General features: G+C 39.2%; 4 protein-coding genes and 5 long non-coding RNA genes across 10 annotated transcripts in view; 4 read left to right on the top strand and 5 right to left on the bottom strand.

Annotated features, from left to right (window-relative positions):
- The window catches only part of LOC113077169 (uncharacterized), a 7437-nt gene extending 6560 nt beyond the window's left edge, over nucleotides 1-877 (bottom strand). Inside the window, exons 1-2 of the long non-coding RNA XR_003281262.1 lie at nucleotides 662-877; nucleotides 485-560 (exon numbers count right to left, since the gene is read on the bottom strand). This is a non-coding gene — a long non-coding RNA (uncharacterized LOC113077169). The remainder of the gene's footprint in view (nucleotides 1-484; nucleotides 561-661) is intronic.
- Nucleotides 878-1351: 474 nt separating this feature from the next.
- On the top strand, nucleotides 1352-1679 carry LOC113077187 (uncharacterized). The gene is made up of 2 exons (XR_003281270.1): nucleotides 1352-1487; nucleotides 1588-1679. It is a non-coding gene; the product is annotated as an uncharacterized LOC113077187 (long non-coding RNA).
- Nucleotides 1680-9255: 7576 nt separating this feature from the next.
- Nucleotides 9256-9948, bottom strand: LOC113077188 (uncharacterized). Its single transcript, XR_003281271.1, has 3 exons — nucleotides 9912-9948; nucleotides 9560-9622; nucleotides 9256-9297 (listed from the first exon to the last, which is right to left on the bottom strand). It is a non-coding gene; the product is annotated as an uncharacterized LOC113077188 (long non-coding RNA).
- Nucleotides 9949-16945: 6997 nt separating this feature from the next.
- LOC113077186 (uncharacterized) lies at nucleotides 16946-17895 on the bottom strand. The gene is made up of 3 exons (XR_003281269.1): nucleotides 17859-17895; nucleotides 17507-17569; nucleotides 16946-17244 (listed from the first exon to the last, which is right to left on the bottom strand). It is a non-coding gene; the product is annotated as an uncharacterized LOC113077186 (long non-coding RNA).
- A 26569-nt stretch (nucleotides 17896-44464) lies between these two features.
- On the bottom strand, nucleotides 44465-46399 carry LOC113077185 (uncharacterized). Its single transcript, XR_003281268.1, has 5 exons — nucleotides 46154-46399; nucleotides 45875-46053; nucleotides 45624-45779; nucleotides 45047-45262; nucleotides 44465-44754 (listed from the first exon to the last, which is right to left on the bottom strand). It is a non-coding gene; the product is annotated as an uncharacterized LOC113077185 (long non-coding RNA).
- A 6667-nt stretch (nucleotides 46400-53066) lies between these two features.
- LOC113077168 (zinc finger protein 239-like) lies at nucleotides 53067-58117 on the top strand. The gene is made up of 2 exons (XM_026249630.1): nucleotides 53067-53124; nucleotides 57277-58117. The coding sequence occupies exons 1-2, from the start codon at nucleotides 53067-53069 to the stop codon at nucleotides 58086-58088; spliced, it is 870 nt and encodes a 289-aa protein (XP_026105415.1). The 3' UTR covers nucleotides 58089-58117.
- A 4576-nt stretch (nucleotides 58118-62693) lies between these two features.
- On the top strand, nucleotides 62694-71370 carry LOC113077183 (zinc finger protein 239-like). Its single transcript, XM_026249643.1, has 2 exons — nucleotides 62694-63025; nucleotides 70522-71370. The coding sequence occupies exons 1-2, from the start codon at nucleotides 62917-62919 to the stop codon at nucleotides 71169-71171; spliced, it is 759 nt and encodes a 252-aa protein (XP_026105428.1). The 5' UTR covers nucleotides 62694-62916; the 3' UTR covers nucleotides 71172-71370.
- Nucleotides 71371-76293: 4923 nt separating this feature from the next.
- On the top strand, nucleotides 76294-84934 carry LOC113077184 (uncharacterized). Its single transcript, XM_026249644.1, has 5 exons — nucleotides 76294-76348; nucleotides 80244-80723; nucleotides 81195-81353; nucleotides 81477-81569; nucleotides 84165-84934. Exons 2-5 carry the CDS (start codon nucleotides 80547-80549, stop codon nucleotides 84486-84488), a joined length of 753 nt encoding a protein of 250 aa, XP_026105429.1. The 5' UTR covers nucleotides 76294-76348; nucleotides 80244-80546; the 3' UTR covers nucleotides 84489-84934.
- An 8853-nt stretch (nucleotides 84935-93787) lies between these two features.
- On the bottom strand, nucleotides 93788-98611 carry LOC113077173 (interferon-inducible GTPase 5-like). Of its 2 annotated transcripts, XM_026249633.1 has the most exons (3): nucleotides 98512-98611; nucleotides 96174-96209; nucleotides 93788-95050 (listed from the first exon to the last, which is right to left on the bottom strand). In XM_026249633.1, exon 3 carries the CDS (start codon nucleotides 95038-95040, stop codon nucleotides 93877-93879), a length of 1164 nt encoding a protein of 387 aa, XP_026105418.1. In that variant the 5' UTR covers nucleotides 95041-95050; nucleotides 96174-96209; nucleotides 98512-98611; the 3' UTR covers nucleotides 93788-93876. The 2 variants fall into 2 exon arrangements, with proteins under 2 accessions (XP_026105418.1, XP_026105419.1); XM_026249634.1 differs by lacking the exon at nucleotides 96174-96209 and having other exon boundaries at nucleotides 98512-98592.
- Between the last annotated feature and the right edge of the window lie 45568 nt (nucleotides 98612-144179).

The following is a 144179-nucleotide window of genomic DNA, read 5'->3' on the forward strand; positions in this document are numbered from 1 at the left end:
TGTGTTACCAGTTTCATTCCAAAACCGAAGTCAACAGAACATCACTGATAAATCTGACTGTTACATGTTTAGTCTGCTTTTTAATTTTGACAAGCCATTTAACTGAAATTACTTTGTAATGGTCATGTGAAAGTTTAAAAAAGTTTTCCTACAGTGTATTGTAAATGTAGGAAATATTTGTAATTATATTCTGTTCTTTTTAACTTTTTATTCATCAAAGAATCCTGAAAAATGTATCACTGGTTATAAAAGCATAATTGTTTCCAACACTGACCATAAATATTATACTAATTTCTGTAGGATCCTGTGACACTGAAGTCTGGAGTAATGATACTAAAAACTCAACTTTGATCACATGATTAAATGACATTGGAGAGTATATTGAAATAGAAAAGTATTTTCCTGTATTTTTGATCTAAGAAACATCTTTAAAAAACATTACATATCTTGTCACCATTGATAACCAAGTGGCTTACACACTGACATATGGCACAGCTGTGACTTGAGGTCTTTTCCCGATCCCATAACCCTCTCTCGCTTTACGGTCAATTTCCACTATCCTGTACAAAAACATTACATTACATATCTTACTGTACACAAAATCCTTGAGGGCTTTAGTTTAGTCAATTAATCAGCACAATTAGAAAAATGTAAAACATACTTCAGCTCCTATCCAGCTAACAAAAATGTGGTGGATTGGGTGATGTAGTCTCCTATTTTCCCATTAGACGAGGCTGTTATTACAACAGCTGGACTGTGTGATATCAAGAAGAGTGATTCAGTCGCGTTTCCGAGAGGCGTCTGGATAGTAAAACTGAATTGTAACATCTCCTTCTGAAGGGAAAACTGCAGACAGTTGTATCCTCTCACGTATGACCTATGTAACAGAAGTATTTTATTAGTTCATAGTGAAATTCATGAAATACAAACCAAATAGAATCCTATATTCCTACTGTATTTTGTACAATTATTTAAAGAAAATAAATTAGAATAATAAAAGGTTACACATTACAGCACACTCTGTTATCACAGGTTTATACACAACAGAGATGAAATCTTATTTTTATTTTACAAGTATTGACTATTGATTGCTCTCGTTATTGACTTCTTTGCATCAGTGATGGATTATATTCACATTTATACTCTTCCCCTTGGCCACATAATCAACAGGCATGGAATATCATTTCATTGCTATGCCGATGACACTCAGCTCTATATAAAAACCAACCTCACTTCATTTACAGCCACTCTGTTATATCTGAGCTCCTGTCTTGAGGAGATTGAGGCATGGATGAAGGCAAACTTCATACAGCTAAATAGCTCCAAAACAGAAGCTATTTTAGTTGGTACACCACACCAGGTCCAGTCATCACCTATAACGCACATCACCTTCTCTGGTCAAAACATTCCAATTTCATCGACAGTCACTAACCTGGGAGTAAGATTTGATGCTCAACTCACATTTGACGCCCACATACAACATCTGTGTAAGATCTCCTTCTATCATCTCAGGAACATTGCTAAACTCCGTCCCACACTTGGTCTTTCAGATGCTGAAAAACTTGTCCATTCTTTTGTATCCTCCAGGCTGGACTACAGCAACGCTCTTCTTTTTGGGATTCCTAGCAAAAGTCTACAAAAATTACAATACATTCAGAACAGTGCTGCCAGGATCCTAATGAGGACAAGAAAATATGACCATATCACACCCATCCTTCACTCACTCCACTGGCTCCCTGTGTCATACAGGATTAATTATAAAATCATCTTACTTACCCATCAATGCATCCACGAAACGCACCCCCCTACTTAAAGGAACTACTCGCAACACAAAACTCTTCACGCAACCTCCGTTCTGGAAACAAAGCCCTTCTTCAACCATCCAGAACTAAGCTCCGCACTATGGGGGATCGAGGCTTCTGCTCAGCCGCACCGCGTCTTTGGAATTCCCTTCCAGAAAACCTAAGGGCTCCTCAAGCCATAGACTCTTTTAAGAAAGAACTAAAAACATTTCTTTTTAAACAAGCATTTTTTACTTTTTGCTAACTTTTTTAAGTGTTCTTTCCGGTTTTTAATTTTGTTTATGTGTAGCACTTTGGGATTGTTTTTAACTAGAAAAGGTGCTTTACAAATAAAATATATTATTATTATTATTATTATATTCAACAAAGCAAACGTGTGAATGCCAAAGTTCTACATTTCTTAGATTGGAAGCGTAATGTGGTCTTGCTTAATGGACCACCCTTGTCATTTTTTGTAATCTTGATTATGGGACAGATATAAGAAACTGAGAGCCATAAGAAACTAACCACATCCTTCTAGGTAACTGTTGAACTTTCATACTATATGTATGGTTCTTGTACAATTTGTCTAAGCAATTTGAAAATTCCACTTGAAAAATTAAGCACTATTGATTAATTTAACTTGTCTTGTCTCTTCTCTTGCTGTTTTCTTCTTCTCTCATTATTAATCTGCACAATGCATGTCACTAACATAGTTACATATGTAGGCTTCTGAATTTCTGCTGTTTAAAAATTAAATAAGTTACCTTTTCTCAGTCCAACAGCAAGGACTGTTCATATTCTGAATCTTGCTCTTCAGTCAGTCTCCTTCGTTCCTCTACTACAGTCTCCTGTTAAACAATTATTGAATCCATTATACAAAACAAGGTGGCAACAAAAGAACACAACCAAATGCAACAACACAACAACAACCACATTAACAACAGAATTTGTCAGTGTGTGAAAGAATAACTTGCACCGGTCACTGCTCAAGCAGAGAAATGTATTCTTGGAGAGACAGATATAAATGTTATTGTAGTTCCTACAGAGTGAAGTGAAATGCATCATGTCATTCAAGGGTGTATGCAAGGTTACAATGCAATGCTAACTGTTTCTGCCCCAACTTGACGATCTTGATTTGAATGATTGTTTTTAATGCTGACCTTCAGAATTAATTAGAAATATAAAACAAGAAATTGCCATGATGTGTACTAACTACAACAGTACAGAAGAAAAAGCTTGTTCTTACCATTTCATTATCAGCAAGCATCACCATGATGACATCACATGATTCACTTTCATTGATGATGACCTACACATTAACAGGCAGACAAACAGAAATGTAACTGTAATAAATACTACATTAAAAAGTGAAGAATTAGGTCTGATTCACAACACATGTTAACCCAGAGGGAGAGTTACACTCACGCGGTAAAAGCAATGTTTGCTTGATTAATGAGGAAAGGTCACCCATTCAATTGATACATTGACGGCTAGTTAAAGATGTAAAGGGAACTGAGCTACTACAGTATTAAAAATAAACCGACATTAGGAATCAATCTCTTGCTCCCTTTATGTTTCTATAGGCTATGTGTGTTAACACGGGCGTAATTTCCTATGGGGACAGTCCCCAAAATCCCGTTTTTTTACAGTCTATGGTCTACACCTGTTGATGTGCTAATGTTAACATACACTGTTGCTAGGTAACTTTAGACCATTAGCTAGCCAACCTAAACATTTAATCTTGCCTGGAACAGTGGTCCCCAACCGCCGGGCCGCGGACCGGTACCGGACCGTGTGTCATTTGGTACCGGGCCGCAAAAGAAGGAATAAATAATTTACATTAAAGCTGCAGGCGGTAACTTTTGGCGCTCGCGTCTGGCGGAAGAACATTGTAGCCGGAGCTACTTCTTTCTGTTTACAGCGAGTCACGCAGGTACTGTGCTACTCTGCAGCATTGCCGACCCCAACCAGACTAAAATAGTCAGAATATAAACACTTATTAAAGGTGTACCGTAGTGATTCAGGATAAGACAAAAACACGGTTTGGAAAATGGATTCATGTTGTACTCGCTCATTTTATATATATTTTTACATTTTCAACACAAAACAACACTGTGGCACAGCCCTGCGCTGACTGGACCAGAAGAGCCGTGAGCGGTGGGTTTTTGCAAAACAAAGAACAGAGGTGGAGGTAGAAGTGTGCTGAGCCATAACGATTTTTTATTTTGGAAAAAGGCCAGATGCTCTATGTTATTTTCATGGATTTAAATTAGTTTTTGTGGTGCATCTTATTTTTTAGGCATTTTTAAACGTCACCATAGTGACCATAATCAGTGGGTTAGGGGGCAGAGAGGATGTTATTCATGTTAAGCTGTTGGCACGATGTTAAAAGGACGCTGCTAATAAAGTTTTATACGAATGCAAAGTGGATTCATATTTATTATTATATTTACAATATACCACAGTTTTTATGCCAGTCGTATCATTTTATTTTGTATTTATCCGTCACACATTAAAGCCCGGTCCGTGAAAATTATGTCGACATTAAACCGGTCATTGGTGCTGAAAAGATTGGGGACCACTGGCCTAGAACATTCTGTGTCCACTTTAAACAGCAGCGTTTTCTGTCAGCAGTGTATGACAAGCAGACTCTGGCTGCTGTTATAGGCTACTCAACTCATTATACTCAGATGCAGAAATAAAATAAGTCTTAATAATAAATGTTTTTCTAAACTTGAGCTATTGTTGTTCATTTAAAATGGAAGTTAATTTGTAAAAATTGATTTACTTGTTCAAAGAAAAGGCTTAATTCGAGCTAGCCTGAGTTAGCCTATATTTAATATAGTGTTATGGTTATGTGATGAGCCTGAGTATAGTTTTACACATCAGCCCAGTCTAGTCTGTAAAGTTATTGATACCCAGTGAGGGTGTTTTTTACACATTAATCTGAAAATGAATGTGTCACACCCAGTTTTTAAAATGTACATCCAGAGACTCTTTTCTGGCTATGTGGACTCAATATGATCATAACTCAGTTGTTTTCATATCAGAGCACAGATGAGGTGGAGCTGCTTCAGAACAGAGAGGGTGAGATAGGGAAAAGCAGTAGCAGCACAACGTTACAGGTAGGTTATGTGCTGTATGAAAGGCCAGGTGATTTTGATTTGTCTGTGATAAAAGGGAAGAAGAGTACATGATAAATAGTAAATACAGTTTGAATATTATCAAGTTAAATGTTCTTCTTGTAGGAGCCAAATTGCGTGTTGTTATTTGTTTAGAATATTTTTTTAACATCATCACATGGGTGTGGTTTCATATTATTTACCTGCTCACTTGTGTGGTGGGAGAGAAACAGAATCAGGCCCTGATATTTTGACTGTCTGTTGACTGTTATAATATAGTTTCAGTTGTGATGAACTTTTGTTTATTTTTTTTACGCCATGCTTTCATATCCGAGAACAGATGAGGTGAAGCTGATTAAAGACAGGGAGGGTGAGACAGGGAGAAGTAGCTCAGAGTTGCAGGTATGTGCTGTGTAAAGGGTCAGGTAATTAATTTTAATTATGTCATGTCAGAAACAGGCTAGAACATTTTCATATTTCATAGGTGAGACAGGGAACAGGCGCAAGCGAAGAAGTGCAGGTAGGCAGGCAGGATGCTGAACCCAACCATGCTAACCCGAAGCTCATTGCAGTAGAGCAACTCACCAACAAAACCCTAAGGTTCCAAGAAAAGTGGTACCGTGAATTTCCTTGGCTCCACTACAGTTCAGGAGTCAATGGAATCCTTTGTTTTTTCTGTGCTCAAGCTTTTGGGCATGAAAAATCTGATTTGGCCAAGAATGCAGATCCAACATTTGTCAAAACTGATTTCCGAAACTGGAAAAAGGCAACTCAAAAATTTGCTAAACATGTCCAAAGCAATGCACACAAAGTTGCTGTCACTACCCACTGCCAAAAAACAAAACCAGTAGATGTCCAGTAATCTCCAGCCAAAGCTGCACAGCAACAGGAATCAAGACGGTGTCTCCTGAAAATTGCAGGCTCTGTACAGCTCTTGGCACGCCAGGGAGCTGCTCTTAGGGGCCATGAAGCTGAAGAGGGAAACTTAAACCAATTACTGAAAGTAAGATGTGAAGATGACCCTGGCTTAGAGAAATGGCTACCAACAAGAAAACATGCTTACGCATCCCCCAAAATCCAGAATGAAATTTTAAATCTATTTGCAAACAGCATAATTAGGGAAATCATTAGCTCAATTCATATGCTGCCTCTCCTCCAATATTCCATTATTATTGATGGAACACAGGACATTGAAGGAACTGAACAGGAAGCCATATGTTACAGGTATGTAGACCATGATTTGGTCCCTCACGAGGTCTTCTTGGGGTTTTACGAAGTATCATGCACTACTGGAGAAAACCTAGCAAAAGTTGCCACAGATGTGTTGTTGCGCTTGAATCTTCCGCTGTCTGGTCTGCGTGGACAGACATATGATGGAGCAGCGAACATGTCAGGCAACAGAAAGGGAGCACAGGCCAGGATAAGGGAGATGCAGCCACTGGCTTTGTTTGTACACTTTGGCGCCCACTGTGCAAATCTGGTCACCCAGGCTGCTTGTACAGCATCATCACTGACATCTGATGCCCTGGATTGGGTCCACAAGCTTGGCTGTCTGTACAAAATGTCAGACAAATACAAAACAAAATTTGTGAATATTGCAGCTGCAGCATCTGGGACAGTTAGCAACCTGCAACCCTTGTGTCAAACAAGATGGACGACCAGGACTCCAGCAATCTGGTCTGTTCTACGTCAGTACGAGTCCGTGCTACTCAGCTTAGAGGACATGGCCCAAACAGATGCCTCAAACACTGGTGTGACAGCAAGAGGGCTGCTGGAGAGGTTTGGAAAAGGTACCACAATTTTAGGGCTCATGATGGTCACTGAAGTAATTCAAGAGGTGGAGTGCCTTAATTGCACACTGCAGGAGCGAACAGAAACAGTGTCTGGTATGATCTCTGCAGCAGATTGTGTAAGGACCACCCTGAGGGCAAAGAGAACTGAGGAGAAGTTCCAGGAGATATATAGCCACGCAACAGAGATGATTACCAAGCTAAATATTGAGCCCATAACCATGCTCCACATCCGCCGTCCACCAAAACGCTTCATTGGTAATGTCACTACTGCACTCACACCTACAACACCAGAAGAACACTACAGAGCTGATTTCTTCAAGGTGCTGGATACTGTGGACATCCAGCTGAAGCAGAGGTTTGATCAGGGTAGTCTGAAAACACTGATGAAGCTGGAGGAAGCCCTCCTAACTGGGGATGTAGACACTGCTGTGGTGGACCAGTATCCTGAATTAAACGAAAGGTCACTGAAGGTGCAGCTGAACAAGTTTAAGCTCCAATACTCATGCACAAGCACTTCAGAGGCCGCAACTATTCTGAGAAAGCAGTTACCTGAAGTCCGTGGACTTTTCAACCAAATTGAAGCACTTGTTCGACTACTTATGGTTGTTCCTACTGCCTCTGCGGAAGCAGAGAGGAGCTTCAGTGCTCTGAGGAGGTTGAAGACCTGGCTGAGAAGCACAATGTTGCAGATTCGAATTAACAATGTAGCAGTCTGTCACATCCACAAAGAAATGCTGGATAAAGTCAGCAAGGAAAACATTTGCCAGGAGTTCATCATGGCAAATGACTGCAGGAAGCATGTGTTTGGTTCTTACATGTGAGGAGACAGGACAGTATAGAAGGTTGAATAGTTAGTATATGGAGAAATGGGATTGAATTGATAGATGGAGGACAATGAAAAAATATCTTTATATTAAAGTTACATGTTTGTTTTTATGTTTGTGAAATTGTGTTTCAATTTTGCATCTTGTGTAACAAATAATCTTGTGTACCTACGGTTTGGTAGATGTGTCTCTGATAAATGTCAGATTTAACAGTTAGTTTGAAATAAAAGTTTGTTTAAGAGTGGAAATTGTGTTTCAGATTATTTAAATTTAGGGCTGTCAAATGATTAAAATTTTTAATCAAATTAATCAGAATTTTCAGTGGATTAATCATGATAAATCACTATTTGCAATTACACCTGAATCCTAACCATTTTTTTTTTCCTGAAATGCATACCAAAAGATAAATAACAGGACACAGATACATAATTTTCATGTATTGATTCATCAATTTGTGGTTCTTTTTTTTCTGAATTTCAAAAGTTTAACTTTTACTTAGATCAAATTTACCTGAGCACTATATCAAACCATGCCATTTATCTACTGATAGTGTAAGAGTTTTAGGTGAACCAGTGGTTAAATATAGCCACATATCTATGAAATTATGCATAGAGAAACACAAACATGCTCCACCATCACATAAGCAGCACTCTGGGCACTCTTGTTTTTGGGAGGAGTTCATTTGCTCTGCCACAATACTTTAGGATCGATATTTTCACGTTCTGAACGCTTCAAGTGCCAGTAAAACCAAGTAAAAATGCATATGCTTTTCCAAACAGCTGTAATATTAATAGGATAGAAGCTCCAGCGTATCAACTACCAAAGTCATCTCTGTTTATCGAGCTTGGCATGAATGTATTTGAGAGTAAATGGGGTAAAACCTTAAGCTTCTTCTGTGTTTTCGTCGCGGCGCTCGCCGCTGTTTTTTACTATCTTGAGAATTCAGAGATCGACGAGACTTTTCCTGACCTTAATAATTTGTCACACTGCGCATGCGTGAAATGCGTTAAAAAATTTGACGTAATTAACGACAAACAACTAATTAACGTCGTTAACGCGCTATTTTTGACAGCCCTATTTAAATTATATTCACACACAAAACATGAAAATTTTTAGTGAAAGTTTTTGACTTTATACAATTATTCTCTCAAGTCTTGGCTATTCAACAATAAATAAAGTAAGACATATTTTTCTTCTACATAGTAGCCTATTATTCTTTTGGCAGAATTTATCATTATAAACAACTTAATTATTTCCTGTATTTTGTATCACCATAGTCCGTAACTGTATGTAAATGGAGGAAATGGGATTCAAATTGAAAAAAATTTTCCCCATTTTTTTTTTTTTCACCTTCTCCGAGAGATGATGCATGTTTGATGTTTTAATTTGGTCTCAGTGGGACTAATTCTTTAATTGCCAATTTATCCTTATTGCTACGACGAATTAATGGTATTTCTTTCAATGACACGATAGAATTAATCTACACTGAGGTAATGTTCGCCGTGATGTCGATCAAGTTCAGCTGACAAAGGCATGGCTGTTCCCGTCTGTTTTTTTTTTTTTTTTTGATAAAGTAGTTTTTCCTTTTTTTTCCTTGTTGTTAAAATTAAAAATAGTTTTTAAATATTATTGGATGTCACTGTTCCCACCAGTTGTTTCACAGGTTACGCACGATGACAAAAGCATGTTAGGGCTAGCCCTCCCAGAACTCATTGAGATTGCATTACAGTGAACAAACACACTCACACGTGGGTTTCCTTGTGCTTGCCTTTATCTTTTGGAAATAAAATGGCACAAATCACTTTGGCTGAAGATAAACTACTGCAGACATTCAAGACCACAGCAGCGACACTCAAATCTGCTGGAGTACGGCAAGACTTGTATGATTCATATTAAACATATACTATAACAGTATACATGAAACTGAAACAATATCCCTGTAATTAATAATACAGTGTACTCATGCAGGACAATAATTCGATAACAGGAAAACACCAATTGTTAACATTTATAACTAAATCACGGAAGCAACATACCTTTTGGAAATAAAATGGCACAAATCACTTTGGCTGAAGATAAACTACTGCAGACATTCAAGACTAGAAAAATAGAAATTACACATTCACTCAACTCATAATACAAATAATTGTCATAATGTTGAGACATAGACAATATCCACTCTAATTGAACTCGTTCACACTGGTGTGACGCATGTGGAAATTCAGTACATATTATAACAACTTCAACAATCCTGTTAAAGCATTAAATGGATTAAATATACGTTCAAATACATGTATGAAAGATATTGCAATCGAAAAGATCCACTTAAAACATATCATTATTACAATTAATCTGTTAATGAGTTAGAGCGTGAAAAATCATACATACCCACAGCAGCGACACTCAAATCTGCTGGAGTACGGCAAGAGAAGAGCGACAAACTACACTGTCTGCAGTACCATTAATAGCCACAGGAGGGGAGCCTTTGAACACCAATGAATTTAACCAAATGCTTATTTTATGAAATTCACACATCAAAACTCTTAAATTAAGTACTCTTTTTAACCCTGTTACATCCACCCCCACTGAATTACATAAAATAATTGCATGACCAGAGGAGTAACACCAAAAGGAATTTCTTTCCATTTTCAAGTCCACTGTAATAAACTTCACAATTAGAAAGGATCTCCTATCAAAGGATAGTCAAAAATACAATTATCCCTTAAGGATGAAGTGATGAGAGAGTAGCGCTAAACTCTCCCACCAGCGACTGACAGTAGAACATCTACATACATTCCACAATATCCTTCCATACTCAACTTCCTTTTATAACACTCAAACAGAAAGAATAAGATATAGAACCATATCAGGATTCGAAGGTACCCCAAGTCATCAGGTATGTGCTTTTTGAACTATTGTTTTCTATATATGGAACAGACTAACAAAACGCATCTTAAATATGTCAAGAGACATGAAACCAAATGACTTCTAAGCAGAGAAAGCCCTCAGCACCGACTTATAAACAGCCTGAACATTGCACTTTGTGTCCTGAACCATGGCCTGTGCTGACATTACATGTATTAATCTGTCAACGGGTCTAATGATGCGACCAAAACGTGACCTGACCTGAGTGACTGAGCTAGAACTTTGTGGTACATTCACAGAGTCAGCTACATGTGTGTTGGCAGGGGCCTGTGATTGCGGCTGATCAGACAGGATTATCTCAGAATCTGAATCATGCGAATCTGAACTGCCACTTGCTTTGTCATCCAAACCAGACATTCTTGTATCTCTTGACAATGCAGGTATGTGACTTTCTGATGCAGCAGGAATGATCATAGTCAATGGATCTGTCAGAAATCCACTTAGAGATTGATCAGACTCATCTGGAATTCCCCTATCAGGCAGCTCCGAAACCCAACGTATAGTTCTGCTCTTATCATCAGATTCCTGAACTGACATAGAATCATTCCCACAGTCAAAGCCAGCATCGTCACATGTGGATAATGCCTCGTCTCTCATCACCTCTGATCCATCCATCACAACTCTGCTATAGCTATCCTCCTTGTGCTCTGACGCGTCTGCATCTCTTCTTAAAGACTCATTTTCCACCATACCCAATGACAGAACTGGAGACAGACTCTGACAAGAGTTAGATACATCAGAAAGGCGATCAGACAGGGGGTTCTCTACATTCACTGGTAGGAAATTCACCAACATCAACAAGTTTCGATGAACCACTTTTTCCTGATCAGTGGTCGGATTACGGATCCTGTAAGTATGAGTGTCTGATTTATGGTCTACAACGGTGTAAACTGTCGACTCCCACCTGTCTGCAACTTTCCTCTTACCCCTTTCAGTTTTGTTTGCCAGGAGCACCTGATCACCAATTTCAATGTCCAGTCCTTTTACCCTTCGGTTGTACAACTCAGCATGCCTTTTCTGCTCTTTCGTTGCATGTTCTCGTGCGATCAGAAATGCCTCCCTCAGATCTTTGACCAGAGTGGTTACGAACTTATCACAACAGGTCACAGCTGAATCATTCAAGACTGAACGAAAAAGAATATCGATTGGCAAACGGGGCACACGGCCAAACATCAAATAAAAAGGGGCAAAACCCGTTGTTTCATGGGTTGTGCAATTATACAGAAATGTCAGTGTCTGTAACCGTCTTGGCCAATCCCTCTTCACATCTGGTGTTACAGCTCGTATCATATTTCCTAGGGTTCTATTGAAGCGTTCCACGCTTCCATTACCCATTGGGTGATACGGCGTTGTGCGTGACTTGTTCACCCCAGAGACCCTTAGAAGCTCTTGGATCAATTTACTTTCAAAGCTCGGGCCCTGGTCACTATGGATTCTTTCTGGGAGGCCATAAATGCAAAAATACCTGTCCCATAGGACCCTGGCAACTTGTTTGGCAGACTGATCCCTGCACACGAAGGCTTGTGCTAGCTTCGTAAAATGATCAGTCACCACCAAGACGTCAACAGATCTGTTAGTGGAGTCTTCTGCTGACCAGAAGTCTATACAGACAAGCTCTAAAGGTCTACTTGTTGAAATATTCGTCAGGGGAGCTCTACCAGAGGGATCAGTTGTTTTACTCACAGTGCAGCGGTGGCATAGCCGCACATAGTCCTTCACATTTTGATCCATATTTAGCCAAAAGAAACGCTGCCTTGCCAGGCTAAGACTCCGCGACTGACCCTGGTGACCACAATCATCATGGATTCCTCCTAACACAACACTCACTAGAGACTCTGGGACAACAAACTGATGGCGTTTAATTCTTGATAGTTGATCTCGAGACACTCTGTACAGGATGCCATTTCTGACAACTAGTTTCTCCCAGTGCTTGAGATATCGAACAACAACCATCGTTTCCTTTGCCCTTTCTCTTCTCGAAGGTCTACGTTGACGCCCAACATAATACAAAACTCTAGACAAAATCTTGTCGTTGAGCTGTTTTTCACGCAGCTCCTGTTCTGAATAGGCTGGCAAAGTTTCCTGCCCCACAGACATCATCTGGGGCAAGTTATCAATGACGGACATTGCTCGTGCTCTGGCACCAATGTTCCACTCAACATGGGAATTCAATATAGCAGAGACATCTGCCTTAGGGACTGTCAGAAGGTCTTCGTTTTGTTGGATGTCAGACTGGCATGACTGACCTTGATTAAGAATGCTCCGCCCCTTATCTGAATCACAAGAATGTCTGAAAGCATCCTGCACTGAAACCGTAGACATCCCTCTGGAATCAGCCAGAAGTGCTCCATATGGCTCTTTGAGCAGTCTCTGCGTGACATCAGTTTTGATAAATGGAACCCGGCTCAGGGCATCAGCGACTGTGTTTTGGGGACCAGGTATGTACTTTATGTCAAAGTTGTAGCTAGCCAATTTAGCCACCCAACGTTGTTCACAGCAATCAAGTTTGGGTTTAGTCAGTATATGGGCCAAAGGATTATTGTCAGTCAAGACGGTGAATTCATGTCCTTTGAGCCAATGACTGAATTTATCGCATACTGACCATTTTAAGGCCAGAAACTCCAACCTATGTGCTGGATAATTTTGCTGTGACCGAGAAAGAGACTTACTGGCGAAGGCTACCGGCCTGGCTTTAGTCTCCCCCTCTGGGACCTGTGAGAGAACAGCTCCAATACCGTCCAAGGAAGCATCCGTTGCCAGTATGAAAGTGCGATTAAAATCTGGATGGGCAAGGACAACACTCTCAACCAATGATTTTTTTTAGCCTCTCAACAGCCTGGTCCTGAGCTTGTGTCCAGTCACCAGGTCTCAGCTTTCTATTTTGACGAGCATGATCCAGCTGTCTCGGATTCTTCGCTCTCACCTTTTGACCCTTTAGAAGATTAAAGAGTGGCTTGGCTACAGCAGAATAGTTTGGAATAAAGTGTTGGTAGTAATTCACCATTCCCAAGAATGATCTTATTTTCTTCTGAGAAGGACATCTACCATCAAGCTCCATCAAATCCAAACTGCTTATCTTAGAGATGCTTTCAACTTTGCTTGGGTCCGTGGAAACACCTTTCTGATCAATCATATGCCCAAGGAACTTCACTGATTTCCTCATCAGATGACATTTTTTTGGAGCCAGCTTAAGATTGTTTGTGCGGAGCCTGCCAAACACCATTTCCAAGCGATCGAGAGCAGTTTTCTCATCTGGGCCGAAGACAATCAAATCATCCAGATAACAAAGGAGACTGAGATAGTTTTCATCCCCGAATATGTTCATCATCATACGCATGAAGCTGCCAGGACTGTTGCAGAGGCCTTGAGGCAACCGATTGTACTCAAAAAGGCCCATAGGCGTTGTAAAGGCGGTAAACTTGCGGTCCTCCTCATGCAGCTGCATATTATAGAATCCGGACGTCAAATCCATTGTACTAAACAGGGCGTTACCGCCAAGTGCTGCCAAACAATCCGCCTGATGTGGAAGAGGGTGCGCATCCTTCAGTGTCCTCCTGTTCAACCAGCGGAAGTCTGTACATACACGCAGGTCCCCATTCTTCTTCCAGACCAAAACGAGAGGAGACGCATACTCACTGGTAGATCGCCTAATAATCTCCTTCTCCTCCATTTCAGTCAGCACCTGACGTAGTTTTTGATATTGACCGGGAGCTACCCGTCTGAAAGGAAGCCTGAATGGTCTGGTGTCCGAGAGGTGTATTCTGTGGACAAAACCCTTTGCTTCCCCACAATCAAGATGGCCACGTGAAAAGATGTCTTCATAACATAGAATCAGGTTCAGCAACCGTTGCTTGCATGCATCTGAGATATCACAGGAGTCAATGTTAAGACTGTCCAGCCCAACTGACTTCAGTCGCTCACCCACAGGCGACAGTTCGGACACATCATCAGACAACCTTGTGGGGCAGTTTACCAAGAAAGGGTCAACAGTATTGGCGTCATCAAGATCTTCAAGGGCAATGCACGGATAAAGATCTGCAATTTTAGCATTCCGTCTCAAGAACACTGGACTGCCTGAAGTGTTGATAAGCTTCAAGGGGACCCATCCATCTCCCCACAGAGATATGATTAGTCTAGCCACCATAACACCTCTGGGAGCAGAGTGAGAAGACGTAGGCTCAGTCATGACTGCACTTCCTGGGGACACAACAGCAGATTTGGGCAGTTTCCCCCATACTAGGTACTCACGGCCCGGCTCAAGATAGACAGCGGAGTTACATCTTACTGTTCCTATCTTCCCAGGTATCTCCTCCCCTCTCCACCGGTTCAATCCAGCAAGCATTGACAGGAAGCTTTCACATTCAGGGTCTGCTGAAGTCGGTCTAGACACAGCCTGCCAAAATCCATCACACAATTTGAAGTATCTGAGAATGTGTTTAATAACATTAGTTCCAAGTATCAGCTCATCATGTTGTCCAGGAACTACTAAAGTGGGCACTAACATCTTTATTCCATAAACTTCCATGGTAAGATCGAAAGATGATTTAGGTATTACGCGCAGCCCTCCACATCCTACAAGGGTGACATCAGTTTTAAACTCACCACATTCATCCACTGCACCAGCTGATCTCAGTCTCATCTCAGCAGACTCGTTTATAGTGCAGGCCATCGAACCACTGTCCAACATTGCACTCAATGTCACCGTCCCTCCAACCTTCACTGGCGTATAAAAGAGGCTGTCACGTCCACCCACAACATGCGTGTTCTGATAAATGACCTCTGAATGATTACAACTTCCTTTGACTAACAGGTATGCATTCTCAATTTGACAATTATCAATGGCTTGGGAGTTACTATGATGACCCGCATTGCCTCCCTCCGAATACGGGTCTGCTAGTTTCCCTCATGCTGTGCCTGGTCAAGGGAATGTTTAGGGCATTCCTTCTTTGTGTGCCCAGGGGAGAAGCATGCAAAACACAGTTTTTCTGTCATGCAGTGTGCCACTGTGGTATGTTTGTTGTCATTACAGACTCTACAGGCAATAGAAATATCACGAAATTGCACCCTGCCCATAAGCTGCTCCATCATCTCCATCATACGAGTGAGCAACTGACTCTCAGCCTGTTGTGTGTGTTGAGATAACTCTAGGGTAGAAGTTGAGCAGGAGGAGGGCTGATGCTGTGCCTGACTTGGCATTGACACAGGCTCTGGCTGGCGGCGTACCTGCTCATTAGTCACAGAACAGAATGATTGGATAGGGACAGCAGCCGACTCTGTTTTATGGCCATCGTACATACCATAATCACTGCCGAACACTGTAGTTGTGTGACTCCGTAAACTCATGCTAGTATTTCCTCGGCTCCTGAATTCCCTCTGGTAATCATCAATCCTGCTCTGGATTTCTTTCGCACTCCATTCTTGAATCGGCTTGCATCTGAATATGCTCATTAAACCGGGGTCAGGACAGAATTTAACAAACATCCGTGTTACCTCCTCTCTTATGTTGTCAAAACGTTTGCCTTCTCTCCGCAGTCCCTCATCGGCTAGATCAGCTGCTTTATTAATTCGAATCCAGTAGTCCACAGGATTCTCTTTGGCTCTGGGGAGAGTGGCATAAAAATCTGCGAGTGGCAGGCAAGAGGGAGCTTCACTAAAGTACTGCATAAGAATATCATAAATTATCTCAGGGTTCCGCCTGATGTTGAGCATACTATCACTACGCAGGCTGACCTTGACAACATCCTTTGCCTTTCCAGTCAGTCTACTCATTATTTCTTCGGCTTGGTCCTGAACAAGGCACATTTGCTTTTTTAAGCAAGCTTTTGTCCTGTCTATCCACTCCTCAACACCATACTTATCAGTGCCATCACCTCGGAATATGTCATGCTCTGACTTCATGTGCACTGATACTTGTGGTGACATCACTTGTGTATGTGTGCACTGTTCTGTGCGCACTGGTGTCCGAGCGCAACTGAATGAATTGGTTTGGCAATCAGCATTTGTATTAACTAAACCAGAAGACACTAATTTTGCAACTATTGACTCGCCAATATGCGTACCTAGCTGGCCTACCATGTCTGTGAGGTGGTCGAAAGCAACTCTATCAACGCCAGGTGTTGAAGTGTACGGACCCTCACCAGGAACCCGCCCAACAGGGGTACCACCCAGGGTCTGACTTAACCCAATACCCCTACCGTTGTCAGCATGTAATTGTGGTCGTCCAACCCCCTGGTTCATGCCTTCACTAAAAATCCCACCATCAGAGCTGCCAACTAACCATGTACCCCTTCCTCTGGAGAAACCCATGTTACCATAACATGATGCATCCAGGTCTCCATCATACTCGTGTTTTTCAGCCATAATGATATATAAAAATAAATTACATGAAAAAGGGTAAAAAATAAAGCAAAATACAAAAAACAAAAAAACAAAATATATGTAACTGTCTCGGTAATGAGAAAGCTCACTATTTTAAATTGTTCTGAACTCGACGACAGTCAAAGCAGTACTATGTCAAATGTGTCTATGCGTTGTGTATTTGAAAAACGAATGCACAGTCCCAATAACTGAGTGTGTGTATGTACTGTCCTCATCCAAAACATCGAAGACTTGACCCACTGACGAACTTGACCTGCACAGAGCGATGAAGATCTGGTCCACCGCTGAGCTTGACCGGCACACAGCAATCACGGTCGATCTGCGTCGAGCTGATCAAAGGATCCAAGGAGTCACGGCACCAGTGTAACAGACGTGAACAAACACACTCACACGTGGGTTTCCTTGTGCTTGCCTTTATCTTTTGGAAATAAAATGGCACAAATCACTTTGGCTGAAGATAAACTACTGCAGACATTCAAGACCACAGCAGCGACACTCAAATCTGCTGGAGTACGGCAAGACTTGTATGATTCATATTAAACATATACTATAACAGTATACATGAAACTGAAACAATATCCCTGTAATTAATAATACAGTGTACTCATGCAGGACAATAATTCGATAACAGGAAAACACCAATTGTTAACATTTATAACTAAATCACGGAAGCAACATACCTTTTGGAAATAAAATGGCACAAATCACTTTGGCTGAAGATAAACTACTGCAGACATTCAAGACTAGAAAAATAGAAATTACACATTCACTCAACTCATAATACAAATAATTGTCATAATGTTGAGACATAGACAATATCCACTCTAATTGAACTCGTTCACACTGGTGTGACGCATGTGGAAATTCAGTACATATTATAACAACTTCAACAATCCTGTTAAAGCATTAAATGGATTAAATATACGTTCAAATACATGTATGAAAGATATTGCAATCGAAAAGATCCACTTAAAACATATCATTATTACAATTAATCTGTTAATGAGTTAGAGCGTGAAAAATCATACATACCCACAGCAGCGACACTCAAATCTGCTGGAGTACGGCAAGAGAAGAGCGACAAACTACACTGTCTGCAGTACCATTAATAGCCACAGGAGGGGAGCCTTTGAACACCAATGAATTTGACCAAATGCTTATTTTATGAAATTCACACATCAAAACTCTTAAATTAAGTACTCTTTTTAACCCTGTTACAGCTGCAGTTGGAAAAAAAAGATCTTTGAATGTAAGTCTATGAGAGCACTCTGGGCGATTCACAGTTTGTCAGAAATCGCCCCCAAAAAGGGGCAGTACTACACAAAACATGACTCGACGCTGATATGACTATTTAGAGGCAGCACAAACAGTCTAGAATAGTGAAAGCTAGCGTAACACTGTGGCTGAATGTAAAAGAAAAAAAAAATCCCTCCGTTTCCATTGGTGGTGCGTCGCCCAATCGTCCTAATGGAGAAACCGCTACTGTACAGTTGAATGAAAATAGGACGTCGGTCTAATATTAGATGCGTGCAAGTCTTAAAGGGTCAGTAGTAAACATGCTGCAGCTTGCCATTAAAGGGATAGTTGACCCAAAATTTTATATTTTGTCATCAATTAAATCACCCTCATGTTGTTCCAAACATATAATAATATATTTCTTGTGCTAAACAAAAAAGAGGGTTTTGGAGAATGTAGGTAATCAAAGTTACATCCCCCTTCACTTCCATATCACTTTTTTCCTACTATACAAGTCACTTGTAACCATCATCTGTTTGGTTACCCACATTCCTCAAATATCTTTTATGTTTGTGTATATATATATATATATATATATATATATATATATATATATATATATATATGAATGCAAATTATGCACACAAACATAGAAGAATTGAAAGATAAAAGCAAAGAACGCAATTCATGGTCTTACCATTTCAGTAGTATTATCATCATTACTGACATGATGGCTTTCTGACAAATTATCACTGTTAATGATGACCTTTTTATGGACTGAATTGTATAAATTATAATGGCTACAGTCAGTAGCAAGCACTTCATATTGTAAAAGGCAGATAAACAAGACATGCGTTTTCCTCAAAACAATGAAATGTTACATCAATAATTATGTAATATATGTTCTTACCACTTCCTCATCACCATTAACAAAATCATTATCATCATGATTTTGACCTAGTGGGGAATCATCACTTTCATTGAGGACCTACACATGAACAGGCAGACAAAAATTTAGCAACTGTAATAACTCCATTGACACCAGATTAGAAACAAGAATTAGGAATGGTAAGAGGTAGATACACATGACCTCTGGGCAGAGTATAAGTCCAAAAACACAAGAGACAGAAGCAATGCAACACGTTTAGCAAAATACTGAAATGTAATGAGAGTGATCCACATTGACAAAGCTGATGGAGTCAAATTCATGTTCTTAACATTTCAGTAGTTTCGTAAAAGCACATGATTTAACATAAAACATAGTAGTACTTTTATTGTAAGTATACATTAACTGTCTGTTTGAATATGTATTAATAGGCTACATATGGATTTAAATGGTTATAACCTAAATACATAACACATAATAACTCCAGTCATGGTTACATATTTTTCCTTACCAATTAGTCGTCTGTTGTTGCTGAGTCAGTGGATTCCTTAAATTTGTAAACATACCAAAAATGTCAACCCAAATTGTATAATGAATGTCTTTTGTCTGATTATTAAGCACAGTATATACATCAGTTATGATTAGTTACTTACCACTGAAACGGTGTTACCCTCATTGTTGTTTAAAGGCTGCTGTTACATGTAATTAAACAATACTCGATGTGAATAAAAAAAATGGATGATTTCATTAGGCTTTTACATAACCTTATTGAGCTTACACTTGGCCGGAGGTAGAGAGCTGACCTCCCCAGCACTCCACTGTTTCGTATTTCTTTAGGTGTCCCATCGGTCATTAAAATCACTACACAGTGTATATTGACTCTGCACATATCGAAGGACTTGCTTCTTCAGTTGGGGGTATTCCTCCTCTATAAATGTTTTAAATTGGCCCCAAGTCAAGCTTTGAGGGACCCGAACACTTCTTACTGGATCAGCTGCAAATCAAATAATATCACATTAATTAATTATTAAAAAAATTGCTCTGTAATTTATACTAATACGGTTTCTTCAAATGAATTACTATTTCTTAAGTACTACACTGAAAAGTTAACCATACTGTAAAGTCACAGTATACTGTTAAACTCAACTTGGCAAAGGCATAATTTGACTGCGTCAAGTTCCACATTTGATAACAAACTAACACCGTCCGCTAAAACTCCAAATGTTCAAAGGTGTTAAGGTCATGGCCCATTAACTGTCTACTGAGCAGCACAAACATACTTTACATCTCAGTTAGATAAACAGAGCAGAGCTCGGTCTGATTTCTTGCTTATGATGTTTTAACTAACAAATACTGACTTTTAGTTGGGGTACAGGAATAACATGAGTTCTTAACTTCTTAAACTGGGACAGCATTCCCTTTAAAAACATATGTGAATACTAAAGTAGCAATACATGCTACAATTTACAGAAATACAAATTGGTAGCTTATAATAGTTGGTACAAAATGCCACCATACAAACATGAAGGTAAATGTTTATACTCCTTGGATCTCAATGTCAGTACTATCCATCCTACATAGTATGTGAGATTAAAAGAAGTGTGTCACAATGCATAGTATGTTGAAAAAAGTATGCCAAAAGACCCAAGACAACCTACTATTTCCCGCAGGTCTGCGAAGTGGGGATTTTTTCATGCACGCTATAACGGATAATATTGCCAACAAACCATTGCATTTGGATGACAATTTGGTTCAGAACTACAAACAAAGTTATTAAGTGTTTAAAAAACTACAAAGCATGGCAAACAAAAGAAAACAATATTTATATATAACTGTAGCAAATTAGCTGAAAAGGGAAATATTAATAATTAATGTGTAGGTATGAATGTTTTGATAAATTAATCAGATTAACCTGATGTAGCTAACTTAATATTAAAAACAATTAGTCAGTTCGTCCTGGATTAATGTTTGGTTCACAGCTACTCACATATGTTAAAAGTGCACAGTAAGGCATGTCTTAGAATCTGAATGAGAGCACTTTACACGAGGCTAATTCTGTACAAATACTTTTGCCTCCCTCTATGATTAATGACCCTTTTCCATAGCCCCTGCAAATAGGCTATTGCTTTTATATGACTACACTTATCAATAACACAAACACAACAGTTATTTTCTATATATCTTACTTTCTGACTGAGTTCCTCCTCCTCCACCATTAAGATGAGGTCACTTTGAAGAGGCACAACATAGGCGACAGCTCTATTTAATCCACTGTCCTCTTTTAAATATGACACTGTGTAGCCTCCTGCTGGGATTGGCAAGTCAATTAAGCCCCTTTCACACTGCCATTCGGGCAAATACACGGGTAAAGTGTTGCGGGAATTGTTCCCTGGTCGCTAGATTTGGCACTTTCACACTGCCAGTGATGACCCGGGATATGTGCGTGCTTTCACACACAACACGTGAAGATCCTGTAACGACACGTGACATCAGCGCGTGATGTGTAATGTACGAGTCGAAAACATTAGGCACGTTATAGTTTCACTGAAGCAAGCAAACGATCTCGGCGTCAGCGCGGAAGTGAGGAACTAACTGATCTCTGCTTCATTACAGTTTACACATATTTTTTCGTTTTCTTCCTTCAAAACAGCAGGTAAAAGAGTCGCGCACTTCGACACGGCATCAGATCTGGCTTTTGTTCACACAGCGCTCGTCCCGGCAATGTTACTAGGTCCCCGACCCGTGTTCAATGTGGGAATCAATCCCGGGACATGGTTGCTTTCATGCAGAAGGCAACCCGGCAATGTTTCGGCAATATGCCGGGTCCAACTTGCAGTGTGAAAGGGGCTTTAGTTTCCTGCTTCTGCAGCACCTCATTATCTTAAACCCACCGACGCCACGGAGGGCTGTAAAAGCTTCTTCGATTTTACCTTTTACATCTGCTGCAGAACCATTTACTGGAAATTGTATAACTTTCCTGCCAAGTCCATTTCTTTGTTGGATCAGGGTCTCCTCCGCTGTTGGAACTGCATCTGTAGATCTTAGCGCACAACCGAAAAAAACATGCTCCCATGGCCCACACACTGGTTTGTTAAAAAGGCTGCTTCGCCTTACTCTGCTTCGAGGATATGGACTTTGGAAAAGCCTTGAGAGTGTGGTTGATGTAGATGTTTGAGGAGCCGGTACAAAGGGAGCATGGGTTGAAGGATTGGCAAAAGGTTGGAGTGGACGGGACTGATTAGAAAATGAAGACAGAGAAGGAGCAAGCATGTGGGGATGGGGAAGGTGGATACGTGACTGGAGTGCTGCTGGCTTGTGTGAGTGGGCTTGAGAGCATCTGGTTAGTAAGATCAGAATTAGGAGGAAGAACGGTTGCTGTGGAGGGAGGGGGAGAAGGAGTCGGATTTTCTAATGAGGATTGGTCATTTAAAAGACTTGACACCCTTGCGAGCATTGAAGCAACCTGCTGTAAACGTTCACTGTAAAAGAATCCAGAAGACAGACTTAGGATTGTGTATAAAAGTCTGTAATATTATTACAACTATTAAATATGATTATTCAATGAACAGTCACATTCCAGGAGCCCCTACAGCACAGTGACTCTATGTACTAGCATCAGTTCAACAGCACCAGTGATGAGGGGCATGTGTGAGTTGTTAGTAACAATAAGCAAGATGGACCTCTCATGGTAGGGGATGCACTAAAAATTTACTTTAACTTATTGCCAATTATATGGAAGATAAATTATTCAAAACGTTGTACAACAATGTAGTGCTGGTGATTCAAAAATGACCCTCAAATACTCTATGAAGCAAAATAAAAATTTCATATTATTTTACAACACTTCCACTTTGATTATTATTAAATGTGGATCATATTTTAGGATTCTGAACCTAAGTGTATATATATATGTATATATATATATAATGTTTATTACATTGATAATTGAGTCGATAATTTATTGTAAAAATACATAATCACAGAAATATTATATATATTTTTTTATTTTTTGCAATTACCATCACTGATTGCTATCGTTGCTATTGTAAAGCAGCTTTCAAATAATAAAAATAGTAGGCCTTACTTACCAACAGTCTCTAAAGTCGTGCACCTTCAAAGTCAAAGTAAAGTTTCGTGGTGCGCGCTTTTTTTGAGCAGCGAAGCCCTGCCTTCTTTTTTCTTTTTCTTTTTTGATTTGCCGGCTATCTGCATTTACATTTTTTTGTTTGATGTTTTTTTGGTAAAAATGCTTTTAGCTTGATTCATATTTATAAACACATTCTGTCTAAACATTATTATTTCATTTAAAATAGTTTTAAACATAGGTCCTTATTCTTTCAGAACTGGTAGGATTTTTTTTTTTTTCTTTTTTTTTTTTTTTTTTTACAAATTATACTATTTTAGTTTGCAGTCTTTTTAATGAAAACGCTCCTTCATGGTCAACACACAAATACCTCACGTTTCTTTTGAATTAATAGATTCTGTATTTTACAAAACTTTACTACCATATTTAGGTTACTGGTCAGCAAATATGTGCAGAATGTAAATACAAAGCGCTTACTTACTGTAATATTAGACTCCGTTTAGCATTGTTGCTTTACTTTCCTATAGGAGAGATAGGGAACAGTGTCCATCGCAAGACGCGTTAATTCTATGGGCTTATCTACTTGTCTGTATTTACCACCAAACCCAGTATACTCAGTATATACTGGATTTGGTGGTTCCCTATTACTGTACTAACGCTTTAAGCCAAGTAATAGTTTTATTAAATTTACATCACCACGAATGAGTGTTTCATTATTGTTCATGCAGACAAATTTTGAAGTTAAAATATAGAATGTTCAATAGATAGGTAAAAAAAAGGTTGCTAGGTTGCTAGGGTACCCGGGGTGGTTGCTACAGTATTGCTTTGCAGTTGCTTAGGTATTCTGGATAGTTGCTTTGCGGTTGCTAGGGTTTTCTGACAATAGATTGGAAATAGAAGATAGACAGATAGACAGAGATGAACAGATTTAGCTTATAGATACAAATAAACTTCTAAATGTCTATTACAGACCAATTGCAGATGAGCAAACAATTTCAAAAACACTTCCTTAGTAGATACAAACTTCCATTTGACATGGTATGCAAGTGTGCAAAGCAGAAAAACAGTTGGTGCTGATAGCTTTGGCCTTGTGCAGCAGATTGACACATTCTAGTCCAGTCATTTTATGAAAAAAGCTTAAACAAATTGCAACAGAAGCAACCTTAACAGATTTTTTATCCTCAATATGTCCTGAGTAAGAGAAAAAAAAATTCCTGAACAATTCCTGAAGAATCACTTCAAAGTTTCGAAAAATACCTAAATGTAGCCTATTCATTCACCTATTCATTCTTTTTCTCACATGAAAAGGGTAAATATTTAAACCTTTAGATAGAGTTTTAGTACTTATTTAAATAAATTATTATTTTATATCATTTGATAAACATTTTTTAAGAAAAAAAAAAATCAAAAGTAATGCAGATATATATAATACAAATACATAAATTAAGCTACACTTGAAATTATTAATTTGTATGTGTAAAAATATAAGTTATGAATGAGTGTATGTTTGTTAAATAATGAAATCTATACATACAGAAAGAAATGCCTATGTAATCATATTGTATATTTATTAAATATACATACACATTCATTAAACTTACTTACATTCTTACTAAGCTTAAATAATGAGAATAGGCAAAGGCTAAATTCTTTTCAGGATAAATCTCTGTCCAAATATTGCTTCCAGTGCCTCCCTATGGACGCCTGTGTGTTTTTTCCTCACACAAGCAGGAGCACTACAGTGAGATGGCTGCATTAGTGGCTTTACTAAACTGATCTGGCTTTACAAAAATGTGTGCATAATCGCATTTAATAGTTTAAATAAGTTGTTCAGATGAACAAAGCACGAGGTTTTCTAGCATAATTAACATTTTAATTGTTTGGTCAGACAGTTCATATATAATATTCACATTAATCGGGGATTAAACGTGGAGTTATGTTCTGTGTGCTAAATATGAGCGTATCTACACTGCACCTATAACTGCGCTTTCCCACCCAGCACCAGACGTCATTTGGACGTCGCTTTTTGGGCTAAATCAAGTCGGCCCGTCATGGCCTTCTAAAAGACCAAAAATCGACGTTGAAAATTGGTCTTTGTTTGGTCCGTCGGATTTGGTCCAAAAATCGACGTTGAAAATTGGTCTTTGTTTGGTCCGTCGGATTTGGTCCTTATATAGCCCAATAATCGATGTTGAAAATTGGTCTTTGTTTGGTCCGTCGGATTTGGTCCATATATAGCCCAATAATCGATGTTGAAAATTGGTCTTTGTTTGGTCCGTCGGATGTGGTCCAAATATAGCCCACAAATCGACGTTTAACATTGTTATCTGCTTAAGTCCAAATTTAGCCAAAAAATATACGTTGAAAACGGGGCTTTTGGTCCATCTAATTTAGTCCAAATTGAGCAGAAGCAGGTTTATTTCGGACCACATAGCCATTAATATAAATGTATAGCGAGTGAAGAAATTATCTGACACATCTGAAGCACTGTTAAATATAGGCTATTGAAAATATATTTTTAAAATAGCCCCCATCAAGATAAATTAAAATCGTTCCTCATGATAAATGTCTGTCAAGCAGAATACGAGTTCATCTGATGTAGTACTGATGTAGTGAGTTTTCATATTAATTTTTTATTTTTGGTGTGTCATACAGTAGTGAAACGCAAAGTATCATTATATAAGTGTACATTAAATTTGTTAAAATAAAATAGAGAAAGTTAGCTACTTTTATCACAAGTTCTTGCTTGCGTGCCAAGCCCGCGAAACCTGACAACGAGCCTATATAAACGGGGTCTGTGACCAGTGCGCGCACAGCCCTGACTACTTCTGAGTGGACCCCAATTACTGCTGGTTTTACTGAGGTAAAGTCTTGTGTTATTTAAATTCATTTTAAAACATAAGCCCATGACCAAACAAATTAAGATTTGATATAGAAAGTAATGATAATGATGATGATGATAGTAATAATAGTAGAATAAGGGCAGTTTAAGGCAGTTCGTTTTTCTCATGGTAACGGCAGCTTTCAAAAATGATAAATAGTCCGAAATTGACTGACTGTCTTTTCCGGTTAATGAACCGCATTTACTGATCACACAAACTGCTTTTTCGACTTTTTTTGTGCTACCTAACCTAACTGTTCCGAACAATTTTAAACGCCGCTGTCGTTGCCATTAAATGCCGTTATATCTGTGTGACACTGGCAGTTTAGTGCGGAACGGGGCACGGGTTGCTCCCGAACTGTGGCACGGTTTGCGTGAATGTGCAAGCAACACGGACTTGGGTGCACACTTGTTCAAGAGGTATCATGCGCATGCGTAACACGGTCGATATCTTCTACGAGCAGCAGAAACATGGCGTCCTCTGGATATGTGCTGAATTACATCATGCAATGAACATAAACACAGTTGTCATTCACTATGCTGTGCATAATAGCACCAAACTAAAAAAAAAATTACAACTATGCTCAGTTGCGTTGTGTTCTCCATGTGTTTTCTGTGTGCGTTTGCGATGATAGCAGCGGCGCCGGGAACAATCTTGCTCAGGCTCAGACCGCAGCAAATGATATAAATGTAAAAGCAACCTAAGGGTGTACTCACACTAGGTACGGTTGCTCTGAACCGAGCAAAAGCGTGGTTATCCCACCTCCCCACTCCCCTGCTGAACTGCACTCACATCCAACTTTCTGGGCTGGAGCACGCTTACGTCATGTATGAAATAATGAAGAAAACCACTTTCACTAATAATATGCCGAATAATTTATAATAATTAATTTATAATTTATTCCAAGCATTGATTTTCACTTGTATGTGTCAGAAAATTAATACGGAGATAGCTGAGGTTAATGAAATACTTTGCAGCTTTACTCGCAAACTACATTTCCTGTTAATCAATAAGGTAAGAACAAAATCCATTATAAACCTAAATATACTTGATCGAATTAAATATATTGAAAAGTGTAGTGTAGTAGAAATAATATGTTTGCGGTCGTAATGATGACAGTAGCTCATGCAAAATAGTATCGGTTCCGTCCTCACGTGCGTTTAGCGCTCACACTGCATGCGTACTGTACCCAAGCCCAACCAAACCATGCCCTGGCCCACCTCTTCCAACCTGGCCAGGGCTGGCTAAAAGGATTGCGATAGAGCATGGCATGGAGCACTCACACTATTTTGTTTTATTTTTTATTTTATTTGATGTATTTCATTTGGCAGTCATAGCTGATAGTCATTTGACTGTTTGTTGTTTTATTATTATTATTTACAGACACTTGTAGCTTGTAGAATTGATAAAATGGCCTCAGATTATCTTAAAAACTGTAGGAAGGTCAATTCCATGGTAAAGAAACTAGCTGAGGATGACAGTCAAGAAGAGTTTGTGGATGACCAATACATGGATGTTGAGGAGTTTGATTATGTGGGTGGTGTCAGGTATCAAGAAAGATACAGTGCTGAAGATCCTGACACAGAAGAAGAAGTACTGAATGAAACACCTGAAATAGTTGATGCATACCAAGATGCAAACAAACAGGACCTATGTAGTGACTTGGCAGATTGGGCAGTGACCAATAACCAGACACACAAATCCGTCAATGACTTGCTCAAAATTCTTCGCAAACATGGACACAATGAACTGCCCAAGGACTCATGGACGCTCCTTTGTACTCCAAAAGTAGTGGAACGCCAGGCAAAATGTAACGGTGAATACATCTATTATGGTTTGGAAACTGGTTTACGCCGCACACTTCTGCAGTGCCCAGAATCAAAAGATCACATTGCTGTCACCATAAATGTTGATGGTGTGCCATTATTCAAATCTAGTGCTGCTCAATTCTGGCCGATGCTGGCAAAGGTTGATGGATTTGAACCTTTTATTGTCTGCCTGTTTAGTGGCCTGACAAAACCCGGACCACTGGAAGAATATGTCCAAGACCTGATGGAAGAAATTAAGAGGCTTAGGGAAAATGGAATCCAGCACAATGGCAATTTCATACAGGTGAACATAAAAGCATTTATATGTGACGCTCCAGCTAGAGCATTCCTAAAAAATATAATCTACCACACTGGATACCACAGCTGTGAGAGGTGTGAAGAGGAGTCAAAAGTTCAGTCAAATGGCCTACAGAGCAAAACACCAGAATGGGGAGACCCCACTGATCAGGGCAGGCATCCCATGTGTCAGCTCTTTTGTGCTTGATTACATGCACCTTGTTTGCCTTGGAGTAGTGAGACGCATTCTTAACTACCTGTGCAGAGTCCATAATCCTCGAAGACTGTCTCTGAGACAAAAAGCTAACCTTAACAGTGAACTCATTAAATTGAGGAACGCAATGCCCAGTGAGATGGCGAGGAAGCCCAGATCCCTTCAGGAGTTGGAGAGATGGAAAGCCACTGAGTTCAGACACTTTTTGCTATACACGGGACCAGTGGTACTCCATGGAATTGTGGACTTGGATTTGTACCACCACTTCCTTTGCCTGACAATTGGAATGTCACTCCTTCTTACTGCAGATCATGAGCGGAGAAACCACTTCCTGCCATATGCAGCAGACCTCCTCAATCATTTTGTAATCAACAGCTCTGAGGTCTATGGAAATGAATTCACTGTCTACAATGTGCATGCCCTGAAGCACCTCCATGAAGATGTTTCACATTTTGACTGCTCATTAAATGACATATCTGCTTTCCCTTTTGAGAACCAGCTTAAAACCATAAAGAAGCTTGTCAAGACCAGCCATAACCCTTTGGTGCAAGTGGCAAAGCGAATGGCAGAGAAGGATCATTCACAAAAAAATATGAAACAGAAGCAATATCACCTGCAGCCAGTGTCAGGAAAGCAGAGGGACAGCTGCTTTTTGCTCCAAGATGGAAGTGTAGCTTTTGTGACCGAAAAAAAAAAAAAAAACAGATGGCAAATTGGTTTGCAGTGTCTATCCATACCACCAAACCTCCAACCTCTTTGAAAAGCCTTGCCAGTCCAAACTCCTGGACATTGCTTTCGTTGAAAGTACCAACAGGATGGCTACAACACAGCTACGTGAAACCCAGGACTTGAAAACAAAAGCTGTATGTCTACCACATTGTGGAGGATATGCCATCTTCCCTTTGTTGCATGATACTGAATGAAGAATCTTTTTATTTTTTTTTGACCAGGGATTTATTTAAAATAATCGAATTTATTTATTTATTTATTTATGTTGCCCTTTTGAAGTTTCAGACATGGTTTTTGCGAGGGCTGTTTGGATTGAGGGTGACAAACTGTGACGGCTCGTAAGAGAGGAGGAAGCAATTGCAGGTAATTAGAATGGTAGTTTATTGATGGTAGAATATACAGCGAAACAGAAAGATGAAGGCACAGTCCAGGATGTGGGCAATGGTGACGGAAGGTCTACAGTGGCGTGAGAAGTGCTGGATGGTGAAGTCGGTGGTGACGGTGTGGACGGTCAATGGATGAAACCAGGAAGTGACCGGAACACTCACACGAAGACGACAACACGAACACAATCCAGAACAATAACAGTGAGGATAGTGAGTGAGGATCTGACAACAGACAGAGAGAGAGGTGAGTATATGTAGCTGAGGGGTGATGAGGATCAGCTGGAGCGAGACAATCAACACCCAGGTGACCACAATCAACTAAACGAGCACATGGAGACAACGTAAGTACAAAAACAACCACAAAACATGACACGGAGGAAACACTGGATTTCCTACCGTGACAGTACCCTCTCCCCTAGGACGTCACCTGACGTTCCCAGCCTGCTTTACCTGTAGATTGTAATCATCTATAAGGTGGTGATCCAATATGTCCCGAGCAGGAACCCAGCTTCTCTCCTCCGGACCGTAACCCTCCCAATCCACCAAGTACTGAAATCCGCGTCCCCTCCGTCTAGAGTCCAGAATACGATTAACCGAATAGGTGGTCTCCCCATTAACGAGACGAGGCGGGGGGGGAACCGGGGCAGGCGGATTAAGACGGGAAGAAATCACCGATTTAATTTTGGACACATGGAACACGGGATGAATCCTCCTGTACGCCGGAGGAAGGCTAAGACGCACGGTTACCGGATTAATAATTTTGGTAATAGAAAACGGGCCAATAAATTTGGGAGCAAGTTTGTTAGAAACGGAACGCATAGGAATATTCTGGGTAGAAAGCCACACTCTTTGACCGACGACGTAACGGGGAGGCTTCGACCGGTGGCGATCGGCCTTAGCCTTGGTGCGCGACCTAGCCTGGAGCAGAGCTCTGCGAGCTCTGGTCCAGGTGCGGTGACACCTCTGGACTAGTGCGTGTGCGGAGGGGACCGAAACCTCGGATTCCGTACTGACAAAATTAGGTGGTTGGTACCCTAAACTACACTTAAATGGAGACATGCCCGTAGATGACACTGGCAAAGAATTGTGTGCGTACTCCACAATTGAGAGTTGCTGACACCAGGACGAAGGATTCTTGGACGCTAAACATCGCAAAACCCTTTCGACATCCTGATTGGCTCGCTCGGTTTGACCATTGCTCTGGGGATGGAACCCGGACGAAAGACTAACAGTCGCTCCTAACAATTTACAGAACTCTCGCCAAAATCTGGACACAAATTGGGGACCCCTGTCAGAAACCACGTCTGTCGGAAGGCCATGTATACGGAAGACGTGGTCAATGACAGCTACCGCTGTTTCCTTGGCTGATGGCAATTTGGGCAAGGGAATGAAATGAGTCGTCTTCGAGAACCGGTCCACTACGGTTAAAATCACCGTATTGCCCTTAGAGGGCGGGAGGGCGGTAATGAAATCTAGCGAGATGTGGGACCAGGGTCTCGAAGGGACAGACAGCGGTAAGAGTAACCCCTCTGGAGGTCGATTGGAAGTCTTCCCAATAGCGCAAACCAAACAAGCCAAGACGAAGTCGTGGACGTCACGAGCCATACCAGGCCACCAAAATCGTTGCATGACTAGAAATCTAGTTCTACTAACCCCTGGGTGACAAGCAACACTGGAACAATGACCCCACTGGAGAACGTCTGACCGTAACCCCTCCGGCACAAACAATCGGTTCGGTGGGCAACGAGCCGGGGGTGTTACCCCTTCTAAGGCAGTCAAAACCTTCGATTCGACCTCCCATCTGAGCGCGGAGATAATGATGGTCCCCGGTAAAATGGGCTCGGGAGTAGCAGTACGATCGGAATGCTCAAAAAGACGGGATAAAGCATCGGGTTTGATGTTTTTGGAACCCGGCCGGTAAGAAAGTGTAAAATCGAAACGACCGAAAAATAATGCCCACCGAGCCTGCCTGGAGTTAAGTCTTTTGGCGGTTCTAATGTATTCGAGATTCTTATGGTCCGTCCATACAATGAAGGGTACACCCGACCCTTCAAGCCAGTGACGCCATTCTTCCAGTGCAAGTTTGACTGCCAACAACTCTCGATTACCAATGTCATAATTAACCTCCGCAGGGGATAAACGGTGAGAATAATACGCGCAAGGATGAACCTTCTCGTCTGAGGATGCGCGCTGGGACAACACTGCTCCTACCCCCACCTCTGACGCGTCGACCTCCACTATGAATTGACGTGAGCGATCAGGGGTGACGAGAATGGGAGCCGAAACAAAGCAGCTCTTCAGTTTGGTAAACGCAGCCTCGGCTGCGTCTGACCACCTGAACGTCAATCTAGGGGAGGTCAAAGCGGTCAGAGGCGCGGCTAGTTGGCTGAAATTGCGAATGAAACGCCGGTAAAAATTGGCGAACCCCAGAAATCTCTGCAGGGCCTTGCGAGACTCTGGGGATGGCCAATCTGCCACAGCCTTAACCTTATCAGGGTCCATGCGAACACCCTCAGTCGAAATGATGTGTCCTAGAAAAGAAACAGAATGTGCATGAAAAACGCATTTCTCCGCCTTGACAAACAACCCATTCTCTAGCAACCGCAGAAGCACTCGTCGTACGTGTTGCACGTGTTCCTGGAGAGACGAAGAAAAAATCAATATGTCATCCAGGTAAACATATATAAAAAGATCGACCATGTCTCGTAACACGTCATTAACGAGTGCTTGAAAGACTGCCGGCGAGTTGGTTAGCCCGAAGGGGATGACGCAATACTCAAAATGGCCTCTAGGGGTGTTAAAAGCAGTCTTCCACTCATCCCCCTCCCTGATGCGGACCAAATGATAAGCATTATGTAAGTCCAATTTAGTGAAAACAGACGCTCCCTGCAACCTCTCAAAGGCTGAAGACATAAGTGGTAAAGGATAGGTATCCTTTACCACTTATGTTGTTCAACCCTCGGTAGTCAATGCAAGGTCGCAAGGATCCGTCCTTCTTTCCCACAAAAAAGAACCCCGCCCCCGCTGGAGAAGAAGAAGGGCGGATGAACCCCGTTGCTAGAGAACTGGATATATATTTCTCCATGGCCGCCGTCTCTGGAATAGACAAGGAATATAACTTGCCCTTAGGCAAAGAAGTACCTGGCAATAACTCTATCGCACAGTCATAGGGACGATGAGGAGGAAGAGAATCAGCCCGAGACTTACTGAACACCTCCCTCAGGTCGTGGTACTCCGCGGGCACGTTAGCCAAATCCACTGCCTCCCCCTGAAACACAGACTCAGAAACATTAACGCCAGCAGACAAAAGACAAGACAAATGACATTCCTCGCTCCAGCTAACCACAGATCCGAGAAGCCAATCGATCCTTGGGTTGTGTTTCTGGAGCCAGGTGTGACCGAGAACAATGGGGGATAGAGGTGAGTCCGTGATGAAGAATGACATCTCTTCCGTATGGTTGCCAGCTGTGATGAGCGAAACCGGTAGAGTGGTCTGTGTGATGATCGGCAGTTTGTGTCCGTTGAGTGCAAAAGGGGCAATGGGGTGTTTGAGGGAGGTGAGAGGAATGTTGTGCTTCCTGGCGAATTTGCAGTCCATGAAACTGCCCTCGGCCCCAGAATCCACCAAAGCGTGAAGATTAAGTGCGTGGGTAGACCACCGTAGACTCACCGGAAGGAGTGTCGATGTAGATGAGGTCTTCTTGGCAGAGATCCCACCCGATAGTAGCCTCGGTTTTACTATCGGGCTTGGTCTTTTACCGGACAGCGCTGGATGTGATGTTCTTGGCTGCCACAGTATAAACACAGTCCCAGGGATCTCCGCCTGATCCTCTCCTCCCGGGAGAGCCGAGCTCGCCCCACCTGCATGGGTTCAGAATTTCCAGGTGGGCTGACCGCAACTTCTGAGCGCTGACGCTGAGCCTCCGGTCTGGTCGCGAGAACAACTCTCCCCCTCCGTCTGTCGGCTTGGTCGAGTCGGTTGTCTATCCTGATGGTGAAGTCAATAAGACCATTGAGAGAAGTGGGGAGTTCAGCGGCGCGGATCTCCTGTTGGATGCGGTCAGCCAACCCATGCAGGAAGTGATCCCACTGCGCCTCTTCGTTCCACTTACACTCCGCCGCCAGGGTGCGGAACTCGATGGCATAGTCGGATACGGACCTCTCTTCCTGGCGTAGATCCGTGAGAAGTCTAGCCGCCTCCCTCCCGGCGACGGAGCGGTCGAAGACTCGTCTCATCTCCACCGAAAGGGTGTGGAACGATGCACAGCAGCTGTCCTGGTTCTCCCACACCGCCGTTCCCCAGAGGGCAGCCCTCCCCGTCAGTAGGGACAAGACGAAAGCCACCTTCATCTCCTCGGTGGTGAACGTGCGGGGCTGTAAGGCGAAGTGTAGAGAGCAATGTGACAGAAATGATCGACAAAAGTTTGGCTCACCCGCATATTTCTCAGGAATGGGGAGGCGTGGTTCGGGCTGGGAAATCCCTCCGGAGACGATCGGCGGTGTGGGTGGCGTGGGAGGCGCAGCGGGTGGCGGTTGTTGTTGCTGTTGAGCCTGGAGAGCGAGCTCGGACACCTTCGTCACCATTGCTTGGAAGGCTCGACCCATCTCATCTATCGCCTTGTCTTGGCGCTCCATACGATCACCGACTCTCTGCAGAATGTCCTCTAGATGAGATGGGGAGCGATTGCCTGCTGCTTCCATGATGGTCAGATCCTACTGTGACGGCTCGTAAGAGAGGAGGAAGCAATTGCAGGTAATTAGAATGGTAGTTTATTGATGGTAGAAAATACAGCAAAACAGAAAGATGAAGGCACAGTCCAGGATGTGGGCAATGGTGACGGAAGGTCTACAGTGGCGTGAGAAGTGCTGGATGGTGAAGTCGGTGGTGACGGTGTGGACGGTCAATGGATGAAACCAGGAAGTGACCGGAACACTCACACGAAGACGACAACACGAACACAATCCAGAACAATAACACGGGAGACGGTAATCCAACAGGGAGACTGCAACATGAGTGAGGATCTGACAACAGACAGAGAGAGAGGTGAGTATATGTAGCTGAGGGGTGATGAGGATCAGCTGGAGCGAGACAATCAACACCCAGGTGACCACAATCAACTAAACGAGCACATGGAGACAACGTAAGTACAAAAACAACCACAAAACATGACACGGAGGAAACACTGGATTTCCTACCGTGACACAAACATTTTGAAGGTGTCATCCCAAAAAACTGGATCCAAGAAAATAAAAAGATTGTTAGATGGGCAAAGACCCATGTGCGGTCAGCACATAAAGAAAAATTAGACCCAGTAGAGGACTGGCTCACTTTCCAACTGGTGAAGATAAAAATGGCATCAGGTATGATGGCTTTCTTAGTACATTTGTTCCATGTCCTTTTTTTCATGTGTCTATAGCCCCTTTCACACTGAGATTCCGGAAAATACATGGGTAATGTGTCCCAGCAATTTTTCCCGGGTCACTAGATTTTGCAGTTTCACACTGGTAGTGATTAGCCGGAATATATGCGTGCGTTCGCACACAACCCGCAAGGGTCCCGTAAAGACACGTGACATCGGGATACGACGTCTAATGTATGAGCTGAAAATGCTAGGCACATTAACTTTCACTTAAACTGGTGAACGATCTCAGCTTCAGCGTGGAAAGTGAGGTTCTTGTGGTTTCTCTTGTGGTTCCTTATAGTTTGTTAGTAAGTAAAGCTTTATGGCACCGTTAACAAACAATGGTCACAGTTGCTAGGCAACAAGAAAAGTCCTCCATTTACTTCATATTTCTATTTAACTTGCCGAATTATTTTGTAGAGAACGAGAATGATTGTGAGCTTTATGACAACACATCATCAGCCCAAACTGATCACGAAAGTATCTCTACTATACCAGACATGAAGAGGAAGAGAGTGGTTAAAAAGAGGAAATACAATGATTTTATTGAATGTTAGTGCATACATATAAATGTTTTCCAAAATATTTTATACATCATTTTAAAAAAAAGTAGGCTAACTGATGTAACAATTGCAGGGCCATTTATCTCAGAAGATGATGTCTCAAAAGTCACAAACAAGCCAAGTGAGGGGGAATACATTTTCTTGAACCTGTTAGATATGAGGTTTTTCATGTTTTTTTTTTTGCAAAACTAACATGTTTGTCTCAAGATAATGTGTGAAGAGTGATGTATATATTCCCTTTTGACTCTTTTATACAGATAAGAATACAGGTTTGCAGGCATTTCCAAAGCCCCCTGAACTCCCAAAAAGCCAAACTCTTGCTACCACTGTTCAAACCACTTCTGAAGGTAAACGGATAGGGATAGCTTAGTAGTTTAACTGTTCCAAGGCTGTCCTAGGCATAGCTTAACTGTTCAGCAGACAGAAAACAATATTGCTTATTGTAGCGTAAATAATCACATTGGATATATATTGTAATAATCTAAAACTTTTTTTTGCATTGTTTTTGTTTTTTCAGAATTAGCCATGGATCAGAATGGCCAGTTGGCCTGGAATAGACAGCTGCCAGATTCATCCTCAGAAGATTCCGAAAGTGAAATTCCAGGTAATGTTAAGCTATGTGTGTATCATTACACTATTTCACGATTTTGCCTAATATATATATATATATATATATATATATATATATATATATATATATATATATATATATATATATATATATATATATATATATATATATAATCTGAGAGAGACGTACTTCAACTAACCCGTCCGCAACCTCGGACCGCAAAAAAATTTAAATAAAATATTTTACGCGACCCGCATTTTTTAAAAGTAGTAAATGTGTCGCCCCTTTATATTAATATAATTACTTAAATAGGCTTTAGCCTACAGGATAATTAGCGTTATGACTGCACACATAAGGTTAAAGTAATGATTATGCATGTGTCTAAATTAGCAAGGAGACATTTAATTGTTTAGTAATAAAAAAAAAAAAGGTATTCAGCCAATAAAGTGTAGGCCTATATATTTCAAAATCGTGTATAGTACTATATAAATTACAAAGGTTTAATTGTATATATATATAAATTATGAACTAAGAATAAAGTTTGTTACAGATGTGAACACTGATTGTTATTGTTGTTAAAATCAATTACCACAAGCCTTTTAGTTTTGTAGAACTCAAGTGTAATAACACATACAATATGTAATTACTGCCTAAAATGAAGTTTATGAAGTGTATATGTGATAATTTTCTCAAAATCTAATAAAATCTTGAGCATATAATGTAATTAAACAAACTATGACAAAAGTATTCCATAATAACCTCACCAACAATTCTGTCACAAAAATGAAATTGTAAAAAAAATGTTTACATTTAAAAAACATTGTTATTCTCTTACAGTACCTTTGTGACTTATCATTTATAATACATTTGTTGCTATTGTTTAGGGCATTCCAGCAAAACTAGGGAGCGCTCCAACTCTTCCGGTCACCGATCACACCGTGGAAGTTATAGAAGTCACTTCACATGGTGAGATAATAAATTTGTTGATCAGTTTGATTGTTGATTCCTGTACGTTGATTCCTGTATGGTAATCCCCACTTCACAGTCGTGAAATCTTGGTGTCATTTTTGATCCACAATTATCATTTGAAGCACACATAAAACACATCTCTAAAACTGCATTTTTCCACCTGAGAAACATAGCTCGACTTAGACCTTTTCTCTCTTTTGCAAACACAGAAAGGCTTATACATGCCTTCATAACAACTAGGTTAGATTATTGTAATGCCTTGTTCTCTGGCCTTCCAGCTAAATCATTGAGCAAGCTTCAGTACATACAAAATTCTGCCGCTCGTGTGCTCACTTGCACTTCTCCTCATGAACACATTACAACGGTTCTTTCACAATTACACTGGCTTCCTGTAAATGCGAGAACTGATTTTAAAATTCTTATTTTAACATACAAGGCACTTCATGGGACTGCACCTGAGTATCTTTGTGAACTCATCAGTCCTTATATTCCATCCCGCTCTCTTCGCTCTTTTAACTCTCTTTCACTTCACCATCTTGTAAGCTAAAGACCATGGGGGAAAGAGCCTTTTCATATAAAGCCCCTAAGCTATGGAACGTACTTCCTTTGCACGTCAGAAATGCACCAACGTTGGGTGATTTTAAAAAGTTGATTAAGTCACATTTATTCAAGACTGTCTCTCTCTCTAATGAATTGTTGTATTGCTTTTGGGGTTTTGTTTTATTTTATTTATTACTTTATTACTGTAGAGCTTTGGGTTAAAGAAAAGCGCATTACAAATAAAATGTATTATTATTATTATTATTATTATTACTGTTAGATAACAATTATAACAATTATCATTTGATTTTCAAAACAACTTCAAGAAGTGCTTGACTGTGGTGTGAGATTCCTGTATATCCCAAAGGGGAAACAGAAAGACACCACTTAAGACGCGCTATAATGCATACACTTACAGTACTGTTGCAGAAACAGTGTTACATAGTATGTACATCCCCATGAAGATGCCACTGCATATAAAAGGATATGTGCCTACATGTGGCAAGCTGTCTTTATATTGAAATATGAGGTTTTAAAATGTGTAGCAAATCATAATTTATTAACAGAGCAATGTAATATGAATTACAATGGTGATGTAGTAAGGTGCCCATATTGTAAATACAGTTTACATTTATTATTGTTATTTTTGTTGTTTTTATTGTTATTTATTTATTACACTACACTGCCCAGCAGAAAATTAAAATTAAAACGATCTATTAATGGATTCATTTTAACAGTTATTATTATATTTCTACCATGTTATATGTTTGGAAACAGTTTTTTTTTTTTTTTTTAACTAACAGATGGAGTGTGTAGCTTTTCATTTCTTAACCGTGTCAGTATCATCAGCCGTATAATCAGTATGTTAGCCATTTTTTTGGCTGGGCAGTGTATAATTGTCATAAAAAAGAAGAATGCAATACAGGGATATCTGTACAACAGTCTTATTGCATGTTATGACAGATACATATGGATAGCAGCTGGTGAGTTAGTGGTAAATGGATCAGTGCAGAGGTATGGGAGATAATGGCCACATCTTTTGCAGGTTTGGATTCAGAGGTGTTTGTGACCCGGATCGGGAGGTTGGATGCAGATTCGTAAGTGAGTGTCACTGATGTAGTCACTGATGTAGTCACGTTCATCAGTGACAGCTTCTTTGAGTAAAAGGCACAAAGATGGCGTTTGTGAGGCTCACCCTGCTGCTGAGATAGTATGGTTACCTACCCCAGAGGTGGATGCATCGACCTCGACGATGAAGAGGAGTCAGGATACACTAGGGTAGGAGCGGTACAGAATACTTTCTTGAGTTGGTTGAAGGTGCTGGTATCGTTGGAGTTCCATGTCAGAGGCCCCATGTTAAAACAAGGATATTAGAGGTGAGCAAATCTTACTGAAGTTGTCCTGTAGAAGTTTGCAAACCCCAAGAAGCATTGCAGTTCCTTGATGGATGTGGGCTGTGGCCAATTCTCAACTGCCTGTACCTTCCTCTGGTCCATGTGGATGCCACATTGTTCGATGGCATAACCAAGGAAGTAAACAGTTTCATGGTGGAACTCTCACTTCTTGAGCTTGAAATACAGATGGCATTCACACAGTTTCTTGAGGATCTGCGCCGTGTGTTAGCGATGTTCGGACTGGTTCCAGTAATAGATGAGGACGTCATCATTATAGACAATGATAAAATGATGCAGGAATTCCTGGAACACCTTGTTCATGAAACCCTGGTAGAGGGAGGGTGAGTTGGATGAAGATTTGTTGATCACTGAAGAAGGTGAAGGGATCACAGAAGTAAGTGGATACAGGTAGGTAGTCAGGTAAGTGTCCAGGAATGAACAACAAGACCAGACAATGGTGAACTGAAGTGAGAAGGTTAAATACCAACACCCAAATCCGCAGACTGGAATAAATGGTCCACCCGCACCTTTCTTTTTCTCTGATTTAGACAGCTGCACCTGACCCTCGTCGGATTGTCTAATTGATTTAATTCTTAGTTTTGCATTAATTTTGATTCATTTTTAACACCAGATTCAGTGACATAAGAGCTGATCTGCGCATTACTGCACATGTCTTCGATGCATTACGGCTCTGACACAGCCATTGGAGAAGATCACGTGTTGTGTTTAAGCCAGCCATGCTGTGACTTGTATCAGAAGTGTCCCAGAAGCAGCTCTCCGTGCTGATTTGCTAATAGTCTTTTGTGAGTTGGCACCGCGTGGAGGACGGAACAAAATCTCATCAGAGCCGTAAGGGGTAACAGTAACATAATATGCTGATCGTGGGCTGCTTTTAAATTAACATTTATTTATGAAACAAAAAATATTTTTTGCCAGCTTACTCAGCTTTTTCACATGTTTATACATAAGTATTAATACGTAATATTTACAAACACAAAACGTTTTTTGTTTTTTTATATTTTTACTTTAAACATTTTTCAACATTTAAAATGTACAAATCGCTATGTATATTTAGATAAAAAAAATTACAAATATTTACACATCTTTTGTATAATTAAGAATCAATGCATTTTTAGCATTTAATCAATAATTCCGATTTTAGACCCCTTAACCTAACGTTACCCCCCCAAACCTAAACCTACCCATTTTACAGCGAATATGCATTTTATCGTTTTATTAATAAGCAATTTAGATTTTTACTATTTTAGTAACAATATAGCATTGAAATATTTTCACTAATCCCATTCCTACCTCTAAACCTAAACATAACTATTTCTGTACAGTATAAGCAAAACATGACTGACAGATAAATGCAATTACTATCATTTATTTGTTGCAAAAATGTCAAAAGCAGTACCAAAAGTAATCCAAATGACCATACATTACAGCCGCAGTCACCTCTAGTGGAATTCAATATGTTTGTGTCAGGTGCAGACTAGAATTGGTTGTTAATTCCTGAAAATATTAAGATATTATATACATTTTGAACATATTTTGTTGGTGTTTCAGGGCATTCCAGCAAAACAAGGGAGCGCTCCAACCCTTACAGTCACCAGTCAAGCCATGGAAGTGATTCACTCCACTTCACATTTTCAATCAACCTTGGATTCATCTCCTGAGTGTTATTTTTCTACATTTTGAACACAAACAAAGTTACGGACCGCAGCTCTGATTGGTTGTTTTTTACCGGGAGCGCATGACTTTCTGCAAATGGCAATAGGACACTGGGAGGAGCCAGAGGAGCTTGATTTTTTTCACAGATTATCTGTCATGAGTCCGGACCCGGTGTTCCTCCCTCTCACCACCAGAGGGCGACACTTCCCCATCTCCCGGACTCATTCATCATTCACATACACCTGGTTCACTCGGTACACCTGTTTTGCATCCGCTCACTCACTTAGACACACACAGCTGATTCCCATTTGTTCACCTACATATATTGTCCTCTCTCCCACCACGCGTCCTGCCTGGATTAATTGTACTTGTTAATGTTTATTGTGATTTCTATAGTGTTCCTCGAGTTGTGTGTGGTTTCCCAGTGATCGTGTTTATGCCAGTTTTGTGTTGCCTTGTTGGCCTTTTTGTTCTTTTTATAATAAAGTGTCTTTTCCCTGCATTTGGACCCAGACCTTGCTCTTTCCACGGCGCTGTCTCTACTGCGCCGTGACATTATCTGTCTCATATTCAGGACATAATGACAGGTTTAATAAATATGTAAAAAATATTTTTTTACAAAAGTTCCCTACAGCACCTTTAATCATCTATTAAAAATGTATCTGTTTGTAATTAATTTACTTGTCAAATGTGTTTTTTTTTTACATTTTAGAATTTCAGAAATGTGTCCTTAAAAAGATCATGCAGGAAGTCAAGAGAATTGGAAGTGCAGAACCTAGTAATTCAACATACCACATTAGACGAATGGAGAGGACAGAGGAGCTGAATGCATTGAAGGAGAAGCTTCAAAATAATGAAGACATGTTCTGGTAAAAATATAATTATTTACCAGTATGCTTATTTGTTTCTTTAAAAATTAGCTTAATTACAATAAACAGTTATTTACTGTATGTAACTTGTTTAATTAGTCCTTTCAATGTTTTATTCTTCTCCTTATTATTATTATTGTGGATTAAAATGACTGAATTTGCTGCAGGATAAAAAAAAAAAAAGTTGTTTTACAGTGAAAACCCACCAATACTCATGATGTATGCAATCATTGTTAGGGAATATCTGTAAATATAATAATATTGAAATTGTGTTCCTAGTCCCTCATGCACAATGACAGTAGTATAAAAATACTCTCTCCCTCTCTCTCTCTATATCAACATGAAGGGCCATGGCTCAAAAAAAGCATTTCAGTCAACAGCGCTGTACACCTCTGTGATAGGTATATTCTGATATTACTTTGATTGTGTTTAATGGAATTCACAGTGGTGTGCAATCCATTCAGAATAGACAATGACTAGGAGATGACAATGAACACGAAACAAAGGCCAGTTCACACAGCAGCGGAACACGGTTTTCAGTCCTGTATGTATTTGATTCCTTAATATGGTCATGTTCACACGTATGGTTATTTACGGGAGTGACAACTGCATTCTATAAAAGATTCATAACTGCATCCTCAGAAATCATGCTCTGGGTGAACTCCAGCACAAACGTGCGTCTACATTGTGTTGCGTGTTTTCCTATGTAGTTTCGGTTACTTACAATGCTGGAGAAATGAGCTGCGTCATATGAAAGTTTTAGATCCAGTCTACACCGGAGTTGCTCCCTCCCGTCAGTTTAGTGTTCTGTACGCGACTCAAGTTCGCTCTCCACCCAAATTTAAAAGCTGCTGGCGGTTAATTAAGATATGAAGGCCTCATATGCTCATTTTAACCGGTAATGTAAGAATTTAGACCGATTAATACAATGTTTTTATGTATTTATTTTCATCTATTTTAAAAGGTGTGTGTATATATTATATATCTATATATATTTTTTTTTTGTGGTTAGAAAAACACAACATTAGTCGCGTATTTCATTGAGAAAAGTGCCGACGCGCACAACAATACATTTAGTCATAAGAGTAAGAATTAATTTAAGAGTAGAATTAGAACAGTGAGTGCTAAAGTTAGAGGGTCAAATAAATATATGATTAATAATAATAATAATAATAATAAACAATGTAAACATAGTTAGGCTATTTAAGTTCCCCTCGCTACACAACAAATTATTTAAATTTAACAGTATTTAGAAAATATAAATAAAAGATATAAGAAGCTATATAAATTCACAAGCCAAAACAAATGATCATTTTAGGCTAGAACGAAACTGAAACTAAAGTTGGGTCTCTCATTCCACACAAAATCAAATGTTTCTGAACGAGCTGTATCAGTTCATTTCACTCCATCTCGTTCAGTGAAGCGCGGATTTGTTCACTCCATTCAACAAATCATGCTCCGTCACATCTTGAGTAACTCTTTTGACACTGCCATTCCGGCAAATACAGGGGTAAAGTGTTCCTGTAATTGTTCCCTGGTCGCTAGATTTGGCACTTTCACACTGCCAGTGATGACCCGGTAAATGTGCGTGCTTTCACACACAACCCTTGAAGATCCCGTAACGACACGTGACATCAGCGCGTGACGTGTAATGTACGAGTCGACAACGCTTAGCACGTTATACTTTAACTGAAGCAAGCAAATGATCTCTGCGTCAGCGCGGAAAGTGAGGAACTAACTGATCTCTGCTTCATTACAGTTTGCACATATGTTTTCGTCGCGAATGTTGATCTTCCTTCAAAACAGCCGGTAAAAAAGTCGATACGGAATTAGATCTGGCTTTTGTTCACACAGCGCTCGTTCCGGATCGATTACCGCAATGTTACTATGTCCCCGACCCGGGTTCGATTCGGTAATCAATTCCGGGACGTGGTTGCTTTCACACAGAAGGCGACCAGGCAATGTTACGGGAATATTGTGGGTCCGACGTGCAGTGTGAAAGGGGCTGATGAAACATTTCACAGAGCTGTTCACGAGCTGCGCATGCGCTGCTAATAGCGCCGAGCTCGCGCGTTGCTGTGGAGGGAGGAGCTTCAGTGAACGAGAAACATGAGTCTATAGCAACGTATCTTCCGTGATGTCCCCGATACGCGGGTCGGGGTGGATAAAGAAATGTACCTTATTTGCGAGCTGTGGCAGGCCAAATTATTTCATAAACGAAGTACCCGCGGGTTGAAAAAAAAAAACCGATCAGCACATTAATAGGCTGCACGTGCGAGCACAAGTGATACTGTGGCCGCCAGAACACTGGTCCACGACTGTAGAGTTTCCTCCTTTGAAAGAAAAGCTTGCACAACTGACAGAATAAATTACAATATCTGAGATATTGCTGCTAAATTTTATTTGCTTTTTTTTTTTACTTGAATGCCGTTGCTTAAATTGATATGATTTATTTTTTGACATTTAATCTTCTGAGTTCAGAAACATTGTTTAATATAATCGCTGTTCATAATTTTTATTCAAAGTTCACAATCAAGATAAATTTATTACTCTTATGTTTCTTATGATAACTGAGATAATCCTGCTAAATGTATTTTTTATTTACCTTGAATGTCATTGCTTTATAAAAAGCAATATAAAATTTTTTATTTTTTATATTTTGATATTTCATATTTTGTTCAAATGTTTAATATATCTGCTGTTCATATGTTCATTTATTAGTGTGTTATATGATTGGAATGTTGTCCCGGTTTTAAAATAAAGCACATCAATGATATTTGAGAATGTATTTTCCCTTTACAGGAAAAGTATCGGAAAAGTATCGCAATTCTTGACTAGGTATCGGTATCGAAACAATAATTTTGGTATCGGGACAACACTACCCCGGAGTTGGGCCTCCAGCATCTCTCGAAGTGCTGGTTGTGTCATTGGAACGTCAGTTTGTTGATGCGGATCTTCAACAGGAACTGGTCCATCCCAATCAATACCCCAGTCAGACATTTCGACCTATAAGAACGACAAATAATATTGAACATTAATAATTTGTAATCAGATTTGTCATTATAAACATTGGTCAAGAATCAACACTGAAATACATCTTGAGCTGTCTATGCCTCTTCAGGAAGCTGTTGTGATGCAACAAGTAGCCCTGCCACCCAGAGCTGCTGAGACCTGTAGCCCTCCGAAGACAGGGGATGTTTGGCCCAGCTGTCAGAAAAGATCTTCAGATGCCAGTTCAGCCTCGGAATCTTCACATAGTGTAGGCATGTGATATGAACATCACTGTTCGGATCAAGAACCCCAATGTCCTCCAGGTGCAGGAAGGCCGCATAGTAAATATGGATGACTGTGCACCATAGGTCCCGCCATAGCCTCTCTATGCGTTGATTATGGACACTCTTGCCTGTGATGTAGCTCTTGCGCTCTGACAGAAAATGTACATTTAATAATCGTCATTTTACAGAAAAGGTACTTCCAACAAAAAAACTGCAATCAATGGAAATATGATAATCTGACTAGGGTCAGATGATTTATACAACATCCAATCCTTTTCTAAATGTGATACAATAAACATATGTGGAGAATTTTATATATATAAAATCAAATCCAACATTGCAGATATGAAGTACTGAAATGTACAACTAACACCAGTGATGCAGATTTGTATTAACAAGTCACAAGACTCTTGTATTTTGTACTCGTCTAACTGCACTTACAAGGTCCTCGATCAGGATGTTCAAGCATGAACCTTGCCACATCTACATTTTCCCCACCATGGTCACTCACTGCGGACACGCTGAGGCAGACCATGAACATGCACAGATTCCAAGAAGCATTGCGGCACAGTAGAGGCCCTGTTGCTATCGCTGGCTTTCAGATACATTATTTTACGGCTAAAGCCATCAATGCCCCCATGGACAACTATTCTCCAACTGTGAAAACAGGGAGGAAAAGAGAATATATAATTAGAACAAGTTATTTAACTGGAACAGCTGACAAAACGCTGGTATTGATATGACTGCTGAATATTATAATGCCTCAAATGATAAATCAACCTTTTAAAATGTATATTGTGGATTTGCAAATAGACAGCTTCATAGTCGGCTAATTTTTTTAGCCAACTATAATAATTGAAAATTATAGCCGAAGAATAATTGAAAAATTAACACCGTAATTAAAAATTCAACAACAAAGACAATTCTTGACAAGAATACTACTTGTACTAAAAATGTTACTATTTAAAAAACAAACAAAAAAAAAAGATTAAACGGTACCTTCTTTTATAAGTCTTACCGGATGAGTTTATGGTTTCCATCAATATGCCACAGCGAGTGAGGTGCTGGAACTGAATAAGGGCGTCTTGGCACAATATTCAGCTCCAATCCACGTAACACAGTCCCAGCCGGATCAATGGCTCTCATAACCTCATGAACTCTTCGTTACTGTACCCTGTAGAAACAGAACTGTTATAATTACATGCAAAAGTTTCTCCTCCTTACTCATAATATGTTGCCATGCATATCAAAGTCAGTAAAAGTCCAAACCATTTCTTAAAAATCATCAAATTCATTCTTGAAGGTGATGATGTATAGTATGACAACAACTAGGGGTCTGCAACCATGCTCCTAGGTTACCGTCCTGCAGAATACCATGATAGGAATCGTACTCCTAGGTAGACGTAGATCAGCTGAGAGTCAGCTAATGCAAGTTTGACAAACGTGACCTGCCAGAAGTATAAAGAATTTCTCTACATGGTTAAATGTGTTGTGTATCATTTTAAACAGTTCTCTGAAGAAGAAACATACTCATAGTTTGAAACATACCTTATACCCCTTGCTTTAAGATGTCCCATGACCATCTTTTGTCCTGTATTAGGACAACTGGCAATGAATTCCATCACATGTATTTTTAAGTCTTCATCAGAGATATCACTGTAAGTCTGCCTCACAGATAACTGACACTGTGTCGCTCTGTTCCGGATTGTTCGTTGACTTACAGAAGACATTGCAGCAATTTCTTTAACCATGAAATGTTCGTCAAGCAAACATTTCAGTTGCTGTTCACTAAGAAAGAAAAATCTTTCCCAGGTTTGGACTGGCAAAGAATATATATATATATATGTAGCTCATGTAATGCAACATTTTAAAGCGAAAATATCTCCTCTTCTTCATGCAGATGTGCTCCTTCACTGAAAAGAGAAAAAAAGAAAGAAGAAAACATCACATCAATAAATTGCAGTCCAGTTTAGCAATCAATACACTCGACTCATAGGGGATACAATTACAGCTAAGGGATATTACCAAAATATTTAAATACTATTTTAAAAGAATTAATTTGACATTTACATTTAATTAACTTTTTTTAAATTACAATGTTTGTTTCACTTTTTACTTCAAAAGGTGTAACTTCATTCCATAGGTATAATGTCTATACTCTATAATTCATAGCCCTTTGTGATATGCTTTTTCGACAGTATGTGAACTAGGGGTTGCCCCCGACTAACGTTTTTTCTAGTAGACTGCTAGTTTTCTTTTAAGCCATTAGTACAATAATTGCATATTTATATTAATTTAATAACTTAAATATATACTGCAGAGAATACTTTACATGAGTGTTTACGTAGCCATATATACTGTATAGCTATAGCCTTTACTGCAGTCAAGCGCACGCATAAAATTTGCACGGACAAAGAACCGGCAAAAATAATGATTATGTGTCAAACATAGCAAGGAGACATATTATTAATTATTAATAAACTAATGTTGTCTGTGTCAGTGTTTGCTGCAAAGATGAAGTTGATGACACTGACATGGAATCTTCTTCACAGTAGTGAGCGCCTATTGAGAGAAATGACCATTTCAAATGAATTACAGTGAGTCTTTTAAGTTTTTAATTGTTTTGTTTAAAAGTTGACATATCAAGCTTTCTATAGATATATTTCTCAGCAATTGTTGTCTGTTTATAAACCATTGTTTTATCATAGTAGAACCAGTGATCTATAATCAGTGAGTAGAACCCTGGCTTTTGGGCGTATTGACTTCCATTTGTATCGACAAAAAACAATGTTCATTGAATTAAACTGATAAAAAAATAGACAGGTAAAGCGTTTCAATTTTATTTTTATAAGGTTTAGTTCTGTATACAAAATTGAACAAAAAACGATTAAAAAAGAGAGAACGGCACATTCATGAAAGTAATTAACGTGAACCGAAAGATATAAAATTGTAAACCAGTTTTTCCCTTTAATGTTAATGGTGCGAACTGACCAAAAACTGTGAAGCTAATATTATTTGAAGTCTGACAGACACAAATCTTTTAGTCCTGCAATAAGCGGACTTCCCTCATACCTTGACATTTCCGTGCTTGATTTTTTCGTAGCCAACTTTCAGATAAATACAAACTACAGCCAATACATGACTGACTTTTAGTTAGGTGAGTGAGTCAAGTTCTGTGACCATACAGTTAACTACACAATGAGTAGAAAATAACATTTAACCATGCACAAAATGATGCACCCACATTTCAACAGGCCCATCCAAATCTTTTCTTTAAAAAAAAATTAAATTGTAATATATTCGAAGTTTGTCAAGAATTATAAAAAAAAATGGAAATAAGCTCATATTTTGTTCTAAAATGGTCTAAATGTTTAGTTTTTAAAACAATTTTAAAAAGCTGGTTATGTCTATTTTGATGTGGTACCGCCCCTTTTGGGCGATTTCTGTCAAACTGAGAATCGCCCGAGTGCTCTCATAGACTTCCATTAAAATATCTTTTTTTTCTAACTGCAGCCACTGCAATGAAATCTCAGTGAGTTCCGGGAGGGCCAATTCAAATCACATCACTTAATAAAAAAGAAATACCATGAATGCAAGTATACAGGTGGTGAAATGCTTTTGTGCAAACTCTGCAGCATGACATGTACTGAATATATTTGCAACACATATGCAGTATTAAAAATATAAACCGTATACATAAGGGCTCAATACAGGTAGAAAATATAGTGCAGTACTATACTATACAGAGAGAACAAAATGAAAACAATAAACAGCAATGACTGTATACTGTAGATATATCTCTGCAGTGCAGTTCAGTATGAATTAGTGCAAACTGTCACAGAGCTGCTGTTTGGGAATCCAGTCTTCGGTTTCAGGCACTGAAGATAGCAATGTGCTGAAACGTTTGCTGGTGTCCATTCTGTTTTTAACTCACATGCACTTTGCACTTTTTTGCATGATGCAAATTTTAAAATAAATAATTTTTGTAGACTTTCAGTCTTGAGTGGATCAGTGTGCGGTTAGCCATTCCTCCTGTTCATTCCAATGCCATTGGCTCTACGCACCTGCAGTACTAAGAACTTTTTTTCTGTTTGGAGCGCTACATATTTTTTCTAGTTTCATATGAAGAAACTGCAAGATATGTATGAATTTCAAGAACAGGATGACTTCATAAAGATTTGGCTTTACTGAAAACCATAACTTTACAGACAAACACTGAAACTAAATATAAGCTTGTTGATGCTTAGTGTAACGAACCTGGTTTGAAGTCTTCTGTTCGATAGCCACAGAGTTTGCTTGTGCTTTGCATTGACTCTTGCACCACATACTGTCACGGTCACGGATCACACTGAACTACAGTTCCCACAATGCATCTCGCTGATTACATGCACATCTGAGGCTAATAAACATGCTCTACAAAAGGCTCTCTCTCTTGCTCATCTGAGCGGAGTGTTGTTAGCGTTTAGCGCTTGAGAGCGTTAGCTACTTTGCAGAGCCATTTACCTTTCTGAGTTTCATTCTGTTTCCTAGCTTTAGTTCTATCATTCTAGATCCTAACTTAGTTTTTAGTTCTACTATTCTAGTTAACTCTTGTCTAAGCTTTAGTTAAATCATTCTTGTTTCATCCCGTGCCTCGACCTTCTGCTTGTCTTAGTTTTACCTCCTTAGTTTTTACCCTATGTCTTATGAATTTCTGCAGCAACTCAGTTAACCAAAAATAACCTGCAGGGAACGTTCTAGAAACGTTCTCTTTAGGTTATAAAAAAAGCCAAAAAAAATAACCTGCAGGGAACGTTCTGGGAACGTTCTCTTTAGGTTATAAAAAAATGCCAATAAATAACCTGCAGGGAACGTTCTGGGAACGTTCTCTTTAGGTTATAAAAAATAGCCAATAAATAACCTTGAGGGAACGTTCCCAGAACGTTCTCTTTAGGTTATAAAAAATGCCAATAAATAACCTGCAGGGAACGTTCTGGGAACGTTCTCTTTAGGTTATAAAAAAATGCCAATAAATAACCTGCAGGGAACGTTCTGGGAACGTTCTCTTTAGGTTATAAAAAATTGCCAATAAATAACCTTGAGGGAACGTTCCCAGAACATTCTCTTTAGGTTATAAAAAAATGCCAATAAATAACCTGAAGGGAACGTTCCCAGAACGTTCTCTTTAGGGTACTAAAAAACAACCAATAGAGAACGTTCCCAGAACGTTCTTATTTGGTTCCCCCAAAAAATAACCAAACGGGAACGTTAGGGGAACGTTCTGTGTTAACTGGGTACAGATTGTCTGTCCCTTGATTGATCATCACCCATGGATGGCCCCTTTGGACTACCCAATTGGATATTGTTCCCAGATTGCAGATCCACGCCTTCCTATGCATCACTCTTCGGCGTGTATCCTCTGTTCCTGTTTTCCAGTGACTGATCTTAGCTTGTATTACCATGTGGTCTAATAAAGCATTGCATTTGGATCTGCACGTTTCCTGTTCTGTTGGCTCCGTAACACTTAGGCTACAGCAAGGATTCAAAATAAACAAGTTTGATTATATCATGCATTCCCGTGGAGTTATTAGAAAAAAAGGTGGTTTAATTACTGCGCCACCTTGTGGCTGTTCACCAATTTCAGTGACCTACACTTGATTTCACACAACACGACTGTACTCATTTTATAACGGTAAACCATTCGGATTATACATCATTAAATTTCGCATAACTAAGGAACTGTTGGCCGCAAAATTAAAAAGTCATAAATTCCTTTATGACTAAAGGAATTAAAATAATGACTTTGTTCTATGATTCAGGAGAACAATACTTTTGTTTCTGGCCCTTGTGGTTCAAGGGTTCTTAACATACAAATACTTGAGTGACAGTGCAAAATCTCATGCAAATATTTGACACTTATAGTAGGCCTACACACAAAGGTGATGTGAGATGAGAGAAATTTACATTGTACATTTAGTAAACTCACGTTGCACTCCTTTTAAATCATGATTGTCATATTTATTTGCAGACATTGTTAGCTACTGTATTTTTCCGAATAGAAAAAGGCAACCTCACTGTTTCCAACCCTTTTCCTGGAGGCACACCAAACACAACACATTTTCCAACTCTTATGATCATATCTTTGATAGTAGTGTAAATATGTGAAATATCGTCAAATGCTTAACTCTCCTCAGAAGACTGCTGTTGGTTATTTATGGCAGGGTTCGTCTGTGTTTGAATAAAGATCTTGCGCCGCCTGCTGGACGCTCTGTGGCTCTCCAGTTGCCTGAAATTTTACATTTATTTATTTATTTTACTTCTATTTTTAGTTTATAATTTTCTTTATTGTAGCTAGATTATATTTGCACAACCGTGTGTAGCGCCAAATCTAAGACAGATTATATTTAAAGAACTTAAAAGTTGAAAGTTTAAAGAACTTCTAAACACGTTGCCCCTGTAATGAGTATCCTAACAAGGGAAATCAATTCTACTCATTAATGTGAATAAAGATACATATCAATGAAGTCTGATACAAGAAAATGTTAAATACTGCTGGTGCTCTTTATTTTTTTTTTAAGTTTTATGATCCTTGTCAGTTTCTGTAGCCTACGTGAAAAATTGAAATTATCTTATTAATTTTCGGCAATTACTGTAGTACAAATCAAACAATATTAAGATTCATATGGACATGTTGGGCTATGATGTTGTTGATATGTATTTACCTGAGTGTTATTAGCGTTTTTTTGTATTACTGATGTTTTATCATATATTTTCCGCACTATAATGCGCACTTAAAAGCCATTAATTTTCTAAAAAAATTACAGTGCGCCTTATAATCCGGAGCGTATGGATGTATGGATCAAAGGCGCTCTGTCAAAATATTGACATTCCCTTTAGCACAGCTCCATCTAGTGGATGCATAACACAAACCCAGTCAAACGTTTGACTGAAGTATCTTCTACTCTATGCGCTTTATAATCCAGTGCGCCTTATAAATGAAAACAGTTCTAAAATAGGCCATTCATTGAAGTTGCACTTTATAATCCGGTGCGCTTTATAGTGTGGAAAACACGGTAATGTGTTTCTAACAGCAAACACTCAGAATAAAGTGAAATGATCTGCTGATGATCTGAATGTCTTGTTGAATGGGTGTTGATAGTCTGAGTCATCAATATTAATAGAGCTGCTGGAAAAAAAACTCTTTATTTCATGTAAATAGTTCCCGTTTTCACCTCATTTATTATGCTGATGTCTTCACTGAAAGGAGCTTTAAGGCAATTTGCAGGAGATCTGGCATCAGTACTGAGGATATTTGTTGGTTACAAAACTATAGATACATTTCTTTGTTTATGTTGTAAGCTATTTTTCCTACCATTATTAAAAAAAAAAAATACATCATAGGGCTGGACGATATCTCCGATTTTATCACACCAAACCCGATTTTCGATTTTAATCAAATTTTTTTTTCTATTTAAAAACAAACTACAACCGACAAACAAATTGCTCTAAACAAATGTTCTCTTTATTTTGTTCTGATTTTCACTTATGCAGTTTAATCTAAATTTCCCCTTTGTGCATAAGTGTAACAGGAAACAAGCCTCAAAACATGCTTGTAAACGAGAAGGCAGGCACTGCCATTGTAAACAGTGAAAATGTAGCTTATCAGTTTTCTAATAACTTCAAACTTACAGTGACAAAATGCACCTTCAAAATAAATTAAAATATAAGTAAAAAATAAAATTGTGTGTCCCTCTTTGATAAAAAAACTTTTGGTTAAATAAATGTAACCAAAATGACAAAATTAGATCTATTACAAAAATACATACTTGTCACAGTGGTATTCATAAAGTGCTAACAAAACTTTTAACTCATTAGCGTTAGCATTACAGAAAGGTCTGATTTACGCACTGTTACAACAGTCATTGTTTTTTTTTCTTTTAACATTTGACATTTGAGTTCATGATTTTAATGTTGGTGTTTTTTGTGGCACACTAGACAGACTGTTGATCTTTGAATAATCTCATCCTGGTCACCCTAACGCTAGTAAAGTATAACCACACTTAGGGGGGCAGGGGGGGGGGGGAGTCCGAGCCCGAGCCCACTCTGAACTACGGAAGCCTAAGGGGAGAGCCAGTGGTGAAAGTTAAAGAGTAAACTGATTTTCATTAAAAACAAATCGCCCTTAATGTCATATTCAAGTTAATAGATAAAATCGATTTATCGCCCAGCCCTAATACATCATTTATATTGTCCTGTGAAAACGATCTGCAGTATGTTGTATTAAAGCAGCTCCACACATGCTGCAAATCACCTTCAATTAAGACCCTCCTACAAGAATAGCATCATCATGAAGCTCCACCCACAGCAATTCACCATAAATACTGGAATATTCCCATCAGTTCACAAGTGAAGACGAGCATCGCATCATCCGGAAGGGCTGAAATCAGAAAATACTGAGTTTATTAAAGAGGAAAGAGAGAAGATGAGAGATCTAGAATCCTGCAGAATCAAACACACTGAAGATACTGAACAACAAACAGGTGGGTCTTTATTTTTCTTCCTTTTAATAATAGTGCTGATGATTATAGATTATAATTGTGTGTGTGTGTGTGTGTGTATGTGTTCATTCAGAAGTTACGATATGCGAAAAACGAATCAGTTCTGTGTAAGCCCATTGTCTGAAACTGTTCTTGGCGCTTGTTTTGAACGAGTGCAAGCAAGCTCCAAACGCATGCGAATTGTTTAAAACACCTGAATCTGCAAGATTTAGAAACAAGTGCAAACCATCAACTACGATCCGTTTCACCCCTTCAAGCGAGTGAACAATGCGAATCAAGTTAGGAATTTTACATCAAGATATTCAAGATCTGAACCTCAGATCTATCCAGTTTGGTTTCGTTCAACAAAATAAATGATTATTTTAAAAGATTGACTCAAAAGAATCATCTGTTCACAGGATCATGAACTTGTATTACCAAGTCAAAGATGATCCATCATTGAACATCATCTGTAAAGCACAGAAAGCGGTCGTTTGAGTTTATAAACTTCTATTTCATGCATGATTTGTATGGATCTGATAACTGAATGCAAAGTGTGAGTTCTAGGATAATGTTTGTGTCGTGATGAGCATGTATCGCTCACTAAGAGCCGCTAACAGATGCTGCATGCAGGTTTTTTTTTTGTTTGTTTCAACGGAGGATCAGTTGCTCTATTGAGAGTGAGGAGTCACGTGTGGATTTGGGATGGGTCTGAGCCGATCGGCCATGGTGGCAGGATACGCTATCTGTTGCCAGGGGCAATGCCTTCAGAACTTCACAGAGGCGCGACTAAACATTTCAGAGCGGTTTCATTTTTGCGCATTTATTTTGTCGGTGGAACAGATCGAGACGGATCTTCGAATACGCGAAAGAAAAGGAAGAAAGTAAAGTTCTTTTCACGCTGTTAATGGCTTTAATCTAACCAGGACATTTACATCTTGCGATCACACATTTAACTACCCTAGCTAATGCAGAACTGGTTTGTCCACTTTGCAGCCCCCAACACAAAAACCTGGTACAGTATGTGTCACTGGGTTAAAATCAAATAACTAAACATACACAGCTTTAGTCTACATCAAAACATGTTACAATCTAATGTTTACGAAACAGTCGCAGTTAATTACTTTGTCATTTTGGTCAAGAAGTGCATTCTAAATACAATGTAATTACAATACGCTAAAACGCATGTGAATAAACTTACTTTGGCCAGTACAACACTGTTTTCTTCACCTGCTTTAGATGGACCCAGCCACAGCAGAAAGCCTCGTAACTTTCCAAAGACTTGTGGCTTTTAAACTCCTGCATTGTGTAGTAACTTAAACCAAAAACAAGATCATTCCCAATGTCCATATGTGTGCATGGAGGTAAATGGTCCAGGTCTCTGTGCTGCTGCAGGGAGCTCGTATGGTTTGATATTTTGGATGCTTGAGAGCTTCTCCAAATACCACTGTTTTGCGCTTGGTGTAACATAAAAAAAACTGTATTCCATTGTTCCTATGTTGTCCATATGTGTCTTGAGAGGTACTGGAGCAGTTTTTAATGCAGCAGTAACTTCCAGTCATGGTAAAACAGTGCAGAATTGCAAGAACCTCCTTTACTACCGAGTTAACAACACATATCCTGCTAACATGGCAGAGACTGTGATTTCGAGGGAGGGGCTTTGTGCTATGACGACAACTCCTCATTCTCAATTGGTTAAAATTCCCAAACTGTATACATAAAAATTTTATCAATAAATGACATCAAAACAGGGGCGGATGCATTATGATGTGGTGGGCTGCTGTGGGCCAAGAAGTCCAGGGCCACTTTTTGGTCCCAGTCCGCCCCTGCTGCCATGTATCTGTTGCATTTGAGAAACTTCAAACGGCAAATTAAACTAAAGTGTAACAAAACAGTGCTTCTAGTTTGAGAGGCTTATCAGCTCGGATCAATAACTGAGCGCAGCTTGAATAAGTGCAAACATCAGCAATATCTGTTATAAAACAGATCAACCAGCGTTGATATAGAAAACCAGAAGTAGCTAATGCTAATAACATGTTGCTGTGACAGAAATAGTCATGTTATATCCTCATAAATTTCTGGGTTTGTAAAACCTTTTAAAAGAGAAACTCGTGCACTTTTTAGTGAGAACGCAAAAATCTAAACATTATTCAATTAAAGAGAAATAATAATAATGGGATAACCCATTATTTTGTGGTAGAAACACAATCATTTAAAATGAAAAAGACATCAAATAACCACGAAAACTAGTAGAAGGCAGCAGAGGAGAACTTATAGGCTTATTAATCATTCATTTATATCAGGTCAAATCAAATAATCAAGAAATACCATTTTGTAAACGTTGTGCACATTGTTTATGATGTAAGAAAAGTCACAAAATGCAATGAAAAACACAGACTGAATCACACATCAAGAGTGTTTCTGAATCACTGGAGCTGCTGGACAGTTCTGTATTTAATACTGTAGAAGAAGAATGACACACAGATGCACTTTTAGCTTGTGTGGAGCCCTGGATGAACCCTTCTGACTCCTCTAAATGAAAATCATTTTACATCAACTTTGACAAATTCAGCCAAATAATTTTTTTAAATACAATAATTAATGTAGTAGAACACCAAACTATGTTTAAGAATTTGGAGAGAAAATGTATGTTGTCCCATATTTAACAACGAATAAGCAAAATAGCATAGCATTATAATATTAGCCTATTTTTGGTGATCTTTTGCACCCCCACCCCCCTCAATTTTTATCTTTTTTTGACAAATAATTAAGTGTCAGTTGCACCATTAGATCTCTGCATGCTGCTTCATATTTGTTTTATTTTTACAGCATTGCGCATTATAACCAATCACACATGATTCTGTTGAGTTTATGTAGCCAATCAGAGGTGTTCAAATTACTCATCACTGAAACACCAGATTTTTGTTCATTGAATGGTAGTCTGCACTCTCTTGTTGAATTTACTCATCATAAAAATATAAGTGCAGATGTACGTGCAATAGAAAATATACAGTCATACAGTGTAGACCGCTGATTATAATAAGAATTCCCTTTCAAGAGAACTTTGAACTGCGTCCTCTAGCTCCATTGTTTGGACACAAGCTTCAGATGAAGAAGAGAATGATGTGTTCTTCTGGTGCCTGATTATATTTGCGCCGTTAGTGACGTCGTCGGCCAACAAGATTGTGTTTTTTCAATATATGCTTCAGACACGGGTCACCACGAGGTGTTCCCCATAGGGCTCCCTAGAGGATGCAGTGTCTCGTTCCCTACTCAGGGATCCATGGTTACATTCGTATCCTGAGACGTTTTTTGAGAGTGCTTTATGTGCAGTAGACCAAAGCCTCTCATGTTCTTTGATCATATGAAGATTTGCTCACTTTTATTCACTGTTTCAATAACTGTTGGAATGAAAGGGTAAAGTTTTATATGAATTGGGATCACATTAAATACAAATTCAGTCGTATTAAAGTATTTTAATCACATGACACCTAGGTACTTGCCTAAAAAGACAGTCTTGTTAAGAGTGTAGTTATTTGAAGGGGTAACATTAGGCTACTTTAGTCTTAACCTGGAGCTGCTATTACTTCAGGAAAATTGACATGATATTCGGCACAAACAAGCGATAAAAACCCAATTACGCATTCATTCAGTCAGTCAGTGCAGGCGTCCTGTGCTGTCCCTGGCAAGATGGCCTAAATCTGCCAGTGACTGCACATTTAATTTCCATGTTAAAATTTGAATTTGTATGTTAATGTTGTTCATAAAAGTACATGCTTTACTGTTAATTGTGCCTTACCAAGAAATAAATCTGTAATATTATTAGTAACTGCACATCTGGATGTAAAACAAACCTGCTTCTGCCGTCACCATCTGTTGAACTTATTGGGTCTGGTGCTACTGCTAACATGTGTTCGTCTGGAGCCCTGAAAGAGACACTTTCACTGAACTGAGCTTTTATTTATTTTACTTATTTTATAAATAATTTCATGATCATTTTTGCAGTGGATCAAACATATTTTATAGTTCTTATAGAAACGTGGATTTTTTTGTCTAATAATGTTTTAAAAATAAGATTACCTCATTCATAGAAAAAATCAAGGGAAGTATGATTTATAAAAATAATAACCTTAAATGTTTTTTTTTTTTTTTTAGAGTTGATCGAAGAAAATGAAGAGAATGAAGAATTTAGTGAATCTGAGGGGGGAAATCAGGCTATAACCATAGGAAAACCTTTGAGTTGGTCTCAGACCAAACAGAAAGATTTAATTAAAAGAACAGCAAAGAAATCTTTCCCATGCACTGAGTGTGGAAGGATTTTGAAAAGAAAAAATAGTCTTGAGCGTCACATGAGAGTTCATACCGGAGAGAAACCATTCATTTGTGATCAGTGCGGGAAGAGTTACAAACAGTCATCAAATCTTAAGGAACACATGAACATCCACACTGGAGAGAAACCATACAAGTGTTCACACTGTGACAAGAGATTCATTCGGTCAGGAGACCTAAGAACACATGAGAGGATTCACACTAGAGACAAACTGTACACATGTGATCAATGCAGCAAAACATTTTTGATTGCTTCATACCTGAGAAAACACCTGAGAGTTCATACAAAGGAGAAGCCACATTCATGTTGTTTGTGTGGAAAGAGTTTTTCAAGTTTACAAAGTTTGAGAGCACATCGGAAAACACACACTGGTGAGAGAGAGTACAAGTGTTTTGAGTGTGAAAAGACTTTTATTTTAGCAAGCAGTTTAAAACAGCACGAGAGGATTCACACTGGAGAGAAACCTTACAAGTGTTCACACTGTGGCAAGAGATTCAGTGATTCATCAAGTCTGAAAACACATGAGAGGATCCACACTGGAGAGAAACCGTATCACTGCACTGCATGTGGGAAGAGTTTCGGACATTCATCTGCTCTACACAGACATACAAAAAACATTCACAGTGAGAAACAGTAAGAAAATGCCTTGAGCAGACGGAATCTGTTTATCGCATGAATGCAGTGATCTTGTCATTGCAATACGTTTTCTCTCACAAAATGCTTTCACCATAACTAACAGCAAACATAACATCGACATGAATACAGTAAGAGCTTCGTTGTGCAGCATAATACGGGGAGTCAGAGACGTTCGGATCCATGTGCAGTACTTTTATTTACAGAGTAGTCAAACAGGCAATGATCAGATAACAGCGTCAGGTATGCAGGGGACATCCAAAATCAGAAACAGTACCAGACAAAGGTCGGGGCAGGTGGCAGAGAATCAAAGGCCATATACACAATCCAAAGTCAAACACGGAAGGAACAAACAAAGGGAAACCGCTCGGAAATGCCAAAAAGAACTAAACAAGACTTTGCAGTAAGTGAAAGTCCAAACACAGTTTATATAGGGGAGTGGTAATGGGGAACACCTGGTTGTGATTAGCCATATGCATGGGATTATGGGAAATGGAGTTGGGAAATACAAGATGCCAGAGTCTTGAGTGGAGTGCCCTCTGTAGGAGTTCATGGGCACTCCAGCTGATGATCGTGACGCATAACAGCATTATTCATTATAACGTCAGTTTGGGCAAGTGTGCAGATATACTCGCGATGTGTGATTGACAGCTATAAAGGGAGCTTCTTTGCTCTTTGTAGTTTAATGACAATTTAAATAACAGATTTGTTTCATGCTATGCTATTAAGAAAAACAATGTGAAGTTGATTGTTTAGCCACTGGCTTGAGTCACTGATGCATAAACTGTATTAAATGATTTGGAAATAAAGTCTGTGTGAACTTGAATAATAAGCTTCACATCAGAAATCACTAATCAGTCAATCCCGTCTGAGCTCTCATTTTCTGAAAGGCACAGCAGGACACCCAGGGCTTGGTTTACACCTATCGAAATTTCTAGCCACTGTGGGACCATATGCAGGCTATGGGAACTCATATTAATATTAAAAATGTCATGTCATGGGACCTTTAATGTTCAAATGTTTATATGTTCCAATGGGTAATTTTGTATATTTTACATCATATACAGTGACTTAAATAAGTCTTTTACATATAAGATAATACTGTAACATAAATACTCTATAGGTGATATCATTTTTTTTTTAACTATGTGTTTACACACATTTTATATTATGAAGCAATGTGGAATCAACTGTAGAAATTACAGACATGGACAAAAGTTAAGACTGTTCTTTAACCTTTGCCTATGACTGTAATGCTGTAAGAACCCAGAACCATGTTGTCGATAAATACTACAACAACATTATTGCAATAGCCATTAGAAGTTTAAAAAATATGCATAAAGAAATTTTCACAACAGGATGTACCGGTTATAACTTGTTGCTCATCTGTTTTAAGGTCCCCGTGTTTATATAGCTTTGCCGTCATGCTCTGTATATACAAGGACACACAATACAAGATGGTGATGTTAGACAAACACTGTTCCAACTTCATAAAACTATCGATGAGCGGCACTTCATTTATTACAAGTCAGTGGTTCTCAAACTTTTTAGAGGGGCGTCTCCCCGAGGCATTTAACATTCTTCTGCATACCCCCTCTCATCCACTTGGACTGCAGGTGACCCTTCTCCATTAAGGGACAAAATTTGCCCCTTAAATCAAGTGCATTTTTGCCTTTATAAAATGAATAATGCTTTTAATAAAAAAAATTTAAATAGAGAGTAATTATTTTAAATATTAAATTAAAAACAGCCAGTAGGTGGCAGTAAGTCGATGTCTTTATGAGTGAGCCATCGATTCATTCATTAGAAACTAATTGTATTTATGAATGAATCATTGACTCTCACAATTCGTTCATGAAACAGAGCTGTGTTGGAGATGCACAATAGTTCTGCTGTGGCTTTTGTTGGAACAATTATTTCACTGCAAAATAGAGTAAAAAATACTGACAATAGCCTACTGTTCAAAATGAGCATCACTTAATATTACCCTTTCATTTATTGAAAATTTTCAGTTAATAAACTGATTTATTAAAAGCAATGTCACACTTGCAATCGTGTGGATATTGGGGAAACATTGTATTCTTGCTCGTATAATATATGAACAACATTAAAAACAAGGACTCACACAAGGTATGTTTTTATATCGAAGAGAGTTTGAATCTTAAGTCGATCGATGCACAGTCTATGCTCGTTTTCTTTGCTCCACTGCCGCCATTTTGTGGCTCCAAGGCTGTGTCCGACACTGTATCGCGTACAATGTGAGTAGGTACTACATTTAAATTAGAATGCACTTCACGACCGTTTAAAAAGTATGTTCTCTATAATATGAATACGGGTAGTATGAATAGAGTCCGGACGTACTACATGCACCATATTAGAAATGTCACGTGACATAAGCTATCATAACAGCGAAAATTGAAAGAGCCCATTCCACTGACTGCACCAACTGCAAGCGATGTTTTTAGTTCTACTTTCTGCCTTCATCACCGTTTTTACATTGTTCGAGCTCAGAATCCAGAGGAGGCGTCGGGAACTTTTACGGAATTTCTCAAATAACGTAAGTATCATAATTTATTTAGCTAATAAATTTTACCTCAGAAAAACACACAAACCTGTGAACGATGACAGATGTTGATTTTTGGCAAGGAAAAGGTAATTTATTTGCTTGTGCTATTACCATTGATGAATAAACATGAATTAATCAATAGAGAACGTTACATATGTTACTTATGTGTGTATCTCTATTGATTCATTCATTGATGGTAATAGCACACGCAGTGTGCCTGTGTATATATATATATATATATATATATATATATATATATAGTACAGCTTGTGAAATTACCATCAATGAATGAATCGATAAAGATACATTTTTATTTAATTTTACTGGCATATTTATAATACTAGGAGAAAATTTCAATTGACACTTAGAGGCTTTTACATCTGATGTCTTCATTATATATATATATATATATATTCAAATACATCATGCATAAGAAACGGATCGTATATATATATAAATACAGACATACTATATTTACAAATAAGCCAACACAAGAAACAAGTATCTTGTTAATTAAAGTTGTATTCTAAAATTAAGCTATATACATGCCTACAGATTGCGAGCCCTACAATCTACTGCCACCTGAATGCTGCTGTGCCAATTCTTCGGCTGTATTTTGAAGATGGAGCTGACCTCCGCCCCAAACTCCGACTTTCACGGCAGTCCATCCAATCCTTGATTGCTGCAGTGAAACCTGAATGCAACCATGGCTGGGAAAAGGACATTGAGGTGCTGGTATTCTTGTACTGGCTGGCCCATGCAGCATCATACCGGTTAGTGTCACTCGCCTTTGACATCCTGAAGTCTACTGTGCACGACATTTGTGCACAGAATGAGCAAGGCAGTCATCAGGGGATTTTGAAGCAGCTCATCGCTTTCCCCAGCCTCCCTCTCCTCCATCTCTCGGATCAGCTCCTCAAAATTTTTCCTTTTCCTCACTGAGGATGGAGAGGTAACAGCAAGATCCGGGCCAGATGAGGCAATAAGGGTGGGTGGTGTGATGGAAGGTCCCCTTATTGCCTCATCCATGGCAGAATACCATTTCCAGGATGCTGCTTTTGTTAACTGTCACCTGTCCCCTCTGTGGGATGCCTACATTTACTTCACTATATTACAATCAAATCTAATCTAATCTTGACAAACTATGTATCGTTGGAAAGGTAAGACTCCCATAAGACATAAGACTCCCAAATATATATTTTACCAATGTTTTTTTTAATCAAAATTATGTAGGAAAAGTAATAGATTAATTTATGACAAGAATGCACCCTCAGGTTTTGGAGTTTTGACCTTTGTTTTAAAAAAAAAAAAGACTTCTTTGTTGACTTTTTCTCTATCACATTTTTGAAATCATTATATCACAAGTTATATATCGACTGAAAACTTAAAATCTCAAAATTCATCCTTTAAAACCCATTTTAAAATCAGACATTGCATTACCATGTAAATGGTACATCAATATCATGTAACTAAATATTTTCATTCATGAATTATAAAAATGTAAGTTTGGATCAAAGTCTATCAAAGTCTACAAAGTCTATGTTCAAAAATGTGAGTGACAGTTAAGGGGTTAAAAGGTTCTCCCATTTTTCTTTTTATCTGAAGAGCAGACATTTTGCCCTCTAGCCTCGGCTCTGTGATAAATTCTGCAATAAATGCACAGAAATCAAGCATAAAAGGAATGCAGTAAGAGCTCGAGTATAAATTTTTACTTCTACAACTAACATACCATTGAATCTACACTAGAATAAATTAACATATTACATTTGACATTTACATTTATAATGACTTAAAAGCTAAGAATTCTGGATTCGGTGGAATGGCCCTTAACCATTAGTACTGATTTTAAGTAAAAATATTTGACTTTTGTCCTTTTTGTCTACCAATCCTCATTCAGGAAGGCTGTTGGTGTTGATCAACGTGAGTGAGTCCATGTTTATCATTTATTTGTGCAGATTGATCGTACCCTCTCGCTGCTTCACTCCAGTCCAGCGGGTGGCGCTAAAACACATCCGTTCGCCAAACACCAGTAAACCTCAGAGGAAGAAGATTTGTTTCACCGCGCTCTCTGTTGTTTTGTTGTTATGCTGGGTGAAACAAACGTCTAAAAATAATTGTTTCTCTAAATAGACAATACTGTACAGTTTTTGAGTTAGGTCAGTAAATACCTGTAATATTATCATCCTCACAGTCGTGACTAAGTGTTGAATCAAGCAGGAATATATGGAGGAGTTTATCATCTGAACTGAGATCTGCTGCTGTGAACATGATGTTTGTTAAAGAGGAGAGAGAAGAGGACAAGAGTGAACCAGAAACCTGGAGAATAAAACAAGAGGAATCAGAAACCTGGAGGATAAAACAAGAGGAACAAGGAGGTTGGTGTTTTTATTCTTCATTCAACTTTAATGAGTATTTGTGGTACATCTACAGGTTTTTTATTTTAAAACAAGATTGTCTTAAATCAATGTTTCAAAGTTATTTTTGGAAATTAGGACCCTTTGATTTCCGTGATGCCGAAATCGCGATATGGATTAATATCTGTAAACATTAAGCCGGTAAAGTCTATTTAAATATGAATGCATGCTCTGTGAATCTGTGTTAATGAATGACGCAGAAGCGTGACTTTACACACACTGAAACACACGTCCCTCTCGGTGATTTCAGTTTGTGTTGTCTCACTAAATAGGAATGTTAACACATGGACAACATCTCCAGAACTGCTCTGAGAGTCACTTCATGAACATTTAACCGTTTGATTTGAGTAAAACTAGCGTCATATCACATAGACCTATAAAGGTACTTCAACCCATCAAATTAAAAGTCTGGTTTAATTTAAAGACAAGTATTTGCCATTTGTACTATTACTATTGTTCAGCAGAATGTAGCTATATATATATATATATATATATATATATATATATATATATATATATTGGAACCAGAGGGGCGTAAGTGGCATTTGACAAACTTTACAGGAGAGCCAAAACAAAATTTTGACCACACTTCAATCAACTGTATTTATTAACCTTCAACCACAACATTGCAACCACATACATACTTATACGAGTAAGTTATTAAGTGAATATATTATGGCATATTAACACAATGAACATATTATAAAACCTTGCAAAATCTTGAAAATATGGCAAGAACATCAAATATGCCTTTTTGGCACCAAACATTTCCAATTCTTCTGAGGAAAAATAGGGCGTATCTGCTGATCAATGCAGAAAATGGTAAAAACATAGGTTAAAAATAATCTAACTTCATAACTTTTCATTTTATTTAAAATACTGTATACATAGTCATTTAATTTCATTTCAAACTGTTTAACATTTAATTTCTAACCGTTTAATTTCAGTTCTCATTTCTGAGTCCACATTCATGTCAAACAGTTTAACATTTAATTTCAAACAGTTTCATTTCTAATTTTATTCATGAATTCACATTAATGCGTTTAATTTAAAACATTTCTCTTGTTTATTACACATTTCACTTTTAGTTCACTTTAGTTGAACTAAAAAGTTCACTCACTGCCCACTGTCAGAGTGTTAGAGGTATGGCAGCCTGCAGACCGTGCAAATTTCTCTGACACGTCTAGGGTCTTCAAAAAAAAGTCATTGCATACCCTAATCTGTCTTCTCTCTGAGGTTAAATAATACTCAAATGTATGATTTCTTCTTGAGATTGTTTCCCTGTTTATTTTCTCTCTTTTGACAACATGATTGACAATAAAGTCTCTCTGCCTCGCTGCATCTCCCAATAATATTCAAATATTTTTCCCTCACTTCCTCAGGGAAGTTTTCATTGCATTTGTGGCAACAGGAGGCACAGTTCTTCTCCCTCATCCTCCTTCTTGGGACCTGAATGTCATGTGAATTCATGTAGCTTTGGCCAGAATTTCTTAACCTCTTGGGTTTGTTCTTTTTCTCGTTCTTTGTGTGTTGGCATCCTCCTCCTTTCCATTGTCTGCCTCTCCCTCCTGAACAAATTCAAGCACAATAACTGTCTCACTCCCTAGAGCTTCTTCTGTCTCTGTGTGTCCCTCATCAATTGCATGCTCTTTCTGTCTGTCTGTCTCTCTCCCTCCATCTTGTGCTGTTTCTATGTGCATGTGTCTCTTCCAATCTCCTCATCTCTCTCCCTCATCTCATGTGGTTGTGTCCCTAAACGATTAATCATTAATATTTACCATTATCCTATATTGGTAGTACTGTCTATAAAATATGAGATCTATATATATATAGGCCTACTGAGCCTGGCTGGGCCTGAAACAGATTCTTGATAACAGATAACATACCATTATCCTACATGAACTGAATGATTAAGGGTTAAATTAGGTTATGCTTAATGTTCAAAAAGTGCAAGTCAGAACTCACTTTCTCCATCTTGTGCTGTCTCCATGTTTCCCTTAAGCCGATCTCTCTCCCTCACCTCATTCGGCTCTGTCCCTTTATGATTTACATACAGTATGTATTAATATCCTACATGAATTCCCTGAATCTATTAGTTCAGGCTTAGAGTTAAGTTGACTGTGAATGTTTAAAAGAATATTCGGTAACACTTTATAATAACTGCACACTATTAATCATTAATAGTGATTAATGACAAGGCATAACTAGTACAAGGCATAACTAGTCCTCACTTTAGATGAGCTCACAAAAATAGTTGACCACTACTAAATGCTTTATAACTACCTGAATTAACCCTTAATTACAGTAGAAATACATAAATCATTATTAACACATCAAGCAACTATTACTATATGTCTGAATAATAATATGTATGAATGTACATTTAAATAGTTTATTAATCATTTACTTACAATTTCTAAGTGATCTTATCTGACAACTAAACAATTGGTGTTTAAATAATGCTATACTTCATTTAGAAATTATAAATTGATCATTAATAAAGTGTGAAAATACATTTATTAAACACATTATAGATATGCTTGTAAATCAAGTATAAAGTGTTACCTAATAGTCTATGCCAGAATATTAGGCTACTTTAAATCACAGTTAGCCAGGTTAGACCAAGACAAAGGTATTAGCATGCTAGGCTAGGAAGGCTAGACTATCAATGTGAAAGTGAAAAGTGACGTGACATTCAGCCAAGTATGGTGACCCATCCGAAGTGCACACACACACACACTGTGAACACACACCCGAAGCAGTGGGCAGCCATTTATGCTGCGGCGTCCGGGGAGCAGTTGGGGGTTCGATGCCTTGCTCAAGGGCACCTAAGTCGTGGTATTGAAGGTGGAGAGAGAACTGTACATGCACTCCCCCCACCTACAATTCCTGCCAGCCCGGGACTCGAACTCACGACCTTTCAATCGCGAGTCTGACTCTCTAACCATTAGGCCACGACTTCCCCCTAAATGCATGTGTCTTACCTCCAACACTCAAGTGAGGAGCAGCATACAAAAACATCTCTTCATCTGTCACTTCTTAACAAGATTCATCCGTTTGCTTCATTATATTCATCAAAATTTGTTCTGCCTCAGACAGTTCCATGTGTGCAGCATGTGTGTCAGCCATTTTAGCTAGTGCTGTTTAGGGGCACCACCCACTTACGTCCTTCTGGCTCTGAAAAATACTGTAGGCTCTTGTATTGTTCAGAGCTAGAAGGGTGTAAGTGGACTTGCGCCCTTCTGGCTCCAAACAATGTGTAGGCCATACATGTATTTTTTGGAGCCAAAAGGGCGTAAGTGGACATACGCCCCTCTGGCTCCAAGCAATGCTCAGACTTTTGTGTTAGGTCTTTGTTGTTTTGTTGCTTTATTCAATACAGGTTGATTTCTGATGCGTCTTTTTGACACAACTAGATAGAGCTCATCAAGACCTTTAATTTGATATATAGAACTCATTTTCGCCCCAAAATGCCACTTACGCCCCTCTGGTTCCAAGCCCTCGATATATACATACATACATACATATATACATACATACGTACGTATATATATATATATATATATATATATATATATATATATATATATATATATATATATATATAGGCTTTAACGTGCTGTGTTAACGCGAGACTCTTATCGGGCGCTTAAAAAAAAAAATATCGCCGTTAATCTAATCTCAAAGTTAGGTTGGGAGCTGGGTCTATACAATGCAAGCTATGATGACTTTCACCTTTGATATTTTATATAACAGACTGGCTGAAGCTAGCCTAAAAAGATGCTCAGGACAGTTGACGGGCCACTGTTTCTTTTCGAAAGCTTATCTTTTTCACGTGTTGTTAAGCCTTACCGCTTGTCGATTTAAACATTAAAGCATCCAAACACAAGACACGGAAAAGCTGAACAGAGTAGCTGGTTACTCGCGTGCCGTGTTAGGTGCGCACAAGAGAGATCGAAAGCCGTGTATCAAGGACAGCGACACTGAACCGAGCTCTCTTCTGCGAAGTTCTCCTCAAAATCCCTCCTGCACCTGAACGAACAAATACAAATCGCAGTTTGAAACAAACAAAAAGATGTGAAAGAGCCCAATTTGAGCCCACCATTGGTGCCTTTCGCCGGCCCCTACCCCAGAACAGCCATTGTCCAATCACACATCATAGCAACCGTTACTACGGACAAACATCGACTCCAAGCAAGATGGTGAAGCGGTGCGCCCACGGTGTTTGTAAATCGGACACTATATACCCCGAGAGATTGTCTGGAGGAGTTGTGTTCTTTCCATTCCCAAAGCCGAAAACACAACGTCAGCGATGCCTACAATAGATAAAACAGTGTGGACGGCCCCACTCCCAGTTAAATGCGTCGAACATTACAGATAAAAAAAAAAAATGGATATCTGAATGCCTTATATTTTATTTTATGAATTTCATTTTATTATTTTATCTGTTATTCACCTTTTAAGCCAAAGCTATTTTCTATTTGTGTATTCTGTTCATCAAAAATAGAAATAAAACATTCTGATCCTGATTCTCAAAACAACAGAGAAATGTTAGTTAGCTTTGAATGGCTTTGACACACATGTAGGTTTAACTAGCTAACATACCCTTGTATTTGAACAAAATCGCTACTCGCAATAGACAATAATAGACCATAACATATGAAAGAGAACTATCCCGGCAGTGCAAGAGCATGACTGGTCCACAAGGCGGTGCTGGTTGCATTTGAGGTACAGGTCATGGGGTTTCTCAGATTTCGCTTAAGACCGGTAAGCATTAGCATCGATAGTAGTCGTGTCTCCTTCGTTGCGTATTTTTATATTTTGAATGTATCCCTACACTGCATACTGTAACCCCTTTTGCCTCGATCTGGAGGATATCGCGGAGGTATTGCTCCAAAAAAGGTCACTGACACGCACTGATATACCCCTTCCCTTCATGGTCGCGCTGGTCGTGTTTGACCATTTGTTTGTCGGAGGTAGCAACAGTAACTAAGGGGGGCGGGGCTCGGCAAAAGGCTAATTCAGTACTCACGGTGTTCTGTTGTTCAGGGCTCACGCTGAGAAAGGTGTCCTGAGACGCTAAAAATAAGCGTTTTCAAGTGTTTTGGTCAAAACACTTGAACATTGAATTTGCTTATTTTTGCTCTAGTGCCGACAAATACATACGAAATATGTCAAAATATCCACCTTGGAAATTATGCTCGAAAAAACAGTCAGTTATTTCTTAAGTGAAAGTAAACATTTGAGGAAAAAAATGGGATGTGTATTATACTGGATGCGCTCATCGTCTCTTAAAGTGACCGCGCCTAATTTAGCTACTGGCTGCTGTAATGTTAATCCAAGACAATGAAAATGAAAATCACTTACTGCTTTTGACTGCATTACTTTGTAGTTTTAACAGTCAAACCAAAAATTATTCAGACACCAGATATATATTTTTTTGATATATATATATATATATATAGCAAAACTGTAATAATGTGAGAAATGTTGAAGGTGTCTGAATAAATGTAGGTTTGATTGTATATTTCATTTTTACATTGAAGATTATCCAGTGCAATTCTACATTTAATTATTTGGTTTCTGTACCTTGACACCTACAAACTTAAACTTTGTGTAAATAGCACAAATAAATAAAAATAAACAAACATACAAATTAAACAATTTCAAACAGGTCCCACTGGTTCAACCTTCACCGGGGCCCCGCTGACCCCAGCTACGGCCCTGCTCATGCCTGTTTCACACATACTCCGTCTGCAGTGCGTATGCAGTCCGTGTGCGTTATGTATGTGGTGCAGCACGGACTCGATGTGCTTTCACACAGGACGCATTTGCGTTAACATTGGTGCATAAAAAAATATTTGACGCATACACACTGCAGACGGAGTATGTGTGAAACAGGTGTACGGTTGTTTGCACCTTGTGTAATGGGGAATTAATTTACAGCTTTTTCTAGCACTTTGTGACGCATTTTGGAAACAGGAGATGAGCCTCTTTTCTAATGCACCATCTAGCTTGATAAACCCCTTCTCAAAGACTTACTGTTTGTCAATTTTATTTGGGTAACACACATATTCTGAATCGGCAGAATTCGAATGAGCCATTTTAATCTAGATTAATCTAGATTCATTTCAAGATCACAGTGAGATTAATCTAGATTAAAAAAATAATCTATGCCCACCTCTAATATATATGTATATATATTAGTGGTGGGCATAGATTAATCTACATTAAAATGGCTCATTCGAATTGCCGTAGCTGGGGTCAGCGGGGACCCGGTGAAGGTTGTACCAGTGGGCCCTGTTTGAAATTGTTTAATTTGTATGTTCGTTTATTTTTATTTATTTGTGCCATTTACACAATTATTTTTATTTTTTTCACGTTTGTAGGTGTCAAGGTACAGAAATACTGGATAGTCTTCAATGTAAGAATGAAATATACAATCAAACCTACATTTATTCAGGCACCTTTTTGCTATATATATCAAAAATTATATCTGGTGTCTGAATAATTTTTGGTTTGACTGTTGAAGCTACAAAGTAATTCAGTCAAGAGCAGTGAGTGATTTTCTGTCTTGGATTAACATTACAGCAGCCAGTAGCTAAATTAGGCGCGGTCACTTTAAGAGATGATGAACACATCCAATATAATACACATCCCATTTTTTTACTTTCACTTAAGAAATAACTGACAGTTTTTTCGAGCATAATTTCCAAGGTGGATATTTTGACACATTTTGTATGTATTTGTCAGCGCAAGAGCAAAAATAAGCAAATTCGATGTTCAAGTGTTTTGAGACACCTTTCTCTGCGTGAGCCCTGAACACCAGAACACCGCGAGTACTGAATTGGGCTCTTTCACATCTTTTTGTTTGTTCAAACTGTGATTTGTATTTGTTCGTTCAGGTGCAGGAGGGACTTCGAGGAGAACATTGCAGAAGAGAGCTCGGTTCAGTGTCGATGTCCGTGATACGCAGCTCTCGATCTCTCTCTCCTGTGCACCGAACAGTAACCAGCTAATGCAAGCTTGGATCGCTTTCTCCTCCCGCAGCATCTCATTCTGTTTCCTCCACTGTTTTTAATGCATTTTGTCCATAGAAAGGCATAATTTAGTGATGTAATTTGACACGACCGGCTGAAGTTGGACGTGCGGGCAGACCCGGCTAATTGATAACAAGAATCGTGGATAATCGATTTTATCGATAAGTTGTTGCACACCTAAAATGAATGTATGTTAGATAATTTTGTTCTTGATCAAAAATATTTAATAGTTCTCCCTATAGAAACGTGATTTGTGTCTATAATATTTACAAATACAATACAGCTACAATTTCAGAGAGACATAATCTATAAAAATGGATCAAAAAGATATGTATACATCAGGGTTCATTTTTATCACCTTTCACTTTTCTCTGTTTTTGACTAACTGAAAATAAAACATTTTTACTTTTATTTCAGAGTTAAATGAAGATAATGGGGAGAATGAAGAATTGAGTGAAGATAAGGAGAGAAATCATGTCAAACGTAGAGAAAAACCCATGAGGTCTTCTCAAACCAAACAGAAAGATTTAAAGAAAAGAAGAGCCAAGAAATCTTTCAGCTGCACTCAGTGTGGAAAGAGTTTCACACGCAAACTAAGTGTTGATGTTCACAAGAGAGTTCATACTGGAGAGAAACCATTCACTTGTGATCAATGTGGGAAGAGTTTTAAACAATTGTTCAGCTTAAAGAGACACGTGCACATCCACACTAGAGAGAAACTGTACTCATGTGATCAGTGCGGCAAAAGATATTTCAGAGCTTCAGACCTGAAGATACACCTGAGAGCTCATGTAAAGAAGGAGCAACATTCATGTCATTTGTGCGGCAAGAGTTTTTCATGTTTAAAAAGTTTGAAAGTACATCAGAAAACACACACTGGTGTGAGAGAGTACACGTGTTTTGAGTGTGAAAAGACTTTTATTACAACGGGCAATTTGAAACGGCACCAGAGGATCCACTCTGGAGAGAAACCTCACAAGTGTTCACACTGTGACAAGAGATTCAATCAGTCATCACATCTGAAAAAACATGAGAGGATCCACACTGGAGAGAAACCGTATCACTGACTGTGGGAAGTGTTTCAATAATTCATATGCTCTTCAAAGTCATACAAAAAACAATCACAATGAGTAGATCATCTTCAGATCCAGCACATTCAGATCTGATTCTGTCTCCTTAACAACTCCTTCTCAAATGTAATTTATTATTTTATCTGGGTCATGAACGATGCCACATTAATAAATGAATCCCTTTTTGAGTATATTCTGTTCAAGAAGCCTGTATGCATTTGTTCATGAATCACTTTGAATGATTTGTTCAGTTCCTGTATGCAGTGAATCGACTGAATGGGATTCTCATTCATACCTGGAAATTTAAGAACAAGGAGAACATAAAGACATTCAGACAATTGAAGCCAAATCTGCAAATTCTGCTGTTGGTTTGCAAACAATTAATCAATTACCGATTAATTGTCAATAAGAGATTGATCGATAAAGGCTGTCGATGGTCGGTTAACGGATGTGATGTTGGGCTGTGTGTGGTTCATGAGCTGAACACGTGTGAGCGGGTATAAAAGCATCATCATTCAGTCACAGTGTACTAATTAAACTTTTAATGTGATTTAAACTTTAAAAGTACATTAAAATAGAAACATCACAAAAGTTCAACATGAAAAGCAATAGAAATGTAGTAACTAAGTCATTTCATCAGATAACTGCACTCTACAGGGCTGCGGGACACAGGACAGATAGTCTATTCATTCCTACAACTTGTTAATTCGTTCCTACGTCTTACTAATTTGTGGCAATTGTCCATGTTTCGTTAATTTTGTTCCCTAAATAACCCATGATTTAACTGAAATAAGGGAACAAATTAATAAATCAAATGGATTCTTAATTCATTAAATCTTTAATTTCCCTTCCCATGTTTAGCACACACAGCAAGAGATGCGATTAAAAGTGAAAGATAATAAATAAAATAAACCTGCGAAATTAGAAGATTTAAGAAAAGAAACCGGCAAACCAGAACAAAGCCACATTAAGTAAGGCTATATCTCGAACGGCATCCAGAGGCAGGATCACGATCTAACATTTTCCTAACCCTGCGAAAAAGTTTTTTAATATATATGTGAGTAGTTGATGTGACGTGGCTTTTTCACTGTCACCGAAGATAATTTTCTTTTTTAACATTTTCATCATTTAGAATACTGTAAATGGTTAAACATTTTTTTTTTGTTGTTTTAATACCGGAGTTATTTAAAAAAAAAAATTACAACTTTGAGCCAAATCTTAAAATCGTCCAATGGTGTGATGATAGACAACATTTTCATAAATATTGACTTTCATAAATAAATAAAATAATGTTTAAAAATCTTAATGAACACTCCTGGCATAATTGTGCAAGTGTCTATTTCTCTAAATGCCCATCATTTTTCCTATACATACATTTCTAAAAGTGTAAGCACTTCATAAAGTTTGTCACAGAAAAAAATGTCCTTTGGTGTTATGCAAAAACCTGATATTAAGTTGGGCAATATCATGGACAAATACATTTGAAAGACCCCATTCAAGGTCATGTGACTGAAGACCCCTATGAAGGCCATGAGCAGTGCACATGGTGAGTATTTCTATCAGTATTGTTCAAATATTTAACTATGTTTTCAGACCACAGAAATTAAGTTTTTTCGTCCTTTGGTGTGACACCCCTAAATTTCATTTTTTTATTCAAATTTGTATTTTTAACAGCAGGACTATGTAATATTATGCGAATGTACCATGCTAATTGCTAATGACAATTCAGCTAGTATAAGAATTGTTATTAACTGCCACAAAAGCTCAAATGTCCTGTGGTGTGAGACTTTGGCCTGTCACACCATAGGGGAAGAAATCCTTAAGAAGCTATTAAAGCAAATAAGTAAAGTTTGTGAACATACTTTTCATTCTTTTTTGACCAGTATTGATGATTTTAAATTCAATAATGACTTAAATTTTAATGTTTATTGCTGTTTTTTGGAGACTAAATAAAATGTTCTGAAGTGTTACTAAAATAACTATAATGTATAATGTAATAACTATAAACAAACAAAGTACATAAAAACAGTGCTATAATGCTATTTAACTTTTTTTTTTTTCGAGAACAGAAAGAACTGAGGGAGAGATGAGTGCAAAAGAGAGGACCAGACAGTATAGGGAGCGAATTAAAAAGGATTCACAGAGAAAGGAGGCGATCCTAAGAACGACGGAGAAAGTAAATAAATAAATAAAATGAAATGTTGCCATATACATCTTAAAATAATTCAGGGATCTTGCTGAGTGACTGAATGACTGCTTATTATTCAGTATCAGAATAGACCTGTGTGAGGTTCAGGTTCAACAATAGTTACATAATAAGCTTGTTATTACAGAATAATTATCTATGTTGTGTTTTATAAGAAATTGACAAATGGTTACATTTGTAGGGAGAACAGTAGGTCATGAGTTCATGATTAAGTACACATTACATTAATTTCTCTGTTGAACCATTCATTTACATTCTATCATTATTTTAAAAAGATATGAAAAGAAGGCTCTCTGGGAATTGGATACATTCAACATTAAAGCACTAGGAAGGAAGAGACAAACTGAATTGAGGAAGATTTGGAAGGAATCCAAAAAAAAAGATGTATGGCAGAGAAAAAGGCATTACGTGCCATTCTTAACACAACACCATTGTCTCCTGACAGTGTAATGGAGGAGCCAGTGGAACCTTCTACAGGACCTGTGGCCCAACCTCCACCTGAACTTCCAGTGTTGCCACCAACAACACCTTCAATATCACCAACACAGGCCACTGTAGCCAAATTAAAGGAACATACAAAACAAATCAAGGGGAAGCTAACCAGTCTAGAGAGTAAACAAAAGTGTCAGGGAGAAACGCAGCAAGCCACAGCTGAAACAAAATGCAGTCGTAAAGAGAAAAGAAGTAGAGTTGTTCTTGTCAAGAGACACCAACAGCAGACTGCTTGCAGGGGAAAAAAGACACTGTGGACAGGGTGAAAAAGAAACAGCGGAGAGTTCTGACAAAATCAATGCAAGACCTCCACAGTGACTACCTCAAAGATCCCAGATGCAAATACGTAATGTCTTACAGGCAATTTACTAAATACAGGCCATTTTATATAAGAGAGGCCAGAGCAACCGACCACAATACCTGCGCCTGTTTTCAACATGAAAACGTGTCTACTAATTGACAGCATGGCACATAGGGGCTTAATTCAAATGCAAAGCCTATCCTCTCTGCTCAAAAGCATTACATGTAATGTTGATAAGAAAGAGTGTTATGTACAGAACATGCACTGAATGCTGCTTTGAAGAAGTTCAGCTGGCAGAGTACAACCCCCTCGACTCTGTCCGATGGGAATGCTGGGCGAAAGAGGATGTAACTGTTGGTGATAGGGTCTTTAAGAATTGGGTAAAGAAGTCCAAGTCTGGCACAGTCCAAACCCTGGTAGAGCAATTCAGACTTGAGCTTGAATCCATCGGCATCAGGCAGAAAAATGTAGGGAAATTAAGGAAAATGTTGCTCAAAATTAAATTGTCTTGCACATAGACTTTTCAGAGAATTAAGGTTGCAAGCTGAATTCAGAAATCCAGCCTTATCACTTCACAGGAAGCCGAAAGCAAGTCACACTGCATACTGCAGTTGCCTACACATCTAAAGGAACCCATAGCTATACAACTCTGTCACCATCATTAAGGCATGACGAGAGAGCTCTTTGGGATCACATCATGCACGTTTTGGAAGATAGCCAAGCCATTGACATACTGCATGTCATCAGTGATGGTCCAGTAACACAATACAGAAACTGCCATTACGCGGTTGTCGAGGTGAGGTTCAAAATGCAAAGATGGGAAAGTGCAAATTTAATGACAAGTGGGTGGAAGAGGATGCATTTAGGAGGTGGTTGGCGCCGGCTGAAAATAACAATGAGGCAATGGTTAAATTCTGCAAAAAGACCTTTTCGTTAGGGACCATGGGGCTCAAAGCCGTCGAGTCGCACATGAAAGGAGGAAAGCACCAGCGGTACGTTGCAGCAGCTAGTCATAGCGGGTCCTGGTCAATCCCTGCATTGTTTGCAGCTCGACCTAACGATGTTACTAGTTCAGACGCCACCTCACAGTCGGCTATAACAAGTTTCATTTCACTGCCTGACACCCAAAAGGCAGAGGTACTGTGGGTTCTCCATACTGTGAAGAGCCACAATTCATTTAAATCTAACGAGGACATAAGTGACATCTTTGCTGCCATATTCCCCGATTCGCAGCTTGCCAAGTCATTCACCTGTGGTGAAAATAAAACTGCATATGTCGCCAAATATGGCATCGCTTCATTCATCAAGAAGGAGCTATCCACTGTAAAAAGTAAACACTGAATCTACTTAAGAAAAGCTTGTAAATACAACTGATTTTGGCAAATTTGTTGGTTTTACTCAATTAGGCTGTGTTATATGAACTTTCAGTTTGATGCGGTAGTTAAACTAAACATCTTAAGTAAACCAAACTTAAGAAAATCTAGTGTATTGGACAAAGCTGTTGACACAAGTGGTTGGCACAAAAACATAATGAATATACTTTTATAGTGAATAGCTACCATCAGAAATTGTCACTAGCATGTGTGTGTATGTATATATATATATATATATATATATATATATATATATATATATATATATATATATATATATATATATATATATATATATATATATACACACACACACACACATATATATATATATAATATACGTATACATATATATATATATATATATATATATATATATATATATATATATATATATATATATACACACACACACACAAACACACACACGTGGTACAATGGTTTATGGTTTGTATATATGTATATTAAAAATAATGTTCTTAATTTCCCCCATGCACGCTGTAAAATAAATAAACAACCAATAAGATTTAAGCTTGTTGGCTGGTCTACTTGCTGCTGCTGCTTCCAAATACATCATACATAACTTGGTATATTTAATGGCTTTTAGTTATTAAGTTACAAAAAAAGGACGAAACAATTCATATATGTTCTACAACTCTTGTAATTTCTTCAACTCTGCCTGTAACCGCTGTCTGACGCAGTCTCTGCGCATGCGCAATGTAAATGTACGCAGGTGCTCGGGGATAAGACGACAAGACGACATTGAAGAGCTTCAGATGTGTGGCAGCACAACTAACGTTAGGTATGTTCGTGACCTACTTCTAAACTTAATTCTCACCGTGTAGGCTGTCGTCATTTTATAGAGCATATAAACTTAAACTAAAATAATTTATTTTGCTTGATGTTTTGAAAGCGGGAAAAGGCCATTTTAATAAACGAAGTATAAGTTACTGTCTAACCATCAGTTGAGACCAATATCTTACTTGCTACGTTAAAGACATCGATTTTTTAAAAAAATGTTTTGAATATATAGTTTGTAAGAGATTTTAATCAGTTGTGAGATCTTGTCATAGGCCTGACCGTGCGGCCTTTACACCCTTCTAGAAAATGTGGTGTTCACGTGTCGTTCACGTGGAAATTAACCGCGTGTGGTAACTTTATGCGTTACGATAGCTTCTTTAAGTAATTTCTAACTTCAATTTTAAATTTATTTACTCATGCAGTGGAAGTGTAAATTCTGCTTGTTTTCGTGTGAAAAGAGGGCTCGGCTGTTAAAACACTACCGATTGAAACATGGAGGCTTCACGAGAAGTACTCCAATTCCATGTCTCTATACCGATTGTCTATGCTCATTTAAGTCATTTAATTCACTTAGAGTGCACTTAACGAAAAATCATTCACATCAGGTACATGGTAGTCAGGCCAGTGCACTTGATAATTCCTCTTTGATATTTCACTGCCTACTTTGCAGTTTTGAGGAGCCCTGCACAGAATCCATTTTTTTGTCTCATTTGAGGCAGCACCTGAAAAATCATGAAATGGTGCAGTGTCCATACATAAATTGCTATTTTAAGAGCAATGTCTACTCTACATTTAATGTACATAAATGTAGAGAGCATAGAACACCTGATCAGAGGCAGCTAAAACCTGACATTCACTTGCATGTTGTTACTCCTAGTTTAGTTACAAATGTGCAACTAGAGGAGCCGCCTTGTCTTGATCCTGTAGATGCAAACTTGGAGGAAACTGATGCAGAGAACGAAAGTTTTGATGATTTGCAGCATCAGCTGGAGCATAATTTAGCCTCACTCTTTCTCAAAATGCAGGCTATTTTACATGTTTCTGATTCTGCTGCACAGGAAGTAATACAACAAATAAATCAAATTTTACTTCTATCGGAGCCTCTTGCCTATCGTGCAGTTCAGCAAATACTTCTTGAACATGGACTCGGTGGCTGTGATTCACTAGTGAGAAAAATAGTGAATGCAGTAAAAGACAGTAACCCAGTCTTGAGAATGACCAAAGATGGTGAACCTCTTTCCACAATAAGCAGAAGAGCCTCCTATTTTCAGAATGAATTTCCAATTGTCATGCCAATTGAATACAATCTTGATACACAGTTAGTCTCTTATGTACCAGTTCTGCAAATGTTGCAGAAAATTCTAAACAGGGCTGATATTCTAAATAAAATCCTTTGTAATGATCGGTCGGTAAATGAATACAGCACTTACAGAGATGGCAGTCACTATCAAGAAAATGACTTCCTGAACACAGAGACCTTTAGGATTGTCCTTGGTCTTTACGTTGATGAATTTGAGCTCGCCAATCCTCTTGGCACTTCAAGAAAAAAACACAAAATGTTTAGTCTCTACTGGGTTCTAGCCAATCTTCCCTCAAAAGACCGTTCATCACTTCAGTCAATTCAGCTAGCAATTTTATGCAGAGCTAGTACAGTAAAACAGCATGGATACACAGACGTGTTGCGCCCATTTGTTCAGGACCTTGAAACTCTTGAACAGCATGGTGTATACATTGAACAGTTAGGAGACTGTGTGAAAGGAACTGTTCTTTTTGTGTCATCTGATAATCTAGGTGCTCATTCATTGGCAGGGTTACAGGAGAGTTTCACTGTTGAGCATCCATGTCGGTTCTGCTTTGCTAAAAGGAGTGAAATCCAGGAGAAGGAGGTCCACACGGGAGCATTTGAACTGAGAACCAAACAGCAACATGACAGGCAAGTAGCAGAAGTGTTAAATGATGAGAGTTTGGTAAAGCAGTATGGTGTGAAAGGAGGCTGTGTTTTAAGTGAAAGGTTGGAATATTTTCACACAGTTGGTGGTTTTCCACCTGACATAATGCACGACCTTATGGAAGGTGTCATTTCCATTGAAATGTCCTTGTGCATTAATGATTTGGTCTTGAGAAAGTTGATCTCTCTCGAATCCCTGAATCAAGCTATCAAGCAGTTTCCTTACAAATTCTCAGACAAAGTTGATCAGCCTCAGATCATCCCAGCAACTTTTGCCTCTAGAGGTACTATCGGTGGTAATGCTCACGAAAATTGGGCACTAATTAGACTTCTGCCCCTCATAATAGGCTTTGACATCCCTGAAAGAGATCAAACATGGGAAATTTTGCTGCTTCTGAAAGACATTTTAGAAATGGCAGTGGCATTCAGGTTCACTGATGATTCTCTTGACTCTCTTGATGCAAAGATTGCAGAGCACAGGGATTTACTTTTGACGGTGTTTCCTCATTTCAAATTGCGCCCAAAGCATCATTACATTGAGCACTATACGCAGCTCATCAGAATGTATGGACCACTAAGGGATGTGTGGACAATGAGATTTGAAGGAAAGCACAAATTCTTCAAACAGGTAATACGTGACACTAAAAACTTCAAAAATGTCACACAGACTTTGGCTGTTCGCCATCAAAGACTGATGGCTTACTATGTTGACTCGCCATCCATACAGACAGAGAAGGTGAGGGGTACATTGATTTCCACTTTTCCTGATAATGTTCAGGAATTCCTGAGACAGACATATGCTGTTCAGAACACTGTCATCTCAGCATCATCTGTGAGCATCGATGGAATCAAGTATAATCCAGATATGATTGTATCTGTTGGTACATGTTCAGGCCTTCCTGATTTCAGACAGATTTTCAAAATTCTTGTCATCAACAATGATGTTCTGTTTCTGTGCAAAGATCTGACATGTTGGTACATTGAGCACCTACGTTCTTTTGAACTGTGCAGTCATGTGCTATCACTGTCAATTACCAAACCCTCAGATCTGAATGATCCATTTCCTTTGCCAGCATATAACCTTAGGGGTAGGACCTATGTTACACTTAAACATTATATCTTATGCTGAATGGATGACACTGAAAATTTTCATGTCAAAGGGAGTTAAATTCTGCAAAATCTTTACTTACTCCCTTTCTTACACTGAACACAAAAATGCTCATTTTTGGAAAATCATCTGATTGTTCTAGTCTGTACTTTGTCAGAAGATGGTGGGCGTCTTCTCAAGCGTTAGGATGACACAAAATATCTCATTCAACATATAATTCATATGTTCTGACAGTAGATCAGTGGGTTTTGTGAGAAACAAATCTGAAACGTAATTCATAGTTTTCTTAACTTCCATCAGGCAAGCTCTCCAGAGTGTGAAGCAGATAAATGCTATTCTGTGCGAAAGTCTGCTCCTATGCACACAGGATATTCAGTTCAAGATTTATATACAAGTAATGGATTATACTGACATTTATTTAATAGCAAACCAATTCACATGCCTTAAACCCTTGGATTATATGGAATGTATTTATACTTTTGTATGTCATAAAATAGGGCAGGGCGTTATATCAAACGATATGATCATGCTCATCTAGTCTGTAAATCTGGTTCCGTGATTACTGCTAAATCACCATCTATGACTCTGTCTGTTAAATGCCTCTACATTTGAAAGCAGGTGATGGCGATTTAGCGGTAATCACGGTACCAGATTTACTGACTAGTTGCGCATGATCATATTCGTTCGATATATATCGCCCTATCATATCAGCAAAGATGAGTAGAATATTACAACTTGATGATTTTCCAAAGAATGTTTTGCATGATGCAAAAAAAATAAAATTTTAGTGAACTGTCTCTTTAACTTCAGAAAACTAACTCAACTCTTTGACCTTTGTAGAGAGACCAAATATGGAGACAAGGACAATACTCAGAGTGATTGTTCATGAAAATGACATCAGAAAGATTATACTTCCTGTCAAACCACAGACCGTTGACTCACTGTTGGAACAGCTTGAAGAAAAGTTGGGACTTCAGTACAAGTTCTCGCTTCAGTTTGAGGATCCAGACTTCAACAATTCTCTTGTAAATCTTACTGACATGGAAAAGAAGAGGACAACAGCCTCAGAGAAACATCAAAAGACCCAAAAGGTCTGAAATAAATTTTCTGCCTAACTTCCCTGATGATGAAGATGAAACCAGCATGGAGTCCAAAAGAAAAGAGATGGTGGAAGACATGAAAAAACGTCATCCTAATGCTTCCCTGATTGCTAAGAACATGAATTCTACATTTGCATTACGTAGAAAGGAATTGATAGAGACTGAGCCTGGTGTGAAGGATACAGTGGAAAGGTGGCCAGCTCTCTTTACAGAAAGTCAGGTGAGTAAATATTCTTGTGTTCTTGTTAATGTTGTCGAAAGTACCAACTTTGGTACTGGCCAAAACTGAAATTTAAAAAATGTGATGATTCTAGCACTTACACTGATACACATGGGTGTGTTTGAAAGCAGCGTCTATCAGCAAATCGGTCTATGAGCAGATATATTAGGGATCCGTTGATAGACGCGGCTTTCAAAAACTCCCGCGTGTATCTGTTTAAGCACTCAGTAACTGCTAAAGGGAAATGCTGGTATAGTCACATTTTTTTTTATTTCAGTACCAATGTGGGTACTTTTGACAACACTAGTTCTTGTACTGGGTTCATATTAGTTCGTTAAACATTTTCTACGCAGATTGAAAATTGAAATTCAACTGCAGTTACCACATTTGAGGTTTATGTTTAATTCATACTTGAATATTTCAGGGACGTGATTAATGGTAGTCTGGCCTACCTTTTTTATTTTTTTATAGATTTTAGCAGAGTTTAGTCGCATATCTGGCAAAAACCTGCAAACGGAATTCTTTCAAGAACTGGACCAATTCACTCAACGGTTCATTGATATCTTCAAGACCAAAGGGGGAGACATTGGATGTAAACTTAAGAAGATTCTGCAACAGATTGAAAATGAGGTGAGCTACACAGAAACACCCTAATTAATTTTCTGGTAAAACTACAGTTGCTATTTTTTGCTCTGTGTTTGTGCTATGAGTGCTATTAACTCTTACTTTTTACAATGATACATAACTTTACAGAAATCTGACATCGTTGGGAGGCGAACAGCGGTTCTTCATGGCCTTCCACTCCTCCTTGGAGAAGAACCGACCGATTTTTACAAGACATGTTTTGTAAGTAGCTTTGTCTATGATATTCTGGCTATTTAATGTGTTGCAAACACTTATACCAATTTTGTGACCTAATAGGAAACATAATGATGAAAGATAGAAAAACATTAGGATACAGAAAATGTAATTAAGAATTAATATAAAAAATGGAAGAGCAAAAATTAAGATCATGAGAACGAAAAGATGTAATATGTTTAGGAATTTGACAAAGGTTGGAAGAATTAAGGACAACAGGCCAATAAGGAGAACCGAAAAGAGTGGCGGTATTTCATTAGAAATATCTTAATGTGTGTTCTGAAGATGAACAAAGGTCTTACTGGTTTGGAACAACATGAGTGTGAGTAATTAATGACAGAATACTCATTTTTGGGTGAACTATCCCTTCAACAAGAACTAATATACACTACCTGGTCAAAAAATTCAGTAATAAGCAAATATTTTAGAGTTTAATCATTATTGCAGTGATTGTTTCTTGCATGTTGTAGTTTAACATTAATTATTTGATCCCTAACTGATGCAATTTGTAGCTTTTTATTCCTCAAACTACTATGTAACAAGTACTCATGTCCATATGCCAAATTTACAATGATGAGATCCAAAAAAAAAACCCTGCAGACTCCAATATTTCATTGGGCCGCCTATAGCTGTCATAATATTGTGCATTCATTTGCATTTTCACAGTTTGGGTCAATTACTCAGCCTTATGTTGTTCCAAACCCGTAAGACTTTAATTTATCTTTAGAACACAAATTAACATATTTGGATAGAAATCACAGAGCTTCCTGATCCTGCATAGACAGCAGTGTAACTGGAATGTTCCCAGAGCCAGAAATGTAGTAAGGACATCGTTAAAATATTCAATGTGACATCAGTGGTTCAAACTTAAATTGAACAAAGCTACGAGAATTCTTTTTTGTGCACTAAGAAACCAAAAACACGGTTTGGAAAATGGATTCATGATGTACTGGCTTATTATATAAATTGCCATTTTTTAACACAAAAGTTACAGACTGGAGCTTTAAAGAAGGAAATAAAATGATTGTTTGACCCATTTTGATATCACCACAAAATCTACTATTTTAACTCAGAGTTCAGCGTTTATTCAAGACGTGATCAGTCAGTAATCAAATAAGAATTTATGAACAAATCCAAGGCACAGAAGTAGAGTAAGAACATTGTTAAATTGGTTCATGTGACATCAGTGGTTCGACTGCAATGTTACGAATCTACGAGAACTATCCCTTTAAGGAATAAAAATCTACACACTGCATCACTTATATAATTATCATAACAATGATTCAAACACTTTGGTATTTGCTTATTTAAATCCAGATAGCAAGTGTTATTTTTTTGGCCAGACAATGTATATTTAACCCTTGTGCGGCCCTCATTTGTGAGTCACACTCAGGGTCTTCACGGTCATAAGTGACCGGACACCTAAAATGTAACTTTTTTGCCCCCCAGTAAAATCAGTGGAATATATTCTCTGCATTATGACTGAATTATTGAATGGATTTCACATTCTCAAAACTTTGCTCTGTGTTACAGACACAGTAGTTCATAGGTGTCTATGTGTAAGTATGTGTGTGTTTGTGTGTGATTGGATGTGTCAATATCACATTCTTGATGTTTTATAGTGTTATCCCTTCACTGCTGTGCACTTTTTTTCAGTTTTGTGATCGATTTGTAGATTGTGTACACAAATATTCTCTGAATTGTTGTATTTTTGTCTATTTCCCATTCATTTCCTATGGACGGTCATTTTTGACCGAAGACCATGAGTGTTACTATTTTTTTTACGCCCACTTAGACTGTTCGAATCATGCCCTCAATTTTTTTGTGTGTTCACACCCCAAATGCCATGAAGGTCACCGCATTTCATATCATTCCGATGAAGCTGTGATTTTTAACATTTCAAAACTTAAAATATTCCGGTCAGAAATGACCGAAGACCGCACAATGTTGTGAAGACAATACAATGTTATTTACATTTGATTATTCAATTTCTGTACCTGAATACTATTGTTAGAACTGCCTGAAAAACCTGAACCCCTGTTTAGTGTATTTGTGTCTTTGTTGTGTATTTATTTGGTGCTACTGCTTGTGATTTTTTTTTTTTTCATAAGTTCTTATTTTATTGACTGTACACTTCTCTTGAATGCACTCTGAACTTAATTTTAGTTAAATTTGTAGATATTTGTGAGGTGTCAAAACAACAAAACTGTACTTATTTTTTTATTTTATTCTTATAGATATAAACAAAGAGAAGTAGCTGTGGCTACAACGTTCTTCCACAAGACACATGCAGTTCTGTTTCTTAACCATATGAGCGCCAAGTTACGGACTGCAGCTTAAATGAAAAGAATACATTTTATTTAGTAGCAGCACAAGTAAAAAAAATTATATTGTGGAAAATCCTAAATGTCATATCGCAGGAAAACAAAATCATCCACTACATCTGCTGATGTATCTATTATGAAAAGGCCTTTACATCATAAAACCTATATTAATAAAAAATATGCAAATGAATGTATGTTCTGAAGGTATGATGTGACTTATTTTCACTTAATTCTTGTCATATGCTACTCATGTTTTTAGGACTGTGATGATGAAGGAGGGATGTCCGGCATTTCAATCGGCATATTATCTGTGATACCGGAGGACTCTGCAACCATACCTTACTCGCTGCATCTTGATGCCACATCCACTGCAATAATTTTGGAAGGTAGAGTTGTAATGGATGATCTGGGAAACCTTCCCAAAGCAATGTGCCTGCTTTTTGGGCTTATTTATGCTCTGAATTTAGAGTATCCTGCTGTTCTGAAGAACACGTTTGATTTCATCCAAAGGGTGATTCTGTCTCTCGGGCACAAGTCTCTCAAACCTAAAATACAATCACTGAAAAATCGCCTGTTGATGTAACATTGTTGTGCCATGATGGACCATTTTTCAATTTGTTCATGTTAAGTAGCTGGCCTTAGAATATAGTTTAGTCTTTAAAATAACTTTAAGGAAAAGTTGTTCAGTACTAAAAACTGAAGAATGTTTTGTTTCCTCTTGGAAAACATGCAGTTTGCTTACGTGTTAAGTGGTTGGTTTTAGAAAAGTTGTTAAACATTGTAGAACACTGTTTGAATATAAATGGAACTATCAAACTTGTGCAGTACTAAACTTGTTTACAGAGTTTCCACTGTGTTCTGTATTTCACCACTGTGTGAGAAAAGATAAAAATATAAAAAAAAGGGAGCATTGATTGTATGTGATTGTTGTTTGTAATTGCTGTATGTGAAAAATTGCAGCTTGGTATTGATTTTAAGGCATGACTTTGTTTTAACATTGTTTTATGGAACAAATAAATGTCCCAGTGTTGTGCCAAAAATCTTTTGCCTGTCTGTTTTAATAACTTAGAATTTTTAGTACGACTTACTTGAGAAATTTAAGGTAATCAGTTTCCACACTTTTTTCTAGTAATGTGAACAAGCAGATTTGTTAAGTTAACTGTTTTGTTTGTACTAAAATTATCTAAAAATTGTGAGTGGGCTCAACTTATCAGATTGAGTTACGAATACTCAAGTTTTTTAGTTACCTCTACAAATACCCAAGTTATATTTGCAAAGTTGTAGTAAGTTGTATCAACTCAAAATTGATTAACTAATTTGCTTGAGAAATTTGAGGTAATCAGTTTCCACAGGTTTTCCAAGTAAACTCAACTAATTGCTTTTTACAGTGGTGCAGCGTTAGTGAGAAGCCATATGTCGTCATGTTTGACGAAAGTTTGAATAAAACGACAAAGAACAAACAAATGGACCTTCATTTGCGATTCTGGACTACTGATGAAGAGACTGGCACACACTACGTCATCTCCCGCTACTATGGGTCGGTGTTCATGGGTCACTCCAGAGCCGAGGACATGTTGGGTGAGTTCAATGTAAGTAACGTTATGATTGTTTTTGAAATCGCATACTATTATTCATACTTAGTGTGGTGTAATGTTAGTGCGGTTTAAAGCTCATATGCTAGCGGTGTAAACACCAACACTCCCCCAGTGCTCAGTGTTCCCACTCCGGGCAGAGGACTGGTTATGTGCTCCAGTCAGGTCACAGGTCTATGGTCACTTTGACAGTCTAACAGGTAACAACACTTAGCTCAGAGTTTAAGGGCTATAACTGTTGGTAAATGTGGTTTATAGTTTAAATATGCCGAATTGTGGTTTTATGGGCTGTTGGGCAAATGTAGCTGCTAATGTAGTGTGTCACTTAATGCCATAGCAACAGTAAACATTCACTTAAGGTTTAATGAGCTGTAAATAGAGATGCAGAAACAAGCTATGTTTGTTAAATACACATTAGATATGTTGTATTTTACCACAAAATACATGATTTTACCAGTTAGTAAACCTATAGAAAATAATTAATTTAATTAGGAAATTTACTATTACATTTATTGGCCACGCACATAGAAAGACCACTGTGACCATATAATTACTGACTTGAAAAGAGCACATATTAACCAGTACTACTGTTACAATCTGCATAAAGTATTTTAATGTCAAAGCTCACATTTTTAATGTACGAAGGCATCCTGTATCATAACTAATGTCTGTCGTTTGTAATAAATCAAATCTGAATTGAACTCACTGAACATATACCCATATAATGTTACCAATTATATAATGATTAACGTTAATTATGTTTATAATTACGTTTGTGTATGTTTGCATTTTATTGTTGTGGATTACTTGGCACATTGAATTGATCTTTTTCTTTTTTTTTACAAATGTGCAGGAAGGTACAAAGGAGCTGAATCTGAACAACATGCTCTCACTATCAATGGATGGGCCCGCTGTAGACTGGAAGTTTGTTGAACTCTTACAAGAGGAACACAGAGAGCAGTGTGGTGGAGCCCAACTACAAATAATTGGGAGTTGTGTCCTTCACACGATGCACAACTCGTTCAAGAACGGCTTCACAGTGTGGCAAGTTGAGAAACTCCTAAAAGCCCTGCACTACCTGTTTCATTGTGCTCCTGCAAGGAGAGAGGACTTTGTGTTAGTGACAAAGTGTGATACATTTCCTCTGCCATTTTGCGGACATCAATGGTCTGGAAAACCTTCCAGCAGTGGAGCGAGTCATTGAAATTTGGCCATATATTGTCAACTATGTGGATCAGGTCAAAGCCAAGAAGCTCCCCAATCCAAGGTCATCATCATATGAAAAAGGAAAAGACAAAACCGATGAACAAGAGAAAAGGGGTTGAAGATGAGCTTGAAGAGCTACACAAGAAAAGAAGAACCAACTGTGTGTGAAACTCTAGAAAAGGATGCAGATGGCCTTGCAGAGAAGGCTGAGAATACAGCAAGGACCAAGATGGCAGAACTTATCACTAAATCTAATTCCATGAGAAAAAGAAGCAAGGAAAAGAGAAGAAAGTTGGTGGACCTAGACCATGAAATTGAATTTGGGATGTTACAAAACAAAGGGTTTCTCTCATTAAAAGTCATGTAATAACATTTGTGTTTTCTAACCGTTATGTAGATTATTTGTCAACTTGTTGGCTTGTGAAAGGCTGTTTTGAGGACTTTCATTATTGAGCTTATTTTCAGTATAGTTTAGTGTAATCGAACTTATCTATGTTACCTTCTCTCTGTTCTACATCACAAAGGAACAAAAAAAAGAAAAGAAAAAGGTCTCAAAGAAAAGAGTTTTTACTTTATTTTATTTTTTTACTTACCGAGTTTACACCTTGCACATAATTGATACCAAATGGAAAACTTTTGATTTCTATTGTAGGACGCAATAAATTGAGTAGCTGTTCCAAAGAAATTATGAAATTTTTGGGTCTTAAATTATATTTGTTGAGGTCTTAAAAAGGTCTTAAAAAGCATTAAATTTTACTTTTAAAATGGTGCAAGAACCCTGCTGTTGATCCAAGTTCCCTTCATAATGGGCTTTAAACATTTCTCACAAAGGTCACATGTCAAGGGAAATCCAGATGGTGTTTGGGGAGCAGTCAAAAGAACAGCAAACAAGTATGTTCTGAGAGGCATTGATTTGCAATCTCCAAGAGATTTCTCAGAGTTTCTATACTCCCAAACAGGGACAAGTGTGAAATTCAAATGATTGAAGAGTCAGATATTGAGGCCTACGACTACCTCCATCTGTCAAACCAGTTACACACCAAGTCTTGTCATCATCACCAGGAGTGATCCTGTGCAGAGACTTAAAGGGTTAGTTCACCCAGATAGCAAAATTATGTAATTAATAACTTACACTCATGTTGTTTCAAACCCGTAAAACCTCCGTTTATCTTTGGAACACAGTTTAAGATATTTTAGAGCTCTCAGTCCCTCCATTGAAGCTGTGTGTCCGGTCTACTGTCCATGTCCAGAAAGGTAAGAAAAACATCAGAGTAGTCCATGTTACATCAGAGGGTCAGTTCTCAATTAAATTTTTTTTTCTTTTTTTTAATCAATGCTATTGGTCACCCTTTACGTCTGTCTGTTTTACAAATATTTAGCAAATGAAAGTTCTTAAAATGAGCTTGTGTAAATCTTATTCGATCCTCAAGCTGTCAGTAAGCTGATAACTCCGCCCCCTCTATATTCATTGAGTCAACACACAGTACATTAGACAACAGCTGAGCTGAACAAAGTTTTGTGAAGGGTAAATAAATATCTTGTTGTTTGAATAAGTACTACTAAACACTATGTCTATAAGGCTCATATTTTATTTATTTGATGTCTGACTCACTGACTGAGACATGTGGGCCTGAGAGAGAGGGCTAGCATTTGCCATCTAGTCATAGCCAATACATAGCCAACACTTAAATAGCCTGTGCATACAGTTGCATTTCATCTTTTATAAAATGCAATTTAGGCCAAATGAATTTTACCACTGGAAAAACTGAGCGCTCCGTCTATATCGTTACAAAAACTAGTTTGTAACCTGTAGATTAAAATGTAATGTAAGGTCGCCGTTTTAATGAAGGACAAAAAAAAAAAAAAAAAAATTCACATTTGCACACATTCGCTGGTCAAAAATTATATAATGATAAGTAATACAACAACATATAATTTGTTTTTACCATCGGAAAATCATAACAGGTGCGCCCCCGCACTGTTTCATATATTTAACATATATTTCCAATAAATTTCTTATTTGATTTATGATTGCAGATACACTTAATTTATTAACATTTAGGCTAATCATGTTATAGTATACTCTCCGCTCGTCCTCACATGTATAAAATGTAGTAAAACATGGTTTTACTACAGTAATGTAGTATTAACTAAAAACAAATTACAGAAGATCACTGTGAAATCTTTATATTTTATCATGCAGAATGTAATTCATGATTCATTCCAAGACTTCATTTATTTGATCCAAAACACAGCAAAAATAGTAATATTGTGTAATATTTTTACAATTTTAAATAACTATTTTAAAATGTAATTTATTTTTGTGATCAAAGCTGAATTTTCAGCATCATTACTCTTCAGTGTCACGTGATCCTTCAGAAATGCTTTTCACTGCAACTGTACTTTTCACACTATTTTTATTTATTTTTTCCTCGCTGGCTTATTTTAGGGAAAGTGTAGTGAATAAGAGACCTTCAAGAGTCACACATCCCTGGTCCACCACATTATCAAATTTTTGCCAGGTAGGCGGATACATGTTATTATAGTAACGGTATGGCTATAGTTTCTTAACTACATTTACTTAAATTATATTTGAAAAAATATATTGTCAAAAATACTTGACTCATTGCTCACCTTCCCCTCTTCTCAATGTCATTCATAATCATGTTAACCAAATAACACAAATTAGCTTATAAAACCAAACACAATAGCTAAAACAGAGAATATATATAATTGTTTTTCTTTACAAAGTTCATAAAAAAGTGCATAAAGTTCAATAAAAAAAGATTTTGGTTTCTGTTTGGTTTTATGAGCTAATTTGTATTATTTGGTTAACATGTTTATGTTCGAGTCAAGTATTTTTAAAGCAATTTTAAAAAAGAGGGAGTACACAAGAGCAATTCACAAACACAGGACTTTACAAATAATACTGACGAAACTTTTTTTGCACTTACATACATTTTGATTACTTGGTGGTTGCAGTGCAATGCCCCGTAAAGAGAGAAATAAGAAAAAGAAGGAGAGGGAGCGACAGCAGGCAGCCAAGGGTCGCAGCTCACTTACTTCATGGATCAGGCCAGTTTGTAGTAGGGAAGAAGAAAAGGAAGGAAGTAGTAATTCAGATGTAGAGAGAGAAGCGATAGATGATGTACAAGAATTTGCTGGTGAACAAGATACAGGAGCCTCTGCAGGAGAGTGACCAGAAGGAGATGCAAGAGAAGAAAGCCAGTATGGAACTGCTAGTGTAGATCAAGAGAATGTGATGGAGACCGGTGCGGGGGAATTACCTCCAGATTACTAAATAATCTTGATATAAAAAAAAAGGGAGGGGGTGCCCTTTTTCAGTTTCAGCACATGCCCCTCAGGTCCTGGGCACGTCTATGTCACGATGTGGGAAGATTTGCATAACGCTACCGAAATGTTCACTTAAGAAGACAGCGTAACTTTGATTCTCGCTGTAGTATTGTTATTGCCGCCCACTCTGCTCACTCAAGCCACCAGCCTCTCCGCTCCGCTCACCATTATCACTGAAGCAGGCACTTGCCCAACAGTTCTCACTAGTTTCAGGCTTAGTCTGCTCCAATTTGAGAGATTAAGGATTAAGGTCTCTTTTCCACCTGCTGGTGTGCCAGTGCACATGCAGGAAAGGTGGGTAGGGACTAAGTGAAATTGTTAGTGTCACTGCCATTTCCTTTGCTCACCACCATAGGACTGGGGTTTTGTGGAGTAAGATGGGTCCCTATAAAAACATTTCTTGAAATTTGAGGAATCATCTTGCACCGGGGAAAGAGCTAAATGCTGAGGTACGTTATCGTGTTCTTATTAGCAAATGGGTTTGAATTGATAGAAGTATACATGAAGATGACGACTAATGTGCTATTGTTTTTAGATAATAAATGCCTACCTCACCAGTTTGGTGAAAAAGCATACCACAAACTCCAAAAGGGGCTTTGTAATAGACTTGTATAAATGGCCTCCATTTGGCAAGGAAGTCAAAAAGCACTGAGGAGGGTAAGCACCCTATCCTGCTTTATTTATCTTGACAGCCACCTGCTTTTTTGTCGCTGGATTCACTGGAATATGACGTGCTAGTTGGAGCCTTGTGTGTAAACCACCACTGAACACTCATTGTAAGTTCCTCACAGCATCCTAAGATCAACTATTCCTTATTAAGATCAATCCTTTTTCTTTTTCTTTTCTTTTTTTTTTTTTTGGTTTATCCAAAGGAAAAGCGATCTCTCTGTATGGACCCATTTGGGGCAAACTCAGTGGATATAGGAAAATGCAGAGATGTAACTGGGTGAGTGCAGATAAGGCAAGTTTTTTATATTTGATTAGAGAATTCATGTAAATTACTGATTTGCATCTAATTTAGAGGCTTCATGAGACCGAGGGCTGTCAATGCTTCACGGTGGACATGTGCTACGATACTATATCCTTTTATATTGTGAATAACACTTTTCTCCTAACAGCTAGCTGAAAGTGTGCTTTTAAATAAGCCTAAAATATTTCAAACTAATGATCATGGCATAATTGCTATAAGAATGGAAATAGCCAAAAAGCTCCTCACTTAGACTGGTAAGGTTAGTTTTTTTGGCCTTTTGAGTGCACAGCTATTTTGTACATTAATTCAACAATTACATTCTTACACAGATGACCTGTCACTGATCTGTGGCACTTGTGGAGAACATTCTACAGATGAGCAGTGTGTTAGTTTAACGAAAAATGAGGATGTTTCAATCTATGCCTAAATGAGTAGACAACACTTTCCCTCAACGTTTCCTTCACCAGATTCAATGTAGCACAAGTGACCTATGGTTTCACTGGATCTGTGTTGGCCCCATTGAGGAAGATTTCTTTTTGTCCTGCTTGTGTGTGTGTGTGTGTGGTAAAGCTGTGAAAAGTGCTATAGATGTGTTATATGAATAGTTTTTTACCTTTATTTATATAGTGCTTTATACAATACTGGTTGTGTCAAAGCAGCTTTACAGTGTCAACAGGAAAACCGAGAACAACAATCATTTTCCAGCTAAAGTCAGTTCATTGATTTAGTGATGGCATCGTTGAACCAGTGAGGTTAGTGGATAAATACCTTGTACATGTAAACCCATTGTATCTCACGATAAAAGGGATTGTGATTGTGAAAAAGAATTTGTGGAGCATTGATTGAAAGAGTTTGAAAATTTGTAATTTATCTATTTTAATGTTGTGGAAAAGTTTTTTTTTTTTTTTTTGAACATTGTAAAACAGCAGCTGTGGCCTAATGGTTGGAGACTTGGACTAGTTATCCAAAGGTCACAGGTTTGAGTCTTGGTGCTGGCAGAAGTTGTAGGTGTGAGGTAGTGAATGAACAGTGCTCTCTTCCACCCTCAGTGCACTTGAGCAAGGCACTGGACAAATTGCTCCCCGGGCGCTGGATCTATAGCTGCCCACTGCTCCAGGTGTGTGTTCACGGTGTGTTCACTTCTCACTGCTGTGTGTGTGCACTTTGGATGAGTTAAATGCAGAACACCAATTCTGAGTATGAGCTACCAATTGGCAAATGTCAAGACTTTCACTTTCAAAAAGTGTTTGTTGATAGCCTGTCAGTGTTAGAATATGGGCAGAAATAGTTAATAGTTGTGGGCAGAAGGTTATTTATTTTACCAAAATAAGAGGTATTGCGTAAAATGCATCTTCTTTTTTTAGTGCTGCCTTGAGTAAGATATGTTGCATCAAAGATGTTAACATATAGTAAAAAATAATAAATTATGTCAGAAGCTTCAGAGAAAACCTATATATATATATATATATATATATATATATATATATATATATATATACATATATACAATTAGTATAATTAATCCAAAGATTTTGTGAGACCTGAAGAGTTTTTATGAAGAATAGTTGTCAGTTTAACTGCTCAGGAAAAATAAGGGACTAATGAACAACTATCAATTTTTTTTTTTTGAATGGAATGGAATTTTTTTTTTAATTTAATTCAATAGCATGTTTCCTGAATTGCATATGAGTGTAAAACCTGGATTAAAATGTTCATTTAGAAATCAGAAGATACACCTTTTGAAGTTGAAATAGAAGACTTTATTGATTTTATTGGAGAATTTATGTCCAACTCATTCAAAACAACTGCAGCACATTCCTCTAGGGGGCAGTAATACTGGAGACTATGGAAGGCTGTGCAAGCAATATTTGAAAGTCAATAGCATGACTTTGGCATCACTTTTGACAATGGAAACGGCTGCAAAATATCATTTATTAAATCTGCAACAAGACACAGCCTTTGTAGCTGAGATAGAAGATTGTATTTTTTGAAACTAAATGATGTATTGAACACTTAGTATAGTGTTCTATTATAGTTCTATGGCTAAAACAACCATCAAAATGTTCTTCTAGAAACCAGTAACAAGACACACCTTTTTGATTTTAGAAATAAAACTACTTGCATTTTAAATTAATTTGTTAACAATAAACAACAAGTTGTTTTATAAAACTGTGTGTTTTATAAATTAGTTTATAAAAATGTAGATTTTCAAATTCAAGTCAAAACAACTGCAAAACAACACTCTTTTATACAATTATACTCATCCACTAAGAATTTATAGAACTTTTTCGCTGCTGAATATCTGTCTAATACCCAACTTCAAATGTCGAACCAACTTTATATAGATGCAGACGACAAGGAAGGAATGGTTGCCGTTGAGTGCCGTTTATTTTGTCTAAATGCTTCATGTAATGGGGTGTGAAGTTTTGGATCAAGCGGAGACACGCTGTGCTGATTAGTTTGTGCTGGCTGTGTTGTTGTTCATAGATAGAAAAGCAAAATTCAGGTTGTGAAATGGCTGCTGATGTTGATGGTGGAAAGGTTGTTATGGAAAACATTGCAAATGATGATGGCGCTGCTTTTTTTATTTTTAATAATGTAGGAAACAGATTATAATCAATAAAAGCAGTAGGAAAATATAGTAATGGATTCAATTAAAACATTTTAAGTGATCATATAGTCCAGTATATAGTTTGCTTGGACATTAGCATAGATTCTCTTAATATTATGAAGACAAAGATTTTTTTTGTTGTTTTTTGCTTAACTCAGTATCAACACACAATCTTTATATATATATTTACTGATTTACTCAGAGGCAGAAAATGTTTACATGCGCAATTGGACGTCGATCAATAAACATAAGGAAGCCCAGCTTCTTTTCTGATTAACCGAGCCGTATTTGCCAGATCATTTACTCCTTCTCTCAAGAGGTACTGAGTGGTAGCGAAGGATAATCCTGCAGCAGCAGCACTGCCTACAACTGGAAGAAGACTCAACAAATATTCAACAGTAGCAATGGCAGCGAGCGCAGCAGACGCTTGCAATCTGGTCAGTGCTTTTTCTCGGATGGCAGTTACAAATTTAGATTTGGCAAGATCTTTCAGGTGGGGCTTGTTAACTTTTTCTGAAAGCCTAGTCAGTGATCTTTCATCCAAACCAAATGCATAGTAGCACCTTGTGAGGAAAAGCACGACCATGCCTACATCACATGCTGCTGATACACCAGGCAGAGGGATGACTGCTACAGCAGCAGAGGCAAGAGATGCAGCCCAGATCATCCGTTTAAACATATTGATCTTCTTCTCAAGAGATGCAGCAGAACACACTGGCCAGGCTTGTAGAAGAGCATACATCTTGTGTTCTGGAAGCTCATCTTCGAGAGTGTTTTGAAGTGATTCAAAATCATATTTCTCCAAATCACAAGACGATATCAAGAAAACTTTGGTGTCTCCCAGTTCTTTCAGGTTTTTCTGACAATCCTCTCTTATTTTGGAAAGAACCTTCTGCTCATCAAATCCTTTTCTCTTTTTCTCTGAATTCATGTCATTGTCAATCTTGGAACGAACGAAGTAAAAGCTTTTTTTCTGTTTCCTTATTTCTTTAGCCAGCATGATGTCATGCTCCATGAACCTCTCTGAGTTAAGGATAATGAAGAAATCATAGGTGTTAAAATTGACGTCTTTCAGGTATTTTTTTGCTTTAAAGTTTGGGCTTCCTATGCCAGGCAGGTCCCAGATCTTCACATTTGGCATTTCAGGATGTTCATACATGTCGGGCATCTTTGTAGTTTCTGTGACTCCAGTAGGTGCTGCTCCATCATCGTCATCATGTAGACCTCTAAGTGCATTTACAAAGGAGGATTTTCCTGATCCTGTCTTTCCAGTCACAGCGATGTTAAGTGAGATATTAATAAACTGGTCAAATTTTGTTTTAGCTTTTGCTTTAGCCTTTTCCAGAGTGGATTCGCCCGAGGCCTTTATTACATCAACAACAGCAGGGTCTTGATTTTCCATGTTCTGAATTCTGAAAAATTAAATATTAATGAATGCTCAGAATTAGAGACATAATTCTTATTTAAATAATGTAATTTAAAGGGGGGCTGAAATGCTAGTTTTCACTCAATATCCTGTTAATCTTGAGTACCTATAGAGTAGTATTGCATCCTTCATTATTCTAAAAAGTCTTTAGTTTTATTATATTCATAAGAGAAAGATAGTCTGTACCGATTTTTCCCGGAAAAACACAAGCGGCTGGAGGCGTGACGTGTGGGCGGAGCTAAAGAATCATGAGCGCCAGTAGGCTTTTGCGTTGAGGGAGTCTGGAAACTGTGACATTACCGTGAGGAAAAAAACATCATCCAAAACAAACCATGGCTAATGGTCAGATTCAGCCGTTTATTTATGATCCAGAATCAGATCCAGAGGCTGAAATTGAATGAGAGCAGCAGCAACGACTACAGCAGGACGTCTCTATGTGGTATGTATTGAAACTGTATATATTTGCTTAACGGTTTTGGAAAATGACTAAGTTCCACTTTATGTCGTCTTTTTTTTTTTTTTTTAAGCTGTACATGTGGAAAGTGCAGTTTGATGACAACATCGCATGTTGTTTACTTGATGTGCTTATGCGCCGATAGCTAAGTTAACAACACAGAGATATTTGAAGCAGTTTTACTCACCGCATGCGGTTCCAACACACAATCGTGACCCTTTTTCGTTGGGACTGCATTATCCTTAAGAAATAAACGATGTGCAAATCCGGCGTCAAACTGGGCCTTGTTTGTAAAACAAGCATCTTCGAAATGCAGGGAACAAACAAAAAAACTTGCACATCTCCGTTGATGCTCTGTAAAAATAAACTCCATCCACTGGTCCCTTAATGCTGCTCTACGGGAGCGCGCGCTCTTCCAGAAGAAGTGCCCTTAGGACCCATATAAGGAAATTCAGCTCCATCTAACGTCACACAGACCCATACTCGAAAAAAACTTTCCGAAACTTGTGACAAACGTACAAATTAATTTTTGAAACTTTGTTCATGTTTAGCATGGGAATCCAACTCTTTAACAGTGTAAAAAAACTCAGTATGCATGAAATAGCATTTCACCCCCCCTTTAATAATGCAACTGACATCATATGATTCTAATTACCTGAATTTCTTGGTTCCAGTAGGAATAATGAAACACCTGTTTTAAACACAAGTTGAATATTAAACCAATGTGAAATATTTTTTCTGTCGACACAATCATAACCCCAGGGTCAACAGACAATCAAAGAGATCAAAAGTAGATTGTTTTTACATTTATTGTAATATTAATGAAATATATTTATATTTAATTATTACATTAAAATGAGATGTAAATATATTTAAATATAATTAGGAATGTGTTTAACTGTTTTTTCCTAATATTAATATTCAGTCTACCTTAAACTATTTTAAAACTTGCAGTGAATTTCTGTAAACTGTGTGCTGTGAAATTCCAAACGTAGCTAGATTTAAAAAAATGAGGTTATCATAATTCGGAGGAGCTGGACCCTGACCCAGCTTGTTCAAATTACACCCTGACTACAGCTTCTTGAAAAGATTTTTATCTGTCACCCCCTCTTTTTGAACGTGGACGTAAAAGTACACTAATAAATTGTTATAGTTCATAAACTGTTTTGAATACAGACCAAAGGTTGGTCTCTTTTTAAAGAAGACAATATGCATATTATTGCTGAAGTGAAATCATAAAAAAAATGAAAGCATATTTTTTTTTTATAGAAGTTAAATTTACTGTAAAGAAAATGTGCTGTAATATTTTTATTATATTTTATATAAAATAAATATTTTATCAAATGTTTTAATCTAAAATTGCTATAAAATTAAAGCCATATGTCTAAATAAGTTGTTTTCCAAATTGAAAGTTGATAAAAAAATTTAGGTTCCTATACAATTTTGTTTAGGCGATATACCACAAACAGCCACCGGGTGCCATTCAAACTCCATAGAATGTTTTTGATTCATTTTTCTGTCACAAATGTATAAATTTCTCTCTCAATATTATGTCTATGACAAAAAAAAAACACCAAATATGGAATCTTGAGACTTGATTGGGACTTGAGACTTTCCAACGATATGTATTCTGTCATGATTATGAAAAGTTTTGATTCTAAAAGACCATAATATATTTGGAATATGACACCTCCCACCAAGGGGATGGAGACCGCTAAAAGATTTTCAAGTATGGATTCCATGGTATCAGTGTCAAATTTCAAAATGGTTTTAACTGGATGAATTTGGAGGTTATAAGCTTTCTAAAAATATATTTATTTTATGATGATTATAGGGAAGTCGTGGCCTAATGATTAGAGGGTTGGACTCCCAATCGAAGGGTTGTGAGTTCTAGTCTCGGGCCGGACGGAATTGTGGATGGGGGTAGTTCATGTACAGTTCTCTCTCCACCTTCAATACCATGACTTAGGTGCCCTTGAGCAAGGCATCGAACCCCCAACTGCTCCCCGGGCGCCGCAGCATAAATGGCTGCCCACTGCTCCGGGTGTGTGCTCACAGTGTGTGTGTGTGTGTGTGTTCACTGCTCTGTGTGTGTGCATTTCGGATGGGTTAAATGCAGAGCACAAATTCTGAGTATGGGTCACCATACTTGACTGAATGTCACTTCACTTTCACTTTAAAACGTGATAGAGAAAAAGGAAGCGAAGATTATTGTTTTGTGACAAAGGTCAGAACTCTTATGATGTAGAAAACAGTCAGAACTGTTATGATGTATATGTTTTGAGGTGCACTCTTGTCATAAGTTAATATATAATTTTTCCTACATAATTTTTTACAAGTTACAAGGTACAGTTTCAGGAATGACAAATTTGAGTGTAAAAAATGACACGAGTGAATCTGTTAAATTGTCCCACGTGTCATACCTCATGAAAATTAACCATGGTTTCTTTTTAGTAAAAGTGTAGCTACCATGGATTTTGGCATACTGATAACCATTTGTCAGTTTCTGAAAAGAATAAGGCAGAAGAGGTTTCTGTGAGGGTCCCAAGAGTCTCTACCTATAAATGCCATAATATTAAATTACGTTTCTTATCTTCAAATGCACAGTGTTCTTTAGAACTTCCGTAGTCAATTCAAGAAGTGTCTATCAGTGTAGGTCTATTGTAAGGATAGATACAGTTAATACTACTGATTCTAAACTAGCGGTGTGCCTTCTAATATTGGGTTGATTGCCTTATTCAGTTGAACAAGCCTGCAATCAGATTGGATTATTTTTTCTAACAGTGTATACTTTTATCAGTTTATCTTACACAATAGGATTCAACAGCGGGTATAACTGAGACAGTGTGCTTCAACTGTACCCGGCACATTAATTGCACAATAACCTTGAATGGCACCATTGAATACATAATATTAAAGATCATAATATTCAGTTTTACAATTATTGAAGGTCAAAATGCTATATAATGTTACAGAGAGATGGAAGTTCTTACCTGTAATAATATATATATATATATATTCTTTCTGTATTTTTGGGTGTGCCGTCTCAAAGACAGTTTCTACTGCAAACAAGTCTAGATATAAATCATGTGCCACTTCCTCTTCACTCAGTAAGGGAAATGCCGCTCCTTGTAGGAGGACTCAAGTGAGCATATTATATTCCCTCTTCTGGTTATATCGTCTTGAGGCTACTTATTCTGGGCACTACCTTATTTATGGTGCATATAACAAGAATATAAACATAAATCTCTCCCTTTAGAGTCATTATGGGGCAGCAGTGGCTCAGTGGTTCATGTAGGTTGTCTACAAAATGGAAGGTTGGTGGTTCAATACCCGTCTCCATCTTACCAAGTGTCGAGGTGTCTTGAGCAAGACACCTAACCCCAGCTGCTCCTGGCGAGCTGGATGGTGCCTTGAATGGCAGACACCGCAGTCGGTGTGTGAATGTGTGTGTGTGAATGGGTGAATGTCAGGCAAATTGTAAAAGCGCTCTGGATGGCCAAGTGGTCTGTTGAAAGCGCTAAATAAATGCAGTCCATTTAACATTTATGCTATGAAACCCCCTATGGATTCGTACTTAGCAATAATGGCTATTTAAAGGATTTGTTTGTGATTTCCTTAAAGGAACACTCCGACTTTTTGGGACTTTAGCTTATTCACACATACTTTAGCTTAAGTCCATACATACCTTTTTCATTTCTGTGGGTTCTGTAAGTTTTATTTGATGCACCCACCGCTAGCCTAGCTTAGCACAAAGACTGGATGTAAATGGATAATGGTAGCATAGTAATACCAATAAGTGACAAAATAATGCAAACATTTTCCTAAACATTTTCAAACATTTTCCTATTTACATGTTGTGATCTGTATAGTCACAGTGTGTACAAATAACAAATATATGAGATAGAGACCATTTTTATTAATATAAATACTGGGAATTATATTCTCACTAGGCATAGGAGCGCAGCTAACGTTACATGGGCGGAGTGGCTACTTGGGCGGAGTGATAAAGGAATTGGAGGGGGACGGGCTGTTTTCTTTTTTTAGAAAATGTTTATGAAATAGTAGGCCAACGTCTATCGGCATAAGTTGGCATGTTCCACATTTACACCACCAGTCTTTGTTGGTTCTGATCCACCCTTCGACATCAATCTGTTCGGCATCTTGTCTTACAGCTTCCAAAGTTTGTAACTCCTCGTCTGTATATTCTGGCTCAAAACTATATGGTTCTGGATCTTGGTTTGATACACAGTAAAATTCCTCTGAGTCTGACAATTCCTCAAAGTCAGCCATGATCACTAGTCAGGTCTAGCTAGTTAGTCACATTTGTTTTGTTTACGGAACCATCAACAGGGCGTCTCGTGTGCTGCGCTAATCACTCTGCCCAAGTAACATTAGCTGTGTTTCTATGCCTAGTGAAAATATAGTTCCCAGTATTTATTAAAAATGGGCTCTGTCTCATATAGCCTTGTTATTTGTACACGCTGTGACTATACAGATCACAACATGTAAATAGGAAAATGTTTGCATTATTTTGTCACTTATTGGGATTACTATACTACCATTATCCATTTACATCCAGTCTTTGTGCTAAGCTAGGCTAGCGGTGGGTGCGTCAAATAACACTTACAGAACGCACAGAAATGAGAAAGGTATGTATGGATTTATCTAACTCTGGGGGATACTGGGAATAAGCTAAAGTCCCAAAAAGTCGGAGTGTTCCTTTAAATATGGAGCTATTGCACTGCTAAAACTTTATCTGACAAGCGGATGCAATGAGACCAGGGGTATGTTTTATTAAAGACACTAAGAAAAGCAGGAATTAAAACCTGACTTCAAATAACCTAAAAAAAAAGAATCGGGACCAGTGTTGTGGGTAACGCGTTACAAAGTAACGCGTTAGAGTACTCTAATTACTTTTTTCCTGAAATTTGTAACTTAACGCGTTAGTTTCGTGCGTAAGTAATCAGTAACTTCGTTATTTTTTTAAAAAAAGTAATCCGTTATTTTAAGGAAAGGAAAATCCCGACTGCAGCCTGCTTTTTGTCAGACAGTAGTCCTAGGTCTACTGTGCCACCTGCGGATGTATCAGCGGAGCCGAAGCTCTGTGATCGGAAAGTCAATGGCTGTGATGCGTCTGTGCCCTGCACCTGACCCTGTGTGTGTGTGTGGTTTTTTTTTTTTTTTTTGAACTCCCGGCAAGATAGCAGAGAGGATAGCGTTTGGTTTATGGAAGTACGCACATCATTTTCAATTTGTCAACGAAAAAGAAAAGAACATAACGGTAAAATGCACACTCTGCTTTGGTGAAAAGCTTCTGCCGACCGCCAAAATTTAACCACCTCAAATTTAACGCTACGTTTTAATCACTACTTTGAAGAGTAAATGTAAGAGGACTGTGTTAAAGCGAATTTAGGCTTGTGACTGTGAGTGACATTTTAATAATAATTAGTTCGGCTATTAAGCGATTTGTCATTTGCCTGTGCTGTGTGGCAGTGAAGGATTTAATTCGGTTTGTTATCATTTTTGTTTGACAGGCAGCTGTTAATTTCTGTTAGATCATTGGCTGGCTGGTTGTTCATCATTTCTAAATGGATTTAAATCTTTAATGTTTAGGGTTGTGTTTACAAGTAAGCATACTTGTACTTTGATAACTGCATTATTTAAAGTTAAAGAAAAATCAGGAGTTATCTTGTGGTGCTCATAATATACAGTAGCCTAGGCTACCCGGGCTGGGTAACGTTAGGTGCGAATTTTGATTAATAATATGTTCTGTGATAATAAATAAATAAAACGCCATGTGGAATAGCCGATTGCTGACTGTCTTTCCTGTTATTGTTATCCTGCAGAGTTAATTTAGTCGGATGACTGACGTTATTCATTGTCGGGAGTCACGACTTCTAGGTGCATTTAAAGGGGCCGGGGCTGTGTCTGTCATGTGTGAGCCGCTGCAAACGGCTTTTAATTTTTGGTAACGCATGAGTACTCTAACGCGTTACTTTTATGAATAGGTAACGCTGTATCATAACTGATTACTTTTAATTGATGGTAACGTTGTAACCTAACTAACTACTTTCCAAAGTAACTATACCCAACACTGATCGGGACTAAGGCAGTTTCATTAACAACTATTTAAGTTCACGCAATCTCACTTATTTGATTCAGGTTCAATGAGTCTACATAATTTGATGTGCACGCTTATTCTTAAGCAGGAATTACTGTCAATCATGGATCAAATCGATCCACTATGAAAAATAGGAAATATATTTGTGCTGTTTAATTCATTTGAGATTCTGTGGTTCCCCAGTGCATAACAGATACATAATGTCACAGTTATAATCGTCATCTGTAAATGTTAGATTTAAATCATGCAAATATTTCCATTCTGCTGTCGAGAGTGGGGAAGGCTTAAATGAGTGAACAGGCGCTGCTGTGCACAAAATAGACAGAGAGCCCAATAATTTTGTGTAAAATATACATTAAGCTAAAATATTTGTCGTTGGACATGTAGAATTTGAACCCTTCATAGAAGTGTTTTTTATAGCAGTAACTGTAAATCAAATATAAGCTCTGACTATTAGCTCAAAATATTAATTATAAGATAAAATGTAGTCTGTTTTCTATTAATTCTGCAATTTCATTTTTAATTTAGTGATTTAAATTTTTAATTTAGTGTTTTTAATGCTTTACAGAGCAATTTTAGATTTTAATGTTTTAATGTTCTACTAATCACCATAAAAGGTACAGCTGGCATAAAACCAAGAGAAAGGTTGCATGGCTAGAAACTGATGATCAGAATCAGAATCAGAATCAGAATGAGCTTTACTGCCAGGTATGTTTACACATACGAGCAATTTGTTTATGTGACACCAGCTCCGCAGTGCAACAGAATGGCAGCGACAGAACAAAAAACACATAATAAAAGAATTAAAATACAAATAAGTAGGAATGGAATGACAATATACAAATTGACAATTTATAACTATAAGCAGTTATTCATTAGATGGATTGCCTGAGGGAAGAAACTGTTCCTGTGTCTGGTCGTTCTGGTGCTCAGTGCTCTGTAGCGTCGACCAGATGGCAACAGTTCAAAGAGGCAGTGTGCAGGATGTGAGGGGTCCTGAGTGATTTTGCCATCCCTTTTGCTCACTTTGGATAAGTACAGTTCTTGAATAGATGGGTGGGTTGAACTGATGATTCTCTCAGCAGTCCGGACTACCCTCTGTAGCCTTCTGAGTTCAGATTTAGAAGCTGAGCTGAACCAAACTGTTACTGAAGTGCAGAGGATGGATTCAATGATGGTGGAGTAGAACTGTTTCAGCAGTTCCTGTGTCAGGTTAAACTTCCTCAGCTGGCGAAGGAAGTACAACCTCTGCTGGGCCTTTTTCACAATGGAGTCAATGTGAATGTCCCACTTCAGGTCCTGAGAGATAGTGGTGCCCAGGAACCTGAATGACTCCACTGCAGTCACAGGGCTGTTCATGATGGTGAGTGGGGGGAGTTCAGGGGGGTTTCTCCTGAAGTCCACGATCATCTCCACTGTTTTGAGTGTGTTAAGCTCCAGGTTGTTGAGAGTGCACCAGACAGCCAGCTCTTTAACCTCCTGTCTGTAAGCAGACTCGTCACCGTCCTGAATGAGGCCGATGAGTGTGGTGTCGTCTGCAAACTTCAGGAGCTTGACAGAGGGGTCTTTAGATGTGCAATCGTTGGTGTACAGGGAGAAGAGCAGAGGGGAGAGAACACAGCCCTGGGGAGCTCCGGTGCTGATTGTACGGGTGCTGGATGTGTATTTCCCAGCCTCACTAGCTGCTGCCTGTCTGTCAGGAAGCTGTTGATCCACTGACAGATGGAGGTGGGCACGGAGAGCAGAGTTAGTTTGGGCAGGAGGAGGTTTGGGATGATCGTGTTAAAGGCCGAGCTGAAGTCCACAAACAGGATCCTCACATAAGTCCCCGGTCTGTCTAGGTGTTGCAGAACATAATGCAGTCCAATGTTTACTGCATCGTCCACATACCTGTTTGCTCTGTAGGGAAACTGAAGAGGATCTAGCAAGGGTCCAGTGATGTCTTTCAGGTGGGCCAGCACCAGTTTTTCAAATCACTTCATGACCACAGATGTTATGTAGTCATTTAGTCCTGTAATTTTGGATGGGGATGATGGTGGAGCGTTTGAAGCATGAAGGGACTTCTCACAGCTCCAGCGATCTTTTGAAGATCTGTGTGAAGATGGGGGCCAGCTGGTCAGCACAGGATTTCAGACAGGCTGGTGTAACACAATCTGGGCCTACTTCCGCTCAATTTCATTTCGCTTCTGTACTCAGTCTGATTCAGCGTCAGAGCTTTCTGTTTGCCACCGGTCTGGAAACAGCCGGGCCAATCAACGAACAGAGGGCGGGCTGAGAGCCGTGACGTAGATGCTAAGCGCCGAGTTTTACATTGTAGGTTAGAGAAATCGAAAACCGAAACGACCGCGGAAATGGGAAACGAGACACGGGATGCAATTCGCTCTGTTATGGAGAACATTCAACTCTTTTTCAAACTGCAAAAGTCGTTTACAGCCATGTTCACTCCGGTATTTCGCTCGCATCATCATGTGTTTACAACAGGTTTACAGTGGAAGTTCAATCATAGATTTGAGTTCGATGCATGATGTCTGTGCTTCGATGCGGCTGTACAGGCGCATAACATACGTCATAACTAAATATATCTGAATGGCTACGGGTAACCAATGATTTTAAACTTCAGACAAGCGCCCCCTAGCGAGAGAGAAAACACTTCTCTATTATGCCATTCCAGACTCTGTCTACGAAGCAAAGTGAAGTAGCAGAGTCTGGTATTACCAGGCTTTTGGCGCACCGCATCCTCTCTTATCTGTATAGCAAGTGTGGGGGAGAGGGGGGATGCAGGAGGTGTGAATGGTGAGAGTGCTTGATAGGAGAGGTGTTCAGGATGGGTTGCAGGAGCTGTTAATGATGTGAACGGTTGTTTGGAGAGGTGTACAGGATGGGTTGCAGGAATTGTGAATGGTGTGAATGGTTGTGTGGGGAGGCGTTCAGGGCAGGTGATGGGTGTTCTTCTTTCAAACCTGCAGTAAAACTCATTTTGGCAGGGGTGATTTGGCAGTTCATGGGAGAGATTGGCTGTATTAAAGTCCCAGAGAATGATTAAAACAGAGTCTGGGTGTTGTTGTTCTGTCTCTGTGATCTGATCAGCGAGTTAATGTAAAGCTGAGCTCATGTGCGCTTGCGGAGGAATGTAGACACTAACCAGAATGAATGAGTGAAACTCCTGCAGCGAACTGTTAAAATGTTTTCATACAGAATAAAAAAAAAAAAAAAAAATTCAATCTTGGACACAATACATTAAGAACAGTTTGTTGTAGCCTATATTTTTATTTATTTGGTTTATTTAAGTTGCATTTTCTAGACTTTTATTTTCAAACTGATAATAAAGTCAAATAATAGTATGTGAGAGGGTCAGTGGTTATATCAATGTGTTTCTATTGGTCAGTGCTAGAGCTCAGCTTAACCTGATAGCTAGCCTTTTCAGGACCAGGTTAGTTTCCCAGCAGTTGTTTCGATTGACTGAGCCTGAGTTATGGTAAATTTACTTTATGAAACCAAATCAAGTGGAAATAAGTCAGACTACCTGAAATAAGCCTGGCTTATTTGATAAACTTGTTTTATGAAATAACCCCCTACTTTCTGGTTTTAGTGAGGTGATGTTCAACATATACATTATTACATGTTGTACAGGGTTACCAAGTTATTTGTCTATAAGTGTGCATGCCTAAGTATGTTTAGTGTCCTTTTATACTTAAAGCTGCAATCTCAATTGCTGGTTTCTGCTTGCTGCTTTTCATTCACATACTTTTCTCTAGAAAATAACTTAAACTTCAAAGTACCATAAAGACCCATTCTTACTCATTAGTATACTCATTTGCATACATCTTTGCATCAGTAGCTTTTAAGTTTTTTTGCCTCAAAAGCAAATAAATAGATTCAATGTCATGTTTTTTAACTGTCTACTTTCATTTGGCAGTTTACACACCAATAGTCATTGCACAGGATGTGGTGTGACTTTTTTTCTGATACTTGTGTTTTTTAACTGCTACTATTCTTGTTATTGTTTGATATTCATGTTTTTAACTCTATGTTCATTTAGCAGTTTACACAACAATTGTCATTGCACACGATGTGGTTTATGAAAGCTAGAGCAAGATATGTTAGTGAGTGGGTGTGTGCGTGTACGTGCACACTTGTGTAACTTTTGGATACATTAGATAAATTAGATGTCCTTATATTTCTGACCATGTAGTAGCTTTTAGTATGCTCTAAAATGGTGTTCAGACTTAAAATCTCACTTGTTTCTAAACTGTACTCTTTAAATGACTTTTAAAAACATTTTTATAGTGTGTAACCTTATCACAGTTTTGCAATCTCTATGCAAAGACAGTGCTGCCACACTTCCCCCACTTCACACTAACCAAGACACTTGCCAAGAGTTGATAAAGAAATGGAGGAAGTACAGTACATGAACTTAGACTGTAGTTTGTAATGTTTGGAGCCTTTGTACACTAGCAGTACAGAAACTTTGGGCCACAACATCTTTTCTGTTTACCTTTGTCTGTCACTTTGCGTGTTTGGGGTTGAGTGTTTCAATTAACAGCGGAAGAAAGGAGGATATAGGGAAGTGAGTGGTACACGACAGAGATTGTGTCATCAGTAAGGTTTGCAGTAGTGAGAATGACTGGATTACCGTGCGAAGTGAAAAGACGGCCACTTGTCTGGTAGCGATGGAGAAACTAACCTTTTAAAAGCTTTGAATCAATTGAACTAATTGTTTTGAAAAATGATTCACTGTTTTGAAGTCCTGAAACACCAAACACCTGCTGGTCAAAAGTGTAAATGCAACAAAAACTCAGGCTAAAAAATGTATTGATTAAAACAGCTTGTAAAAACCCATTGCAAATGTTTCATTGAAAGTATAATACATTTAATTCAATAAGAAATCATAAAATACCATTAAATATGAAGTGTCTGTATAACAAGTGGTTTTAAAAAATATTTTATTAATTTGCAAGGCTTGTTTTGTTTGTTTTATGGAGAGCTTGTAAGAAACTATTCTTCAATGCTTCTACTACTTTTCCAAATACTACACAAATGATGAAACTGAGCAAAAAACCATAGATGCTGGTTCATTGGACATTAAAACAAAGGCAGAATACCATGTAATTGTTTTTTTTATTATTCCGATCGGTGAGACGTTAGCATTGCATTGAGCTCCCACCGAATGCCGGCGAGAGCCTCCCAGCTAAACAACTTTACCTTTCCATCTTATGACCGGACAGGTTTACCCATTCAATGCCAGGAGTTTAACCTCCCATCCGATGTCGGTGAGAGCCCCCCATCCAGACAACCTTATGCAATCATCAGCGATAGACAGCATATTTATGAAAATGGTATAATGTTACAGTAAAATATTGATCCAGGAAGTGGTTTATGGCTGTGAAAGCTTTGGAGGTGTTGATGAAAGTGATTTACTGGATTTATGCTTTGATAATCATACTGAATATTATCCAGATGTAGTTTTTGATAAAAATTGGATTTTATCACCTTTTTGCTTAAAACTATAAACTTTTACGTTTTTTTTTTTTTTTTTGTTTAAAAGTACAGGCTTTGATCTTTATTTTGTTGTATTGCATATTCAAATATTAATACAGTAAAATATACAGTAGGCCATCAAATTTTACTGAAAATCCTCAAAATCGCTGGTGGTGGCTGACTTTTTTTTTTAAAATGCTGACGGAAAAGAGTAAAAGAGGTTAAGCTCATGGCTAGTTTAAGCTTGACCATGTTTTAAGAGAACATGTCACAATAACTGAAAACTGAGGAAACAACAAAACTTATCTTAACTTATCAAAACGATACAAAATTAATTAATATCCTACATCAGTGATCAACTGGTCAAAACGATGGTGGCTGGTATCACAGAATCAAAGTATTTTTCGATCATCTTAAACCCAAAACACACTGCACGATTTTAAAAATCCTAAAAGATCACTGCATGTCACATTGTGTTACATGGATTAGTTAAACTTGGCTACGACGTGTGTAGACTGTACAATGATGACACCTATTGACTCTAGGCTACTACACATGTTCCTAAATCATAATAAAACGTCATCAGCATGTGCTTGTGGTTAACAAAAAGAGCATGATTAATCACACTTTAGCAGTTGTATTTTTTTAAATGTGCTGAAAAAAGGTGGAAGGGGCAAAATAAGGATTAAGAGTTTGAGGTAAGCAGTTATACATTTTAGTGCAATATTGCATTGATTTCATGTTGCATTTTTATTGATTGGTCAGTAAAAGTGGGTTGTAGCAGCAAACACACTGCAATGATCACACTGTATCATAGGCTATCTTTGTTCGCAAGACTAGAGAAGGGTATTCCTGCACAACTGGAGGCTGCAGTTTCAGGACCGCAATTCTTGGACCGCAGCTTTAGGACCCTAGTTTTTTTGTGACAGCGCAACCTACCGTACTGGATCAACACTAATTAAAGATGGACGACGTGGACAGCAATCAGACGGTGAGTACCAATATTTAATTAAGTTTTATTTTATAACGTTTAAACGGTGCAAAGTTTACATAGTGAGAACTGCTACCTATGAATTAATAATTAATTCCCACCAAATTAAGAATCTGTGAGCTAGTTTTATTAATTACTACAACGTTAATTCGTGGCCATGATTTTATAAATCCTTGTTGTGTTTTAATGACAAAGTATTAAAAGTGAATCTAGCCTGCACATTAATTAAACTTATCAGATGACAAGATCATGGTTGATGTAAGGTTTGTAAGATGTATCTGCAGCTTAATGTATTAGTGTGAATACTGGCTTAATAGTCGTTGTTTTACCATATTTATGTATAAAATATCTTTCACAATTAAACTACACTGACTGCCTAGTTGCAGTATGTGTTAGCCTGTTGTTTTGGCATTGTTTTGCAATGATAAATGAGGCATTTGGCCTAATCTGCAGGTCTACTCCACATACAGTCTATTGATATCATGTGTTAGTTTCTGTCATGTTCTGCATGGCCAATATCAAGTGATTTTATGGATTTGGATAGGCTCATTGTAGGTCAGATGATTAAAAAAGGCACTAGGGATATTTTCATGATCTCAAAATATTCTAACAAGTAGGCTCTCTCTTTTTCAAGATACATATAACAATCCAAAAAGGCCTGAATTGAAGAGATGTACCACATGCTGCAAGGACTTTCACTTTCCATATATATATATATTCCAGTTGAATATGTTAAACAAATGTTTCTTATTTATCTCTCTCTGTCTCTCGCTCTCTCTTTCTCTAGAGTTGAAGCCTACAGCCATTCTATCCATGCAGCAACTGATGAAAAAGGGAAAAGGGGTTCACTTTGGTGCTGTTGTGATGTTGTCGCAAAAATGACATATATATACAGCACAGACCAAAAGTTTGGACACACCTTCTCATTCAAAGAGTTTTCTTTATTTTCATGACTATGAAAATTGTAGATTCGCACTGAAGGCATAAAAACTAGGAAATTAACACATGTGGAATTATATATGGAATTATATACATAACAAAAAAGTGTGAAAACTGAAAATATATCATAATGTAGGTTCTTCAAAGTAGCCACCTTTTGCTTTGATTACTGCTTTGCACACTCTTGGCATTCTCTTGATGAGCTTCAAGAGGTAATCACCTGAAATGGTCTTCCAACAGTTTTGAAGGAGTTCCCCGAGAGATGCTTAGCACTTGTTGGCCCTTTTGCCTTCTGTCTGCGGTCCAGCTCCCCCCTAAACCATCTCGATTGGGTTCAGGTCCGGTGACTGTGGAGGCCAGGTCATCTGGCGCAGCACCCAATCACTCTCCTTCTTGCTCAAATAGCCCTTGATGCCTTCAGTGTGACTCTACAATTTTCATAGTCATGAAAATAAAGAAAACTCTTTGAATGAGAAGATGTGTCCAAACTTTTGGTCTGTACTGTATATATATATATATATATATATATATATATATATATATATATATATATATATATATATATATATATATATATATATAAATAAACATTCTTGAATCATTCTTGTGTCTTGTCTTGCCTCTCAACAACTTTTAAATATTGGCAGTAATTTAGTGACTCCATACGCTGATTCCAACTTTAACTTACCTGATAATGAGCGAATTCACCTTAAGGAGGTTAATCAATATACTGTATAATTCAAGAGACTTAGACTTTTAAGGTTCTTCATTTTTTACAATTGTTTTAAAATTGATATACATAAATTTTACAAAATTTATATTTAATTTATATTTTGTGTAAATTCATGTTTAAATTTAAAATTGTGACTCAAAGCACACTTAGTAATTAACCTCTGCTGCATTTTGAATCAAAAATCACATTTAAAAACAAATGCTACTGAGATTAATACATTGATGCTATATACAAAGTAACGTGACTGCAAACTAAACCAAAAGGGTACTGGAACTGAGGTCCTGAAACTGCAGCCATGGCTTTATCGTCCAGTACGGTAGGTGGCGCTGTCAGGAAAAACTAGGGTCCTAGAACTGCGGCCCAGATCTGCGGTCCTGAATCTGCAGCCTCCGGTTGTGCAGGAACATACTATTGGAAGACTGTGACAGCGGCTGTCTTTGAACTTTTCTCACTGTATGATACAGGTCACATTAATCGACACGATTGTTTCACGATGACAATCTTTCATCTGGGACAGCAGAAAATTGTGCAGTGTGTTCAGGGCTTTTAGACTGCATCTCATGTTGTTGTCTTCTATCATCTTGAAAAGACTTGAGGATTTTGAAATACCACTTAGTAATTGTCGAGGCCAGTCATGACAGTGGAGCCAACATGAAGGGAAAAAATAAATGTGTGCAAGCCAGGCATCTAGAACCTTGTGGAAACCACAGTCTTAACTTAGTTGTGGCAGATGCAGTTAAGGAGTCAGTAGTTGCAATGAACTTCTGTGGAATGGTACAGAAACAAAGACCATGCTGACATCACTTTAAATAGCTGGAGTGATACCAGAAACTCATCTGAAAAGTATTCAGCCTTTGAAGCTCGAGCCAGAGAAGGTGAGGGAGAATACTAAAGATCCAACAGTTAGGATTGAAGCCCAATCACTTTTTGGAGAATTTGGATCCTTCAGATTTCAAATATGTGACCCTGGACCACAAAACCAGTCTTAGGTGTCAATTTTTTGAAATTGAGATTTATACATGAATAAATAAACTTTCCATTGATGTATGGTTTATTAGGTTCGGACAATATTTTGCAGAGATAAAACTATTTGAAAATCTGGAATCTGTGGAAATCGCCCTTGAAGTTGCCCAAAATGAATTCTTAGCAATGCATATTACTAATTAAAAATCAAGTTTTGGTATATTTATGGTAGAAAATAAGGCTGTGCGATTAATCGAAATCGCAATTTGAGACGTTTTCCCCAGTCAGTATTGCTCTAATCAACTGCATAAATGACCACCATAAAAAAAGAAAAAAAACGGAAAGCAGGAGAGAGACAGAGTGCGAATAAGGCATCTACAGGGTCAGATCAAAACGTTATGTAACTTAAGCTTCAAAAAGACAGAAAATAGACAAAAGAGATCATTTGCAAGAGCTGTGTCACAATGCATATCAAGAGCATCCCTTAATGCATGTTCGCTATTCCCAATTCAGAATACCGCACAAACAGCCTGTGTCTCTGAATGCTTCTCATACTCGCTCCTCTCTGCCCCACATGGCACGAATCCCTAGTCACGGATGAGATGTTCACACTTTGCACACTCACATAGCCTGTAAAGCTTGGTTATGTTCTCATGGAAAATATCCTCATGGAGCATGCAAATTAAATGAAAATTGGGTTTAAACATGTTTTAGTCAGTAAAATATGTATTCAAGTACATCATTGTTCGTTTGATGCATTGTCCTTATTACAGCAGTCTGATGAAATCTGTGTCAGTATAGGAAGAGTATGTTGTGGATACTGGGGCTCCAAAATGCTAGGGCTGGCCCTGACTAGCATTAACTTTTCTTTTACATTGATCTGATTTATATTAGAGCAGGGGTGTTCAACCTTGATTCTGGAGATCTACCGTCCTGCAGACCTCCGTTCCAACCCCAATCAAACTCCACTCCCTGTAATTATCAAGTAACCTTGAACACCTTGAATAGCTGCTTCAGGTGTGTTTGATTGTGGATGGAGCTGAACTCTGCAGGACAGTAGCTTTCCAAGGACAGAGTTTAACATCCCTTAATTAAAATGTCTGTTGTTAAGTCCTTGTATACCTCTGCAACTTTAAGCACATCCTGATCAGGCAGCTCTCCTTGCTCTGCTTTGTAAAGTGTACTATTGTGAAGAAAGGATTTCTAGAAATGTAATAACTTGAAGCAGTAATGACATAATAGATCACTATACTGTAAAAACATTCTGTGAGTTTTAATTAAACCTTAAAAATTCTCATTTTTTAATTCCTACTCTTCAGATTAGCCAATGAATAGCAATAGTATCTAGCTGCAGCCCTGCAGCGCCACCATTTCAGGCCGGAATGAGGGAACATGACAGACAGCACAGTGAGTTGTCTGTAATGCGGCTGCCGTGGTGAACAATACATTTTTATATTAAGGGGATAGTTCACCCAAAAAGTTAAATTATGTCATTAATGACTCACCCTTCATGTCGTTGCAAACCCGTAAGACTTAGGAACACAGTTTAAGATATTTTAGATTTAGTCCGAGAGCTCTCAGTCCCTCCATTGAAACTGTGTGTACGGTATACTGTCCATGTCCAGAAAGGTAAGAAAAACATCATCAAAGTAGTCCATGTGACATCAGAGTGTCAGTTAGTTTGTGATATCTGATTCGCGAACGAATCACTCGATGTAACCAGATCTTCTTGAACCAGTTCACCAAATCAAACTGAAACATTTGAAACAGTTCACGTCTCCAATACGCATTAATCCACAAATGACTTAAGCAGTTAACTTTTAATGTGGCTGACCCTCCCTCTGAGTTAAAACAAACCAATATCCCGGAGTAATTTATTTCATTTGAATGGGAAAGAAAGGTGATTTAAGCAATTTTGAGCGTGGCATGGTTGTTGGTGCCAGACGGGCCGGTCTGAGTATTTCACAATCTGCTCAGTTACTGGGATTTTCATGCACAACCATTTCTAGGGTTTACAAAGAATGGTGTGAAAAGGGAAAAGCATCCAGTTGATGTTAGAGGTCAGAGGAGAATGGTCGACTGATTCAAGCTGATAGAAGAGCAACTTTGAATTAAATAACCACTCGTTACAACCGAGGTATGCAGCAAAGCATTTGTGAAGCCACAACACGCACAACCTTGAGGCGGATGAGCTACAACAGCAGAAAACCCAGACAGCAATATAGTGTCGGCCCAGATCCGGCCCACATCTGGCCCGCATTAAATCCATGCGGGCCAGATGTGGGCTGAATCTGGACCGAAACTGCTTGCTGTCAGGGGACCCCACTGGGTACCACTCATCTCCACTACAAATAGGAAAAAAAAGGCTACAATTCGCATGAGCTCACCAAAATTGGACAGTTGAAGACTGGAAAAATGTTGCCTGGTCTGATAAGTGTTGATTTCTGTTGAGACATTCAGATGGTAGAGTCAGAATTTGGCGTAAACAGAATGAGATCATGGATCCATCATGCCTTGTTTCCACTGTGCAGGCTGGTGGTGGTGGTGTAATGGTGTGGGGGATATTTTCATGGCACACTTTAGGCCCCTTAGTGCCAGTTGGGCATGTACCCATCCTCTGATGGCTACTTCAAGCAGGATAATGCACCATGTCACAGAGCTTGGTTTCTTGAACATGAAAATGAGTTCACTGTACTAAAATGGCCCCACAGTCACCAGATCTCAACCCAATAGAGCATCTTTGGGATGTGGTGGAATGGGAGCTTCATGCCCTGGATGTGCATCCCACAAATCTCCATCAACTTCAAGATGCTATCCTATCAATATGGGCCAACATTTCTAAAGAATGCCTACAGCACCTTGTTGAATCAATGCCACGTAGAATTAAGGCAGTTCTGAAGCAAAAGGGGGTTTAAACACAGTATTAGTATGGTGTTCCTAATAATTCTTTAGGTGTGTGTGTGTGTGTGTGTGTATGTATATATATATATTAGGGGTGTAACGGTTCACAAAATTCACGGTTCGGTTCGGTTCAATACACTGATGTCACGGTTCGGTTCGGTACGGTTCGGTACGTTTTAGATACAGCAAAAAGAAAAAAATGGCAGATAAATTTCCTTGATTTTTTTAAAAAATGTTTTATTTATTAAAACTAACAAAGTATGTGTTTTTTTTACATTGAACAATGATGGAGCTATTCTTTACCCATCTTCTATGGTGTTTTCTTAGCAGCATACTGTATAAAACAAAAATAGCTCCTTATACATTTTTTTTTTTTAATTAAATGTAATATTGTTGTAGTGGTTATGAACAAATACAAAGATGTAACTCTTTTTATATGGAACTCTATAACTCTTTATATTTAGTGTGTTTTTACTCAATTGGTTCTCTATTTGGGCTTATGTTTTTTGGAACAAAGCAGGAATTACGGTCTGTCTGAAATGGGCTCGTGAAGGAATATTGTAATGGGGCTCAATTACATTAAGCATGTTCTTAAAACCTGCGTTTTCCACTACAGAGTAAGGTCTCATATCCGCGGCTATAACGTAAATGCACCATTCGCTGCGGTGATGTCCGTATACGGAGCCCGGGACGTCACCTGTAGGAGAAAAAAAAGCAATCCGTGGCGACGGTTTTGCAATCCGTCCCCTCAGTTTATAAACCGTACTCACAAATTCATAAACTGTTCACTCGATTTAACAAATCGTGCCCACGGATTAACAAACCGTGCCCACGAATTTCCAATCCGTGCACTTAGATTTTGTAAACCGTACCCTCGGTTTTTGAATCCGTACCCACGAATTCATAATCCGTGCGCACGCTTTCGCAATCCGTTCCCTCGGATTTGTAAACCGTACTCACGGATTCATGCAGCAAACTCCTAAGTGTTAACATACAGTTTTATTGAATATTATTATGTGGAATAGGTTTACAGCAAAGTGTCTTAAGTGATTCTCTATCAAGTGTAGTACGAGGTGGAATACAAAGATTTAATAAGAAAGATGCGCATTAAAATCTTGTTCAATTGCTGATAATCTATAATAGCACTTGATTATTATTGTGCAATAAACCTGGCATTGTGACTGACTCTGGAGTAATTTTTTCCTCTTTTGTAAGTTATTTTGGATAAAAGATTCTTATGCATAACCTGTTTAATAATATATAATAATGATACAAATAAAAATAAAGTTATTTTTTATAATTTTAATTTGTAGGCTAAATAAATGAGTACAAGACAGTAAAAATATTTGTCATAAAATAATTTGTGAATTGCTTTATTTTTAAATAACCTTTGGACAGTTTTGGAAATGCTTGTGTACAATTCTTTCTTAACATGAAGACTTATTTTTGTGATTTTATTATACTAAGCTCCACCCACCTCACCCCACCTGCCGGAGTTAGATGCATGTTTCACTGTTAAGTGTAAAATGCGTGTCAGTTTTCAAATCCGAGGGAACGGATTGCGAAAGCGTGCGCACGGATTATGAATTCGTGGGTACGGATTCAAAAACCGAGGGTACGGTTTACACAATCTAAACGCACGGACTGGGAATTCGTGGGCACGGTTTGTTAATCCTGGGTACGATTTGTTAAACCGAGTGAACAGTTTATTAATTCATGAGCACGGTTTATAAACTGAGGGGACGGATTGCAAAACCGTCGCCACGGATTGATGTTTTTTCTCTCCTACAGGTGACGTGCGGGGCTCCGTACCGAGCCTTCAGCGCGTACTGAGTGAGCGAGCGCCTGACTGAGTAGCCTAACATAAACATATAAGTTGGTGTTTTTTTTTCTTCGGGGGTGTCAGGGGCATTGCCTGTTACGTCGTTTGGGTTATTGGGCTACCTTGTTGAACGCATAACATTATATTTCACACACCTTTTTTATTTTCCAAATTTAATTAATTAGTCCAACGAACCGTTCGGTACATAATGCGTACCGCGTACCGAACCGAAAGCCTCGTACCGAACGGTTCAATACGAATACGCGTATCGTTACACCCCTAATATATATATATATATATATATATATAGAAACACCAGGAACCCGGGACTTGGACCTGTGTTGCTAAAATCACTGACTAACTAAACAAAACTTACCTTTTCCAGACATGCTCTGCAATCATCTCACAATTATAAAGATAATCATGTCATCATGCTACACAGATAATTCTTGTGTGTTTATTATAGTGTATAAATGGTGATCTTATATATCAGGCCCGGATTAGCTAATAGGGAGCACCGGGACGATTCCCGGGCAGCCAGCCTGTTTTTTGGCCGCGAGGGGGCAGTGTGTTGTCATGCTTCTGGTTTGAATATGCTATCTGCAGTCACAGCAGCCCTACTCCTTTTATTTATTATTTTCTCGCAGCCCATATTATTCTTTTCAGCAGACCATAATAATAAAAAATTCTCAATGGATAGTTAAATAGAAAGGGATAAAATACCTAGTGTAGGCTCTTCTTAAACTTGGACCTCATTATATTGAAGTTCTTTAATTGAAAAAAGTATGCATTTTATTCATTTACAATCTATATGGTTGAAATAATATTTTAATTCAAAACTTTAAGTTTTTCTAGATTCAATTTGAATCTCAATACTATTACTTAAATGAACTTGTATCTTGAATTATAACCGTAGACATACATGTTAAATTGAACAATTCCTGTATAAAATGGTATAGCAATCAAACATTTTTAAATTGTCCACAGGTGAGCAGGTCCTCACCAGAGCACACAAAGTGAATGTCCATGCAGAGGGAAGGAAGCTTTTTTGTTTCTTAAAGTAGTTTTCAGATGCAATGAAAAAAAAAATTGAATAAACACAAACACGAAACTTGTAAATAGTTAAAAACATAGCCTAGATTAACCCAAAGTAACAAATTTTAAATGATTAATTGCCTACTTTCGTTTGATGCATGTTTTTTTTTTTTTTTAAACGGGCTCTTTTTGCAGATAGCATACAGTATAAGTCCTAATAATAACATTATGTTGTATAAATAACGAAGTGTATTCTATATGAAATTATGAGTTTAATCCCGTTGATTACAAACTTATCAAATGTGTCACTCTACTGGTCATCTTCAGCACAAGCAGCTCAAAACAGAAATGCAGAACATTAATAACTACTGTCATATAGGCTAACTTTATAATGAGAGCACTATTGTAAAAAAAAATCTGAATTGTTAGGGTTTCGCTGACATTTAGTGTTAACTATCTTTTATTCAAAACATAAAAACATGATTTACTCCATTTGTACAGTATCTGCGAGGCATTTGTTACAACATTCAACATTGCTTCAACATTTTCCCTGTGTGTTAACTTCAGTAATTATGCTTGTCGAATGTCTGGCTTGACTAAATGTGTTTTTCCCCACCCGCAAACATATGATTCGACTATCAGTATAGAAACTGTAATAAAAAAAATATTGGATCAAGTTTGATTTTCTGCGTTTTCACATCCGTAGCATACAAAGGACCGACAGCTTGGTGAGTCCCGACACACACACACACACACACACACACACACTTACCATGTCTGGTTAGATTTGAAGTAGTGTTGTCCAAAGACCCGGCACTCCGGTACCAAGTCGGTAAAAAATGTCACGGTACCAGGTTTTTTTTAAAGGGTTAGTTAGAAAATTATGTCATTAATGACTCACCCTCATGTTGTTCCAAACCCGTAAGGTTCACCGGTTCTTTTGCACTCGACGTAATGATGTCATTGGCGATGAATGCCCTTCATACAAGCCTTCGGTTTACCCGCGCTCATAACATTAGCACAGAATCAGTTCAGAATCAGTTCAGAACAATTCAGCTCTTTGGTTCTCGAATCGGACGTGTCTTAAAGAAACGGTTCTTGACTCGATAACAAGTCACGCTTTCGTTCGTTATCTGGCTCGGCTCGGCGTTCATCTTCAGTTCTCTCTTCACAACAGTTCAGTCAGTGTACTGTTTGAGTAAATGAATTACTCCGTGATATTGGAAACGATTCAGTTCGATTTGGTGATATGGTTCAAGAATATCTGGTTACATCGAGTGATTGGTTCGCGAACCGGATATCATGTACACTGCAGTGAACAAGCTCACAATAGACCCGGAAGAGAAGACAATGCTGAATAAAAGTCGTAGTTTTTGTTATTTTTGGACCAATTTTTTTTTTCCGATGCTTCAACAAATTCTACCTGACCCTCTGATGTCACATGGACTACTTTGATGATGTTTTTCTTACCTTTCTGGATATGGACAGTATACCGACATTACATTTTCAATGGAGAGACTGAGAGCTCTCGGACTAAATCTAAAATATTTTAAACTGTGTTCCGAAGATAAACGGAGGTCTTACGGGTTTGGAACGACATGAGGGTAAGTTATTAATGACATCATTTTAATATTTGGGTGAACTAACGCTTTAAGGGAAAGTAAATGGATAGTTTGTGAGTGACAGGCTTAGGTTGTGTTTTATTTTTTTTTCCTTAATATGTCTATTTGCGTATAGTTATCAGGTTCCATTGCCTATTTAGGTGCCGATGGAAGGCTACTTGAATCGTGCAAAACAAAGCATACTTTCGTTTCAGTAGCCCATTCATGATGCTGTTGTGATAATGAGAGAGTTGTGAGATAACAAATAAAGCACTTTAACTGGAAAGATTTTAGCGTTTGTGATTTATCACGGGCACGGATCGGGTAACGGGACAAATATTAAGGGGTCTGGGCGGGTGCAGATTTATTTTTGATATTATCATGGGTGACGGGTCGGATCGAGTGCTGAACTTTGTGGGTACGGGCAGGGGCGGGTCTCCAAAAATGGACCCATGCACAACTCCTGGGTGTGAATGAAGGCCTTTTGTAGCGATTGCATGCTTTCGATCACGTTGTTATAAAAATTTCTATATTTAAGAACTTATAAACTTATGAAAACACTTCCTCTAGCGGCCGTATGTGCGTGCACGAAAGAGTGTTGTTGTTCCGGCTGATGACGTAATATGTCCGTGTCGCGTGGTTGCTGAGACCACAGAGAGAGAAGAAAACAAAATACTGTTCATGAATTAGAAGCACAAAATGAGGATTCATAAAGGAAAGTTTAGGACAAGTTCGATTTATGTTTATGGACCACAAACGGTAAGTGTATTTTATTATTTATGTTGATGCATTTAACAGTCTCTGTAACTTATTACACAAAGGGCAACACTGTTTAGCTTTGTTAAGTAGATGTTAGGGCTGTGCAAAAAAATCGAATGCGATTTTCGTGCGCATCTCGTCAGTAAAAACACTCCTGTGATTATAAGTACATCTCCAGCACGTGCGTTCAGATCAGAATTGCCAGGTTTTCAAAAACAAATCCTGCCCACTTGCTTCTCAAAACTAGCCCAATCGCATTTCCAGGAGGGCAGCGTGCGCTCAGCTGCTGTCGAATCACAACACAGGAACCACTGGCACAATCAGAACTCGTTACATATTTCTGAAGGAGGGTATTTATAGAACAAGGAAGTCATCAGTCCGTTTTTATGAGTAAAGTACCGACCAAGCAGCCAGTGGAAGACGGTGAGCCTATGTTTGATCAATTTATCCTCAAATCATCAGAACCTGTCTTAAAATCTATAGATATAAAACAGTTCAAGCGTATAACAATGTTTAAACATTAGACCCAGATAAATGTGCACTATATTCAGTAGTTCTGTGTGGAGATGCCAGCGTGATCACTTGAATTTTTTTTCAGTGGATGGTCATTTTTGCTCATAAAGGTAAGAGTAATACATCATTCCAAACTGCAAAGGGTCTAATTTTATTTGTGTGTACAAAATCAACAAAACGGTGTGTTTTCTGTCTTGTCGTCTTTAACAGTAGTATAAAAGAGGACCACCAGGACAAGACCACAGGAAACAGATGATTCTTCTGCACAATCTGACTTTGCTGCAGCCTGGAATTGAACTACTGGTTTCGTCTGGTCAGAGGAGAACTGGCCCCCCAACTGAGCCTGGTTTCTCCCAAGGTTTTTTTCTCCATTCTGTCACCGATGGAGTTTCGGTTCCTTGACGCTGTCGCCTCTGGCTTGCTTAGTTGGGGTCACTTCATCTACAGCGATATCATTGACTTGATTGCAAATAAAAACAGACACTATTTCAACTGAACAGAGATGACATAACTGAATTCAATGATGAACTGCCTTTAACTATCATTTTGCATTATTGAGACACTGTTTTCCAAATGAATGTTTGTTCAGTGCTTTGACGCAATGTATTTTGTTTAAAGCGCTATATAAATAAAGGTGATTGATTGATTGATTGATAAAAATGGACCAAGACTCACTGAAAACATGCTTCACAGACATTATAAATATATCTATAGAAAGCTTTAAATGACTACTTAATGAAATAAAACAAAAACTCTTTCATTATAATCATAACCCGTGCACTTCTCTAAAGGCGCGTCTAATGAGGAGATGGCGAGACAGGCAACTTCATCCTTGTGACACAGACTCAGAAAACACTAGTTTATCAGTAAATAATTCAAATGTCTCTTTACTATTTCCCTGTCACATTAATGGTAATTACTTTAGCCGGTGTTTTGTAAGGTTAAGCCTATTGCCTGTATTTGATCGGAGAACTGTTGAGAACTAAATACCGTCGAGCCGCTCTTGACATTCATGGCAGCACGGTTTGTGTTGTTTCCACCAGCACGGCAATTTTGTTTCATCAGTAATTAATGGATTTCTAAAATATAACAGTAAGGAGAAGTCTAAAACAGACTGGAGGCCCGGCCCGCATCTGAACTATGATGTGAAAATTGGGCTGAAGCCCGGCTCGAGGGGCATAAAAAGTTCATGGACCGTCTGACTTGGGCTGAAATGCAGGGCTCTAGTGTCTGTTGTTGAACCAAAGGGAGACTTTCAGAGTCGTGGAGACCTTTTCCCCCTCACACCGGTGCAACCTCTGTTTTTTTAGTCGCACCATTGAGAAATTAGGTTGCATGTGCGATCAAATTGGTTGCACTCTAGAGACCTGTTGAGGTAAACACGCTAGAGGTCTTCACAGTGCACCCAAGACCCGTCGACCCGGGACCCGTATGGGTCTATATATTAAATTATCAGCCGGGTCGGGTCCAAATCTATTTACTTCGGGTCCCAGGTCTGTTTAACATTGTGTGTAATACCCGTGCGATCGGAGTCATCAGACTCTGAGAACACTCGGCCGTGATCAGACACTGCTTGTGTTTTTTGTAACTTGCAATTTGCAATTAGGAAAAGAAAAATGTGAGCCAAAAAAAAACTGTTAGAAGCAGAGCGTGCAGAACCAGAGCTAATGCACGCATGGTAATAATGGACACGTTCGTGAGCAATATGCGAAAAAAGCGGTATAAAGTATAAAGAGGTAAAACCTATGGGCACCTCTTCTGTCTGGGCATCCTTCATGCATATTGTAGACGAACATCAGAAAAAAAGTGAGTGCAGTTAAGTGTAAAACGTGTGACGCACTATTGAAGTTTGATTTAGCAAAAACTGGCACATCGCATCTTTGAAAGCACACCAGGTCAATGTTGTAAAATTTTTTTGACCCAATCTTCAGTGGCACCTTTTCATACATTGGGTGTAGTTCCAAAAAAAGAAAAGGATGCGATTTTGGAAAAATGGACTAAAGTCTGCACAAAGGATTTAATGGCCTTCACCATGTTTGAAACTCCCATGTTCACCGACTTGTCTCAGACAATATTAGACACGGGAGCAACACATGGACGGTTTAATGTGAAGGACTCACTTCCATCTGGTGTGACGTTATCTCATTTCACACAGAAGAAATATGAAAGTGTCAGAACAGAGCTCCTGCCAACAGTTAGGAAAGCCATAGCTGAAGGACTGGCAGATATGTGGACAGTAGTGATGTGTTGTTTTTGAACGATTCGTTCATTTTGAACAAACCTTTAATGTGACTCTGGAAGAACGAGTCGTCTCGGGGAGTGATTCGTTCAGTCGCGCATGCGCATTATTCTATAGGTTCTGTTTTAGTAGTAGTAATTCACCTGTCAGTCAATGCAGTCTTGAGCCGGAAAGATAATTGATTAGTTCATAGTTCGGGTCTATCGGGTTTTTGACTCGTTCCTTAATCACGTGACAGCCCCATACGCTAAACCCAATGCAGTCTGAGCCGGAAAGAGAATTAATTAGTTCATCTCATGAGTCTTCGGGTCGAGTCATTCCTTAATCACGTGACAGACCCATACGCTAAAAGCGTATGCCGCGTTTCCACTGACATTACCTGGAACTTTTCTCAAAGGAACTTTTCTACCAGGAACTTTTTTGTCCCCACAGACCCGTTGCCTTCTGCATTTCCACCGCGGTCTAAAGTTCCGGGAAGATTATGCTAATTTTTCCGGTGACGTAGTATTGCGTGCGACTGCTTCTTCTTGTCAGGTACAAACCGTAATCATTCTTGTGCGACAGAAAAGGTAGAATGGATGAGATCCAAGGAGTGCTGCTTCTGCTCATGTTGTATTTGTTTACTCAAGAAATGATGAACCAAACGGCAGAAAAAAGACGGGCACTGATAGTAAAGCGTATTCAGAAAGCTCGTAATGCTCGATACAAAACGAGACAACGTGTCTTATCAGCAATTGCTGACATCGACCGTGAGATGGCTGGGACGAACGCGCAACATCGAGCAGAAAGAACAAGATTGGTGAGAAATAATTAAATCGAATTTATCCAGAGTTGTGACTAATGTTATTATAGATTGCGTGAACTTATTTTTGCCACTTTTGTGTGTTCTAGATTTGCGAGTACTAACGAATGCGTCGCGTTGCACCATCAGTTTGGGTACACAATAGAACAACTGCGTGGTGGAACAGCGTGGTTTCGACTTTCACCGAGGACCAGTGGATAAAGAATTACCGGATGTCTAAAGATACTTTTATGTACCTCTGTCGTCCATTGCAACCTCAACTGGAGAGACAAGACACAAACTACAGACTTTGTATAACCATCGAAAAAAGAATCGCCATTGCACTGTGGAAACTAGCAACCAACTCAGAGTACAGAAGCATCTCTCATTTATTTGGAATTGGAGTTGCTACTGTGGGTCGATGTGTTCATGATTTTTGCTCCGCTGTTGAGAAGGTACTCATGCCAGAAGTTATTAAATTAGCAAACAGTGAAAAGTTAAAAGAAATGGCTACATATTTTGAACGCAGATGGGGGTTGCCACAGTGTGTAGGTGCAATTGATGGGTCACATATCCCCATTCTTGGACCTGAGGACTACCACACAGAGTGCTTCAACCGAAAGGGCTGGCATTCGATCATCCTGCAGGCTGTTGTGGATGTTGGAGCACCAGGCAGCCTGCATGATGCCAGAGTGCTGCGTTTGTCAGGTTTGTGGGGACTAGTGGATAGGGGTTTGTTACTACCTGATGCAACAAAAAACATTTGTGGACATGACGTGGGGTACTTTGTCCTTGGTGATGCAGCTTATCCTTTGAAGAGCTGGCTGATGAAACCTTTTACCGACAACGGACAACTGACACCCCCAAAAATTGTGTACAATCAAAAAACAAGCAGAGCCAGGGTGGTGGTGGAGAATGCTTTTGGCAGACTAAAAGGAAGATGGAGGTGTTTGCTAAAAAGAAATGACTGCAATAAGCACAAGGTCAAATCCCTGGTGATAGCATGTTGTGTTCTGCATAACCTTTGTAAAATTAATGGTGATGTGTTCAGGGAAGAATGGGTGACAAGTGCATTAAACCATCCTGATGGTGCTCAGTCTGCCACTGTAGAGGCTGAGGGACTAGATGCACGCACAGCTCTAATGCAGTTTTTGACGACAACATAGTAAGCTGCAGTATCACTGCAATGTAATGTGAACAGCTGTAATGTGCCTTGTGTTCATGCTGATAAACCTGTTATACAACATTGCAACAAAAGTTGTGTACAACTTTCTTGTAATAAATACAATTTACAAAAAGTGTAAACTGCATTATAATTGTAATATGAGTCTGTAATGTGTGTTTGATTTTAACTATAAATACACAGCATATTAGTGTTTAATGGATTAATTTAATGGATAAACTGCAAGTCAGTACTTACTCACAGCATTATGGGTATTTCTAGTATTGGTGAATTCAAGTAGTATCTCCTTTTACATATATTATGTGTTACATGTTTTAACTTCTAACCAAAACATTTAAAAAGTACCATAAGTGCTAGAATAATGATTGAAAACAAAAGACACGGGAAAACAAGAAAGTCACACTTCAAACTTTATTTTACATTAGTAATCGGGACAAAATTAAAATATAAAATTTACAAATAGAAATAAAACTTTGGAAAAATTAAATAATAATGTGCAAATATATTTTAGAACCTGACCAATAACAGGCAGCAGCCCAGCCAAAAAAGAAAAACTTAACCGCAGTAATTCCAATGGTATATAAAGTACAGTAGTCATCATTTGACGTGGATCAAAAGTGCAGAGTTGACTTTATAAGAAGATTCTAGGACCACTTACATTACAGATTTTGATCCACTACAAATGTTGACTACTATATGTAAACTCCCAACAGTGCAAAGAAACATTTATACACACACACATATATATAATATATATATTTTATATATGTGTGTGAAGGCGTGCAAAGACAAGGGTTTAAAGTGCAAACAAGAATCTGTTCAGTCAAGTGGCTACTTTTTGAAAGACTGTACAAACTCTCCAAGAACTAGGGCTGTAGAACTCGAGTCCGGTCTTGGACTCGAGTCCGGACTCGAGACATTTTTCTGTCGTCTCGGACTCGTTGAATTTGCACTCGGACTTGTCTCGGACTTGGCCATTGGACTCGCCAAGTCTTCTAGTTGGTCTCGACCGAGTCCAGCAAAAAAATTAAATAAAAAATTTCTCCTTCAAAACAAAACCACATTTGCATGATGTTGCGACTGAAAACGTGTGGAAAACGCTAGGCGCGCCGCTCTCCTTATTTCCAAAGCACTCTGTAATCTACGCTCGCGCTGCAGTCGCGTCTGCTGTTGCTGGGCAACCATGACCCGCTCTCCATGATGACGCAGAAGTTTCAGCAAAGAATAAATGGAATTCCAGCACTTAAAATCAATTGCAGTAGCTCTGCTAATAGATTCATTTAAAAAATGGCTATCCTTGTACAACTATGATCATCTGTTTCTCCATCTTGCCTTAGCTTTCAGTATTGTTCCGGGAAAGGATGTGCATAACCAGTGGTGCACTTACTGCGACCTGAAAAGTTTAGATGTTTCTAATTTAATTTTCTACCTGTTAAATTGTGTTTTATTTACGTCTACACCTAGATAGCCTTTTTTTTTATCAATAAACACGTATTAATGTATAGCCTTATGCAACAATTACATATGTAAATTTTAAAAACTTTATATATGACATTACATATTTTCATTTTCATGTAACAGCCAGTATTTGTATCTGTAACAATCACAAAATTTTTCCTATATGCATTCGGATACAACATCGTACAGTTACTTGATAAGACTGTTATGACTTTTTATACATTTTTTCGTAGTTATCACTGAACAAGTGTCGTGTTAAACTGAAATAATTATTAATTTCTAAAATAATATTTATCATGCAAGCAGAGAGATGTCATGACAAACGTTTAGTGATCATTTGAACACGACTGAATCCATTCAATGCACACATTCTCATTACGCAGAACACTTTGAGCGAGTCTTAATGTTAATGAACTTCACTAAACAGATGTGTGTGTGCCGCGCAAACCAGCAAAAGGTAAAGATGGAAACATGTAGGACAAGTAGACAATGTATCCGTATCGAAGCTGATTATTAGCCTAGTCTTGAGAGAGAACTGATTTGGTTTTTGAGAGACTGAGACGCGCAACACTGCTGTTTGATTGGTGAGCGCGCTGTGCTTATTCCATTCATTCGTATCATATCGTAGCCTAAGCTTTCAATATTTGCCTTTTAAATATATACAAATAATATAACGTGTAGCTATGATGTATTATTATAGATAAAATTACTCTTGCAACGCTCTGATTTCTGAGAGATGCACAGAGGCGACAACAATGCGGTGTTTGATTTGCGCTCTTTTCACTCAAAAAGTTTACATTCATTCACTTCTGGCGCTGATGCCCTGTCTCACCTGTTATCTAGCAAACACCAGACTCTGTCAGCTTCAGTCGAGTATTCAGTAAGAATTATTCCTTGAGCGTTATTCGTTTTTTAAGCCATTATCCGTGCCATTCCGAATAAGGCATTCGGCTTCAGGCACAACCCTAATTATTACATATTTTATTTTTACATGCAACATAGATAAGGTCATATAGTAACAGCTCCACGCAATATTGTAATTCTAAAATTCACGTCGTACTTGCAAACACTTTGTATGCATTATGGTTAATGCATGCTGGAGAAGTCGATTGTTTCCGAAAGCGCTCGACTAGTCTATGCAAGTCCTAGTACAGTATGACAAAAATTTCGCTGTATTTATGTGCGCATGTCCAGTAGAGCCAAACGTATCCATTCTAGCCTTGCTGCGCGCATTTGTCATATCCCGAGCTTTGCGTGTGTCTGTGCACTGTGCCAATTAGGCATAGTCATATACATTTTTGACCACAGATATAATGTCAACAAAAAATAAAGTACATAAAAATTATTTGACCTTACAGTTCCAAACTTTGTTTGTTTATCCAAGTTTAGCTCCCAGGGTCGGACTGGGGGTAAAACCAGTACTCATTAGCAAGGCCCCAAAGGAAGAGAGGGCCCTTGAAAAGTATGAATCTGAAATATATATTTTTTACCTGGATATTTTCATGGGTGGGGGCCATGGAGGCCCATCAGGACTGCCTATGCATAGGGCCCAGGATCTTGTTTAACGCCCCTGTTAGCTTTAACCCTAATTATACACACTTGAACCTAATCAAGCTCTTACTAGACACACTAATCTTCCAGGTGTTTTAAGGCCAGTTGGAGCTAAACTTTTCAGGACATTGGCCATCCAGGATCTAGTTTGGAGACCCCTGTCCTAGAGAGTTGTTACTTTGCACATGCTTTTTGATCATTACAAATAATAATGTAAAATGATTTTCTTAGAATAGGAGATATGCTTTCTCTCGCATCACAAACATTATCAGTAGTTAAGTATGTGGTCTTGAAGAGGACCCTTTTTCTTTCATTTGGACTCGGTCTTGACTTGGACTCGAAACTTTTGGACTTGGACTTGACTTGGACTCGAACCTCTTTGGACTCGGTCTTGACTCAGTCTCGACTAGTCCTGGACTTGGACTTGACTTGGACTCGACAAAGCCGGACTTGACTACAGCTCTACCAAGAACAGACAGAAACCCAGCCTGAAAGTCTCTCTGTTGGTGCCTGCTTTCTCTAGCTTCTGACTGGAGGAATGCCAACTCTTGCCTCCTCATCTCTGTCTCCTCAGCCTGGCTCTCGAGTAACAGCTGCATGTACTCGTCTCGCTGTTCTTGTCCATGCTGCTGGACGGCTCGATTAGCATCTTCCATCTCTCTCAATGCATCAAGGAAGTCACTATCCCTTTTCCTCTTGCCTAAAGTGAAAGGAAAATTGTCAACATGTGGTAATAAACACACAAGTCCACTCTGACACAAAAGGAATCATCAAAAATTATTCAATTGATTTTTTTTTCTGAAAAATTTTCCTTTTAAACCATTTGTGTTGGCCCATCATGTTACATATTTTAATGTTTGAACATGGGCAATGTTAGTTTTAAATATCAAATAAACACAATGTCACAAAACCATTAGCATTTCCAATAGGTCAGTTTTGAAGAAAAGTAATTTTTTTGGACAAAGGACAAACGTGGGTAATACCTTGGCGTGTGTGTGATTCAGCGGGAAAATTGGGACGAGGGCTACTGGTGATTGCAGGGGAAAACACGCTGGCCTCTGTTGCCTGCAATTCTCTCGGCCCACTCGATTCGTCTGGAAAAACATGGTGTAAAAAAAGTTAGATTGATTTATTACTACAACGAGTTTAAGACGATATCATTTAGATGTGATATATACATATATTTATTTACCTTCAACCCATTGTTCATCGGATTCCGGCATGGCTTCCAACAATGCAGTAGCAGAGTCTTTAGTCACCGCTGCACCAGAAAAGGATAGTCTGTGTCCTAATAACGCGTCAAGGCGGTCAAACCACTTGTTGGTTCGCCGATCGGATCCACTTCTGTTGTTGTGATCCTTTATTTTATTGTAATCTTGCTTAAGTTTTTTCAACTTCTCTCGGCATTGTTTTCCCGTGTGCACTATCCCGAGCTCGCATAGCCGACTCGACATTTCCAAGTACACCTTTTCATTGCGGGTCGCTGTTTCCAGTTCCCGCTGGATGTCCTCTTCTGAAAATACGCTTAATAAAGCCTGCACCTCCTCGTCGGTCCAACGATCGTATTTTTTATTAGATCCCATTGTTGAATGTTCGCACCGCAACAAATGTTTGAAAATGGCGGATGGAACTTACTGCTGCCTGGAGTCAACCAATCAAATGCGGCGTGATTCCGACCAATCAGCGTGTTCAGCGCCTAGCCCCACCCCCGAAAGTTCCTGAACTTTGAAAAAGTACCACCTCGCGAGCAGGGACTTTTTTGGGGTGAAATTTTTCCCCGGAACTTTATTTAGTTCCTAGTTCCTGCTATTTACTCTTATAGTTACGTGATGCATTTCTGGTTTCAAATTGTTGCTTTTAATTTCTATCATGATGGTACTTTTCCATAACACTGAATGTGGAAATAAAGAGTTGGTTATGCTTAAAATGTTTATATATTTTTTCTGTCTGTCTGTTTGTTTGTTTGTTTTTTTTAGTTGTGCAGTTATTAAATCAGATTGTCTGTGTAAACCATACTTTTGTAACATGACACTTTATAAATATTAAAAAACACTGTGAACATTCTTTTGAATTGTTGTTTATTGTTTATTTTTGTGCCAGAAAAGCTTTGTAACAAAGAGGACAACTATTCCAAAATAAATTTAAATAATAAAAATGTAATTAATTAAAAATGAAATTAAAATTAAAAGATAATAAAGCCACAGGGTCTAATAACCTTAACAAATGAACTTTAAAAGTACAATATATATATAAAAAAAACTAAATATTGCACAACAAGCCTTGTTTTTTTACATAATAATTTTAAATGAATAAGTTTTAAAATAAACAACACTTTTGTGCCAAAATAAAAACTTTATATCAAAGAGGATAACTATTCCCAAAATAATTTTAAACCATTTGAATAAAAAATAAATGAAAATTAAGAGATACTAAAGCTACGGAGCCTTATAACAATAACAAATCACCTTTAAAATCACAACAACAACAACAACAAAAATATTGCACAACAAGCTAGTCTTTTTCTAAATAAATAAAAATAAATAAGCTTTAAAATAAATAACACACTGTGGCTATATTTTTAGGACTTGCTTTAAGGCATGTTGGCATTATAAAAAAAGTCTGTGAGTTCTTCTATCTGAGATAATCTGCCCAGTTTTAGAAAAAAAATTTCAGATGGCACGGATGTGGCCACAATGCAAAGTCTTGTCTTTGTGACCTCAGAAAGGCTTTTGTATACTGGTGAACATCACCTCCACCAGGCAGAGTGGCTCTGCAAGGTTGGCCCGCATCTCCATCAAAGCATCTGAGGTCTTAGAAGAGGTAGCAGAAGGCCTCAAACTTGCTACCCTCTCGTCAAAGTCTTCCCAAAACATGGCCCCTGCACTGGCAGTCGCACCAGGATCTGAAACTCCTCACTCTGAGCTGGGTTATAACTGATTAAAACTGAAGTTAACGTAACCTTAATGTCTTAAACTAACATTAAGGGGGGGGGGGTACCTATAGAGTAGTACTGCATTCTTCATAACTCCAAAAAGTCTTTAGTTTTATTATATTTATAAGAGAAAGATAGTCTGTAATGATATTTCCCGGAAAAACACTAGCGCCTGGAGGCTTGACGTGTGGGCGGAGCTAAAGAATCATGAGCGCGAATAAGCTTTTGCGTTGAGAGCGTTTGGAAGCTGTGACATTACCGTGAGGACAAAACCAACCAAAACAAACCATGACTAACAGTCAGATTCAGCCGTTTATTTATGATCCAGAATCAGATCCAGAGGCTGAAATTTAACAAGAGCAGCATCAGCAACGACGTCTCTATGTGGTATGTACTGAAACTGTATATATTTGCTTAGCGGTTTTGGAAAATGACTAAGTTCCACTTTATGTCATCTTTTTTTTTTTTTTTTAAGCTGTACATGTGGAAAGTGCAGTTTGATGACAACATCGCATGTTGTTTACTTGATGTGCTTACACGCCGATAGCTAAGTTAACAACACAGAGATATTTGAAGCAGTTTTACTCACCGCCTGTGGTTCCAACACACAATCGTGACCCTTTTTCTTGGGACCGCATTATCCTTAAGAAATAAACGATGTGCAAATTCGGCGTCAAACTGGGCCTTGTTTGTAAAACAAGCATCTTCAAAATGCAGGGAACAAACAAATACACTTGCACAACTCCGTTGATGCTCTGTAAAAATAAACTCCATACACTCCATCCACAAAAAACTGCTGTTTTTTATTTTCTTTGGTAATCTGTGCAGGGTTGTCTTGCCCTGGCAACCAAAAACACACTTCTTTTGTGACATTTCGGTGTCTCGATCTGATCAGTGAATGTCTCTGCTCTGCTCTACGGGAGCGCGCGCTCTTCCGGGAGAAGTGCCCTTAGGACCCATATAAGGAACACAGAGTCATACTCGAAAAATACTTTCCGAAACTTTTGACAAACCGGAAATAAACTTGTTCCAAAAATACTCCTTCAAACGTACAACTTAATTTTTGAAACTTTTTCCATGTTTAGCATGGGAATCCAACTCTTTAACAGTGTAAAAAACTCAGTATGCATGAAATAGCATTTCACCCCCCCTTTAATAATTTAAATTCAAAATGTTATTTGCTTTTAATGTATGTCATTATGTCCTTTTTTGAGCAATCTTCTTATACATATATTACACCAATATGTCAAGTCTGCCTAGGAAAAGCAATTATTATACCAGCAAACTCAAAATTGGAGTAAAAATGATCAAACTAGTCTATAGATACTTTTTATTGTAAGCTTGGATTATTATATTATTATATAGCCTAGTGTTTATTTACCGATAGACAGTCAAGAAGACAAATTAATCAATATTTTATTTATAACAGGGTTTTATTTATTTATAAAATAATAACAAACCACAGATCCTCAACAAACAGTAACAAAAACACAGTGACAGAAATGTCAGAAATAGCGCATGCGTCTGTCACGTGATTAAGGAACGAGTAAAACTCGACCCGAAAGACTCATGAGATGAACTAATCAATGCTCTTTCCGGCTCAAGACCGCGTTGGTTTTGCGTGTGGGTCTGTATTCATTTTTGTATTGTTTGTAGTGTGATCAACATTTGCGTAAGTACTAGATGTGTTGGGGAGGTAGCACTTAATATTTTAATTATATTTTGCTAAAATGAACGAAATGACTCGAAAAAAGATTCGTTCATTTTGCTGAACGAGACTCAAAAGTCAGAGTCGGTAAAATGATCCGAACTTCCCATCACTAGTGGACAGATGACCATAGGAAGGTCAGTTACACCTGCATCGCACTGCATTATATAGATGATGCCTTGGAGTTTAATATCAGGATCATATGTACATGTGCATTTCCATCCGGGGCAAAGAAAATGGCTTTAAACCTGAAGACAGAACTGCTCATGAAACTAGGTGAATTTGGTCTGGTCCCAGATGAGATCGACAGGCTTGTGTTTGTCAGGTGCAAATGTGCAAATCTCACAGTCCCAAGCTGATCCAGTGCCCCTCAGGATACTGAAACACAGGTAAATGTCTAATAATTACTCTTCTAATTTATTAACAGATTGCCTGTATATGCTCATGTGCTCAATAAAAAAAAAGTTTATTATTATCCATTAAATTGTTTCACTGTTTGCTATATTTACACCTAATTAAGTGTTTTTTGATGGTTTATTCAACTAATTCTATTCTATTTAATAGGTGCATGGGACTTTTGGCTGAACGGATAGTTCTGGGACACCATGAAAAGCTTGCCGTGCTGCTCTGGCCAAAATTCAAGCAGCTTCGGAGGTTCCCCACAAAAGAGAGGGAGGAAATATATGAAAGTGCACGTGGAGAGTTAGCCAGCTTCCCTAAAAGAGCTACAACTGAGGTGAATGCCCAGCCGGTGCAAGAGGAAGATACAGAGGAGATGGCTGGGCCTGCACCTGGACCAGTGCAACACTTTAGCCAGTGGGCTGACATCGAGGATACTGAACTGGATGCCGGAGTCGATGCACTAGAACAATGTTTGAAGCACAAGCCCACAATGGAAAATGATAGAGGCATTCATAGTTTTTGAAAACACAACCAAAATATGTTTCCATCAATGGCACAACTGGCAAGAAAAATACTTTGTGTGCCTGCATCTAGTGTGAGTTGTGAGTCAGCCTTCAGCATCTCTGGTCGCACGGTGGAGAACCGTCAGACCTGCCTCAGCACTGCTTCTGTTTCTGAATAGCAACATGTAGGCCAAACATGAAAATTAAAGTAGCCCTACTAGACCTCTAAGCACCACTTTATTAAAAATAAAAGACAAACACAGCTTAGAGAGCTGATGTTTTTTTTTCATTGCATTGCATTGCATATTAAGCATTTAATATTTAATTTCTATTTTTTAGGGCAAGACACAGATTGCACACTTCAAGATGTTTTATGTTTGTTTAATTAAGTCAGATAGCCTGCCATGCATGGTTTTATGTGCAGTGGGGAATCAGATCATTACGTTTTATTTATATGTTTTGAGTGTCATTTTGAGTTCCTGTTCCTACTATGTGACATAGTTGTAAATAAAAGTCCAAATCTCAATAATGCTTGCAGACCTGACGCACTCATATTTAATATATTTCAAACCAGCAACAAAATCTGAGGCGAACTGTCACATGAATGTTTTCTATGACGCTCAAATTGAGTAAAAAGGCACAATTTATGTTGATACAGCTAGCACGCATGTGCAGACTCCAGCATGTTTCATGTTTCTATGGCAACCAGTAAAGGGCACAATGACTTCGACCACCAAACCGCGCTTTACATTTTCTCCCATTTTTATAAAAATATAAATGAACCATTTAATCTTAAAGTTTTAGTGGTCAGACTCAGACTCGACGCAGAGCAGAGAGCACAGAGATGATAGCAAGTAAAAAACGTCAGCGGCCAAAGTATATTTAAGGCCAAAGTATTTTGGGCAAAATGGGGAAAATAAGAACAAAGATGCATATTACAAATAACATGACAAACTAAAGATACAAATAAAATCATAGTTATATAAAGGTATAAAATTACTTGGCTGGTAATTGATCAGAGTGAACGTGTGTTCCTTTAATAATCAGATTAAAGAAATAGTTAAATTATTTCAGGCCTCCATGTGTCAAGATCTTCCATTCACCACCAGCAGAGGTCACCGCTCAGTACAAGGACTCTAGCACCACACAAACTGTTGCAGGTCACCCCCAGACTACAGTTCCCATCATCCACTGCACTAATTACACACTTACAGCTGAAGACACTGATTACATTCACACACAGCTGTATGCACTGATTGCACTCAGCTGTAACCCATCACACATTCACTATATAATACTCACTTAGAATGCTTTTAAACTGCTGAATATTATTCAGCACTTATTCCTCTCCAAGCGATAGCTGCAATTCAAAGCAATTCCTTGTCAATGTTCGTAGCCTTCTTTCAGTTTGTTTTTTTAGTCTCGTCTAGTGGTGGTAGATCGAGGCTTTGTAAAGAAATGAAACAGTTGAAGCAAATGTGCCATATTTTGTGGAGGCTTTGAATCAATCATACACCCGTCTCAACAGTGACACCTCTTGGTCACTTGCAGGTGTTGATCTGAAACAATCTTGACAATGAGCCATTAAAAAAAAAAAATCTAATATGTGAAGCTTGTAACCTGTAGGCTTCTCACTGTGCATGATGTTATTTTGGTCAATAAAAATCTATATTAATAAAAGAAATCAAACCACAATGCCTCACTCTTTTAGAGATTTTTATTCAAAAATATTAATTTCTCTGATGTGGAAGGACTTAGCTTACTTTTTATATTCTACAGATAATTTCTCCAGCCTTTGAAAAAATTCTTTCACAAGGGACACTTGTTGCTGGCACGCAAATATATTTTTTGGCAAGGACATACAAATGAGGAAAGATTACTGTTCTCTCTTTTCAGTGTTAAAATCATTGTGAAACTACCGCCAGGTGGTGAAAAGGGACAGATTGTGAAATTAATGTAATTGTAAAATGAGGAAGTAAAACAACAATAACATTATGATGTAACATTGTAACATCCTTAAAAAACTTTTAAAAGTTGATATAAAGGTGTGAATCTCTTGGTCTTTCATATGGACCGTGTCTTATGAGGGTTTCAAACTTGCTGAGCAGGTTTAGATAGGACTCGTCATGTTGGACAACTTAGAAGAAAGTTTTTAATCCACTTCAACTGTTGATTACCGAATGGCACAATATAGCACAATGTAGTTCAAGTGACTCCCTGTCATTATTGCACATTAATAATTTTTGCACAAACTCTTTTTGCATATTAATTACAACGTAAATTATTTTTTACATGCAATTATCCAAAATAAAAGATTTGATCAAGATTTGTAATGAAGATAAAACAAACAAGAATAAAATGCTGCACATCACACTCAACATCACACGCACTGCGTAAATCTGACATTTTACAAACGTTTTTTTTTTTTTTTACTTAAATTATATGAAAGCAAGTAGGACTGGTCAGTAAATCAATTTTATCGAATAACTCGAGTGTGTAATTTACATCGGTTTGTTTGAATGAGAATCAGTTTTCTTTTTTTCTGTATCTAAACCAGCAACATGTTTATTAGATCCTGTAGCCGAAGAACTGCTTCTCAATATCATTAACTCGTCGTTATCTTTAGGTCACGTCCCAAAACCATTCAAGCTGGCGGTTATCAAGCCTCTTATTAAGAAACCAAAACTAGATCCTAGTGTACTGGCAAATTATAGGCCTATTTCAAATCTTCCATTTATGTCTAAAATTTTTGAAAAAGTTGTGTCTACTCAATTGGGCACCTTCCTGCATAAAAATGATCTGTATGAAGAATTTCAGTCAGGTTTCAGGCCCCACCATAGCACAGAAACTGCACTTGTTAAAATTACAAATGACCTGCTCCTTGCGTCAGACCAAGGCTGCATCTCATTTCTAGTCTTACTTGATCTTAGTGCTGCGTTCGACACCATAGATCATGACATACTCATAGATCGATTACAAAACTATACAGGTATTCAAGGGCAGGCTCTAAGATGGTTTAGATCCTACCTGTCCGATCGCTACCATTTTGTTTACTTAAATGGGGAGTCATCTCATTTATCATCAGTAAAATATGGAGTGCCACAAGGTTCCGTCCTATGTCCCCTTCTATTTTCAATATACATGTTGCCCCTTGGTAATATTATTAGAAAATACGGAATTAGCTTCCACTGTTATGCTGATGATACTCAGCTATATATCTCAACGAGACCAGATGAAACTTCCCAATTATCTAAGCTAACAGAGTGTGTTAAAAATGTAAAAGATTGGATGACAAATAATTTTCTCCAATTAAATTCAGATAAGACAGAGATACTAATTATTGGACCAAAAAACACTACACAGAATCTTGTAGATTACAATCTGCAACTAGACGGATGTACTGTTACTTCCTCTACAGTCAGAAATCTGGGTGTTATATTAGACAGCAATTTGTCTGTAGAAAATCATATTTCCAATGTTACAAAAACTGCATTTTTCCATCTTAGAAACATTGCCAAGCTACGAAACATGTTATCTGTTTCTGATGCAGAAAAGCTAGTTCATGCATTCATGACCTCTAGACTGGACTATTGTAATGCACTTCTAGGTGGTTGTCCTGCTTCGTCAATAAACAAGCTACAGGTAGTCCAAAATGCAGCAGCTAGAGTCCTTACCAGGTCAAGAAAATATGATCATATTACCCCAATTTTACAGTCTCTGCACTGGCTACCTATTAAGTTCCGTATCAGTTACAAATTATCATTATGTCACAAGGTGACGATCTTTAGGGGCGGAACCAAAATTCGGGAAGTTTGGTTCCGGCCGGAAGTGTTTCCGCCCGGACCGGAAAAACACGGAACCTGTACCAGCGGCCCCCTGGATTGAAGGTTGGGCTGTGGTACCAGGGAGACCCGTGGTGGCACCACCCCCGATCCCCCCGAGAGAACCAGAAGCAGCCCCTGAACAAGCTGAGCCCGATTCACCAGTGAGACAATCCCAGCGAGAGAACCGAGGCCGACCCCCTGCCCGCTATGGGGAGTGGACAGCCCGAGGACGTTCTAGGGACTAGAACGGATTGGCGGGGGAGGATGTCACAAGGTGAAGATCTTTAGGGGCGGAACCAAAATTCGGGAAGTGTTTTTTCCGCCCGGACCGGAAAAACAGAACACCGGAACTTCCGGTAGCGCCGTAAGAGGGAAAATCAGGGAATTCGATGCACCTGTGCCTAGTTAGGGACAGCGGTTGGTGATTGGAGGATACGCTGGACAAGGCAGTACTTAAGGCCAAGTTATTTCACAGTCTGGGAGCTCTTTCTGGTGTGTGTGAAGCACTGTGTTGTGCCCGTCTTGGTGCGCTGCTGGTGGCTGTCTAACTCTCTCTCTCCCTCAGGCTGGAATAGTATGATTGTGAAGACATCGCGAACCTTAAAGGTTGAGAAGTGAACGGATTATACGGCGAACTGAGACGACGTGAAAAAGGGGATTGGAAGCGGCATTGATGTGAGTACTAAGAGCAAGTCGAAAGTGCCCTGTATATCGACCTGGCGTTGTGTAGATCTCTCCAGGAGGAGGAGGGCGGCCCTACCCCTAATATAGCGTGGTGGGAGAGCCGAAGGAATACTTATTGAAGTAGTCACAACGACGACATCACTAGCTAGGCCGCATATTCCATCGCCAGATCCGAACCAAGCGAAGTGAAGGAAGACGGGTGTCCTTTTCGTACACTGAGTGTGGTGGGTGAGTCTTCGTGCTGTGAAAACCTATAATTTTGACGTGGTGCTGTATATTGCTGTGGGCTGCTGTGTATTGCCGTGTGTCCTGTCAGATAAACCCCCGCCTTCACGCACTTCGTCGCGGGAGGACAAGGAGACTGCTGGTCCTAGCCTAGTTCAGTACAGTATATGTTGTGAGCGTGCTTCAGATCTCCGGAGATAGCACGGTACGCTGTGTCCAAGTTGATACCTGTGGAGAGGAAAGGAAAGAGAGAGTGAGTAACACAAGGAGAAACAGAGGAAACCTGTACTTACAGTACGCTGTGTTCAGCCCAGAGGTGAGAGCCATTCAAAGCAAACTAACTGTGCTATTGTGCCCAAGTTGATACCTGTGGAGAGGAAAGGAAAGAGAGAGTGAGTAACACAAGGAGAAACAGAGGAAACCTGTACTTACAGTACGCTGTGTTCAGCCCAGAGGTGAGAGCCATTCAAAGCAAACTAACTGTGCTATTGTGCCCAAGCTGATACCTGTGGAGAGAAAAGGAAAGAGAGAGTGAGTAACACAAGGAGAAATAGAGCGAAACCTGTACTTACAGTACGCTGTGTCCAGCCCAGAGGTGAGAGCCATCCAAAGCAGAGTAACTGTGCTTTGTGTCCAAGTTGATACCCGTGGAGAGGAAAGGAAAGAGAGAGTGAGTAACACAAGGAGCAACAGAGGGAATCTGTACTTGCAGTACGCTGAGTCCAACCAAGAGGTGAGAGCCATCCAAAGCAGAGGAACTGTGCTTTTGTGTCCAAGTTGATACCTGTGGAGAGAGGAGAGAGGGTGGATAACGTGAGGAGAAATAGAGCGAAACCTGTACTTACCGTACGCTGTGTCCAGCCCAGAGGTGAGAGCCATCCAAAGCAGAGTAACTGTGCTTTGTGTCCAAGTTGATACCTGTGGAGAGAAAAGGAGAGAGAGTGGGTAACACGAGGAGAGACCGAGGAAACCTGTACTTACGGTACGCCGAGTTCAGCGAAGAGGTGAGAGCAAAATCAAGCCGAACTAACTGTGCCTTAGTGTCCCAGCCGTTGCCTGTGGAGAAAGAGAAAGAGAGTGAGCACCCAGAGAACGAACTGTGTGAACCAGTACTAACCGTGAGCTGTATTCAGCGAAGAGGAGGAAGGAGGGCGCTACGGATACCTAAGACTCAGGCCGGGGCCCGAGTCCTATGCCCCGGATCCCCGTGGCCCCCTTGCTCCCTGACCTCTTCCCGGCCGTAGCCCATCTGGAGGGCCGAGTCAGAGTTTAGTTTTAATTGCCCTTTTCCCCATTCCCCAAGCTATTTTTAAATATTTAAATAAAGATTGTTTTATTACTTACTTGTTCTCGTGTTGTTTGGTCATTGGGTTGGCTTTGGGGACCTCCTCGAGGTGGAAGTTGAGAAGGGGTGTGGCTTAGTCAAAGCATAGCCAGCCCCTGGGTGTGACAGATTTGGCGTAGTCGGAAGGGTTTCCACCTCGAGTTGAGTAACCAAGGTCGTCCAATGACCGACAACGCGGGGCCTTCAGCCCAACCCCGTGCCATGTCCGTTTTTATGGGGAGCCCCTGGATCCAAAAATATGGGGGGACAGAATCCGAGGTACGATTGTCTGAATGGAAGGCCCAACTAGAGTACCTGGCCGACCTACAGGGCCTTAGTGCAGCCCAGCGGCTTCAATTTGTGTTAAACTCCCTGGATGGAGAAGCGCGGCGAGAGGTGCATGCCGCCCCCGAAGCCGTTAGAGCCAACGCCCAAACCGTGTTCCAGTTCCTCACTGAACAGTATGGTGACCACACCCCCGTAGCTGTCCTTCGCTCCCAGTTCTTCAATTGTAAGCAGGGCCCCCGCCAACCGATTAGAGCTTTCGCCCTGAGGTTGCAAGAGCAATTCGCCCGACTACAGACCCGTCGGGACCACGGGTTGGGAGATGGAGAGACTCTATTGCGGGACCAGTTTCTTCTGGGGTTGAAGGAGGGTCCGGTGAGACAGAGCCTACGTATCCAGTTTCGAAGGGACCCGGGTCTTACGTTCGAAGATCTGAAGAAAGAGGCACTGGCCCTGGAAGGTGATGAGACTGAGGTGAGTGGTCCCCCAGTGTGTGCGGCCGTCAGTGAAGTAGCACCAGCACAACCCGGAGGCCCTGACTGGAAGCAAGCACTGAAGGCTGAACTTTTGAAAGATGTCCGCGATCAGATGTCTGAACTGTCTAAAGCCCTCGTAGGAGAATTGCGCCAAGGACGGGCGCGGGAGGAACCACGGCCGGCGCCCCGAGACCGAGTGTACTCAGAGGGAGGCCGAGAGCCGTTCAGGCGCCCAAACCACTTTAACCGGCCCCGTTTTGAATGGGACGAGCAAGGGCGACCCATCTGCAACCGCTGTGGCAAACCAGGTCACTATAGCCGCCAGTGTGGGCCCCGCAGGGCTTCAGAAGGGGGTTTTTAGGTCGGCCGGCCACTGTGGGTCGTGTGGCCGGGACCCCTCGAGAAGACCCTGGAAGAGGATATGGCTCTAGGAGCCAGATGATTGGGCGTAGCCCCGTGGTGAAGGTGAGAGTGTGCGGCAAGGAGATTCAATGCCTGGTAGACACAGGCTCCCAAGTGACGTTATTTGCTGAGAGTTTATCCGAAGAAGTGTTTGGGAAACAAGGGGCACCAGGGGCGGAGGCCCCCTGGCTTACTCTGAAGGGCGCAAATGGCCTCGACATCCCATATATTGGCTACCGATTGACGGACCTAGAGGTTCACGGAGTGATGGTCCCCCAGAAAGGTGTGATTATCGTGCAAGACCATTGTCTGTGTGCACATCGAGCCCTGTTGGGCATGAATGTCCTCGCTGATTACTGGGAAGAGCTATTTCGGGCTAGGCCCATATCGAAGATACTACCTGCAGAGAGGCCCAAGTGGGAGTGTGTGGTAGCTGACTGTCGAAGGGTGCAAATGAGCCAAGTCCGCAGAGAACAGGAAGAGGTAGGAAGAGTGATGTGTCGTTTTGCTTTGTCTGTCCCCGCAAAAAGTGAGGCTGTTGTGTGGGCGCGAGTACCGCCCTGAAGAGCGGGCCCAGAAGAGTGGGTGCTGGTGGAGCCCCATGTGGATTGTCCACAAGTGGAAGTGGCACGAGGACTAGCGACGGTCCGGCGGGGGAGAGTCCCCGTGAGGAAACGGAATGTCCACCCATACGCGGTGCAACTACATCGGCACCAACGATTAGCCCGTCTGACAACGGTTACACCCCACCAAGTAAGGGAAGAGAGGGATATTAGTTTTCGTCAGGTGTGCCCCACTGTCATCGAGGTGGCCCTGACACAAGTAGACACCCCACGGGGTGGTATGGAGAGGAGTGTGCCGAGCCACCTGGCGGGTGAGTCATTACAAGGGGAGGATTTAGAGCAAGCACAGACACAGAAGTTACAGGCCCTCCTTCGGAGATGGCAGCATGTGTTCGCCACCCACGATGAAGACTACGGATGCACCCAGGTGGTACAACATCATATACCTACCGGGGATGCAGGGCCCAGCCGGGAGAGGTATCGCCCAATTCCGCCCACTTTGTATACCGAGGTATGTACACTCCTGCAAGGCATGCTGAAGCAAGGAGTTGTCAGGGAAAGCAGCAGCCCGTGGGCGGCCCCCATAGTGCTGGTGCAAAAGACGGGGGCTTGGAGATTTTGCGTGGACTACCGTAAGCTGAACCTCGTGACTAAGAAAGACGCTTTCCCCTTGCCACGGATCGAAGATTCGCTTGCCAGCCTCACGCAGTCGGCATGGTACTCTACCCTAGATTTGGCCAGTGGCTACTGGCAGGTGCAGGTGGCCGAAGCAGACCGAGAGAAGACTGCCTTTACAACCCCGTTTGGACTATTTGAATGGGACCGGATGCCTTTCGGGCTTTGTAACGCTCCGGCCACCTTCCAGCGGCTGATGCAGCGATGCTTGGGAGGTCAGTTAATGGAGTCAGTATTAGTTTACCTGGATGATGTGATTGTCTACTCCCCAGATTTTGATTCACACCTGAGGCACCTCGAGGAAGTCTTTCGGGCCATGGAGAAGTACGGATTGAAACTACAGCCCAATAAGTGTCACTTACTACGGAGAGAAGTCAACTTTCTGGGCCATGTGGTCAGTGCGGCTGGAGTGTCCGTAGATCCTGGAAAGGTATCGGCCGTGAAGGACTGGAAGGCCCCGAGGACAGTGAGGCAAGTGCGATCCTTTTTAGGATTTGTGGGATACTATAGGCGTTTCATAAAGGACTTTTCAAAAATTGCTAAACCCCTTAATCAGTTGCTGGTTGGCACAGGTCGTAACCGGGGCCGGGGGTCGCCCAACGTAGACTGGGATGCAAATTGCGAGTCGGCGTTCCAGACATTGAAGCAGGAGCTGCTACAGGCCCCTATCTTGGCATACGCAGATTTCACAAAACCATTCCTTTTGTATACAGATGCCAGCAATCTCGGGCTGGGAGCGGTGTTGGCTCAACGGCAGGACGGAGTCGAGAGGGTCATCGCGTACGCCAGCCGGAGCCTCCACCCAGCCGAGAGGAACGATGCGAACTATAGTTCTTTCAAATTGGAGCTGCTGGTGTTGAAGTGGGCCCTAAGTGAGAAATTTAAATACTACCTCTGGGGTGCCAAGGTGACGATCATTACAGACAATAACCCATTAGTACACTTACAGACGGCGAAGCTGGGAGCCGTGGAGCAGCGGTGGGTGGCCAAACTGGCCAACTTTGACTATCAACTACAGTACCGACCAGGGCGTGAACACACGAACGCGGACGTCCTCTCAAGGCTGCCCGAAGCGGAAAGCCCCGGAGGGGCCAGCCCGGAGGAGGGCTATATGGTAGGAGCAGTAGAGGCACCAGGCAGCAGACAAGAGGCCGTGCCTGAGAACTGGGGATGGGATCCCCGTCGGTGGAGGGAGAGACAGGCCAGGGATCAAGATGTGCGGCTGGTAAGAGAATGGCTGGAACAGGGCCGACGGCTGACGCCAGCGGAGAGGTTAGCCCAGACGGATACTGGGAGGAGGCTGCTGGGGCAATGGGACAGGCTGGAGCTGAGAGATGGCATTTTGTGCAGAAGGGTCAGTGACCCGAAGTTGGGCGAAGAAGTACGCCAGATCGTGGTACCCGCAGATGAGGTAACGGCGTTAGTTTCGGCGTACCACAACCAGTTGGGGCACCAGGGACAGGAGAGGACCGTGTCCCTGCTTAGGAGATTCTTCTTTTGGCCCGGGCTAGAGGCATCGGTGCACGCCCTAATTCAAGCTTGCCCGAGATGCATATTGTTTAAGTCCAGACGGGAGGTCCGAGCGCCAATGGTACCCATCCATGCGAAGGCCCCCCTTCATATCATGGCTATGGACTTCTTGACACTGGGCCGACCACGAGATCGCTACCAGAACATCTTGGTAATAACGGATTTGTTCACAAAGTACGCTTGGGCTATCCCCACCCTCGACCAGACTGCAACCACCACCGCTACAGTTTTATGGCGGGCCGTCTTCCAGACGTTCGGATGCCCGGAGTTTCTGCACTCCGATCAAGGAGCCAACTTTGAGTCCAGGGTAATTAGAGAACTATGCCAGTTGTACGGTTGCATGAAAACTCACACCACTTCATATCATCCTCAGGGGAACGGCGGCTGTGAGAGATTCAATCAGACCCTATTGGGGCTGCTGGGGACCTTGGACCAACAACGGCAGGACGATTGGGTGAGTGCATTGCCAAACCTCCTACAGGCCTATAACAACAGTATACATAGTACTACGGGTTACGCCCCCACTTACCTGATGTTTGGCAGACACATACGAATGCCTACTGACCTGGTCCTAGGAGTGACAGCCGACCAAGAGGAAGCAAGTGTAACGGAGTGGGTGGGGCGCCATCACCAGCGCTTGCATTTCGCCTACGAGCAGGTGTCGAAAAGGATACAGACGGCAGGAGAGAAAAGTAAGCGGTTGTATGATCGGACTGCTAGAGAAGCCCCTCTACTGCCAGGAGAGAGGGTGTTGGTGAGAGATAATCGGCGGCAGGGGAAGGGGAAACTGAGTGACCGTTGGGAGGCCACCCCTTATGTAGTCTGCCGGCAGCAGAGGCCGGGACAGCCGGTCTATACCATCCGGCCAGAAGGGAAGTCAGGCCCCGACCGTGTGGTGCACCGGAACATGATTCGCCCATGCCCTAACTACCCTGAAGCCGTGGAAGGAGTCCCCACGGAACCTGTACCAGCGGCCCCCTGGATTGAAGGTTGGGCTGTGGTACCAGGGAGACCCGTGGTGGCACCACCCCCGATCGCCCCGAGAGAACCAGAAGCAGCCCCTGAACAAGCTGAGCCCGATTCACCAGTGAGACGATCCCAGCGAGAGAACCGAGGCCGACCCCCTGCCCGCTATGGGGAGTGGACAGCCCGAGGACGTTCTAGGGACTAGAACGGATTGGTGGGGGAGGATGTCACAAGGTGACGATCTTTAGGGGCGGAACCAAAATTCGGGAAGTTTGGTTCCGCCTGGAAGTGTTTCCGCCCGGACCGGAAAAACAGAACACCGGAACTTCCGGTAGCGCCGTAAGAGGGAAAATCAGGGAATTCGATGCACCTGTGCCTAGTTAGGGACAGCGGTTGGTGATTGGAGGATACGCTGGACAAGGCAGTACTTAAGGCCAAGTTATTTCACAGTCTGGGAGCTCTTTCTGGTGTGTGTGAAGCACTGTGTTGTGCCCGTCTTGGTGCGCTGCTGGTGGCTGTCTAACTCTCTCTCTCCCTCAGGCTGGAATAGTATGATTGTGAAGACATCGCGAACCTTAAAGGTTGAGAAGTGAACGGATTATACGGCGAACTGAGACGACGTGAAAAAGGGGATTGGAAGCGGCATTGATGTGAGTACTAAGAGCAAGTCGAAAGTGCCCTGTATATCGACCTGGCGTTGTGTAGATCTCTCCAGGAGGAGGAGGGCGGCCCTACCCCTAATATAGCGTGGTGGGAGAGCTGAAGGAATACTTATTGAAGTAGTCACAACGACGACATCACTAGCTAGGCCGCATATTCCATCGCCAGATCCGAACCAAGCGAAGTGAAGGAAGACGGGTGTCCTTTTCGTACACTGAGTGTGGTGGGTGAGTCTTCATGCTGTGAAAACCTATAATTTTGACGTGGTGCTGTATATTGCTGTGGGCTGCTGTGTATTGCCGTGTGTCCTGTCAGATAAACCCCCGCCTTCACGCACTTCGTCGCGGGAGGACAAGGAGACTGCTGGTCCTAGCCTAGTTCAGTACAGTATATGTTGTGAGCGTGCTTCAGATCTCCGGAGATAGCACAGT

This window comes from Carassius auratus, unplaced genomic scaffold, assembly GCF_003368295.1.
Source record: "Carassius auratus strain Wakin unplaced genomic scaffold, ASM336829v1 scaf_tig00021918, whole genome shotgun sequence".
In the NCBI taxonomy this organism is placed as follows: Eukaryota; Metazoa; Chordata; class Actinopteri; order Cypriniformes; family Cyprinidae; genus Carassius; species Carassius auratus.

Bases quoted from the DNA above. Each gene is read 5' to 3' on its own strand.
- LOC113077173 (XM_026249633.1), bottom strand. From the start codon at position 95,040: ATGGAAAATCAAGACCCTGCTGTTGTTGATGTAATAAAGGCCTCGGGC.
- LOC113077183 (XM_026249643.1), top strand. From the start codon at position 62,917: ATGATGTTTGTTAAAGAGGAGAGAGAAGAGGACAAGAGTGAACCAGAA. The intron at 63,026-70,521 runs GTTGGTGTTTTT...CTTTTATTTCAG, and splicing joins AAAACAAGAGGAACAAGGAG to AGTTAAATGAAGATAATGGG.
- LOC113077168 (XM_026249630.1), top strand. From the start codon at position 53,067: ATGAGAGATCTAGAATCCTGCAGAATCAAACACACTGAAGATACTGAA. The intron at 53,125-57,276 runs GTGGGTCTTTAT...TTTTTTTTTTAG, and splicing joins AGATACTGAACAACAAACAG to AGTTGATCGAAGAAAATGAA.
- LOC113077184 (XM_026249644.1), top strand. From the start codon at position 80,547: ATGGAGTCCAAAAGAAAAGAGATGGTGGAAGACATGAAAAAACGTCAT. The intron at 81,354-81,476 runs GTGAGCTACACA...ATAACTTTACAG, and splicing joins TGCAACAGATTGAAAATGAG to AAATCTGACATCGTTGGGAG. The intron at 81,570-84,164 runs GTAAGTAGCTTT...TCATGTTTTTAG, and splicing joins ATTTTTACAAGACATGTTTT to GACTGTGATGATGAAGGAGG.